Below are 142,302 nucleotides of genomic sequence, written 5' to 3'. Positions count from 1 at the left end.
CCTGCTCTCTTCTCCAAGTCTCCATGGCAGCTTTGCCAAATTCCCATTTCCTTAGCCCTCCTACACTTTCCTCTGTCTTCCCCCTTGCTTCACCTCCTATTGAACTTAAACTAGAAGATCCCACCCAGGCAGCAATGCTCTCAACCTTTTGCCACAAACTATCTGCAAACTCATGAGCATCCCCACCTGATCTATCCTTGCCGTTTCCCTTCTGTCATAGTGAAGAGATGCCCTTTTTCATGCTGACTAATCTTTCTGCTGGTGTTCTGTGCCCCATGCCCAAATATTTCCTCAGGAACTTTGATCTATCCATTTTCTCTCTCCCTCCTGTATCTTCAGTCTCTCCCTCTCTGCTGACTCAGACTTTAAACATGTTCCAGTCTCTTGCATCTTAAAAAAACATTGCCTTATTTATAATAGCATCAAAAATAATAAAATACTTAGGAATAAATTTAACCAAGGATATATGAGACTTATACACTGAAAACTGCAAAACATTACAGAAGGAAATGAAATAAGAACTAAGGCATCCCATATTCATGGATTGGAAGATTCAACATTGTTAAGATGACAATGCTACCCAAGCCATCTACTGAATGAATGCAATCCTTATCAAAATCCCTATGATCCTAATATAGTATTGTATGCCAACTATACTTCAAAAATAATCCCAATGATCTTTTTTGTGGAAATTGAAAACTTAAGCCTATTATTTACATGGAGTTGCAAGGGACTCCACATAGCCAAAACGATTTTGGAAGAAGAAAACAAAATTGTAAGATTCATACTTCCCAGTTTTAAAATTTACTACAGAGCTACAGTAATCAAAACAGTGTGGTACTGGCATAAGGATAGACATATAGATCAATGGAATAGAATTTGGAGTCCAAAATAAGCCAAAACATCTTCAGTCAATTGATTTTCAACAAAGATGCCAAGACCATTCAATGGGGGAAAGAATAGTCTCTTCAACAATGATACAGGGATAAGTGGTAGCCACATGCAAAAGAATGAAGTTGAACCCTTTACCTCATGCCATATAGAAAAATTAAATCAAAATGGATCAAACACTTAAATGTAAGGGCTTAAGCAATAAAACTTTTAGAAGAAAACTGGGGGTAAATCTTCACGACCTTGGGTTTGGCAATAGATTCTTATATATGACACCAAAAGCACAAACAACAAAAGAATACAGATACATTGGTCTTCATCAAAGTTAAAAAGAAAAAATTTTTGTGTATAAAGGGCCACCATCGAGAAGTGAAAAAAATAGCCTATAGAATAAGGGGAAAACATTTGCCAATCATATCTCTGATATGGGACTTGTATCTAGAATTCCTATAACTCAATAACAAAAAGACAAACAACCCATTGAAAAATGGGCGAAGGACTCACATAGAAATATCTCCAAGGAAAATATATAAATGACCATGAAGCACATGAAAAAATGCTCAATATTTTTAATCATCAGGGAAATGCAAACAAGTGAGATACCACTTCACATACACTAGGATGGCCACAACTTAAAAGAAGGAAAAGAAGTGTTGGCAAGGATATGAAAAAATAGGAGCCTTTGTATATTGCTGATAGGAATGTAATGTGGTATAACAACTGTGGAAATCAGCTTGGCATTTTCCCAAAAGATAAACATAGAATTGCCATATGACTCAGCAATTCCACTCTTAGGTATATACTCAAAAAGAATTGAAAATGGGCATTCAAACATGTTTGTTTATAATACTACTATTCACAATAAGCGAAAGGAATAAACAACCTAAATGTTCATCAACTGATGAATGGATAAGCAAAATAGTGGTATGGACATATTATGAAATATTGTTCATCCATAAAAAAGAGTGAAGTACTGATACATGCTACAACATGGATGAATCTTGGAAACATGCTAAGTGAAAGCAGCCATACATAATAGGCCACATATTATATAATTCCACTTATATGAAAATGTCCAGGAAAGGTAAATTCATATAGGCAGAAAGCAGATTGTTCATTTCCAGGGGCTGGGCACAGAAGAGGGATGGGGAATGACTGGTTAATTGGTACAGGGTTTCATTTGGGTATGATGAAAATGTTTTGTAACTAGATAAAAGTGATGATTGCACAACATTATGTATTTGCTAAATGCCACTGAATTGTACACTTTAAAATAGCTACTTTTATGTTTTGTGAACTTTACCTCAGTTTAAAAACTTATTGCTGGGGCACCTGGGTGGCTCAGTTGGCTAAAAGCCTGACTCTTGATTTCAGCTCAGATCTTGATCTCAGGATAGTGAGTTCAAGCCTCACATTTGGCTTCACGATGGGTGTGAAGTCTTCTTAAAAAAAAAATTATCGTCTCCATTTCTTCAAATGTTAAACATAAATTTACCATATAACCCAGAAATTTCACTGTTAGGTATCTACCTAAGATAAATTAAAACATGTCTGCATAAAAAGGTGTACTTGGGGGGCACCGGAGTGGCTCAGTTGAGCGTCTGACTTTGGCTCAGGTCACGATCTCACGGTCCGTGAATTCGAGCCCCATGTCGGGCTCTGGGCTGATGGCTCAGAGCCTGGAGCCTGCTTCACATTCTGTGTCTCCATCTCTCTGCCTCTCCCTGCTCAGACTCTCTCTCTCTCTCTCTCTCTCTCTCAAAAATAAACATTAAAAAAATAATAAAAAAAAGGTGTACTTGGGTGTTTATAGCAGCATTCTTCATAATAGCTAAAAGATAGAAACAGTCCAAATGTTCACCAACTGCTGAATGCATAAACAAAATGTGATATATCCATACTATTTGTCAATAAAAAGCAACAGAGATAGATATGTACTATACCATACATGAACCTCAAAAAAAATTTGTTCAATGAAAGAAGCCAGACATACAAAAACCACATATTATGAGTCCATTTATATGAAATTTCCAAAAATTGCAAATCTATAGAGACATAAAGTAGATTATTGGTTGCCTGGGGCTAGGGGTGGGGATTGAGAGTGACTACAAATGGGCATGAGGGCTCTTTCTGGGGAGGCAGAAATGTTCTAAAAGTGGATTGTGGTGATAGTTGTACAACACTGTAAATATGCTACAACTAATTAAACTGTACACCTAAAGCAGGTGAATTTTTTTTTTATTTTTTTTCCCAACGTTTATTTATTTTTGGGACAGAGAAAGACAGAGCATGAACGGGGGAGGGGCAGAGAGAGAGGGAGACACAGAATCGGAAACAGGCTCCAGGCTCTGAGCCATCAGCCCAGAGCCCGACGCGGGGCTCGAACTCACGGACCGCGAGATCGTGACCTGGCTGAAGTCGGACGCTTAACCGACTGCGCCACCCAGGCGCCCCTAAAGCAGGTGAATTTTATGCTACTTAAATATATCTCAACAAAGCTGTTTTTTCTAAGAACAACAACACAGAACATGCCATCCAACAGCAGCAGAATTCACATTCTTCTCGAGTGCACATGGAACATTTTACTGGATACATCATGTGTTAGACCACAAAACAAGTTTAATAAACTTCAGAAGATTGAAATTATATCAAGGATCTTTTCCAACTACAATGGTATGAAACTAAAAATCAATTACAAGGATGAAACTGGAAAATTCACAAGTTTATAGCAGCACTCTCAACAATAGCCAAATTATGGAAAGAGCCTAAATTTCCATCAACTGATGAATGGATAAAGAAATTGTGGTTTATATACACAATGGAGTACTACATGGCAATGAGAAAGAATGAAATATGGCCCTTTGTAGCAACATGGATGGAACTGGAGAGTGTGATGCTAAGTGAAATAAGCCATACAGAGAAAGACAGATACCATATGTGTTCACTGTTATGTGGATCCTGAGAAACTTAACAGAAATCCCTGGGGGAGGGGTAGGAAAAAAAAAAAAAAGAGGTTAGAGTGGGAGAGAGCCAAAGCATAAGAGACTCTTAAAAACTGAGAACAAACTGAGGGTTGATGGGGGGTGGGAGGGAGGGGAGGGTGGGTGATGGGTATTGAGGAGGGCACCTTTTGGGATGAGCACTGGGTGTTGTATGGAAACCAATTTGACAATAAATTTCATACATTGAAAAAAAATAAAATAAAATCAACATGTCTAAAAACAAATAAATAAATTTTAAAAATAAAAAAAATAAAAAGGTAAACAATATAGACAAACCTTTACCTAGACTTACGAGAGAGAGAGAGAGAACGCAAATAAATGAAATTAGAAATGAAGGAGGAGTCATTACAACTGATACCACATACCACACAAATACAAAGAATCATGAGACTGTGAACAATTGTATGCCAACAAATTGGACAACCTAAAAAATGGATAAGTTCCTAGAAACATACAACTTATCAAGACTGAATCATGAAGAAATAGAAAATCTGAACAGACCAATTATCAGTAGACATTAAATTAGCAAGCAAAAACCTCAAAGAAAAGCTCAGGATCAGAGGGCTTCACAGGTGAAGTCTACCAAATATTTATAGAGGAATAATACCAGTCCTTTTCAAACTGTTCTAAAAAATAGAAGAGGAGGAAGCACTTCCAATCTCATTTTATGAGGCCAGCATTACCCCAATACCAAAACCAGATAAGGACACTACAAGAAAATTACAGGCTAATGTCCTGTGTTTTAACAACACATTAAAAGAATCATGCACAAGGGGCACCTGGGTGGCTCAGTTGGGCGTCTGACTTCAGCTCGGGTCATGATCTCACAGTTTGTGGGTTTAAGCCCTGTGTCAGGCTCTGTGCTGACAGCTCAAGGTCTGCAGCCTGTTTCAGATTCTGTGTCCCCCACTTGCTCTCTGCCCCTCCCCCGTTCATGCTCTGTCTCTCTCTCTCTCAAAAATAAAATAAACATAAAACAATTTTTTTAAATAATCATGCACGCGATTAAGTGGAATATATTCTAGGGATGCAAGGATGATTCAATATTCACAAACCAATCAATGTGATACACCACATTAACAAATTGAAGGATAAAAATCATATGATCTTCCTAATGGATGCAGAAAAAGCACTTGGCAAAGTTCAATATCCATTCATAAATAAAAACCCACAATAAACTGGGTATAGAGGGAACATACTTCAACATAATAAAGGCCACATATGACAGACAAGCTTACAGCTAACACCACACTCAATGGTGAGAAGTTGAAAGTTTTTCCTCTAAGATCAGGAACAAAGAAAAGATGCCTATTTTCAGTGCTATTATTCAACATAATACTGCAAATCCTAGCCAGAGAAATTAGGTAAGAAAAAGAGATAAAAGGTGTCCATATAATAAAGGAAGCAGTGAAACTGCCTTTATTTGCAGATGATATAATATTACATATATAAAACCCTAAAGACTCCACAAAAAGAAACTATCAGAATGAATCAATGAACTCAGTAAATTTGCAGAGTACAAAATCAATATTTAAAAATAAGTTGCATTTCTATACACTAATAATGGGCTGTTAGAAAGATAAATTAAAGGGGTGCCTGGGTGGCTCAGTTGGTTGAGCGACCGACTTCAGCTCAGGTCATGATCTCATAGTTTGTGGGTTCGAGACCCGTGTCAGGCTCTGTGCTGACAGCTTGGAGCCTGGAGCCTGCTTTGGATTCTGTGTCTCCCTCTCTTTCTGCCCCTCCCCCACTCATGTTCCATCCCTCTCTGTCTCAGAAATAAATAAACATTAAAAAAATTAGAAAGATAAATTAAGAAAACAATCCCATTTACAATTGCATCAAAAGGAATAAAATACCTAGGAATAAATTTAACCAAGGAGGCGAAAGATCTGTACACTGAAAACTATAATACATTGATGAAAGAAATTGAAGAAGACAGAAGACACAAGTAACTGGAAAGATATTCCATGCTTATGGATTGGAAGAATTAATATTATTAAAATGTACATACTACCCAAAACAATCTACAGATTCAATGAAATCCTTAAGATTCCAATGGAATTTTTTCATAGAAATAGAACAAACAATACAGAAATTTGTTGGAACCATGAAAGATCCTGAATAGCCAAAGCAATCTTGATAAACAATAAAGCTGGAAGCATCATATTTCCTCATTTTGAACTACATTACAAAACTATAGTAATCTAAGTAATATGCTCTCAGATCCTAAAAGTTCTCATCACAAGGAAAAAAAACTTTTTTTGTAACTATATGAGGTGATGGATATTAGCTATTCTAGTTAACTTATGTTAACTAAACTTAATCATTTTGCAGTATATGTATGTCAAGTCATTATTCTGTACACTTTAAACTTATACAGTATTGTATATCAATTCTATCTCAATAAAACTGGAAAAAAGCAGTATAGTATTGGCATGAAAACAGACACATTGATCAGTGGAAAGAATAGAGAGCCCAGAAATAAACCCATGCATATATGGCCGATTAATTTATGACAAAGGAGCAAAAATACACATGGGGAAAGTATAATCCCTTCAGTAAATGGTATTGGGAAAAATGGACAGACACATTCAAAATAATGAATTGGACCCCTATCTTACAACATACCCAAAAATCAACTCAAAATGAATTAAAGGCTTGGATATTAAGACCCGAAATTATAGAAGAAAGCATAGGGGGCAAGCTAGTTGACAATGGTCTTGGCAATGATTTTTTGGATTTGACACCAAAAGCAAAGGTAACAAAAGCAAAAATAAACAAGTGTAACCTCATCAAACTAAGAAGCTTCTGCACAGCAAAGGAAAGTCATTATGCTGTACACCTTTTCCAAATGAAAAGGGCGGAATGGGTGAAAATATTTGCAAATAATATATCTGATAATGGTTAATATTCACAATATATAAAGAGCTCATAAATTCAATAGCAAAAACCCAAACAATAAGATTAAAAATGAACAGAGAAATCGAATGAACATTTTTCCAAAGACATACAAATGGCCAACAGGCACATGAAAGTGTTCAACGTCACTGATTATCAAGGAAATGCACATCAAAATCACAATAAGATATCACTTCACACCTCTTAGAATGGCTATCATAAAAAAGACAAAAGTGTTGGCAAAGACATGGAGAAAAGGGAATTCTTGCACACTGTTGGTGGGAATGCAAATTGGTGCAGCCACTATGGAAAACAGTATGGAGGTTTCTCAAAAAATTAAAACTTGGGGGCTCCCAGGTGGCTCAGTTCGTTAAACGTCCAACTCTTGATTTTGGTTCAGGTCATGATCTCACAGTTTTGTGGGTTTGAGCCCTACATTGGGCTCTGGGATTCTCTCTCTCCCTCTCTCTCTGCCCCTCCCCCACTTGCGAGTGCGTGCATGCTCTCTCTCCCTCCCTCCCTCTCTCTCTCTCTCTCTTTCTCTCAAAATAAATAAACTTAAAAAAATTAAAACTTGAACTACCATATGATCTGGTAATTCCACTTCCAGGTATATATCCATAGGAACTAAGAACAGAGCTTCAAAGAGATACCTGCACTCACATATTCATTACAGCATCATTCACAATAGCCAACATACGGAACGAACCTAAAAGTCCATCAAAGGATGAATGGATAAAGAACATGTGATATATATCCACATATTATATATTCATATAGATATTCAGACTATTATTTATCTATGCAAAAGAAGGAAATCCTGTTATTTGTGACAACATGGATGGACCTTGAGGGCATTATGCTAAGTTAAATAAGCCAGACAGAGAAGAATAAATATTGCATGGTATCATGCAATGTGTGGAATCTAAAAGAAAAGAATCAAACCCAAAGAAACAGACAGTAGAAAAGTGGTTGCTAAGGGCTGGGGGGTGGGAATAATGGGGAGAGTTTGGTAAAAGAGTAAAAACATTTAGCTATAAGATGAATAATTCTGAGGAGCTAATCTATAACATAGTGTCTAGAGTTGACAATGCTGTTTTGTGTAATTGAAATTAGCTAAGAAAGTAGAACTTAAAAGTTCTCACCAAAAATAATAAATTAAATAAATTAAATTAAATTATATTAGCAACAACAATGCCTCAGTGCATTACTCTCTAGCTTCTACCCTATTTCTCTGCTCTCTGCCATAGACAAACAGCTTAAGAATGTTGTCTGCACTTGCTGTCCATATACTTCCTCACGTCCTGTTCACTTTTTTCTTTTTTAATCTTTATTTTCCCTGCAGTCACATCTTAACTCATTGCATTTTGCATTCCACTTCTTTTTTTTCCCACTCCTTCTTTCTTAACCCATTGTAATTTGCCATCCACCCCCATCACTCCCTGTTCTCTGCAAGACTACTAGTGACCTTGTTGCTAAATCTAATGGATGTTTTTCAGACTTTGTTTTATGTAATATTTGGCATGTTGACCCTTCCCTCCATTTGGAGGATAATTTGCCCTTGATTTATGCGACACCACACTCTCCTTGTTCTATTCTTTATTCTTTGGCCACGACTTCTTGGTCCTTTTTGTAGGCCCCTCTCCCTCTATTCTTTCCTCAAATATTGGTGTCTGATAGGGTTATGTCCAAGGCCCTTTTCTTTTCCTACTCTATACAGTCACGGTAGGTGATCTCATCCATTCCTATGGCCTTAACCATTCACATGCTGATTGCTCCCAACTCTATAGCTCCTGCCTACATTTCTTTCCTGAACTCCAGATCCATATATCCAACTGCTTCCTGAATATCTCCCCTTGGATATCCCACAGCCACTTAAAATTGAATTCAGCATTTCCCCTTTGAAACCATTCTTCTTTGGGTGTTCTCTGTCTCAGTGAATCATTCCATCATTTACCCAACAACCTCAGCCATAAATCCAGGCTTCTTCTTTGACTCACTCCCTTAACTACCATATGCAATCCATTTACTAATAGTGTTGGTTTTCACCTCCTAAGTATGGTCTTATTCAGAGAGTCTACACAGAGGTTCATGGACCCTAGAGGGTTTTAGAAAATCCATGAACATACTGAATTGCAGGCAAAATTTGGTACAATTATGTGCATTAGCATTTTTTCTGGGAGAGTGTGCAGACCATAGCTTTCATCACATTTTCAAGCAGGTCTGTGACTTGACAGAAAGTTAAGCACATTGCTCTAACTCCGCCTATTTCTCTTCATCCACCCCTCCACTCTGACCAGATGTAGTCACTACAGAGGATCATTTCTGTATTACAGCCTCTTTGCTCTCTTAGGGCTGCAAATAGGGAGGGAATTTTGCTGAGGAAATGGGCTGAGGCTAGCAGAGCTGAATGCACCCTATTCCTAGGGGCTCCTGTGTGCTATTGTGGCCTGCTCCTCTCCCCACTTTCTGCCAACAGATCATTTATTCATTTCCCTTTCTCCTCTCCTGGTCTCGCTTTCTTCATCTTCTCCAAAACTCTTTTCCTCATTCTCCTTCCCTTCGTCTTTCCCTTTTCCAGCTCCTCCCTCGTGCTTCACTAACACATAATTATAGGGTAACCGGATCTTTGATACACATAGCTTGAAGCCTCTTAAAACCAAGACTAGAGGCAGCTTCACCCTGTTCATTGGCTCCCACTTGCAGAAAGCTGCCAGTAACCCCTCCAAAGAGGAAAGGGGAGTGGGAAGCCTGAGCTTGGAGGTGTGGGATCTGTAAGTAGGGAGACACCAGCCACAAGTATAGTTGTAGTGTATTAGGAGAAATATGTGGGGCAGGCCAAGGAATCATAGACCTTACAAATCTTTATTAAAACTTAAAGTTTGGAAGGATTTTTTAAAATGATCTAACCCAATCTTCCTCTCATCTCATACAGATGGTCCTTCTTGATTCTCTTCTTTTCTTTATCCTGTACATCCATTAACAAGTTTGGGGGCTCTATTTTAAAATATATTTCATTTTGCTCCATTGATCTATGTGTCTATTCTTTCTTTTAATACCACTGCCTTATATACTGTAACTTTATAGTACTGTAGCTATCTTGAAATCGGTAGTATGAATTCTCCTACTTTGTTCTTCAGTATCATTTTGGTTGTGCTAGGTCATTGGCTTTTCCACATAAACTTTAGAATCACTTTGTTTATAGCTACAAAATAGTTTGGTTGTATTTTAACTGAAATTATGTTAAATCTATAGATCAAGTTGGGAAGAACTGACATTTTTAACAACACCGAGTCTTCCTATCCATGAACATGGAATATATCTCTCCATTTATTTAGATCTTTGGTTTCTTTTACTTGTGTTTTGTAGTTTTTCACATTAAGATCCTGTGCATATTTTGTGATATTTATACCTAAGTATTTCATTGCTTTGCAGCTGCTGGAAGTAGTACTATTTTCTTAAAAGTTCAAATTCTACTTTTTCATTGCTGGTATAAGAAAGTAAGCAATTTTTGCATATTGAAGTTGTATCTGCAACCTTGCTATGTATGTCCTCATTAGTTCCAGAAGGTTGTGTGTGTGGGTGTGGGTGTATGAATGTGTGTAGATTGTTCGGGATTTTCTACAATCTTATAAATTTTGATAAATTATATTTTCATTTTCATTTAACTCAAAATATTTTAAAATTTCTCTTGAGACTTCTTCTTTGACCCATGCATTATTTAGAAATGCATTGTTTAATTTCTAAACATTTGGGGATTTTCCAGCTATTTTCTGTTATTGATTTATAATTTAATTCCATTGTGGTCTGAGAGCATACTTTGTATTATTTCTTTTTTTTATGTTTATTTATTTATTTTGGGGGGGGCAGAGAGAGAGGGAGGCAGGCTCCCAAGCAGGCTTTGCACTGTCAGCTTGGGAGCCCAACGTGGGGCTCAATCTTAGGAACTCAGGATCATGACCTGAGCTGAAATCAAGAGGTGGATGCTTAACTGACTGAGCCACCCAGGTGCCCCACTTTGTATGGTTTCTATTCTTTTAAATTTGCTAAAATGTGTTTTATGGACCAGAACAAGGTCTATCTTGGTGAGTGTTCACTGCAGTCTAGAGAAGAATGTGCACTCTGCTGTTGGATGGAGTAGTCTATAAATGCCAATGAGATCAAGTTGATTAATAATAATGTTCAGGTAAAAACATATCCCAAATCTGTCTACTTAACTTGCTTCACCATCACTATCATAGCCCAAACTATCATGGTCTCTCACCTGAACCTCTTAACTGGTTTCATAGCCAGCCTCCTAACTTGTCTACCTGTTTCCAGTTTTGCCTTCACTATAATCCATTCTCCTCACCTCACACAGAATGATCATAGATCATATCACTTCCAGCTCAAAGTCTCCATTAGCTTTTCACTGAACTGACAATAAATCTAAACACTTTCAGGGTGCCCGTGTGGCTCAGTCGGTTAAGCGTGTGACTTCAGCTCAGGTCATGATCTCACAGTTGGTGAGTTCTAGCCCCACATTGGGCTCTGTGCTGACAGTGCAGAGACTGCTTGGGATTCTCTCTCTCTGCCCCTGTCTCTGTCTCCCTCTCTGCTCTTCCCCCATTTGTGCTCACTCTCTCTTTCTTGCTCTCTCTCTCTCTCTAGAAATGAATATATAAACTTGAAAAAATTCTAAACACTTTCTCATGGCTGGTATGATCCTACACAGTCTTTCTTTAATTAATTTATTTTTTTTACTTCAAGGATAATTAACATACAGTGTTATATTAGTTTCAAGTGTACAATATAGTGATTCAACAATTGTATACATTACTCAGTTCTCATCAAGATAAGTGTTCTCTTCATCTTTACCATTTCACCATCTCCCTATTCACCTCTCCTCTGGCAACCACCAGTTTATTCTCTATATTTAAGGGTCTGGTTTTTTGACTGTCTCTATTTTCCCTTGTTTGTTTTGTTTCTTAAATTTCATATATGTATGAATGAAATCATATGGTATTTGTCTTTCTCTGGATGACTTATTTCACTTAGCATTATACCCTCTAGATCCATCCATGTTGTTGCAAATGGCAAGATTTCATTCTTTTTTATGACAAATACACCCTACACAGTCTTGCTCCAGAACTTCTTTCCTGCCTCATCTAGTACCAGTCTCCCTGGTCTCTCTAGTGAGACTTCTTCTTGAAGTCCCTTGAATATACCAAACTCTTCCCCACCTTAGGGCCTTTACCCTTGTGTTTCACCCTGCCTGGGATGCCATGCCTCTGGACCTTCATGAAATGACTGCCTTCTTATCATTCAATATTGCCTTCACTGTCACCTCCTTGGAGACACCTTCTCTGACTCTCTATTTAATCTTGTTCCCCATCCCTACCCAGTCACACTGCCTTTGTACAGTTTTTTCCATTTGTTTTCAAAACACTTTTAACTTTTTGAAATGATCTTGTTCTTGTATTTGTTGGTTGTTTGTATCTATCATCTTTTCTCTAAAATGTGAGCACCAGGAGAGCTTGGGCCCTCTTCACTACTGAGTTGTCTACATCTAGAGCAGACCCTGGTACCTAAATATTTATTGAATGCCTGAAACTTCCTCCTGAACATTTCCAGTGACTTGGAGCTGACTACTTTGATCTATGAGGCAGCCAATGCCTCTGTGGGTGGTTTTGTATGTTAGAAACTTCATATTTCTCTTGAGCTAAATACTGCATTCTTGACCATATAAACAGATTAGAAAATAAAAAAAAAAACCATGATCATTACAAAAGATGCTGAGGAAGACTTTGATAAAATTTAACACCTGTTAGTGAGAAAAAAAATATTTTAGCATACTAGGAATAAGAGGGAACTCCATTAACCTGATAAAAAGCATTCTCCAAAGTCCTACAGCAAACATATATAATGGTGAAACATTGAAAAACTTCCCTTTAAGATGAATAACAAAACAGGGATGCCCATTATTGTCCCTTTTGTTCAGCATTGAACTGGAGATCCTGAACAGTAAGACAAGGAAAAAAAATAACAGGAGTAAGGAATTGGAAGGAAGAAACAAAACTGTCATTTAAATCTACTTTCTCATATCTTTCACCCACTCGTCCTCCTTCTGCTTTCTGGAGGCCCACAAACCAAAGCTCTCCCCTCTTCTGCCTGAGAGCCCAGGTCTTCTTCCCTCTCTGGGCCTCAGTCACCTCAGCTGAAAAGTGAAGGGTTAGACAAAGTTATCCAAAAAACTTCTTGTTGTTCCATCTTTCCATGATTTAGGAGTCCATATCCTCTCTCCTATAGGCTAAACATCTCTATTTTCCTTAACAGTTTCTAATAGTGATTTCCAGAGCCCTCCTTTCCTATCAACACACTTTATTTTGTTGGTTTTTTAAAAAAATGTATGATGCCCAGAACTGGGCAAAAGGTGAAGAAAGGATAGGGCCCAAAAAGGTTGGAATAGAGGGACTTAGACTAAAAACAGAGCCTAAAAATGAAATGGTAGAGAGAGGCAGCAGGGAAAATGGGCAGGGGACAGCATCTGAAGGAGAAGTTGCCTGGTGGGACAGAGCTCCTTGACTTCTCTCCCTGGGATGGGAGGATGGTCCCCTGCATGGTTTGGGGGACAGTGATGGGAACTGAGTTTGTAGTTGGCCACAAGCATTTGGTGGCCCCGTCAGTCCTTCCTTCCACCTTTTCTATCCCTAGGCTATAGGACCCTCCTTCTCATAGCTGAGATTGGGGGAGGGGTATTGACAAAAGTCAGCTCAGGATGGGAAGGGAGGCTGCACTGAGCCGGGTCCCTGTCCAGGAGGCAGAAGCAGCCATCACAGTGGGAGGGAGCAGCAAGCCAACAGCTGAGTGAGACAAGGCCTGGGTTATTTTTTTTCCATTTTGTTGGCATGTGGGTGGATTTTTCTCCTTTTTTCTTCTCTCCTGCTCTCTGCCGTTTCCACAGAGATGTGGGAGTTTGCAAATTTGTCTCCGTGGAAGAGAGAGGCAAGAGCTGATCTGGGGGGTCCTTGTCAGGGACCAGGAGAGCACCAAAGGACACCGCAGTTCTGGTAGCAAGAAACAAGGACCTATTTCCCTGATGATATCACTGGAGCAAGGAAGGCTCTCACTCTCTTTTCCTCTTAAGGATGCAGGGATTCCTTCTCACCTCTGCTCGGCTCTTGACTCTCAAATCCATCCCACCTGGTAATTGCAAAATCCTGTTTCTTTCCTTGCTCTGCAATGCCAAATGCCTTTTCCTTAGGGCCCTGAACAAACTATAGACACACCTGAGATTCATGCCCAGAGGCTGCTCTCCTCCCCAGCACCTCTGGGGGTTGGGGGTGTGAGGCCAAGGAACTTTCCTTTTTTTTCCAGTTACATATTTAAAGCATTAAAAAATAATGCAGTACTTATAGCACATGCTAAGTGTCAGATAAGTGTTTCAGGGAAAGCTTTCTGAAATGATTGAGAGGTGGGTAGTTTAGGAAAGGCTTCCTGGAGGATATGGGACCTAGACAAACTAACAAAGCAGGCAAGGGCATGCCAGGCAGTGGCAGGGAGTCTGGACATGTACCTGCTGATCCCACTTCTGCTATAAATTTGTAATGTGATGTTGAACAAGGAATTTACTTCTCTTGGGCTTTCTTTTCTCATCTGGAAATCAAGCTGGATATTTAAAGCTCTATAGATCTCTGGAACCTGAATCCTGATTCCTGGCCTTGGGGGTTTTGAACCATCTAATGAGATCATGTGTATGCACAGTGCATCGAACACCATCAAGGAGTAGGATGACCAACTGTTACTGTTTACCTGGGACTCAGACGTTCCCTGGGAAGTGGAACTTGGGTGGTGAAACAGTCCCCCGGGCAAACTGGGATGGTCAGTCTCCCTAACAAGGACCACATCCACTACTTGTTATTATCATGATCATGATCATGATCTTTATCATTATCATTATTACCACTAGAGGGCAACACCCTCTTACGCCTGGGAGTAGGTCTTCCCCCACCCAATAGGTGCAGAACTGCCCCCTCATTCCAGGACCAGCCAATCCTGTGGATCTTTCTCCTATAGAGAACATCACTGAGGAACAGAGAGATCTGTGGATTTTGAATCCCAGGAGCGTCCTTTTGGTCTTACCAACCCCATGTGGTCAGATTTTGCCAATTGTGCCTGGTACTCAGATGCCTAGTCTGTCCCACTGTGGCAGAACTACCCTGCTTCTCTGTGTAATGGGGAAATAGATGCTACACACAGCTTTGGTTTGTCAGAACACAAGAGACACTTTCTTTTCTTTCTTCCTCCCTTCTTTCCTCCCTCTTTCTTTCTTTCTTTCTTTCCTTCTTTCCATCTCTACACCTAATGTGAGGGCTTGAACTCACAACCCCAAGATCAAGAGTCCCATGCTCTACTAACTGAGCCAGCCAGGCGCCCCCAACAGGCACCTTCTCAAGGCTATGCTGTTGGCCCCCTGCTTTGATTATCTGGCAGTGTACATATTCTACAATGCCAGATCCGTTGATGCAAGAGCTGGCTTCCTCCCTCCTACGGAATTGATTTCTGTATTACCTTCTATCCCTTATCACGTTGAATTGTAGTTATAATTGATCTATCTGTATACTCCATTAGATTGTTGATTCATGTATTCAACAAACACGGATTGCTTATTGCTTACTTACCGTGTCCCAGGCTTTTTGCCAGACTCGTGGTACAGTGGGGAGCAAAACAGACGGAGTATCTGCCCTTGTAGAGCTAACAGTCTACTGAAGGAGGCAGGGGGGAAGCAAACAAAGAACCGCACAAATCAATATGTAATTACATACTTGCTAAGTTCAAGGAAGGAAAACGACTCCCTGAAAGCATGTATCAGAGGGATCTGCCTCATCCAGGAGTGAGAGACGGTGCTGCTGAGTAACTGACATTTGAACTAAGATCTGAAGGCTGAATAGGCGGTAAGTAGGCAAAGGCAGCAAAAAGAGCTTTTCCATGCCAAAAGAACAGCAGGTGTTCAGGGCCCAAGAGGGGAAGAGCCCAGCTCTCAGGAGGAACTATTTGCTCCTTGAGGGCACAGCCTGCCTCTTGTTCATCTCTTGCTAAAGCTCCAGGCTTGGCACACGGATATGCCAAATCAATGTCTGTTGAATTGAATTGGATAAAATTTTTGTTATGGAAAGCATCGTGGGCTGGGGGTGAGGGTGTCAAAAGACCTAGCTTCTGCTTTCAGCTGTTCTGGGCAATTCAGTTCGATTTTCTAAAGATTTCCTGTGCATTCACTATGTGCAGGGACTTGCGGCCAGGTCCAGTTGGGGGATTAAAAGGTAAACAAAAAAAGGTCTCTGCCCTTCAGCAGCGCATGGTCGGTGAAGTGGCTGACAGGTAGACAGGCCCCTTCCACTCTCTGGGCCTCTTTCTCTCCAGTTCTAAAATGAGGGATTGGGATTATATCACCTCTAAGTCTCCTTCCAGCTCTAACAGTCTTGATGTGCTCTTTCCTGAATAACAGCAGTGGGAGCAATGGAGCTGATGTTTTCATTTCTCCTGCCGCATAGGAGTCACATGGAATAGGACTGGGGAAATGCAGCCTGGGATTCTGTTTCTGGACCACTCTCCCCTTTGCAAGCATCTCAGAAGCAGTTAGGGTTTGCTGCTTTTAACTAGAATGTTCTAGCATTTGATGAACTTCAGTTTCTTTCTTTCCTGTCTCCTTTCCCCACTTGGCCCCCCTCTCTCCTGTCTTCTTTTCTACACCTAGAGCTGCATTTTGCATCTATTAGGACTGGAAATGGCCTTTAAAATCATCTTATCCAACCCCTCCATCCAATGTTTCCATTCCCTCTGCAACAGACCCTCAGAATTAGGCTGTCCAGCCACTATTTGAAGACCTCCAGCAATGAACTCACCATTTTTACTAAGCTTTGCCTGTAAGAGGTTTGTTTTCTCAGGGAATTTGTCTCTCTGTAATTTTCACCCATTACTTCTGGTTGTGCCCTTTGGAGCTAAGCATAATAATTTCACCACATTGCCCTCTTGACAGCCTGCTAGATATTTGAAGCCAGTAATCATGTCTTCATAAGCCTGCTCTCTTCTAGGCCAAATATCATCTGTTCCTTCAAATGTTCTTTGCTAGTTCAAATCCCCTTTGCATCTGTAAATATAGTTTAGTTTATGTAAGATTTATATCCCGCCTACTTTAAAGAGGATATTAGGAGGCTCATCGGTTACAACATGAAAGAAAGACAATTAGGGATAAAAATGTGGAAGAAAACAGACCAGAGACCATGTAAAGGAAGCACGAATAGATGTTGCCAGGTACCTAAAATGAACTGGATTATAATTGGACTCTGAATTTGGCTCAAAGTTTTATGGCAGCTAGGACAAATTTGGAAACACATTGGGTTATGTGGTTTTATGTTCTGACAGGATCAAGCTTACAAATCATCTTCAGAGAGAAAATTTTTCCTGAAACAAAACTCCAGACTAGCCTATTCGGAGTGCCTTCTGTTAGACTGTTCAGGACTGACAGGTACTTTGGATAAATCTTGCCTCTTCCCCCAATAGGGGAAAGAAGGCTGGAAGGATGATTAACTAATTAGCTAAATGCTGTCTCAGTTTTAAGCACCGATATCTCTTTAGGGAACCCCACAGAGATGAGAGACTTCCTTTTCCTTTCCTTTTTCATTCTCCTATGCTCCTTGAAGATGGTCACTTTCCTACCATTCTGCTCTTTAAAGTCTGCAATGTTAAGACTCTTTGGGACACCAGACCTCAGGAACTAGCCCAAGTAAGGAATTGCAGCCTAGCGATCGCACAGCAAAAATGTGCAAATCATTTCTCTTGGGTCCTCAGTGTTCTCATGTGAAAAATGAATTAATCTCTTTGGTCACTTCAACTCTGATGTTGTGGACTGTAAACTTTTTTAAAGTTATTTTTTAACATTTATTTATTTTTGAGAGAGAGAGAGAGAATGGGGAAAGGGCAGAGAGAGAAGGACACAAAGGATCTGAAGCAGGCTCTGCACTGTGAGCACAGAGCCCGATGCGGGACTCGAACTCATGAACTGTGAGATCATGACCTGAGCTGAAATCAAGAGTTGGATGCTTAACCAACTGAGACACCCAGGTGCCCCTGGACTGTAAACTATTTGATGGAAAAACCAATGATTTGATGGAAAAACCAATGATTGTTTTTTTTTTTTTTTAATTTTGATTTTCCTGTTTCATGTCTGGCAGCTAACCAGTATAACAGAAGATCTGTTTATGGACAGAGCTGTGAGAACCCAATAGGAAAAACCAATTTGAACAGATGCCACCTTTGCATCTGAAGAAAATATTTCCTGGCTTTCATTATCATGACGAGTTCTTGTTGACTGGCTACTGGCAGTGGTGAGATGTGGTTTTCAGGGTTCTTTCCTGCTCAAGCTCCATATTCCTTGACAAAGCCAGCTCTAGGGTAAGGGGAATTGGAACAATCACACCAGGGGTTGAAGCTTCTTGGAAATGACTCTGGGAGCCAGCAGGCAAGGGGAAAAAAGGGTAGTACCACAGTCTCTGCTAAACAACAACGAACCAACACAAAACTCACCTTGTAGTGTGTATTATTTGGTACATATAATATCCATGTGGACCCCCTCCCTGCCTACCATGTTGCTCTCGCTCAAAAATATCCCATGATTTTTCATTGCCTATAAGAAAAGGTCCAGATGCTTCAGCTTGGCAATGGAGCCTTCTCCAAGCTAAATCAAGCCATGTCTTCCCACTACCTCCTATCCCTTACAACACACACACACACACACACACACACACACACGCACGCACGCACACACACACACACACACACACACACACACACACACACACACCTGCTCATGCACGCATCTCTTGTGCTCTGTTCAACCAAACTGTGTGTGGTTCCCTAAATACACACTGTTTTACTGACTGCTCGTTTCCTCCCACCACACGTGGTTCCCTTCAACAGGTATTTCTCCGCTCTACCACTTCCACCTGTTGAAATCCTAAGCTCAGTTCAAACAACTTCATATTCATAAAGACCTCCCAGCACCCCAGTCCTGGTGCCTCCACTCTGGCACTTTACACATTGTCCTGTTGGTCCTGTTTGTGACTTAGGGTCATAGCTCTCTGACTAGATGGGGAGCTCTCTGAGGCATAGGCTATGTCTGATTCACCCAGGGCTCTCTGTCATCCTTTCCCGTGTTGTCTTTCTCCAGAGCATCTATCATCATCTGTGTTAGTCTCCTGGGGCTGCCGTAACAAACTACCACAAATTGGGTGACTTAAAACAATAGAAATTTAATTTCTCACAGTTCTGAGGGCTAGAAGTTAGAAATCAAGGTGTTGCCAGGGCCATGTTCTCTCTGAAGTCTCTAGGGAAGAATCCCTCTTTGTTTCTTCCCACCTTCTTGTGGTTGCTGGCAATCCTTGGCATTCCTTGGCTTGTAGACTCCAATCTCTACCTCTTTCTTCGCAGGTCATTCTCCTCGTGTCTGTGTGTGTGTGTGTGTGTGTGTGTGTGTGTGTGTGTCTATGTCCAAATTTCCCTTTTCTTATAAGGACACCAGTCATTGGATTAGGGCACACACTAAAAGAGTATGACCTCGCCTTAACTTGATTACATCTGCAAAGACCTTTATTTCCAAATAAGATCGCAGTCACAAGGTGGGCCTCAAGTTTTGAGGGGATACTATTCAATCTAGTACACTATCCAACATGCTCTCTATATTTTTTGTTTATTGTCTCTCTGTCTAACCCACCAGAATGTCAGCTCCATGAGGTTAAGGATTGTTGTCTACTTTGTTCATTGCTATATCCTCAGCATCTAGAATAGTGCTTGACACGTGGCAGACATGCAATAAGTATTTTGTGAATGAACCTTTGTACCCATTTTCCCTATACCCCACAGGGAATCTGAATGGGAGAAGCAAGGATAAAGATGATAATGCAGGTATTGCCTAGAACATAATAAATATTCTGTAAGTGATCACTGGATACATAGAAGTATTTGATGCATGTGTTAATTTAACACTTATGGGTACCTTTTTTATATAAAGTACTGAGGAAAGGTACAAAGAAGCGAGATGGAAACATCTGAGCATCCAGGCTATGCCTCTGGGCAAGTCAATTCAACCTCTGGGTTTCCCTACCTGTAACATGGGACTAATAGCACTGCCTACCTCATTGGATTGTCATGAGGAGTAAGTGAGCTCATACATGTAAAATGCCTAGCACAGTGCCTGGCACGTGGTAAGCTCCATAGATGTGTTAGTTATTATTACTGTAGTTGCTGTTATGTGCTATACTCTGTGCAAGGTATATGGGTTTTTTTTTAACGAGCTTTATTGAGATAAAATTCACATATCATAAAATTCTCCTTTTAAAAATGTACAGTTCAGTGATTTTTAATTAACAGAGCTGTGCAACCATCACCACAATCTAATTTTAGAATGTTTTCATTCTCCCTCCAAAAAAACCCCATACCTGTTATCAGTCACTCCTCTTTCCCCAACACATGCCTGGCAACCACCACTGTGCTTTTTGTCTCCATGAATTTGCCTATTCTGGAATTTTATATAAGTGAAATCATAATATGTGGCCTTTTGTGTCTCATGGAGTATAACACAGCAAAATGTTTCTAAGGTTCATCCATGTTTTAGCATGGATCAGTACTTTATTCCTTTTTATGGCTGAATAATACTCCATTGTGTGGATACACCATATTTTGTTTGCCCATTCATCATTAGATGAACATTTGTTTCTATGTTTTGGCTATTATGAATAATGCTGCTATGAATATTCATGTGGAAGTTTTTGTGTGGACATATGTTTTCATTTCTCTTGGGTATACACCTAGGAGTAGGATTCCTGGGTCATATGGTAACTCTATGTTTAACATTTGAGGAAAATTTCAAACTGTTTTCCAAAGTGACCACACCATTTTACATCCCAACCAGCAGCGAATGAAGGTTCCAATTTCTCCGCATGCTCACCAATACTTCTGTCTGTCCTTTTTATTTTACCTGCCATAATGGGTGTGAAGTGATGTGTGTGTGTGTGTGTGTGTGTGTGTGTGTGTGTGTGTGTGTGTAAAGAAGCTGATGTCTATTTTTCAACAACTTTATTTCCATTTTTTGTTTAAGAGCCTGTGGAAGAACAGTTTAAGACCACCACTAGTTGTTCCTATCCATTCAGTGGGAGCTTCGGACCAGTCTTCAGCGGTGGGCTGAGCACTCCAGTCTTCAATAGGGAACTACTGGAAAGGCACTGAGGGCATATGTACACCTTCAGACCAATCTGTGATCTTGAGTTGAGTAACAGTAAACCCAGGAGCTGGAGCGGTAAATTCACCTTGAAATTCCTCCTTAGACAGCCTTTTCAGCAGTGGCCTGCTCTTCCTTTTCAATGTCTTTGGGATCTCTGCTAAACAGAGATCAGGTATGATCTCCCATGAATACTCATGGGAGATGATGCCACGTGTGCACACAAAGAACTTCCTGGTCCAACAATCACCACAGCAGACCCACTAAGGTGCTCCCTTGTTGTTGCATGGGATTGCAATATCCACAGGGCACAGAGAAGAGTCTGTGTTACACAGAGCAATGGTAGGCAGGTTAACATAAGACACCTCTGTGACAGGCTGGTGGTCAGCCTGGGACCAGTAGTCATGGCTCCTGGGAGGCTGCCTTGATCTGTTTAGTGAAGCTTCCAGGAATGAAGTGGCCAGCAATAGGAGTGGCCCCAGTTTTCGGCCCCGGCAGAAAACTTTAGCACAGCTTGCTGGTCAGTATTCCGATATCAGCCGGGTTTTCAATGGCAACAATGGTAAAAGCCACCAGCAGAAGCTTCTCCTAGGTTCTCTTCAGATTTAAGATGTGGATGCCTTCACTTTTCCGTTTGTACATGTACTGTTCCACTTGGAAGTCAAGATTGGAAGTCAAGGTTGGTGCCACCTAAGAGGGTTCCTGCTGCAAAGAATTTAAGGACAGCCCCCTCCTTCATCTGCAGGACCCCAAGGCTCTGGAAATCATGAAAGTTTCCCTTTAGGTTATGACAGGAATCCAGAACACCACCTTGTGGGTAGCACAGAAAGCTCATTGTGTTTTTTTTCTCATTGTGGTTTTTGATCTGCATTTTGCTGGTGGTTAATGATGTTGAGCATCTTTTCATGAGCTTACGGTCATTTGTACATCTTCTTTGGAGAAATGTCTCTTCGAATTCTTTGCCCATTCAAAACAAAATTGGGTTGTTTTGTTGTTGTTGGGCTGTAACAACAGTGGAGAGGGGGCTGGGGTTCTTTGCATATTATGAATACAAAACTCTTATCAGATATATCATTTGCAAATATTTTCTCCTATTCCCCGGGTTGTGTTTTCTGTGCCAAACGTTTTTACTTGCTTTTTTCCAAGACCACTCCTGTGAGGCAGGTGGTATTGATAGGGAAATGGAAGTTCAGAGAGGAGAAGGTGGAATTTAGATCCAGTTTTGTCTGACTGTAAAACATATGCTTTTTCCTCTACCTCAACTGCTCACAAAGATGAATGAAGACATGTTTCTGGCTTTAGGGAGCTCAGCCTGGCAGAGGACATAAAACAAGAACACAAACTGACATGCTATAACAAGAACACAAACCAATGCGCTATAAAGTAGGGTTCCACTTGTTCCACAAGTGCCACGAGAGAAGTGTAGAGAAGTGCAATTGGAGGTCCAGAGGAGAGAGAGCAAGCACTTCTGGCTAGAGAAATCAAGGCTGGCTTCAGGAAGGGGGCATTTAAGTCTTGAAGCATGGGTACAGTTTCATCGGATGAAGATGATGGACAGAATGGAGAAGAGCATCTCCAAAGGAGGATGGAAAGTGAGAGTTGAATGAATGAATGAAGCTTTGATCCTAAGATTGGCAGCAATGGGCAGTCCCAGAGCTTTTGGGATGGGATCCTGGAACTGCCTTGGTTGGAGGACCCAGAGACTGGCTAACCTTTGGGATCCTGGGGTTGACTGGGTTAGGGGATCTGGGTGCTGGCTTGGATGGAGAGTTTAGGAACTGGCTGGAGTGGGGGATGACTGTGATGTTGTGTGTGGGGATAGGGGAGTGATGTTCCAGGGGCTGCCTGGGAAGGGGGAACTGTGTGTGGACTGCCTGGCTGGAGGGACACGGGGCTGGGTGGGATGGAGGAATGGTCAGGGGACTGGCTAGAATAAGAGATCCAGGGACTACCCGGGATGTGGGCGGAGGAAGGTCGCCTGAGATAGGAGGCCCAGGTGTTGGATGGGATGGGGAATCTGACACTTGGGACTGGCAGACCCAGGGAATGGGGAATTCATGGGATGCTCGGACCTGGAGGCTGCCTGCCGATGGGGGTTCCTGGGAGGTCTTAGATGAGGATCTTGGGCTGAGAGGACCCGAGAGATATTGGAACGGACTGGGATGGAGGGCTTCGTCAGGCTGAAGACCTTGGTTAGGTGAAGACCCTGGGACCGGTGGAAGGGAGAGCTCTCCGGCAGCCTGCGATGGGGCTGGCCCCAACCTGGCGCGGGTGTCTCGGGTCGGGTCCGGCTTCGGGCGCGGGTGGCGGCGGCAGGTGGGGCGCGCGGGGGCGGGCCGGGCGCGCGGGGTGGGGGCGGGGGGCGGGGGGCGGGCCGGCGGCCGGGGCGGTCCCGCGCGGCTGCGCTGCGCAGTGACTCCGCAGCGGGCGGAGCGCCGTGGGCCGCGTCCTCCTGAGCTGTGGCGGTGGCGGTGGCGGTGGCGGCAGCGGTAGCCTCAGCTCCTGCTCCCCGTGCCGCCGGCCCCAGCGCTGTCTCCCGGGCCCCCCCGGGCCCCCGGGCCCTCGAGCCCGGTGCGCGCCCTCGCGTCCCGCCGGCCCCCTCCCCCGGCTGGGCCCGGGGGAGGGTGGCGCCGTGAGCGAGCGGGGACTGGGCTCTCCTGCCCCTTCCCTTGCCCCTGGGCCGCCAGGATGGAGGCGGGGTCGGGGCCCCCGGGCGGTCCGGGATCCGAGAGCCCCAACCGGGCGGTGGAGTACCTGCTGGAGCTGAACAACATCATTGAGAGCCAGCAGCAGCTGCTGGAGACCCAGCGGCGGCGCATTGAAGAACTGGAGGGCCAGCTGGACCAGCTCACCCAGGAGAACCGCGATCTGAGGGAGGAGAGCCAGCTGCACCGCGGGGAGCTGCACCGGGACCCCCACGGCGCGCGGGATAGCCCCGGCCGCGAAAGCCAGTACCAGAACCTGCGCGAGACCCAGTTCCACCACCGCGAGCTGCGGGAGAGCCAGTTCCACCAGGCGGCCCGGGACGTGGGCTACCCGAACCGGGACGGCGCCTACCAGAACCGGGAGGCAGTGTATCGGGACAAGGAGCGGGACGCCCCCTACCCGCTCCAGGACACTACCGGCTACCCAGCCCGCGAGCGCGACGTGGCCCAGTGCCACCTGCACCACGAGAACCCAGCCCTGGGTCGCGAGCGTGGCGGGCGGGAGACCGTGCCAGCGCACCCGGGCCGTGAGAAGGAAGCCGGCTATTCAGCTGCGGTGGGCGTGGGGCCCCGGCCACCGCGGGAGCGGGGCCAGCTGAGCCGTGGCGCATCCAGGAGCTCCAGCCCCGGGGCCGGTGGCGGCCACAGCACCAGTACCAGCACCAGCCCGGCCACAACCCTCCAGAGAAAGTAAGGAACGTGTGTTTGTACCCCTCTCCCCCCTACCCCCTTCACCCCGGCTCTTCCCCTCCAGTTCCCTCTTCAACTTGTCCGGCTGATAAAGTAAGAAGCCAGTGCCTGATACCATGTCCTCCTCTCCCGTCCCAGACTGTCAGAGAAGCTCGGTCCTGCTCAAGCAGCCGACACCCCTTCTCCGGCCACCCCAGCCTGGCTTGGCCAGATGAGTGCAGGTGTCTCTTCTTTCTCAAAACCGTGGCCAGTGAGGGCCTACAGCAGTCATCACCCCTCTACTTCTTCACCCCCTAGCTGTACCCTTGCCAGAGGATGGCTTTTCATTTATTTCTTTATTTTGGATGTGCTGCTTGGGATTTTTATTATCTGTGACATTGTCACCTCAGAGCCCCAAGGGAAAGAAAGCCCCCGTCTCTCCCCCCCCCCCCACTTTGGGTCTCCTCTGCAGGTCCTGAGTGTAGGCCTGATCTTGTCTCCTCTGGTGGCCTCAGCTCCATCCTTTCCCAGGGAGGCAGGTGGGGACTAGAATGGCTGCTGGAGGCTGAGACATCCCTCTGAGGGGAACCGCAGCACATCCTGGCCAGGGGAGCAAAGATGGGGGAGCAAAGATGGAGGCCAGGCCCTTGGCTAGTTCCTCAAAGAGCACCCCCTCTCCACCCTCAAGAAAAACACCACCCAATTAAAGAGCTCCCAGGAAGGGAAGCCTACAGATCTTCTCTCTTGTTGGATCAGTGCCAGTTTCTTTGCTGGTGTCCATGTGTCTGCCTATTTGGGACACCTTGGGTTGGTGGGACATGGGCTGGGTCCACTTCTTCCATGCAGATACTACTGTGAGCTGGTCAGGATAAATGTCAGGCTAAGAGAGTCAAGGGCATGCAGGCTCACAGGGCTGCCCTAAAGGCCCCCTGATTTCTCTTTTGCTGTATTGGAAAGAACAACACTGAACTGGGAGTTAGGACACCTGGGTTCCCCTTCCAGCTGTGCTGCAGATTGACTTTGTGACCTTGACTGACTCCCTTCCTCTCTCAGGCCATCAGTTCCCCCCATATCTTGTCTTCCTTGAATGCTCTTTAAGACCCCCCAGCTTAGATTTGATGGTTCTGTGACTAATCCAGCCACACTACAGAGCAAGTCTGAAGTCCTCTAGCGAATGGACAGCCTTCCCCCTCCTCTCACTGCTCAGCTGGTCCTACCATGTGCCACAACCAGTGGAGTGTCTCTTGGAGGCTGGGCTGGGGGTGGGGAAGCCTTCTGCCTCAGGAAATCTGCTGGGAGACAGCTCTCTGCAACTCCCCCGTGGTGAGGCAGCAGGCTGGGGTGCTGGGTTGAGATGGCTGGGCCCCAGGAGCAGCAGCTGCAGCTTGAGGCCTCGGCTGGGCTCCACTGCAGTGCACCCTCAGCTGAGTTTCGGTGTGGACTGCCTCAGAGTAGTCCCGGGGCCAGGGAGATGGGTTCTCCTGTCCAGGCGTGGTTGCTGGGGGCCCATTCCCAGTGGACTGACTGTGTGCAACTTGGGGCCCCACCCTGGAGGAAGGGTCCAGATCAACCAAGCAGAGCTGTTTCAAGAGAGGGCTACGGTGGGTGGGAGCAGGAGACTGGAGCCTGCTGTGGTCCTTGAGCCTGACTGTGGAAGACTTTTCTGGAGTGGTCAGGCCTGTGACAGAGGAAAGAGGCTCATTATGTGTGGCTCCAGAGAGCAGAGCCAGGAGCGGTGGGAAATTTGGGGGTAAATCAGGGAGAACTTTCCAACCTGGCTGCCTGGTGATGCAGAGGACTGAGTCAAGAGGTGGGGGTGGGAGCTGGGTGGACTTGTCCGGCAGAGGCCCAGTGGGTGTCAGGAAGAGCTGGAAAAAGCACCATTCCTGAATTGGGTGTAAAGCCCAGTGAAGTGACCTGGGTCTTCCCCGATACCAGGATTTCATTACCCTCAGATTCTCCATCCTGCAGACGTGGATCTCTTGGCTGGCTGGAAGCCCATTTGCTCTTGAGCTCTGTGCTTCTGCCATCCGCACAGGCCTGCCTCTCAGTCTATCCCTCTTTTGTGCACCCTCCAGGCTGTTTGTTGGATTTCTTTGCCTCACATTTCCTACTGGATTAATAAGGGGGTTTAGATAGTGCTTTGAATTTCTCCTAGCCACATATTAAATATTTGCACATCAGTTATTGCCTCTTTTGGGCCTCACCACAGGTTCTGGTGAGCATTAGCAACTCCATTTGAGAGATGGGGAAACTGAGGCCCCAAGATGAAAGGCTTTTGCCCAAGGTTATGCTGCTAGTTCCTAATGGAGCTGGGACTAGAACCCACATCCACCTGTGTCTGAGACCTGTCATTTTTCCACTAGAGCTTTCCAACCCACATGAGTCTCCTGGCTTCAGGACCTGGCCAGGTCCCAAACTCGGAGAGGCCAGGCAAGCCTTAGGTATCTATAGGATTGGAGCAGGAGGAGCTGACTCTGGGATGAGTGGCAGAGTCAAGGGGCAGGGGTGTGGGGGAGAAGGCTGTGTCTCCCTCCTTTCTACTCTTCCTCCCAGCCAAGCATCCAGAGGGCTTGTTCATGCAGTAACCATTGCTGCCACCACAGCTGCTGAAGAGACTCCCTTGCCAGGCCTGTTCTGGGTTTGTAAGGAGTGGGTGAGAAGGCTGCTGCTGGAAGCCAGGGCAGGCAAGGTGGGAGTTTAGCGGCAGAGGCTGCAGCACTGGGGGTGGATCGGTAGAGCAGGTACAGGCTAGGCGTTCCTGGTCCCCAGGCTCCCTCTGGTGGAAGAAGAGGGGAGAGATGGGCCTGGGCCCCAGCTGCCTCTTGTTGAGGGCCCCTTGTGCCTAGGGACTTATTTAGTCCTCCCAACGACCCTGTGTGTCAGGCACCGCAGTCCACATTTTACAGCCGAAGAAACCGAGGGGCTCAGAGAAGTGAAGCGACACACCAGAGGTCACTGGCCCTAAGACAGACTCTTCATCCTGTGAACTTTCCCTCTACTGCGGTTGCTAGCGGCTGTCATGTCCACCCCCACCCATATCATACCCCCAGGATTCCAACATCCTCCCGCACTGTCTCTTCTGGACAGGTTCCCGGATGCCAGTATGCCTTCTGCTGTGCTCTGGGTGTGGCCTTCTTAGTGCAGCAGAGCACGAGATGAGGCTCAACCTCCTTCTGCCCCCTGGTCTTCTGTATGTGAGGGCTTTGCTTGCTTGCTTGTTTGTTTGTTTGTTTGTAGCTGCTGGTCTCCACCAGTGTTCAGGTCTTTTTTCCCTGGAATTGTTCCCCTCAACCCCCAGATGATTAGAGAAGAGTTCTGCTTTCGTTGTTGATCTTGACCTGGCCCCCCTTGCAGTTCTGGCGTCTGGAATGATTTACGGGTGTGCTGGGGGCCACTGCTGAGTTGCTCCACACTGAAGAGAGCGGTATTTCCCACGCTTTGTGCATGGGCCCAGCTCTGGCTCTGCCGTAGGCGGTGGTGGGCTGAAGCTGGTTTGGTGGTAACTCTCCACCCACCGCTCCCCCCAACACACACACCCTCACCCACCCTGCAAGCTGGTCCACATTGGGGGGCAGCAACCAGAATGCCTGGCCTGGTGTTCTTGACAGCCAGGGCAATATGTGGTCTGCTGCTTGGCTGCTGGGCTGTGTCAGTGTTCTCCCTGCAGGGGCTGAGGGCACTGGGAAGGAGGCGGGCGGGGGGGGGGGGGGGGAGAGAGTGAGCCCAAGGGAGGGGCCCCGGGGAAGTCTGTCTCCTTTGGGCTCTCAGGTACTTTTCCGGGGGGGGGGGATTTCTCCTTCTTCCCAGGAGGGTAAGCCATCTATTTTTCCCCCCACTGTGTTGAGAGCATTATACTTGTGTGGGAGGAAATGATAATGTTGAGTTGAATGAGAATTAGAGGAGTCTTGCTTCTCCGTCTAGATCTGGGGCAAGAATGGGGTTGTTGTCATCCACAAACATTTCTTGGCTGCGTGCACAGAGCAGGAGGGGCCACCAGGCTGAGCAAACACCATGGTCTCTGCGCTTGAGGAGCCCCCTCCTCCTTGCCGGAGCTGCAGGGCTCCAGGCTCAGCCCACCATCGTGACAGTGCTCTGGACAAAACAAGTGGCAAGGGTGGTGGAGTGTGGAAGTTCTCAGAGGAAGGATCAGGGTAGGCCAGGCCACTGGTTGGGGACCCTGCTCAAGGGCTTCAAAGAGAGTGGGTGTCTCCTGGGGTCCAATGGGGGCCTAGGTGGGAGGAAGACTGGACTGAGGCTTACCCTCTGCTACTCTTTCATCTCACCCACCCCTGCCTACTGTGGCCTCTGAATCTGCTGAGAGCATAGTAAAGGCCTGGAGCACGGAGAAGAGGCCACACATGTGCTGAGTGAGTCTCAGCCTTCTGTGTGCCAGGCACCACCCTCTGTGGCTTTATGTAATAATAGCTAACATTTTTTTTTTTTTTACTGCATTTACTGTGTGCCAAGCACTATTTGTTCTGAGTGCTTTCCATGTATTAATTCATTCAATCTCCACATGAATCTTTTGATGTAGATATTGTTATTAAATCCATTTTACAGATGAGGCAACTGAGGCCCGGGAAGGTTGGTTAACTTACCCAAGGTCACTCAATAATAAGCAGGAGAATTGAGAAGGAGCTAGAAGGAGCACAAGTAGCCAGGCTCCAGAGTCCATCTGCAGCGTTCTTACCCACCATGCAGTACTACTGCCTCTTATCTCATTTGCAGAGTCCCTGCCAGGTGGGTGTTAGTATTATCTTCATTTTTCAGACAGGGAAACAAGGATCAGAGAGGTGCAGTGACCTGCCTGAGGTTACACAACTGCATGGGGCCCAGAACTGTCGGGCTTGAGACTGTGGTACACCACTGCCTCCCGCAGGCAAGGTGTAAAGACGTTAGAGACACTCCAGGCATGGCTCCGGGCTTCCCCCAGCAGAGCTCCCAAGACCACTGCTCCAGTCAGGGTCCGTCTCCTGACTGCTTCCTGAAATTTTGCCATAGTCTTCTCTAACAGATGCCTCTCCTGCTCTTGTTCCATCAAGCCTCTGACGAGATGCAGCCTGGCCAAGCTTTCTGCAGGGCTCCAGTGGTTCCACTCTGTCTTTGGCCTGCAGGAGAACGTTCAGACTCCTCCATCTGCCATGCATAGTCCTCTTAGCATCGGCACCTGACTTCCCTTTCTCCCCTCATCTCTTGACAGTCCACTTCCCACAGACCGTGCCCCAGCCAGAAGGGCCTGTGCACCCCAGTGTTAGCCCACTCAGCCTTCTGGTAGCCTCGGGGTCTTTGCTGATGCTGGTTCCTCCTCCTGGGCTGCTCCATATAGTTCCCACGCTGAGCTGAGCTGTCATCTCTCCTGTGTCTATTTGCTGGTCTACCCCTGGCCCTTGAAATGAGCACTTTCTCTCTTTTTAAGTTTCTTTTCTTTCCTTTATTTTTTTGAGAGATAGAGAGCAAGCAGGGGAGGGGCAGAGAGAGGGAGACGGAATCCCAGGCAGGCTCCGTGCCATCAGCATGGAGCCTGATGTGGGGCTCGAACCCAGAAACCATGAGGTCATAACCTGAGCCATAGTCAACGGTCGGTGGCTTAACCAACTGAGCCACCCAGGCGCCCCTCTCTCTTTTTATACCTTTATGGTTATTTGTTTACATCTTGTATCCTCTCTACTAGATTGAGAGCCCCTACAGATTGACATTTAAGTGACATGTATCAAGAGCATGTTGTGTTGGTCCCTATGGTAGGTGCTCTGGGCATGAGTGACAGAGCCAGCAGCTTGGAAACACACAGCACAGCACGTAGTAGCTGCTCAGTAAATGTTGAATAAACAAATGAATGTCAGATTAAGCCTTGGTGCACTAATGGCTAGAGGTGCCTAAGTTTTTCTTCATTCTAGGGCCCCCCATAGAGAGATGACTCCACTTCAGAATTCTGTTGGCTCCTGCCTTGCGTTCTCCTCATGCTCCCAGGAGTTGTTTGGCCTCTACTCTGGGCTTTTCACACTTACCAGCCTTCCAGTTTGTGGGATATCAGGGTAGCAGAATCAGAGGAAACTTTGGAGACATTTAGGCCTGTCTATTCATCATTACCTCTCCCTCCCATGCTATGGCCATATCATACCGTGGTCTTGACCCTCAGTGCAAGATCTTCTGTTCTGGAAGGAGCAAAGAGACATGCATAGGACTCGTATGCAGCCTGCCCAGTTTAGTGGAAAGCTACTTATTTATCCAACAAGTCTCTGTTGGGGCTCAGACCCTGGGCCGGGTGTGGTGTCTCAATGTCATAATAAGACACAGCCCGTTTGGCTCACTCCCTGGCTGTATTCCCTGGCAGAATGATAAACACGGGTCATGGGGGAGAACGATAAATAAATGACTTATTTCCACTTTTGAGGTAACTCATTTAGGGCAAGGTAATTTGCTAGTTACTCTAACTTTCTCATGGAAGTTATTTGATCTCTCTCCAGGCATCCATGTTGAAAGCATTTATGTAGGGAAGCCTGTTATCAAGCACTTAAGAGCTGAAGCTCTTTGGGGCCTCTGTATTCATGGAAAACGCAGTGCCATGGAAGGGGGACTCTCTGTGACTCTAGGCAAGTCACTTAACTTTCAGAGCCTCAGTTTTCTCAAGTTGCAAATGGGGATAAAACTATATTTTCTGATATATAAGATTCAGATTCATGTTGCACCCCACCTCCCCAATGTATCAAAAATTTTCCTGTCTACCTAACACAGTAGTCAAGGAAGGTTCTGGTCAGGATGGAAAGCTGAGAGACAAGGATGGAAAATAGTCTGTGGGGTTGCCCTGCCCCCTAGAGGTGGAGTGTAGCAAACCAGACAAGTCAGCCAAGATCCACACATCACATCCTTTTCAAAACAAAGATAACAAGCCAGAGCTACGTGGGCTGATCAGGATGATTCCTCTAACATTTTAAGAAGGAAAGTTTGTTTTTATTTTATCACAATTTAATCACAATTATCACCTGATATGTGCCACTTCTCCAGTATCAATGCCTGTCTTTTTAGCTATGTGATTTTTATACCCTTTTAAAGGGATAATATGACTATATATCTGGGCCTTGTGATTTCCTACTGGAATCCAGGATGCTGTATTTGCCTTTATAAAACCAATTATTTTCCTCTATATAACCACTTTAGAATTATTGTCATCATATCTGTGATTAAAAGTACCTACATGTTCCTTCCCTAAAATTCCCTTGTAAAACTGGGAGGCACTTGTACATCTGATATGCTGGCCAGTTCATAAATAACCCATATTCTCATGATTGTTTTAAAAATTGAGTAAGATGACATATGTGAAGTATTCAGCACATAGTGTATGTTTAGTTGGTGATAGGCATTGTTGTTATTATTTTTAAAAGTTTTTTAATGTTTATTTTTGAGAGTGAGCACAAGTGGGGGAGGGGCAGAGAGAGAGAGAGAGGGAGACACAGAATCCGAAGCAGGCTCCAGGCTCTGAGCTGTCAGCACAGAGCCTGACACAGGGCTCGAACTCATGAACCGTGAGATCATGACCTGAGCCAAAGTCAGAAGCTTAACTGACTGAGCCACCCAGGTGCCCTGAGGCATTGTTATTATTAATAATTTTGCAAAACTCTGTGCTGGGGAGGAGCCAGAGGGACAGGCCATGTGGGAGCTCACCACACTTCTGAAAGAGGTCAGTCCAGTGAATATTGTGTGCCTAGGACGTGCCATTCCTTGTACTGCTGCAGGCAGGGAGTTCTGTGATTAATGTTATACAGTTCCTGGCTTCAGGGCATTCACAGTTGGGCAGAGAAGATGAATGTGATGCGGTTTCCTGTGTGCTGTGCCGGGGGGGGGGGGGGCACAGGGCTCTGTGGGTGCCCAAAGGAGGGACATCTACCTAGACTGTCGGGGAGAGCTTCCTGGAGGAGGTGTTGCCTGAGCTGAGGCCTGGAAGATGAGTAGGAGTTAGCACGGTGAAGCAGGACAGTGTGTGGCTTGGCAGAAATGGAGAACAAAAGGGAGACTAAGGCAGAGGGGCCAGCATGAGTGAATGAACAGAGGCATGGAACCAGCAGGGTGTGTTGGGGGGTGGAGCACTTTTATTAGGTCAGTACAAACTAAAGCACAAACTGAGGCAGGAAAGGTCTGGAGAAGAGTCTGAAGAGTCAGCCATCCCAGATCAGGAGGACACTTGACTAGCAGGATAAGGAGCTTTATTATGTTGGGAATTGGGAGCCAAGATCAGGTTTTAGGTTGGGGCAAGAGGTCCTTATTGTAGAGAATGGGGAGATGTGTTGAGAGGCATGTTTTGGAGAGATACCACTAGTGGACAGTTTGGAAGACAGATTGGAGGGCACCCAGTGAGAAGGCGAGTGTGACAGTCTAGATGAGAGATGATAAGGCCTGAGCTTGGGTAGTGGGGAGTAGAGATACTCTGTTGGAGGAGAGTGACAACACATTGACAAGTGCTGTGACAGAGGGGCATGCAGCCTACTGTGGGGACACAGAGGAGCGGCAGCCATTCATGATGAGCAGGATTTTAATAATACCAGCATAAAAGCCAAGAAACTTCAAGCTAGAAGGGTCCTTAAAAATCATCCAGCTCAAGCTGTTCATTTTACAGATGAGAAGACTGAGGCCCAGAGAGAAAGGGCTTGTATGAGGCTGCTCAATGTATGAGCAGAACAGCTCTGACTAGAAAAGTCACTCTAGGGGCGCCTGGGTGGCTCAGTTGGTTAAGCGTCTGACTTTGGCTCAGGTTGTGATGTTGTGGTTCATGGGTTTGAGCCCTGTGACAGGCTCTGTACTGACAGTCAGAGCCTGGAGTCTGCTTCAGATTCTGTGTCTCCCTCTCTCTCTGCTCCTCCCCTGCTGATGCTCTGTCTCTCTCTCAAAAATAAATAAGCATTAAAAAAATGTTTTTTTAAAAGAAAAGTCACTCTACTGTTAATGCCAGTGTTTAAAGTACTGTTCCTTAGATGTGCTATTTTATGCCTTAAAAGCCTGTGAAGATTATAGGGATCATTATCTTTGGGTCCTGCTGATGAGAAAACTGGAGCTCGAGGAGGCTTGGAGACTTGCTGGGGAGGAAGCCGTGAAGAGGAGGGATCACCTAAATAAAGGATCTCTTGCTTTGATGGCAGACAGACCCTCTGCTCTGTCTAGTTCAGCCCCTCAGAAATCAGATCTCCTAGATTCATAGCTGGGGAGTAGACCCAGATTTCACTTTCTCCACCCAGGCCCACCGTTTTTTCTGCTGCTTTTTACCCTAGGAGTCCTCATTTAATGTAACTGAGGCAGCTCACAGGCAGTTTTTGCCCTGAGAGCTAGGCCTGTCATCCCCCCTTTTTCTATTTTTGTGGAAGAGGGCGGGCTTGTGTCTGTCATCACTTGTGTGCCCATCGCCTTGGGCAGAGTGTCTCCAGCCTGGATGCCTTTGTTATGAGTCCCCATGGTATGATACACAAAGAAGGAGCTTTGGAGACAGACAGACCTAACTTTGTTTTTGTTTTGTTTTGTTCTGAGTATAGTGACACACAATGTTACATTAGTTTCAGGTGTACAATATAGTGACTTTGCAAGTTTATACATTATGATATGCTCACCACAAGCATAGCTACAGTCAGACAAACCTAAGTTTGAATCTAGGCTGTGCCCCAACCCACTGGATGACCTCAGCTATGTCACTTACCTTCTCGTCTTTGGTTTCCTTATCTGGAAAATGGGATGACAATGCCCATCTCTCAGGATTAACCAAGAACGTTTGAATGGCATTCCCTGATACTTGTAGGTGCTTAATAGTCATTTGCAGGGGAAGAAAATCAATGAAATAACCCAAGATTGTGCCATAGCACATACCTCATTTCATAATTATGGTATTACCTGAAATTCTTTAGTTTTTATGGGAAATAACTCATCCAAATATCTGAATAGTTCATCCTGAATAAGACAACTTAAAGTTTAAAAAACAAAACCAAACCAAACCAGTCATCTCCTTCTCCTGCTTGGAATCTCCCATAGACAATGATTTGAAGAATTCAGTGCTCAGCAAAGATTTGCTTCCCCTGAAAACGGGTGTATTTCCTCCTTCCTAATATGAGGTTGTCATGGCTCATTGTATCTCGCTTTCTTCCTTGGCTACCAGTTAATTTGAAGTACAGCTTTAGCATCTCTGTTGATCTCTTTTTCTGAGCTCTCGTTTTCTAGTTCAATTTTTATTCTTTCTTTATCTGTGTTATTGGAGTAAGCCACCTCAAATCCTTTGTGACTCAGGCAGGTATAAATAACTAACGGGTGTAAATAGTTGAATGAATGGAGGGCTGGAGAGGCTGGACAGGCAATGGTGGGACTTGAAGGAGACCAGAGGGCGGTGCAGGCTGGGGCAGCTGAGAAGGCATCTGCATAGATGACTGTGGTGCCATGAGGAGTTGAGGCATTAGTTAGGGGGAGTCAGCCCTTTACTCGCCTGTCTTGTTCCTGCTCTAAAAAGAAGCATGGAGGGGCACCTGGGTGGCTCAGTGGTTGAGCATCTGACTTTGGCTCAGGTCATGATCTCGAGGTTCATGAGCTTGAGCCCCACATCGAGCTCTCTGCTTTTGACAGGGAGCCTTTTAAATCCTCGGTACCCCCCCACCCACCCTCTCTGCCCCTCCTCTGCTCGTTCTCTCTCTCTCTCAAAATAAATAAATAAACTTAAAAAAATAAATATATAAAAGGAAGTATGGAGAACAGGACCTCACACCACGTGGAATCATCAAGCTCCCTCTTTTGTATGTAGCATGTGGGCGACCAAGGTCCAGAGAAAGAGGAGGGATTTGTTTTTAAAATTAAATTAAAGCAGTACATATGCATAGTTTTAAAAAGGCAAGTAGTACACAAAGACACATGTAAAAAGCCAGTGTCTCCCTGTTGCCCCCTTCCCAGTCCCCAGAGGTGGCTGCTTTTACCATTTAGGTTTTCTGGCAGTGACTTCATATCTCTAAATAGCATGCATCATTTCTTCATTTATCAACTTTGAACATTATCCACTGACTTCTCTCTACTATGACAAGTGAGGATTTAGCTTATTTACAACACCTGACTCTTTCTCTCCTCTTCTCAAATTTGTAATTTTTATCAAGTACTATTATAAACTATGGTTTCTTTTTTTTTTTTTTTTAATTTTTTTTTCAACATTTATTTATTTTTGGGACAGAGAGAGACAGAGCATGAACGGGGGAGGGGCAGAGAGAGAGGGAGACACAGAATCGGAAGCAGGCTCCAGGCTCCGAGCCGTCAGCCCAGAGCCCAATGAGGGGCTCGAACTCCCGGACCGCGAGATCGTGACCTGGCTGAAGTCGGACGCTTAACCGACTGCGCCACCCAGGCGCCCCTAAACTATGGTTTCTTATTCCATCCATTTTCTACAGTATCTTTCTTTTTTTTTAATGTTTATTTTTGAGAGAGAGAGAGAGGGAGACCGAGGATCCGAAGCAGGCTCTGTGCTCACACCAGAGATCCCGATGTGGGGCTTGAACTCATGAATCAAACCCGTGAAATCATGACCTGAGCTGAAGTCAGGCACTTAACTGACTGAGCCACCCAGGTGCCCCTCCACAGTATCTCTCGACCACTTGGTTTGTAAGACATAGCTATTAGGGCCCCATCCTTCCTTCCATCTCTCCTCCACCCTTGTAGCTCCTGCTTTGTGTGTTCCATACTTTTGTCAGCAAGCTTGATTGCATTTATATTCTGTTCTGTGACAATAATTAGGTCTTCAGTGCTGTATCAAGACAAATTGATTTTAAAAGCTGACCACATTGGGGCGCCTGGGTGGCTCAGTCAGTTAACTGTCCGACTTCGGCTCAGGTCGCGATCTCATGGTTTGTGAGTTCGACCCCACGTCCAGCTGCTGACAGCTCAGAGCCCAGAGCCTACTTTGGATTCTGTGTCTCCCTCTCTCTGCCCTTCCCCCCACTTGTGTGCTCTCTCTCTCTCTCTCTCTCTCAAAAATAAACATTAGAAAATTTTTTTTAAAATTTGACCACCAATATACTCTATTTATGGGATTATGATTATGTCAATATTATTCATTGCAGGGCCAAATAGTGTACTATAATTGCACCTCAGTTCCCAAGGTCCGTTGTCACAACCTCTGTACTCCCAGGAAGATGTTCCTAGCATCCAGATCAAATGAATTTTCCTTTCTTCTGCTCTACGACATTGTTCAAAATCATGCCACTTTTTACTTTGTTTTATATTTGAGACCAGGACTTCCTTTCTACCTTGTTTGTTTGTTTGCTTCCTTGCTTATTTAGTTACTGTTTTGTGGAGTTCCTTGCACCTGCAGAATAATCACAGCACTTCTTCTGGGGACAATCTCCTTGGAGATTTCTAGAAGAAGGATTTTTTTTAAACTTCACACCGAAACATAATATGCATACAAAAAAGTGCTCACATCGCAAATGAATAGCTTGGTCAATTTTTACAAGCCAAACACACCTATGTAACCAGCACTCAGTTTTCCAGTCACCGACCCCCCGGTAAAAATGTGATGCATTTTGTCTTTTGTTACATAATTTTTTTGATAGTCTCCTCCCCTTCATTTTCTCTGTTTCCTCTTGCTGGAATGTCATTTAGTTGGATGTTGAGCTTCCCAGATTGATCCTCTGGGATGCTGCTCTTTTCTCTCATACTTTCTATTTTAGTAGTTTATAAATGAGTTAGTAGAAAGTCTGGTTGAGATGTTTGTATATCCACACTGGCTTGTCCACTTGCTGGCTTTCTTTCAGATGAGCCTCCAGGGAGCTGACTGTTATAATGGGTGCCCCCTAAATGCCAGGATGAAAAGCACTTGAAAAGCACTTTATTCCAGGGACACCAACATGCCACTTGGATGCCCTAATTCATCCCAGATAGTTTAATTCCTTTAGCCCTGAGCTCTCTGATATTTTGCCTAGGGGTGAATGCCAGGCAGCTTGTATTCTAGATTTGAGGGGCTAGGGAAGCAGGGGAGGATTTCATGTACTTACCCTTGGTTTATTCCCCTGTCTTCAGATCCTGAGCATTCCTACCCTTTCCTCATACCTACCATCTCCAAGTCTGGAGTCTTTCTGGGTCTCTGCTGGCCCAATTGGTTCCCATCCCGGACTGCAACCCCCTGAGTGGTGCCCCTGGCTCTCCTTCCAACTGTGCACACTTTTCTTTTTGTTTTTTGCTTCCAGAAATTTGTCAAAATCTCTCATCCATTGATCTCACTCTCTTCCATCCTCTTCACTGTTACAATTTCCTACCTTCTTTGATTTTTCACATTCATTTTAGTGGGGTCCTGGGAGAGAGAGAGGAGATAAACATTTATGCTCCTGGGGCCCAAATGAAGCTAAAGATACTTTTAAAAGTGGTTGTTTTGCTTTCTCACTCTGCACTGAGACTGGAAATTATTAGGAACCCCCCAAATACCTAACCGTGGAGGGCCTCGTTTCAGCATGTGTTACCTCTGGCTCCATGTGCATTCATGAGCATTTTTCTCAACCTCTGGTGCAGTCAAGAGAGCCCTCATCAAACTGAAGACCTGGGTTCTGACTCCTGCTCTGCCACGGCCTCCATCTGTACCCCCCAACCCGGGCCAGCCCCTCTACTTCTCTTGGTACCCTCACTGTGACCTGAGAGGGTCCTGGGTCTGCTGTGAGCTGTGCTGTGGCAGTATTGGGTGGGTGCCTGGCATGCAGCCCAACGTCCTGGTCCTTTGCTTAGGCCGTGGGAGCAGGTAGACCAGAGATGGGCCCTCTGGTGCACAGGAGAGGCTTTGAGGCTGAGCTGAGGCCTCTACAACAGCAAGCTTCTCTAAGCTGCACCCCCTTCCACCCACTCTCCTTCCAATCATGGCTGAACCTCCATCCCTCTGCCTCCAGCAGAGGGAGGCAGGAAGGGAGGGCTGGAGAGAGCCAGTTCCATTTTCCTTTTCTCCCTCTCTCCTCCTTCCTTTTTTTTTTTTTTTTGTCATAATGCTGAGCTGATCTGGGCTGCAACACCTGTGCCTAATCCCACCTTCCCTTTTCTTTTTGCTCCCCCTTTGACCTTGAATGATTGTTTCTTCCAGAAGTACTCTCTGAGTGCTCATGGTGTGTCGGGGGTGTTGGGCTGCACTGTGTGGAGGGGAGATTGGAGCCAGGTGAGGGAGAGAGGCCAAGCTCACAGTCTGGTATGGGAGATGAAGTGCCGCTTAGCTCTGGCATGACAGAAGGAAGCCACAGCTGTAGCAGTTAAAAGCCTTGGTTTCAGAGTCAGACAAACCCAGACTTGAATCTCAGCTTCCCTGCTTATTAGCTGCGTAACTCTAGGCAAATCTCATTGCTACCCTGATCCAGAGTTTTCACATCTATACAATGGGAAGAATAATCACTATCTTGCCCAACTGTTGAGAATATAACACAAGCCCTGAACCATTGTAGGTGCTTAATCAATAGTCACTTTATTCTTTTTGGATTATTAGAAGGCAGAATATGCTATGGACCAAAATAAAGCCTGCTTGACAGAAAGGAGCATGAAGTTGGGGAAGGCAGTATTTGACCTAATCACTCCTAGGGCTGAGCTCCCCAAAGGCTCCTCAGAAATTATAGGGCAATACACTGTTGCCTGGTATTCAAGGCTCTTTGTTGTAGTCTCTGCCTATCTTCTATTTGAAATAAAAATGTGAAGTGGTACTTGTCTCATTATTTCCTGAAAAAGAAATTCAAAACATTAAAAGCAAAATATTTCCTTTGAAGTATGCAGCAATCTTCATTATTATTATCATCATCCTTATCATCCCAGAACTTGTTCAATGAATAGTGGTGATCAAGGACCATGGGAAGAGTAATCACCAGCAAAGGGATAAGCAGCAACCAAAATTACCATGGCCTTCATTTTGCATCCGTGCCACCATCTTGGCCTTCGATGTGGCTCTATTGCTGAAGGTGGTTTCATTATCCAACAAGCTTTCTGATTTGTCTGGTGGTTCATCTGGTTGTTCTCTTTCATTAACCTTTATAAGATTTTTTTGCACATCACCATCATCTCATCCTCCTGACTTCTCTACCTGCCTATTTGTCATTTCTAGATCTGATTCTTGTTTCAGATGGGTCCCTTCGGAAGGAGTCTTCTCCAGCTGAATAATCTTTCAAAAGGTTTTGACTTCCGTTTTTCACATTGTCATGATTTAGATGGCTCTTGGACTTGGGAGGCATCTTTGCCTCTCCCCCAAGTGCTTTTCCATTCCCTAGCCATCAAAAGTAAGTCTTTACACCACTTGTGGTCTGGGAAAGCTCTTGCATGCTCCTTTTGGTCAGGCTGTGGCTCCATTCACCTTTCTAGCCACTTTCTTCCCTTCTTGGCCAGTAATCAAGTTGTATTCAACTGTCTATGGTTCCCTAAGCACAGTGGACTTCTTTGTGCCTCCATGCCTGTATTCTGGCTGTTTTATCAGCCAAGAATGCCTTTTTACCCCTAAGTAGCAGATATCTACCTAACGGTAGAAGAACATCTTCTATGTACCTCACACTGTTCTAGGTACTTAGAAACAGTGAACAAAACAGACAGAATCTCTGCCTTGTGGAGCTGATATTCTAGTGTTTGTATGTTGGAGGGGGTGGGGGCAGAAAAGAAACAAGAAGATATGAGTATGTCACGTAGTAGTAAGTGCTGTGGAGAAAAATAAAGCTGGGCAGGGGCATCGGGAGTATAGAAGGCCTCGTCAACTCCACCATAACCAATATTTGCACAACTATTATTAAGCAGCTTTTCCTCATTTAAGAATGTTCCAATTTTATTACATATTGTTTACAACCATAATCCTTCCAACAGCTTTATCAGGTTAACGCTATTAATACCTCCATTATATTGATGAACAAACTGAGCCTCAGAGATGCAAATCACATAGTTAGAAGGGGCAGGGCTGCGATTGAAACCTAGGCCTGTCTTCTCCAAGGCCTGTGCTCATAACCATTAGGCCATCCTGTTCCCAGAAAGCCTCACCACAACTCTCTGAAGTTGGAATTATTATACATATTTTATAGTTGGGAAAACTGACGTTCAGAGAAGGGAATGGACTCATTCATGGTTGCACAGCTGATAAATGGATTTGAACCCAGGTCCATCCACCTCTCAGTGTTAGACCTTTCTATAAACCCTGAGGCTTAGGTATGGACTTGCCTGGCTCTACTTTTGTAGGGCCCGGGCAAGGTACCAGTTGACACCCTTGGCCTGTCCCCATTCTGTATGAACCTGTGGTTTGTATAGAACCTTGAGATGTGTATGGGCACTCCAGGCCACATCAAAGCCCTCCCTACTCCCAGATTCCCCTTGGCCACCTGTTGGGCCTAGCTGGTGGACCTTGATAATAAGACCACACAATTTTCGCAAATAAGCTCAAGAGACATAGGCAGGGAATGCCGGGGTCCTGGGTACCTGGAGTGCAGTCTAGAAGAAAGAGGGCCAAAGATCCTGATGGTCCCATTCCCTTGGCCCCTCAGATCCTTTACCTCATGGATAGGGGTTTCTAAAGTTTGGGGCCCAGTGTAGGGGCCTCTGTTTCCCAGGATGGCCTATGGTATTGCTATTTGTAATAAGCTAGACTCCAATATCTTCCTCCTTTGGCTTCCCAAGCTAGGTCCTACTTTTGCAGCGAGAGGGGTTCGTATTCCATAGGCCTGGGTCTTCAAGGTCTCTGGACAGTGAAGAATGGAGCTTTCCCACCAAGCACTGTGGGACCTGCACACAGACTCTTAGGTCCCCCCTCACAGTATTTTGTTCATAGCACTCTCAGGACATTGGCCTTCACGTCTCAGGACCTTTTTAAAAATTAGACATTTAATGCATTCTTCCATTAGAAAATGTAGAAAAACTTGGAAAAGTAGAGGAGGAAAACATTACGCATAATTATAGCACACAAAGGCAGCCACTGCATGCAAACAGTTGGTGTGTTTCCCTTGTTCTTTTCATTCTTTTCATACAGTTGAAATGATACAGCACATAAAATTTTTTCTTGCTTTCTTTTCATTTGAGCATTTCCCCATGTAATTGCATATTCTTCATAAGCATTTTTTTTCATGGCAACTGATATACCATAATGTACTTAACCATCCTATGAATGCAGGGCATGGAAGCTGGGCCCATTTGTCCACGGTTTTAAATCATGCTGTAGTGGGCATCCTTGCACATCTAGCTTTTAGGGAACTGGCCTTGTATAGGAACAATTGTCTTCGGTTTATTTCCCTTTCTAGATGGTCCCTCTGGCTGGGTCTGATTCATTTTGGAAGTCATTCATTTATTCATTCATTCTATCACCACATATTTGCTCTGTGCCTCTGTGGACCAGACCCTGGGAACTGGGGGGTACAGGCATGACTGAGTGACAGCCCCAGACCACCAGGAGCTCCTGATCTGCAGGGAGAGTCAGGAAATGGACACTTTCAGAACAGTTTGATCAGGGCTGTGATGGAGGCAAGAAAAGGACAGTGCAGGGGAACAGAGGAGGGCCTCCTCATCCAGCCTAGAGACATTAAGATAAGCTTTCTGGAGGAGGTCTTGCCTAAATGAGTCACAGAAGATGAATAGGAGTTAGCTGCAATAAGAAGAGGAACTTCCTGTTATACATAATGAGTTGAATAAACTTATTTATCTCTGACACTTCCCCAAATCCAACCGAAATATGAGTAAAGAAACAAAAAAGGTAGGGGCACCTGGGTGGTTCAGTCAGTTGAACATCGAACTTCAGCTCAGGTCATGATCTCATGGTTCGTGAGTTCAAGCCCCCATCAGGCTTGCTGCTGTCAGTGCAGAGCCCACTTCGGATCCTCTGTCCGCCCCCACCCCTACCCCTCCTCTGTTCACGCTCTCTCTCTCAAAAATAAATAATTTTTTAAAAATAAAAAGAACTAAAAAAGGTAGAAACACACAGGGTCTGGGATGCTGACCAGAAGTAAACTGTTCCACCCAGAGAGCCCCAGAAATGCTTAGGATTTGGAGGGGCTATGAACCGCAGCAGACAGGGTGAGGTGTGGAATTCAAAGCAGGGAGAATATTGGAAGTCTGTTAACAGACACTCTTGGCCCCTCCCTGGCCCCATCTAGTGAGGGACCCCCCCCCCCACCCCTCCAGCCCCATCCCTGCACATAGGGGTTGATTTTTTGGAGAAATTGAAGTTAAGAGGCCCTGGGCTTGGGGATACCAGGCACAATGAAGGGTGGGGTGAAACAGGCTTACAAGCATCCTAAAACAGTGGGATCCCAACCTCTTCCACTCCCCTACTTCCAGGACACCGAAATCAGGAGCATACAAGAGGGTAAAGTAATCTTCTCTGAGGAAACTGAAAGTCCCTAGGAAAGGGCCTCCAAAAGATAACATGTGGGAGTCTTCCAACAAAAGAACAGGCTTCAGCCCAGCAACTGTAGTGAAGCCCACCACCTGGCAAGCTCCATCTATCCACAGAGCTTCCTATCAGCTTGTTAGTGTCATGGGAACCAGTCACCAAGGATCACCAGCCAAGGACACTTAAGATAGGTACATTTCATTTTATGTAAATTAAACCTCAGTACAACTGACATTTAACCTCCCCCCCCTCCCTGCCTGCCCTTGACTAGCAAGCCTTAGGTAGCCAGAGATGATCAGATAGTACAAGTCTGTTTGAAGAAGAACATCAACCTATAAGAGTGACCAAAAAAGCAAGCAAGAGGGGCGCCTGGGTGGCGCAGTCGGTTAAGCGTCCGACTTCAGCCAGGTCACGATCTCGCGGTCCGTGAGTTCGAGCCCCGCGTCGGGCTCTGGGCTGATGGCTCGGAGCCTGGAGCCTGTTTCCGATTCTGTGTCTCCCTCTCTCTCTGCCCCTCCCCCGTTCATGCTCTGTCTCTCTCTGTCCCAAAAATAAATAAACGTTGAAAAAAAATTAAAAAAAAAAAAGCAAGAAAACAAAAAACAAAGGCACTTTGAGGGAACAGAGGTCACAAAAGGAGGAGAAGAAACCTGGGAAGTTAAAGATAGAGTCAAAATAAAGATTTCCACAGAAGGATTAGAAAATAAAAGGTGAGGAAATATCCTAGGAAGCAGAATAACAAGACAAAGAAATAGACAACAGAAGAGAAAAGATGAGAAAATTGGAGGATCAGTTGGGGAACTCCAGCATCCGACATTAGGAGTTCCAGAAATAGAGAATGCAGGAAACAGCAGGAAGAAAGTGATCAAAGCCATAATACAAAGTGATCAAAGAAAGTGATCAAAGCCAAGAACATGTCCCAGAACTGAAGGAATGAAAATCCTACTGAGTAACCAGCAAAATAAATGTTAAAATGACCACAGCAAGGTATGCCTGTGGAATTTTAGAATACCAGGCATTAAAGAGAAGATCCTGAAAAGTTCCAGAAAAAAAAATGACACACAAAGAATCAAGAAAAAGAATGGCATTGGCTTTCTCAACAGCAACACTGGAGAGCTAGGAGACCATGGAGCAGTGTTCTCAAAAATCTGAACGAACATAATTTCCAACCTAGAAGTCTATACTTGGTTGAACTATCGATCGAGGTTGAGGGTCTAATAAAGACATTTTCAGGCATATGAGATCTAAAGATTCTATGCCCTAGGCCTCATAGGGAGCACTGGGGAATGTGCTCCAGCAAAATGTGGACATAAAGTCAGAAAACAGGCCAAGGGATCCAGGAAATCCAACACTGAAGAGAGGTGAAAGGAAACCCAGAGTGATGAGGAGAGAAGATCTCAGTGCAACTTTGTGCAGGTCTAGAGAGCGCCCAGTCTCAATTGCACTAGGGACAATGTCTCAGAGGGGGAAAAAATAATCTGATAGATTACCTGATGTGTCAAAACGTATTGAGAGGAGAATTGCACTTCTGACAGAGTTTGGGGAGAATTGATCATAGATATGAAGACAACTAAGCAAGCAAGATCATCGTCACCATCATCATCATCACCATCAACAACATCAACACCAGAGAAAAGAAAAAGTTGCATGGAAAAGGAATTGTGGTTATAGCATATGATATGATTTATCCATTATTAGTATTGATATAGTCATAGTAATGTCCGCTACCAGTATTGATTGAGCTAGATGTACACATGGGCTCTTTAGAAATGAGGAGGTAAATACCTGAAAAAGCGGTTAAAAGAGTTGAAAAGGGTTTGTCCCTGAGAGTGGGGGTTGGGGGTGCAAAGGGGGTAGGGTAGAAAATTTGTGTGTTTTGTTACAATCCTTGAAGTACTGGGTGACTTGAAAATCTACATATGTGTATTACTTTGGCAAAAAAAAATGGTAAAAGGACACACAAGAAAATGTTTCAAAAACAGATTAGCAGCACGAACATATACTTTAGAAATACGAAAGTGCAATCAGAAAAAAACGTGGAAAATGAGTTTTGTGTTAAGATCATTTTACAATTTGACTTTTTAAACTATTTCACGTATCACTCTAATACAATTAAAAATACTTTAAAAGGCATGAAAGAAGGGCAGGAGTGTTCCAAGTAGCAAATACCAGATGTGCTAGACAAGTAGGTAGGAGGCGGAGTAAGATGGAGAGCTTTGGAGAGTTTGGGCAGGACTGGCAGGGAGGTCTTTGAGGGGAGTCACTGAATGTTTGGTGCAGGAGAACCACGTCAACTGATTTGCAATGAGAAGGGAGTTCTCCGTTGGAGAGACTTGCAGTTAGACCAGGTGATGTCCAGGAGAGAAGATGCCTGGCTGCCCCTGGGCCAGTTCTCAGCTTTTGGAGAGACCTGTATGATCCCTGGACCGGGGTATCTACCTCTTTCCCCTCAGAGCACTGCTGGAAGGAGCCCTGTTCACAGTTGTCCTCGAAACCCCACACTGGGTAGAAATCACTTAAGAAAAATCCTTGGTCAGGGCGCCTGGGTGGCTCAGTCAGTCAGTTAAGCATCTGACTTCAGCCCAGGTCATGATCTCACAGTTTGTGAGTTCGAGCCCTGAACTGGGCTGTGTGCTGACAGCTCAGAGCGTGGCGCCTGCTTTGGATTCATTCTCTCTCTCTCTCTCTCTCTCTCTCTCTGCCCCTTGCCGGCTCATGCTCTCTCAAAATATATATAAAAAATAAACGCTAAAAAAAATTTTAAAAAAAGAAAGAAAAATCCTTGGTCATATTACATGCCCAAGTTTTTGGTTCAGAAAATATGGTCACTATACTCATAGGCTTCAATAAGTTACTGTTTATGAGGATCGCTCCTGAGGATAGGAATTGGCATGGCTAAACCTTTTGAGAACCCCGGGGTCCCAAGTGACCTTTCATTAGGAGAGGGCTGTGGGAGTAGCAGGAGAAATTGATCTCTTCTCCTGACATGGATTGATAAAGGGAGGCCTGGTACCCTGCGTCTTTGCCTCTCTATCTAGACAGCTGAACCCAGTTGATAAAAAAGAGAAACTTTGGCATTCTGAAGAAACTAAATATTTTAGGGCCCGAAGATTGTTTGGAACTCAGCCAACATAGCCCCATTGTTTATAAATGAGGAACCAAGGTCCAGACAGCAGTGACTTATCCACGTCTGTGCCACCTCCCCCAAAATGGTGGCTCAGCTTCATGGAGTAAGAGGTAGACTGACCATTAGGCAGGGCATTTGCCCTCAGAGAGGTGTAGGAAAGCACAGCACTAATGATCATTGGTATCTACACATAGTTAATCATACACTAAATGCATAAAGGGCTGTAAACCTCTGAGGTGGGATGCCCCCCCTACGTTTAGGGTCCCATGATGCCATATACCCTCAAACTAGTAAGAATCAGCCCACAGTGAGGAGAACTGGTTAATTCATTCCTCATCATGGCTTAGAGATCTTTTGCTCCCCTCAGCTGCCATCTTAAGGACTGTAACGCCTCATATAGGCCTGCTTTTGGAGCAGAGATAGGTATCTAACAACCTCTCAGAAGAAAGAGCCCTAGAGAGGAAGGGTCTGTCTTGACATTAGGGAAGTCGGATAAGGGAACTCACCTTAACAGCACATATGTGCCCAGCACTGAGCTACCGATACAGTGGCATGTGATGGTAAGAGCACGAGCTTTGGGGTTCCTGCCAAGCTCCCCTACTTACATGATGTGTGGCCAATCATTTCAACTTCTCTGAGTCCTTGTTTGATCATCTTAAAGTTGGATGAGTAGTTCCCCCTTTGCAGGATCAAAGTAGATAATGTAGGGAAAGAGTCTGACACTGTGCCTGGTACATATAGGTGCTCAGTGCTGACGGAGGTGATTATATATGTTGCTTATGCTCAAAAGTAGATTGGGGCAGGCCAGTCCATGAGTTCCTGGAGGGTTCATATTTCCAGGTCTGGGTCTGGTATATGGTAGATTGAATCCATGTGTGCTGGGGCTTGGGGGTGGGATGGGGCAGCAAGAAGACCAGCCTGTCTGGAGCAGAGGGTTAGTGTTAGGGAGAGAGGCTGAGGGGCTTGGCCTCAATTCTGTTGGCAGTTGGGGAGTCATTGAAGTCAGACCACTCTGACCTGGTACCTGTGAATAATTGGGCCAGGCCTCAGAAGCAATCGTGTTGCTGCACAGTGAGATGGAAAGTTTTAATAAACATGAAAAGGTGCTCTATGGCCCTGGTCATCTGTCCCTTTACAGGACTGTGAGGCCAAAGGTGAGTACCACTGTCCTTGGCTGAACATGTACCATGTGCCAGGCAGATGCTGTGCAAGTCTTACCTGACAAGAAGAGGGATTCTCCCTCCACACACACACCCCATTTTACAAGTGAAAAAGCTGAGGCTGGGCATAGGGGAGTGCCTTTCCCAGAATTACGTGGCTAGTAAGTAGCAGAACTGGGAGCACAGTACTCACCCAGTCAGAGCTTCAACACCCTGATGCTTGCCTGCCCCACCTCGCTGTGAGTGCTCCATTCACTTTTCTAACAAATACTCCCTTCTGAGGTCCACCTCCCCTCCCTGTGCATCCATCTCTTGCTTTGCACTCAGCATAGATGATGCTCCCCTCACTGAGGACAGAGCCTGTGATGTGTTATCTCTGTCTTCTCTGTGGAAAAGGCACGGAGGGGATGGGGGGCACATAAAGGAGGAAGAAGAAGACAAAAGAGATAGGAAAGCCTGCTTCTACACTCTCCCACTTCTTCCAAGTTCCCTGGTCCTTCTTCCTCCCCTTCCCCACCCCTAAGGCACCAGCTTCACGGTCTCAATCCTCCCCCCACCCCACCCCCCACACCCCTCTGAGGAGGAGCTGCCAGAGGGGTGTGGTTCAGATTTCACTCATTCCCTTGGGTTCCTTCAAAGCTGTCCTCCACTCCATTCTCTTCTCTCGCAGTTCCTTCACCTCTGAGGGGGCCTCACAATGGAGAAGGCAGGGCCCGTGTAGTAGAACGGAGCCCAGCAGCTGACTCACTTACCCTCTCAGCCTCATTCTGTTCATCTAGAAAATAAGCAGGTTGGACCAGGCAATTGGTGAAGCCTTTGCTATGTTGTTAATAATACCTGGTATTTGTCTGCTGGGTTCCAAAGGGCTTAATCATCCCAACAGCCCTGCCAGGATTGGCGTTGTGTTCCAAGTGGGGAGACTGAGGCTCAGATCCTAAGAAGGGGGGTGGCTTGCCTGGGTCACAGGGCTGGTAGATGGCAGAGCCAATATCTGAAGTGAGGTCTCTCTGGGTTTAAAGCTTGGGCTTTGCCTTGGCCCAAGCTGCAGGCTGCCTCTCAGCCACTCTGATTTGGGCCTTACCTTTCACTGGGACCCACTGGGACCCACATGGTTGGCTCCTGGCACCTCCCTGACCTCACCCCCTACCGTTCCTCCCTTTGCTCAGTGCACTCCAGCCATGCTGTCCTCCTCACTGTCCCAACAAATGGCTAGGCCCTTTGCCATCTCCCAGTCTTCTCACTGGTTCTTCTCTGGATGAGATACCCTACCCCTCATTTTCATAACATGTATTAGGTCACCAGGTCATTGCATAGGGCACAGGGAGAAGAACAGAGAAGAATGCTGACTTTTTTCTTTTTTTTTTCTGTTTCCCTTTCAGATCTGATGGTGAGAATTCCAGGACAGTCAGGTCAGTACCCCCTTTCTCTAGTAGCAGTTGGGAGATGGGGCAGGGACTGGGGTGGGGCCCTCTGATTTCCAACTTGGGGATCCATGGGCAGGGGTGGGGGCCAACCCCAGGGGTTTTGTCCCGTTGGTATTAGGGATGGGTGTGGAGCAGACTGGGAGGGCTGGGTGAGTGTGGCAGGCATGGGAAAGGGGTTGAAAATTGTTCCTCAGTCTTTCTGACCCTAGCTACTCTGGGCTGAGCTGGGCTGAACCCCAGAGGGATTCATGGTTGCTGCCCAGATGGGAAAGCCGACTTGCAGAGAGGTCGGCTCTGGACCTGGGACCTTCTCCACCTTTTCCTTCCAGGAGAAGAGGGTATGAGAGAAGTGGGGCTTCTCTGTCTAGTGTTGGTGCTCTACCCCAAACTGCACTAGCCCTGAGTACTGGGATCTGGGTGGACTTTTAATGTGACACAGTCTACACATTAGAAACATACATCATGGTGCCAAGTGCACATTTTTTTTTTTTTTACATGCTTGGTAAAAAGGATTTACAAGCTTCAGTAAGTTTTCAGGGTGTGATCAGTTGGCCGCTTGTGGGGGCAGGAGTAAAATGGGGGTAAAGAAAAGGGCTATTTATGAATTTCCCAGGCCTTAACCCATCAGAAGCTTCATGAAGACACAAGTGTGAAGGATAGGGGGTCTGGGTCTACACGGGAATGGTGGGGGGACTCAGGATAAGGCTCGCTCAGGCTCAGCATCTAGGCCAGGGGTGATCTCTGAGATGAGATGGGCCCAGGCAACAAAGGGATGGAATGGGTATACTCAGTCCCAGCCAGGATTGTAACTAGCATATACAGTGCCTTTGTGAAGAGTAGAATCCACTGAGTTGATCAGTTGGAGGAAAGTTCCCTTTCTACTGGTCTACTGTGGCCCCTCACTGGGGTTCCCGGCTTAGTGAACAGAGCACAGGATACCATTTCAGTCCCCTACTTGTGGCCTCTTGGCTGTGAACCCTTGTATGGGGCACAGCTTGCCCAACCATATGTGGCAACCCAGGTCCTGCCATTCAGGCAGTAGATATGGGAGGGAGGCAGAGGATCCCAGCATACAGATGGAAGTGTGTAATGGGACACACCGTGTCCTGGCATCCCAAGCAGGGGCTATGGGATGAGCACACTGATGAGGGCCAAGGTCGGGACTGTGGGGTGGGAGCACACTTGTGTCAACAGGAAAGCAGGGGAATGTGACAGATGCAGTCAGGCCCAGTGTCCAGGCAAGGAGTACATGACAAGATGCAGTTAGTCCCAGGATGCAGCCAAGGAAGGTGGCATGGGCACAGCCTTTCCTAGCATTTAGGAAGGCACTAGTCTAGCAAAGGACCTGGGTCCCACTGTTCCACTGTGGGTTTGGAGAAAAGCAACCTGGCATGGCTCCAAGCACAGTCATAGGCCTCCACACTGATATCCCTGCTACTTGTTGAAGAATCCTATTAAAGGCATCTCTAGCTCTCAGCTCTCCCAGCAGGGGAGTTCCTGGGACCTATAGCTCAGGGTATTTACTAATGATCATAATCATAAGTCATGATGACATGTATTGGGCCTTTACAACTTATAGAAGTCATCAGGGACTTTCTTTCATTTGATCCTCCTAGTGACACTGTAGGTGGAACCCAGGCTGGCCTTATCATCACTGTTTTAGAGTTGAAGAAACTGAAGCTTGGGCTGGTTATGGGTTTTGCCTACAGCCACACAACTCATAGATGGCTGGGCCAGGATTCAAACCCAGGTCTGCCTGGCACCAAGCCCGGAGCCCTGCCCACGCTGTCACTGTGGGAGCTCTTGACAGCCTTGCAGATAATAATAATCATCCTCATCATCATCCTAATATTAGTAATGATAGCAGTTATCATTTGCTCCTCGCATATTAAGAACTCTGAACATGATCTTATTTAATGTTCATAACAGCCCTATTAGATGTAGATTGGGATCCCTGATTTACAGATGAGGAAAATGAGGTTCCCCAGAGGGTCAGTGCCTTGCCCAAGGAAAGAAAAGCAATAGGTCAGGGTAGCATCACTCTGACTCATACCCTGTGCTGTCTGGTTCCAAAGCCAGCATTTGTTTTATGGAGACTTGCTTCCCGACATCCATCCTGTGTCCACAGCCCAGGAGGCTACAGCAGCCTCGAGGACTCAGCAGTTGGGAAGGGAAGGTCACACTTGGGCTGTGGAAGGGTCTTAAAACATAGCACTTGTGGGGAAGATCTTGCAAACTTGGTTGGTAGACCCTTGAACTTGGAACCAGGGCTGTGTGAGGATGCTCACAGGACCACATGTAAATTCTTGAGCTGGCTTCAGCTAGGGGTCTAGGGAGAGCTTCCTGGAGAAGGCAGAATCTGATCTGGGCTGTGGAGGACTGACATGCAGGCTTTGCAGTGGAGGGTGGGGGCACATCCCTGGGAATGTAGCCAATATGCATCAGAAGTGAGGATGGGACTCCAGGGGGGCGCAGTTGGCTGGGCAAAAACAGATCCGGGCAGGAAAAGAGCTAATGTTAAAGTTCAGAACACGGACTGATACCTTCTGTCATCAGTGGGAGCCAGGGAAGGCTAGAGGGGAGAGGCTGAGCTCTGCAGCATACCAAGGGCAGCAAGTAGATCCAGGTAAAGGGCTCCATTTATGGCAGGTCACTTTCTAGTTATGTGCTTTTGGACAAATCTGTTCATCCCTTGGAGCCCCAGTGTCTTTATCTAATAAGCACTGTGTGTGCATAAAAGGGAGAGGCTGGGGTGGGTGAGAAGAAACACCAAGGAGAGGAGCGAGGCCTTGGCAGTTGTGGAAGCAGGGTAGGTAGATTGAAAACCACGGAGGCCTGAGGGCTTCTAAGTATGGGGTGGTAGAGGAAGTGTGGAGTCTAATTAGAGCTGAACAGCTGGTGTTGCGCGAGGGCTGTGGGCACAGGAAGGTGCCCGGACTTCCTGTAGGTTTGTGAGAAGTTGTTAAGCCTACAGGCACTTTAAACCAAGGCCCTTGGAGGGCGATGGCTCAAGTTCACAAAGCCAGCTCTTAGCAGAGCCTGTTTCCTAGCCAGTGTGCTCTCTGCAAAGTCACTGAACTTCTCTGATCCTTGGTTTCCTGGCTGGTGAAATGAGGATGAGGATTCTGACTTGTCCAGGTCAGATGAAAGAAATTAAAGTAAAACAATGTTCAGCATAAAATAGTGCTCAATATGTTGTAGTGCCCTCCACCCTCCTCTACGCCCAATCCACTGTCTCTTACTGGATGGTCAAGCTTGAGAGATGTGGAGAAGTGTGGGGAGAGGCAGGAGGGGCCAATACGTCCCAGGGGTCCCAGATTTGGAGGCGGTGCCACAGTAGGGAAGGTCGGGCTGAAACTGGGGGGCCTTGGGGACAGGGCTGGGGTTGCCAGGCACACAAGGAGGAGAGCCGAAGAGGTGGCCTGTTGCTAGGGAAGGAGGGAGGAGGTGGGGGAGCCACTGACACCCACAGAGCCAGGGATGTCCCCATGGCAACGGGAGCCCGCTGCATTTGGGAGGAGAAGTGGGAGGAGGAGCCACGGTTGGCTCTGTTCCCAGAGGAGGCCTCCCACTCTGGGCCTCAGTGCCCCCCATCTACCAAACGGGAGTTTGGATTAGGTAATCTCTAAAATGCTTCCTTGTTTTGACCTCCTGGCAATCTGGGGTGGCTGAGACTGCAGGGATCTTCCAAGGCTCCCCCATCCACAAGTCGAAGACTCCACCAGTCCCTGGAGGCAACCCAGCTGTGTTGGAGTCTTCCCTTGCCAGGCTGAGTCCTGTTCAGCATAGCCTGGTTGCCCGCCCTGCCCCAGCCCTCTGTTCTCACCACTTCCTGTGCCTGAAAACCTTGTCACTTAGTGTCTGCTGAAAGCTTTCTGGCTCTGGGAGCCCAACTCCAGTCCTCCTCACTCTGAGAAGCCTTCCCTGGCTGCCCTAGTCCACCCTGCCTACTTTCTCCCTCCTGGGATGCTCTGACCCCAGAGTTGCTCCTCCTGCTGCCCTTAGTATTCACTGCTGCCGTTTATCTGGCAGCTTCTAAGATCTGGGCTCCACACAAGATGCTTGACAGGCTCAAATCTTTGCAGTCCATCTTTGGTATCATATCGCAGACCCCCATTTTACATATGAGGCAGTTCTCTGTGAGGTTCCCCAGGTACCATGTGGTAGAGCCAAGCTTGGAACTTGGCTCTGTGTTATTGCCGGTACCCTGGGCCTGAGGTGGGGTGTTAACAGCAGGAGCACTTACTGAGTGTTAGCTAAAGCTGTTATATGCCAGGCACCATGCTGGGCACTTTACCTATATTCTCTCATTTAATGTCCATAATGATGCTAGAGGGTGTATATTCTTGTCATTTTGCTGATGAGGAAACTAATCTTAGGGAGCTGAAGGCATTTATCCCATAGTAGAACTAGGATAGGAATTCAGACCATCAGAGGTGCAGTCACCACAGTATACTGGGGTCAACTCAGTTGTATTCCAGAAGCACGTAGAGCATTCCCTATGTACCATACCTGTGTTGGGTGGTCTGTTGGGGGTGGGGAGACAGAAGCGGGGTACAGACACAGATATGCCAGCTCCAGCAAGCCCAAATGAGAGTGTGCTGAAGAGGAGAGGCCAGTTGTAAGGACAAGAGTCTGGAGGGGGTACAGCTGGAATAACAGTGAGATAGAAGAGGATGGTGTGGGGGAGTTGGGTAATTTTCCCAAAGAAGGTACCATTCCAGGAAGATCCTGAGGGAAAGAAGGGGTAAGAGGGTCTTCCCTCCCCTTCCAGTTTGTGTTCCTCTGCCTCCGCCTGGCCTAGCCCCAGGAAGTGGGTGACCCCTAAGCTGGCTGCGTGCCTGGTTGGAACCAAAATAAACTTGCCTTCTCTCTCTTCCCCTCCCCTTGCCTCTGTCCCCTCTGTCCTGGCTTTAATTAGCAGCCCCGGGGATGAGTCACTTGGCAGCTGGGGAGGGAGGCTGCACAGAGCCCAGTCAAGCCCCGACTCCTGCCCTGAGCTTTGTGGGCAAGCACCACTGTGTTCATGCGCCTATGTGTGCTCCTGCGTGGCCCCTGCTTCTGTGTCCGTGCGGGCGTGAGGAATGCAGAGGTGCTGGCATGTGTCCATGTGTGTCTGGGTATCTGCATAAAAGCATATCCAGCCATTGCTGCCTTTGTTTCTGCATGCCACTGAATGTCAGTGTGTGTGAGTGTGTGGCTATAGTGTGCGTCTGTGGAAGCAAGTGTCAGGAAATGAGGGAGCATTTGAATGAGCAAACACAAACACTTTATGATTGCACCCACCCCTCCCTATATAATGTTCTTTATGTGGTCTTGCTTATGCAAACCCTGCACTTATATCCCCAATTTTCCCTTGTCTGAGTCTGGGTACATTTTGTTGCAGGGAACAGAAACCTACTCAAACTCACTCCAGAATGTAAAGGGTGGGGGGTGGACTATTGTGAAGCTACATCTCACCGAATCTGAGAAATTAAGTGTGTGTGTGTGTGTGTGTGTGTGTGTGTGTGTGTGTATATATATATATATATATATATATATATATATATATATATATAGTCAGGCCTCACACCAACTGGAAACAGGACCAAGAAATCGAGGACCAAGATTACTTGCCCTAGTTCCCTTTCCCTCCTCTCTCTCTGCATCTCCCAGTCCCATGTCTCATCTCTCTGTGTATCTCATGGCTTGCTTGGTCTCTGTCATCTCTTTGTCACTGACTCACCTCTCTGGACTAGCTTCATCTGCGTTTGTTTATACGATCTGATGTGGCTGCCAACCTGGAAGCTTAAGGGTCCATTCCATATGACAGTGTTTCTGTCCAGCCTATGGGAACAGGCGGCAGCAAGGGGCTGTAGGTGGGAGTCAGTTCTCTTAGAAGTGGGTGAGGGTAGAGAGGTCAAATACATCTCCAGCTAGCAGTTATTGTGGGTCCACACATGAGGTCAGAGACTCGGGGGCGGTCTGCTCAGAAGCCCATGGTTGTTAAATTGCCTGTCCATTAAGGTTTTGGTTCCTTTTCTAATGCAAGTTGACCTTTGCTCACTGTGCTTTCAAGTTCCATGCACTTGCATTAAAACACCCTCATTTTATCTAAATAATTCCCCCCTTTTTATGCCAGAACAGCTTTTAAGTGCACAGTGAATATTACCATTGCTACCAGTGTGTGGTGATTTTCATAGCCTCAGAACAACTAACATAATGCTACTCATGGTACAGCTACTACTGAGTTCTTGGTTGCTTCGGGAATTTTCACATTTTATTAGTGCAGGGACTGAATTTATAGTTATCTGCAGTATATAATTATAAGTGCACATTATCAATATTATCAGCTTGACGCTTGGGCTTACTTTTCCATTAATACAAACCCCTGCAGTTTTTACATTAATTACAGAGAGAATTAATGACCTCTTAGACAAGTTTTCACCTATGAGTAAAGAGTTCAGAACCAGCTGTGCCCATAATGACTGTTCTCCAGATGCAGGGGCAATGCCCACGGCTTTGACTTTGGCCTTTGCCTTGCATCCTCTGGCTGAGACTTAGAGGCTGCCCACCGCCTCCTTGGGGGCCTCCTGTTTCTGGCTTGCATATAGAAGGTGCTGTTATTTTTAATATTTTAAATAGGAATGATAGTTTCCTTATTATCATTAAAGCCATCTTCTATGTGTAAACGGTAAATATGAGGTTGGAGAGATTATCCCAGGTTCAAGGCAGAGTCTCCTTCAACTTCTCCCCTCCCCCCCTTTTTTACTATTCCAAATATTAATAATTGCTTTGATCTGCAAAATGTCTGCTGTGTATTGGGTACTGTTAGGGAGCATTTGGCACACATTCTCTTTAAGCCTCCTGGCCACTCTGCCAAGTAGAGATGATTGTGGGCACTTTACAGCTGGGGAAACTGAAACCTGTAGAGGTAAAGTGACTTCCCAGAGTCATCCATCCATCCACCCACCTATCCAACCACCCATCCACCCACCCACCCATCCATTCACCCATCTATCCACTCATTCACTCAAGGATGATTTCTTGAGTACCTACAATGTGCCAGACACTGTGCTAAATTAGATTCAGCTGATATACTGATGAATCATAGAAGTCTGCTCTGAGGAAACTCACTGTCCAGGAGGGAAAGAGATGAGGAAATAGACAATTACAGGGGAAGTATAGGGCGGGAGCATCTCAGAAGTATACTGTACCCAGCCTGAGGGGCTGGAAGGCCTCTCTAAGCTGATACCTAGGCTGAGACTTGGAGGATGAGTACAAGCTGGCCAGGTGAGGACTGGGGGTGGGGTGAGGTGAAGCCGAGAGGAGAGAGTTGCAGGCAGAGCAGGAAATGTATGCTGGAACTGTGGGAGGCGTGTTTGGCACCTGTGTTTGTAAAGAATTAAAGCTGTTTCTGCAGAGGAATGGGACTGTCATAAGCCATGGGCTGGGAAGGGCGCAGAAGGTAAATTGGGAGGCTGTAACTGGGACCCCAGTCAGTTAGGCCCAGAGCTGAGGAGCTGCAGGACCCAGGAGCACAGTTTCCTTGCTTCCAGGCGCACCTGGTCCTGGTACCCACTGTGGGTCAGCCTGGGCAGCATCAGGCCAGGATTCTAGTGACCACAGTGCCCTCTAGTGTCCACCAGCCCATCTTGCAGCCTCCACCTCAGTGTGGATTGTCTACCACCACCACCATGTGCTGACCTGTGTGTCTGGGTGCCCTGTGCTGGATTCTGGGGACACTGGGATAAATAAGGCAGCGCCCCTGTCCCCACAGAGCTCCCGGCCCAGAGGGAGAATCAGCTTGTGGACAGACAAGGCTGAGACAAGTGCAGGGTGGGAAGGAAACAGGGAAGGGGCCAGGGCCTGTTCCAGGGGGCACAACCTGTAAGCTGACTTGTGAGTAACTAGGGGGAGCTAGTGAGGTGGGGAGGTGGCAGTGGGGGTGGGTGGTGGGAATGGATTTTTGAGCAGAGGCAAAGATGAGGCTGGGACAGCAGTGTGGCAGAGAATGTAAGCACTCCTGTCTGGGTGGAGCACTGGTTGAGGATCAGGGGCAGGGGAAGGCTGAGTCTAGCTGGGGGGGGGGGGGGGTAGGAGTCAGCTCAGAGAAGGTTCTAGGAGGCCTGCCACTAGCTCATGGTGGGCGCTTAGCGAATGGAATCATATAAGGAGCTTCCCTGCTCTTTTGGGATCATAAACCCATGTGAGGATCTGATGAAAGCTACACTTTCCCCCCAAACATGCTGTTACTCATTAATATTTTCCATACAACTTCAGGGGCTTTGAGGCACTTCCCCTCCCCCAGTGTCTGTACATGAACCACAGGCTGCCAAACTGCTCTTTGTATAAATACCAAAACTTTATCGTGGCCTCCGAGGCTCTGTGTGATTAGAACCCTGCCTATATCTCCAGTCTCACCTCTCTCCCCTTTGCTTTTTCCACTCAGCTGCATTGGCCTTGCAGTTCCTGGAAATATCACCTCAGATCGTTTGCCCAAAATGTTTCCTTTGCCTGGAACACTCTCTCCTGCTGCCTCCTCTTTTTGCCCAGCTTAATTCCATTAGCTGTTGAATGTCTGTCTCCTCTCACTTGGATATGAGCTCCATGAGATCAGGACATTGACTACCCTGAGCCCCTGCTGTATCAGGCCCCTGGCCCAGTGCCGGGTCCACAGGATCTGTGGAATAAGTGAATGAAGGCCTGCTGGTGCCCTGTGGCTGGGTCAAGCTGCTCACCATTAATTCCTTCTTCCTTTCAGCCCCTGGTGGGTCATCACATGAATCTACCCAACAGTCTCAGATATGTCTGAATTCCAGGAGTGGCTCAGAAATATTTTCCTAGAATCCTCCCCATCCCTGAAACAAATAGGATTCCCGTGGGTCTCCCCTGTCTTCTTGGGAGACGTGTCAGACTCCTTTAGGCTCAAGCTGACTCTACACCGTAGATGCGCATTCGTTTCACTGAATCATCACAAGAACCCATGAGGTAGAAATTGCCACTTGTCTTTTAGAGATAAGGTAACTGAGCCTCAGAAGCGTTATCCAGCTGGAAAGTGGTAGAGCTGGGACTTGTACTTGCTCTACCAGGCACCCAGGTGTGGGATCTTGGCCTTAACACAGGAGAAGGAGCTTGCCCAAGGGCCACAACATCAGCCTTATGGCCAGGACTAGAATTTCTGTCTCTCAACTCCTACCAGGCCAAGAGGAAGGTCTGGGCCAGAGGTGCAGCCATTAGGGCAGTAACTGCAAATGGGCACAGAGCACAGCGGCTGCAGGAGCTAGGAGAGTTGCTCAAGGAGAGAGAAAAAAGCAGGGGTCAAGGCCAGAGCTCTGGGGACCAGGGTCTTTAGAGGGTAGGAAGAGGGAGAAGAGACCACAAAGGGCCTGCAGATGCCAACTTTGCGGTGGTCCGGAGGGCCTATCTCTCTCAACGGCTTTGGCTTTCTTGAGAGGAACCAGCTGCCCCAGCAGGGAGGCAGGAAGGCAGGAAGGCTGGCCTGTTGCCTGTCAGTTCCTATTCCTTCTAGATCATTGCCCCCCCTGGCCCCTCCCAGGGCCGCCTTCTGCTCAGAACAGCCAGGGGCCTGGGCTCTGGGGCTGTGAAAGGACAAGAGCACTCTGAGCTGGATCTGTGGGACTCTTCAGGAATCCCCCATCCTTCCAACCCTCCAAATTCTCTCCTTTCTCCAGCCTCATCCAAAGGAAGGAGAGAGAGAGAGATTCCTGTGATGAGTAGGTGGGGAGTCAGGGCATCTGGATTCTAGTCTGACTGGCTGTGTGAACATTAGCAAGACTCTTCCCCTCTCTAGGCCTCAATTTCCCCATCTGTAAAGTCAGGCAGGGCAGTTTCCTTGGAAGAAGAGCCTCTTGATGGAGAATGGTGTTTCTTCTGATTTTTGCTTTTCTCTTCAGGGAGCATTTCTCGTAGCCAGTCCTGGGAAGCATACACAGGAGAATGCAAGCTTATCGCAGTAATCAAGCATATTGGCCAGGGTCTTGCCTTGATTTCCCCAAATGGGTAATTTGAATATTACTTGATCTGCAGCATCCAGGCACAACAACAAAACATGGTCTCTAATTGTGCAGAAGATGAGAATGTGAAAAGCTTCTGTGGAAAAGTTTCTGTACTCACAAGCCAGCAATATGGCCGAGGGGACCGATCCAGATCTGGGGAATGGTCAAACCAGGTCTCAATCTTGGGGTTCTGCCACTTTGTAGCTGTAGTACCGGTACTGAATTACTTAATGTCTCTCCATCTGAGTTTTCTTGTCCGGAGAATAGGGCTAGTGACACACACTTGACAGGGTTCTTGGGGGAGATTCCAGCAGAGATGCACATGGGGAGCCTAGCCTGGGGTTTGGCCCAGAGGAGTCACTGTGAGTTCTCAAAACTGCTTCCCCTTACTTGGAGTTCCCATCCTTCCTGAGGGAGCAGGGGAAGGAGCAAAGTTTCCAGTTGCAGTCTGGCCAACAGCCCAGCTGGCCTGGCCCCGCCTCCTTGGTTCCTCCTTCTAGGGAAGGGCTGGGAGGAGGGGGTGGTGACACAGTGGAGGCACCGCCCGGCCAGGGGGCCTGCCCTCGGGACAGGTCCAGACCCATGGAGCCCTCCGGGAGGAGTAGCAGGTAGGAACCTAGCCCCCCCCACCCCCGACCCTGCAGCCTGACCCCCTCCTTCCCTGCCCCGGCCTGGACTTGGTCCTTGGGCTGCTGATTCAGCAGCCTCCTGGCTTCCTGGTTCCTGGCTCCCCTCTTGGACTCTTGGAGGCCTTTGGCTTGGGGAGGGAGCTAGCGAGAGAGGGTGAGCGCATGGGCATCGGGGTGCCCCCCGCACTGTGAGGACCCTGGAGCCCTGAGCAACACAGTCCATGGCCTATGAGGGGTGTAACTAGTGGCTGCTTTGGCATGCTAGCCTGGCTCAGCACTGCAGGGCTCCCCCATAGCCGCTGAGATTCTCTGATACTAACATTCCAGCAGCCTAAGGGTCTCTGTGTCTCAGATTTAATGAGATAATGAGTCAAGGACTGGGGCTGGTGACTGGCACATAGATGGCACTTGAGAGACAGTCATTCTGATGATGATGCTTATTCCAGAGTCTCTGACAAGAACAGGCTCAGATTCAAAGATTCTCTATAAGGATCTAAGATTTGGGCATCCTCAGAATCACAAGTGAGATGCTGGGCAGCTGGCCTGGCCTGCAGCCACATCTCCTGGCCTTTACTTGGGCTTTGGAATGGCCAGACCATGACCACAATCTGCCTTCAGGGGCATGTGGGGGAGAGGGGCTGGCTGACCTGGAAGGGCCAGTTCCACTCCCAGCACCTGCCCTGCTCAGGGTAGACCAGGCCCTCAGCCTCACTACCCTACTGTCCCTCCTCCCCCAGGCCCATTCTCTGGACTTTAATCATGGAAAGCAGGAGGTACAGGGGCCTTTGGACCCTGTGCTAGGGGTGGGGGTACAGCGCTGGGGGGGGGTGGAGTGTGGTCCGTGTCCTGGGCTAGGGGCACAGCACTGGCCTTGGAAGCAAAGACTCCTACTGGGAACCACCCTGTCCTCTGGCTCACTGGGCTCCACCCACCCACTCAGCCCCAGTCCCATCCGTCACTTAGGCCACTGAGACCTTGGCAGCTCTCCTCCCGCCCTCGCCTCTCCTCTCCTTTGCTCTGGCGCTCTCTGCCTCTCCCTGTCCTCTCTCTGTGTCTTTTGTCTCACCATTCCTCTGTCTTCCTCTTTCTCTGTCTTTCTCCTTTTCTGTCTTACCCTTTCCGTGTCTCTTTCAGTTTCTCTCTGTCCCTCTCCCTCTCCTCCTACAGTGTTTCCTCCACCCACCTGGCCTGGGTTCTTCCCCCTCTTTGGATCCAGAGTCTCCTCTCCCTCCATGCCTTCCTCCCTTCTTGTAAGGGGTCTTCTATAAGGGGGAGGCCCCCATATATCTTTTCCCTTTCTCTTTCATCCCCTCTCCCCTCCCCTCTTTCCTACCTGTGTGGCGTCTGGTGTGAGGAGGGCTCCCTTCCCCCTTCCCTGCTGTGGTGTCCCAGTGTCTCCGTGGCTTAGGTCCCCACGGAGTCACCTGGAACACAGGAGGCCCAGACTGGCTCTTTTGTCTCTGCTGCCCCCTGTTGTCGTTGTGTTCTGTTTGTGGTTCGAGTGCCGTCCTCTCTTTCTTGACTTTGTGTTTTTTTTTTCTTTTTTTCTTCCTTCCTTCCTTCCTTCCTTCCTTCCTTCCTTCCTTCCTTCCTTCCCCTCCTTCCCTCCCTCCTTCCTCTCTTTCCCTCCTTCCTTCCTCCCTTCCTTCCTTCCTCCCTTCCTCCCTTCCCTCTCTCCCTTCTCTCCCTTCTTCCCTGCCTCCCCACCTCCCACCCCTCCTCTTCATTCCCAATCCTCCACCACCCATTCTTCCCAGTCTTCCCTTTCCCCTTCTCACTTCCTCATCCCTACTCCCCACCCGGCCTCTCCCTTCCCTCCCTGTCTCTTTCTCTGTCTCTCTGTCTCTCTGTCTCTGTCTCTCTCTCTCTCTCTCTCTCTCTCTCTCTCTCTCTCTGTCTCTTGCTGTCTCTCAGGTCCACAGCGTCTCATACTCTACACCAGTATTGCTGTCCTACTCAGGTCCTTGACTCCATGAAGCTTACCCCCTCAGGCAGGCTGGCAGAGAGCAGGTAAGAGCTAGACCCATCCTTCCCCTCATCCTTCACCCTTCCAGACAAATCTGCAATAGCATTGCCAGACCCTCTCCCCCATCTCCCTCTAGCCCCCCTGAGTGATTGTGGAATGAATGTCTGAGCATGTGAGAAGAGTGACTGGGAGACCAGGTAGGAGACCAAAGAGGAGATTCAGATTCTGTTTGTAGTTTATGCTTCCTTAAAAATCCTTCCGCAGATACACGTCCCCATTCCCAAAGGCGGGAGTGGTTGGTTCTACAATATGTAATATTTGAGCTGTTTTGAAGAATGAGTAAGAGTTTGCCGGTTGGATAGGATGGAGAAGGATGTTTAGGCAGAGGGAACAATCACTCACACCTTTGAGAACATTATTTCCAAGTTAATGAGAAATCACATTTTACATTTTCTAATTATAAGGCAATAAAATGAAATATAGCAACAGCAAAAAAAAAAAAAATAGACCCATTTGAAAGTTTAAAAAAACACTTGTGTGAAAGAGGAAATAAGAATGGAATTTATAGACTATTTAAGATAAATATCAATTGTAGACTATTTAGAATAAATGTCAATGGGAATACTGTATATTAAAACCTATGGGATGTGACCATGGGGGTTCCCAGAAGAAAATGTAGAGTCTTAAATGTTTTTATTAGGGAACACAACAGTTTAAATTAAACAAATTATCCCACTCAAAAATTTAGAAAAATAACAACCAAATGAAAGCAGAATAAAGTAATTACTATAGATAAAACCAGAAATTAATGAAATAGAAAACAAAAGATTTGATAAACTAAGAGGTGGTTTTTGAAAAGACCAGCAAACTAGACAGACTATTCTCTGGCAGATATGACTGAGTAAAAAGCAAGAAGAAACATAAATAAAATAAGGTATGATGAAGGGGATTTAACCACAGATTTTGAAGAGATGAAAAAAGTCATAAAAGATGCTCTGTATAATTTTATACCAATACATGTGAAAATATAGGTGAAATAGGTGGTTTTCTAGGAAAATATAAATTACCAAAATGACTTAAGCAGTGACAGAAAACTTGAATAGAATAGAACAATATAGAAGAAGTTAAAAATATGGTCAAAGTTTTCTCCTCAGAAATGGTACCAGGACCCAACTGGTATTACGGAAGTGGTGGTATGATGGAAGTTTTATTGAATCTGGAAAGATCAGATAATGGAAAAAGATGGGCAGCTCCACTTCATTCCAGAAAACTAGTATAACTGGATAGGTTTAGAGAAGGAGAGAGAGAGAGAACGAACTATAGCCCAATCTCACATTTCAATAGTCATACATTTTTTTAAATAAAAGATTATCAAACTGAATCCATCAGTGTATTGAAAGAAGAACATATCGTGACAAATGAAAGTTTGTCCCAGCAGTGCAGGGATTGTTAAACATTAGGAAAGCTGTTATTTTAATGGATTACATTAATAGATTAAAGTAAAAAGAATGTATAACTATCTCCATAAATGCTGAAAAAATAATCTGATAGAATTATATATCTGTTCTTGGTTTTAAAACTCTTAGTAAGTGTCCTAGTTATTTCTTACTTGTATTGGTATGATTTGTTACACAGCCATAGATAACTAGTACAGTAAGCTGTCAGTGAAAACATCCTTATTTTGATAAATAATTTTTTATCAGAAACCAAAGATAATCACCAAATTTAATAGTGAACTACTAGGTAAATTCCTATTAACCTCAGGAACAAAATAAGTATGACTGCTATCACTGTCACTAACCAACATTTTTTCCTAGAAGTTTTTTTTAAATTTAATTTATTTATACTAGAGAGAGAAAGTGAGTGAGCACGAGCAGGCCAGGGGCAGAGAGAGAGGGAGAGAAAGAGAATCCCAAGCAGGCCCAGCGCTATCAGCGCTGAGCCTAATGTGGGGTTTGAACTCATGAACCCTGAGATCATGATCTGAGCCGAAACCAAGAGTCAGATGCTTAACCCACTGAGCCACCCAGGCGCCCCATAAACATTTTTTTCTAAAACTTTTAACCAGTAGGATTAAAAACAGAAATAAGTGGTATAAATATTAGAAAGAAAGAGTCAGAATTAGCACTATTTGGAGATGATATGGTTGTCTACTTAGATAATCAAAGAGAATAAAAGGGAAAATTATTAGAACTAATAAGAAAATTCAGTGAGATGGCTAGATACAAGATAAATATATACCCAAACCATTAGCTTCTCTGAATAGCAACAATAACTAATTAGAAGACATAATAGAAATAGATTCCATTCACAATAGTAAGACAAAATGATAAAATTACTAGGAATTGACAAGAAACATGAAATACTTCTCCATAGAAAACTAGAAAATTTCATCAAAGGCTGTAAGAAGACTTGAATAGTCAACGATCCTATCCTGTTCCTGGATGCGAAGATTGAATATAGTAAAAATGACAGTTTTTTCCTCAATCTGATCAAAAGTTTCAGTGCATTTCTCACTAAAATTTCAGTGGTATTTTCTTTGGGAATTGGGCAATTGGATTTTAAAGCTCATTTAGAAGAGTAAATGCCCATGAATTACTAAGAAAATTTTGAAAAAGAAGAACAATGAGGGGGAACTTATACAAAATTACCATAAAGCTGCAGAAATTACAATCTTATATCATCACAGAAATAGAGAATAACATACAGGGAACAAAATAGAGAGTTTAGAAACAAAACCAAATATTCATATGGGAATATAATTTATGATTAAAAAACACATTTCAAATTAGTAGGGAGTCAGTAAATGGGATGGGACTATTGGCTACCATTTGGGAAAAAACTAAGTTAAACCTCTGTCTCACATAAAATCAAATACAAAGGATAAAACTGCAAAAGTATCAGAAGACAATACAGAATATTTTTATCATAGTAGGATGGAGAAGCTTTTCTGAGCATGACTTAAGAACCCAGAAGCCATAAAGTAAAGAACAATAATTTTGACTACATTAAAGTTGAGAACTTCTGTGTAGAGAAAGAGACTATACACAAAATTAAAACATAACAGCCTAGGAAAAAGGATTTGGTACATAAACATCAGGCAAAGGTTAAGATCTCTGTTTATATACAAATCATCTCCTGGAAATCAATAAGAAAAAGATGTATACCATCTTTTAGAATAGAGAAATTACATGATTTGGCAATTCAGAGAATAGATATCCATTAGCTGATGAATGAGAAAATAACTAAAACAAGAACAAAGTACCAATTTTAAAGTGCCAAAATTTAAAAGATTGAGGAAACAGAAACACTGTTTCCAGTGAGGAAACAGAATCTCTCATGTTCCATGATTGGAGTGCAAATTGGTACCATTTTTTATGGCACCAATTTGTCAGTTGCCCCCCCCCCCGCCCCCAATCTTAAATGTGGGTATACTTCCAACCTGAGAACCACGTCTTGAAGGTAGATTTCTCTAAGGCTTTACTACTAGATGGTCCTCCAACCAGAGGTCTTTTCTAAAGCATTCAATCCCAACTTTGAGCATAAACCATACTGTGCGACTCTTTATCACATGCCCTTTTAGGATAGCAGTCTCAACCAACTCTTTTTTTTTTTTTTTTATGAAATTTATTGTCAAATTGGTTTCCATACAACACCCAGTGCTCATCCCAACAGGGGCCCTCCTCAATACCCATCACCCACCCACCCCTCCCTCCCACCCCCCATAAACCCCCAGTTTGTTCTCAGTTTTTAGGAGTCTCTTATGTTTTGGCTCCCTCCCTCTCTAACCATTTTTTTTTCCTTCCCCTCCCCCATGGTCTTCTGTTAAGTTTCTCAGGATCCACATAGGAGTGAAAACATATGGAATCTGTCCTTCTCTGTATTACTTATTTCACTTAGCATCACACTCTCCAGTTCCATCCACGTTGCTACAAAAGGCCATATTTCATTCTTTCTCATTGCCACGTAGTATTCCATTGTGTATATAAACCACAATTTCTTTATCCATTCGTCAGTTGATGGACATTTAGGCTCTTTCCATAATTTAGCTATTCTCAACCAACTCTTAATGAAAAGGTTGTATGATGTATGCTTCTCAAAATAAAGGCTGGATTATGTGAGTAGGACTAATCTTTATTTTTAGCCAGTCTATAAAGATGTTAAAGCAACAGAAATAAGTTTTATCTACATTTTAAACAAAATGTGCATTCCTTTGGCCCACCAATTCAACTTTTAGGAACCTATTCTTCAAAACTGCTTCCAGACATACACAAAGATGTTCATTGCAGCATTGTTTATTATAGTAAAACATTAAAACAACCTACATGGCCGTCCACAAGAGAACAGCTTTTCTTTCATGATTCACCCATCCTATTGTATTCACCCATACTCTTACAGATCAAAAGAAAAAGATACATCTCTATATACTGGCATGAAAGTATCTCCAAGACTTATCGCTATAAGAAAAAAAGCAAGTTGGAGCGCCTGGGTGGCTCAGTCAGTTAAGTGTCTGACTTAGGCTCAGGTCATGATCTCACGGTTTGTGAGTTCGAGCCCTGCATCGGGCTCTGTGTTGACAGCTCAGAGCCTGGAGCCTGCTTTGGATTCCGGGTCTCCCTCTCTCTCTGCCCTCCACCACTCAGGCTCTGTCTCTCTCTCTCTCTCAAAAATAAATAAACATTTAAAAAAAAAAAGAAAAAAGCAAGTTGCAGAACATGGTTTGTAGTATTATCCCATTCTTGTAAGGAAAAGAAAATCTGCATAACAACAATGAAAACATGTTATCCACATTCTGTCATAATTTCAAAATTACTGGTCTTTATCCTCGGTCCCATTTATTTGCTTTTACTAACATTTCCTTCTCTATATATACCATTTCCCTACATCCAGCTGTTCAGATCTTGCTTTCCTTTTCATAACTAGCTCAAATACCACCTTATTCATTCAGCAAGATTTGTCCTGCCCACGGTCGGTTAGGCCTTGTGCTGAACCTTGGTGGGATACAGGAATTAGTTGTATCTTGTCCTATCAGGGAGCTCAAGTCTAGAGGGAAGAGACACCTAGACAATGACAACATAGTATGGTTTGGTATGGGACAGAAGTAGGTTCAGAGGGCTTCCTGAGGAAGGGCACCTAACCCCACATGTCCCCTACAGGAGGGGACATGGGTACTGAGGCTTGAAAGAGTGATAGCTTTTCTTCATCCCCCAACCCTGCCAGAAATGGTCTTGCCTACTTTTTTGGCTCTTCCAAGCAAGATGACCTAGTGGGGGAAAGTAGTTGAATTAGTACCTTTCTTTATTTAAATCCAAGTTTGACCACTTACCAACTCTATGACTATGGGCAGGCCATTTAACTTCTGAGCCTCTGTTTCCTCATCTGTGTAATGAGGATAATGCCTACTTACCTCTCAGGGCTGATTGGAGATGGTGCATGTAAAATTCCCGGGTGACTATCAACTCTTGAAGGGCATGCACTACCCATGTCTTGTTTTCCTCATAGCCAAGTATGTAGCATTGGATTGGATTGGATCTAAAAACTTCATGTATCTGAGGATTGTTCCGGATCAAAGAATGGGCCCAACCATAGTGGGGCTTTGAGATGAGAAGCTGAGAGTAGTACATGGGATGGAGGGGGTTACGCTATAAAAAGAGAGAGCCAGGTCTCTGGTCTTGCCATGAAAGGGGACACAGGAGGGAAAAAATGAAGCCATGGTAAGTGGAGCCCAGACAGGGCATTCTGGCCCTGGTTCTTGGCCCTGTTCTACCGATGCCATCTTCCAATCTCATAGTCCAGGGCAGGGAAGCATGGTGGGCCAATACTTGCATTGGTGCCAACACATCTCAATTTCATCCCCAGTTCTTTCACTCACTAGCTGCATGACCATAGACAACTCACTTCACATGTCTGAGCCTAGTTCCTTATCTGTTAAAAGAAACACATAACATCATGGGGTTTATAGATGAGACCAGTTGCTGAATGCATGACACATAATGGGTATTCAAAAAACACGTAGCTGTTATTAGTGTTCATTTCAGTAGATACTTATGGAGTTCTGCTGTAGCCAGGGCCTATGCTGGGTAATGGTTCTTGCCTTCCACAAGTTCCCAGTCAGTTGAGGAGACCAAGGAGAGCTATGATAGAGGGGCTCATGGTGGAGGGGACTGTGGAAGCCCAAAGGAAGGAATTTGGCCGGGTCTAGGACTGCTGCAGGTCAACTCAGACTAAAAGCTGAGTCTTAGGGGCGCCTGGGTGGCGCAGTCGGTTAAGCGTCCGACTTCAGCCAGGTCACGATCTCGCGGTCCCTGAGTTCGAGCCCCGCGTCAGGCTCTGGGCTGATGGCTCAGAGCCTGGAGCCTGTTTCCGATTCTGTGTCTCCCTCTCTCTCTGCCCCTCCCCCGTTCATGCTCTGTCTCTCTCTGTCCCAAAAATAAATAAACGTTGAAAAAAAAAATTAAAAAAAAAAAAAATAAAATAAAAAAAATAAAAGCTGAGTCTTAGAAGATGAGTAAGAGGCGGTCAGGGACAGAAGGGTGAAATGTGGAAGAACCTTTCAGGCAGAAGGAACAGCATATGTAGAAGAACCTAGAAGTTATTGGGTAGGGCCAGAGGTTCTTAACCTGGGTTTCATGGGCTTCCGGTGGTCCATGAACCTCCTGAAGTTGAATGCAAAACATTTTGGGTGTGTACCTACGGGCATTTTTTGTTGGGGAAATGGTCCGTGGCTTTCATTATATGTATAAAGGTCAAGAACCAATGTTGCTAGTGATGAAGTAGCATGTGAGTAGATTCTAAACAGGAGAGAAATTTGGTATAATTTGTGTTTTAGAAACATTGCAGTAGCAGTCAGTATGAGAAATGGATTGTGTGCATGAAGGCCAGCTGGAAGCCCTCAACTGGGGTATTGGCATGGAAGGGAATGGATTTGAGCAGGACTTCTGTTGCAGTACTCCACTGGGCACCAGTCATATAGAAACATTTTAATTTCAAATTATGGAATCTAAAGCCTTTGGGAGTTATTAATGAGATAGACCCAATAGAAGATGAAGGAAAGGGAGGAGACAAGGATGAGTTGGCATTAGCAGAGGTCCAGAGGGACATGAATCCAGGGTAATAGTGCAAGAGGAAAAGGGAATCTCTATTAATGCTTACCCAGCATTCAAAGTCCTTGCTAATTACTAACTTCCATCCTACTCAGTTCTCGGAGATCCTGAGCAACACTGGGGACACTTATTTCTCTATGGTCTTTGAAGAGGAATTACTTCTGGTTTGTGAGTCAGGTTGTTTCCTGAAGAAAGTAGTGTTTGAGCCAATCATTCAGGTCCATAAAGATTCGGAGAGCTAGAGATGGGGGAGGATACTCTGAGTGTGCACACAAAGGCCCAGGGGTGAGAGATAGCGAAACTAAACATGGGAGGGTGCGGAGGTTGGACCTGCCTCCAAACAGCTGTCTGGGGAGTTAAGGCTTCCTCTTTCATGGTAGGCAGCTGGAGAGCAGTGAGCAGTTCTCGAGCAGGCAAGGTGGCATATCTCATCCTTCTAAAAAAACTTTTTCGAAGGAGGGGAAACTAGGGAGGAGGCTGCTGTGGTAATCCAAAAGAGAGATAACTGAAGATAGTGGCCATGGGGACAGAGCAGAGGAGATGGATTTGAGAGGTGATTGGGAGGGTCTTCTACTACTGGAATAGTAGGCTGAATAAATTGTGGGGGTGGAAGGGAGTGGAGATGACAGAGGTTGGAATTCAGAGTGAGTTTCAGTGTTCAGGTCTGGCAATGGAGTCATTCATTCAACAAATATTTATTGAGTGCCAGATGCTGTGCCGGGCATTAGGAATACAGCACCAAACAGAACAGATGGTGGTCCTGATGGATCTTACAGGGGGTGAGAGGGATAATAAATAAATAAACAACTAAATATGTAGAATGTGTCTGGTGGCACACCTAGCTGGGGGACAGTGATCCAGATAGAAGGAACATAGAGCACAAAGTCCCTGAGGCAGGAGTGTGTGTGTTATGTTTGAGAGACAGCAGGACACCAATACGATTGAACAAAGAGTCAACAGGGAGTGAGAGGAGCAGAAGATGAGGAGGCGGAATCAGCAGAATTTGGCAACTGACTTGTTAAGGGAGCAGGAGGAACCTAGCATGACTCCCAGGTGTGTTTTGGGCTTGAGCACCTGGGTGGATAGTGGTGCTTTTCAGGAAGGTGCAAAATGCAGAGGACAGGTTTGCAGTGGTAAGATGCTGAGTTCAGGGTCCCTGTGAGCTCAGAAGGCCTTAAAGACCATCCTGATGGAGTTTCTGGCAAGGATTAGGCTTGATGGGTCTGGGACCCAGGAGAGAGGGGAGGAGATGGGGAGGGTCCTAAGCCATACCTGAAGTTATGCAGTAGAGATTGCTGAGAAAGGGTGTGGAATGGAAGAGAAGAGGATCAGAACTGGGGAAGAGGGACCAACACAGAAGAAATGAGGAGAGGAAGAAGAGATAGGGGTGGTCGGAGAAGTAGGAGGAAAACCAGCAGGCAGTGGGCTCATGGAAGCAGAGGAAGGAAAGAGCCATCCGTGCACAGGAGGGGCCTGTTAAGAGTGGCAAATGTTATAGCTGGTGGAAGTTAGATGCGGGTGGAAGAGAGTCTATTGGCTTTAACCACTAGGAGGTCCTCGACGACCTGGGTAAGAACAGTTTCTATGGCATGGTGGGCGCACCAGGCAGATTGTGGTGGGTTGAAGAGCTCGTGGGAGGTACTGAAGTGGAGATGGCCAGTGTAGATGAATTTCTCAAGAAGTTTAGCTGTGAAGAGGAGAGAGGGACAGTGATTGCTAGAGGGAGATGTGGGGGCAGATAGAGGGTTCTTATTCCCAGATGGGAGAGACTTGAGCTTCTATAAATGTTGGTAAGAAGGAGGCAACAGAGAGAGAGAGAGGGGTTGAGATACAGGAGGGAGAGGGGGTGATTATTGTGGAGGAGGTAGCAGTGGTGGGTTCCAGAGCCCAGGTGGAGGGGCTGGCCTTAAATAGTATAGGGGCCCTCTCTTTCTTACAGAAAAGGAAGGCAGGGGTGGTGGGGTGGAGAAATATGAGGGTGTTGAGCGGGTTGGTGAGAGAAATGCTTCAGTGAAGTTCAGAGCAACAAATGGAGATCCCTGACCAAGGGATGGATGCTGGAGCTAGGAGAGAGCAAGGAATACTTCCGGTTGAGAGTCAGAGAGGACTTCCTGCAGGAAGCAGCATTTAAGCTGGGCTATGATGTTCAGATGGGATTTCCATAGGAAAAGATGTATGCAGAAGGAAGGAGCAGAGTCAGCAAAGGCACAGAGGTGTGAAAAGGTTGGCCATCCTGATGGAATAATGAACAAGCTGATTTGATGAAGGGTGAGATGAGTGAGCCACTGATGATGACAGTAATAATAACAGTTACTATGTAAGAAGCACCAAACCTACCCTGTGGCAGGTGCCTTACGTACTTGAATTCATTTAATCCCACCATGCCCTGTGGAATAGGTGTTTTCCATTTTGCAGATGAGGCAAATTAGTCCTAGAGAAGTGAAGAGGTGGACCCAAGGCCACCCAGCTAGTAGGAGGTGTGGCCAATATTCATACCCAGGTCTGTCTAACTCTAAAGCCCATGCTTTTTCCACCTGACAGGGAAAGCCAGGTGAGGCCATATTGTGGGGGAGCCTTGAATGCCAAGTTGAGGAGTCTGACCTTTATCAAGGAAGCAGTGGGGAGCCAAGGTGGGTGTCTAAGCAGAGACAAGCAAGAAATCTTTGCTTGCAGTCTTTATTAGGAAGGCTGACGGGTCCAAAAGGGGAGAGAGAAGAAGAAATGAGGAGGTGGCTGCAGTGGCAGGCTGAGGGGTTGCAGGGGCCTGACCTGGATGCAAGAGGAGTGAGCGGTGGGACTGGAAGATCGTTTGTTCTTCATGACAGCCTTGAGAGGTGTGGAGTTTTCTCCTTTTATAGATGAGGAATGGGAGCCTCAGAAAGGGGGAGCCGCTTGCCCAGGACTTGAGCTCTGCTTCACGTGGTTTTGCTGACTCAGTGATTCTGTGGAACAATGTGTCACAGGGAGCTTTGAGTATGAAGAGGGTGTGTGTGTGTGCTTGGGTGCCTGTGTGCATGTATGTGTGTACGTTCACGTGTGTGTGCTTGTCTGTCTGTCACCTGGACAGCAGTGCCTTCCCTTGCCTGTCCTCTTTCCTTCTCATTTCTTCCCAATCCTCCAGTTTCCTGGATTCCATACTTACCACCTCTCTTGAGCCAAGGGGTCTGGGAGTGGGGTGATACTGTTTCACTGGCTATCTCCAGAGGATCAGCCTTTTCATTCCCAAGGCACCTGGACCTCCTCAGCCCTACTGTCTGTCCATCCCCCATCCAAAAAAACTGTAGCCCAGCTCCAGTGATGGCCCCCTAGTACCCTGCGGACAGGCGCTTGTTCCTGCAATGACTCCTCCCTGCCACTGTGGCACTACAGTGTGGGTGCAAATGGCCACCTTGGGAATTAGATTCAGTTCATGAGCAGTTAACAATAACCACCACCATGTTCTTATTGCTCTTATTTGCCAGGCAGTTGATGTATGTTCCAGTCCTTGCAACAATCATGTGGGGTTAGCATCATGAGCCCCATTTTTACAGATGAGGAAACTAGGCTTCAAGAGGGGCAATAATATGCCTGGGCACATAGCCTGGAAGCACTTGTAAAGCTGGCATTGGAACCCTGGTCTGTTGGCTTCCAAAGCTGTGGGCTTTCCATACTCCATTTCTAAGCATCTCCAATTTGCCTGACTCCGAGCCTTCAGGAAATACAAATCTTTGTCCTTCAAGGGCAGGGTGGATTTCTCAAGATAGTGCCAAGTTCACCTAAAGGACCTCGTGGGATGAGTCTGGGACTTGGAACTCTAAGAACTCTGGGTTGAAATCCTGACTCTACCACTCACCCAGCTATGTGACCTTGGGCAGGTTATCCAACCTCTCTGAACTTCAATTCCTTTGTCTCTAAAATGTTGCAGTGTTGTTGCAAGGGTTAAATGAGATGATGTGTGCAAAGAGCCAGCACCCAAGCAGGTTGCTGCTATTTATATTCAAATGTAGGTTGGGCACCTGTCAGGTCAGAAATGGAATTTGTATACTCTGGGCCTGACCTTAAATGAGCCTGGCTTGGGGGGGGGGGGCTCTCAAAGGCTCTTTGGAGACTGAGTTGGGTGTGGCCATAGATCATCTGCCATACTGGCCTCCCCATTCAGACCCCGTCCTAGCCCCACCACCCTGGTTCCAGCCATTCATGTATCTCCCCTGCTCTGCAAACTAATGCCTCTGCCTCTCTCTGTCACCCACCTGCCTGTGGCCTCTACCCTGCCCTTCCTGGCCCCAGGGAAGAGGAGGAGGAGGAGGAGACTGAGGAAGAGGAAGAGGAAGACGCTCATCAGTTCTGCTGTCCGGCCTCCGAGTGCAGTAGTCCCTCCTCTCGGTAACTGAGAGGACAAGGGTCATTTTCTATGCAGAAGCAAAAGCCTTAACCAGCCCCCCAACCTGCCCTGCCCAGGACCCCCCATGGGACCCTGTCCCTGCTTCAGGATAGGCAAGCCTCGTGCCCCTTCCTCCCCCACCTCCTTCTTGCAACTCCCCCGTCCCCCCACTGCTGCCTCCCCTGGACTCCAGCCCCTGAATTATAAAGGCTGGAGCCCTAGGTCTGACTAAAATGTGGGAGCAGTAGAGCTTGGAGCTTGAAGCTTGGAACCTGGACCCTCCCGTACCCACACCCCACTTCCCAGGCACCCTGGAGCCTGCCACTCCTGGAGAGGTCTCCAAATGACATCCCAAGGACCTACCTCTGTCCTCTGTGAGCACAAACAGAGATGCAGGGTGCCTAGGGCTCAGAGGACCAGATGGGGGCGGGACCCAGCCTGCCTAGTTCCCCATTGCTCCCTCGCTGGTTCCCTCGCTGTGGCCATTGCTGCCATCTCCACTGCTTGAAGGCCTTGCCCTGTGCCCTCTGCCACTCCCATAGTGCTCTGTAAATATGATCAGGATGAAAGGGCTTTCAGAGTGCGGGTGTTGCTGTGTACAAAGGAATTTCCATCAATAAAAGCTGATCTCTTCTCTCTGTCTGATGTATGTTCCACCCCACCCCCACTTCCCTCTCCTCATCCCCACCAGGGCCTTACCTTCTTTCCTATCCAGGGCTGGGAACAGGCCTGGGAGAGAGAGTAGGGTCTGATTCTTGGTATTGTCAATACCCAAAAGGCACTCAATAAATGAAAGAATGGTGTGGCACTCTCACCACAGGCAAGTCTGCTGCCTTCTCCAGTCAGTCAGCCTGAGGCAGCATGGGCCGGCCAACCTGGACATGTTGCTTGGCCCCTCTGCTACCTAGTTTCCACCCCACCCCATGTGTAAAAGGAGGAGGGAGGTTGGACCAGAGGATCTCCAAGGGTTCCTCCAGCTCTGACATTCTGTCAATCTGAGATGCTAGAATTTTAAGAAACTGTGATTATATGGACTTAAAATATGATAATTCAGTGACACATTCCATGCAATTCTGTGGTTTCTATTTCTACAACTCTGTGATTTGGGGATTCTCCAATCCTGTGGTTTTAAGATTTCATGATTCTGTTATTAAAAAATTCTGATAATATGATTTTAATATTCTGTGATGGTTAAGAGTCCTCGATTCTGTACTTTCAAGGTTCTGATTCTACAACTTTCGGGATCTCTGAGTCTAAGGGGAAGCCATTTCCTCCAGATGCAATGACCCTAAATATATCCTGCACCTTCCAGAAGCTGGTTCTAAGCATCCCTGGAAGCTGTTGGCAGGAGGGTGGAAGGTATCCTTTATGGACGGTGGGACCCACACATTCCATAATGTGTCTGTGTTGGGAGCAAAGTCAAGAGACACCCTCCGCCCCAAGTGGGCTCATACCCCGGCTTTCCCTTTCTAAGCCTTTGGCATTGAACAAAACTGAGTTTACCTTGGTTCTCCCACTTAACTATCTGTGTAATCTTGAGCAAATATTTTCTTCTCCTTGAGCTTCATTTTCCTCACGAGTACAGTGAGAATATATCTATCTCTGTGGGTTGTCATGAAGATTAGCAAGAAAACACTAGGAACCCAGCATAAGGTGTGATGCACAGTTGGACAAGTGTGCAGTGGCTGGTGGCTCTTGCTTTGATTAAGGTGCAGGTGAGAGTTCCTCCTCTCCTTTCTTTCAGCACCCCCCTCCTTCAGCGTCCCCTCACCTTGTTCCCTCACTCATTGTTTCACTCAACCACTCAAGTCATCTACTCATTTACTCATCCAAATTCTAATTTATTTCTCCCCTCCCTCTGTCCCTTACTCTGCCCTTCCCTCTCTCTCTTCCCCTCTCCCTCCTTCACTCGTCCAGAAAGCATTGTTTGAGCATCTAACTGTGGGAAAGACTTCACGCTTAATACTGTGAGGGATCCAGTGGAAGGAAGGAAGACAGTGGCTGTGTTTTCCATAAGATCTCCACCTCCCAGGGGAGAGGAGAAATTCCTTTGGAAAAGTAGGCAGGGTGTGAAGGGCAGAAATGTTGGAGTAGATATGGCTTCACTAATGAGCAAACTATGTTCCTGGTGCAAAGAGGAGGGGGTATGTCAAGGTGGGCTGGGGAGGATTGTAGTGTCTAGGAGGGCTTGCTGGAGGAGGAAGGGCAAGAATAGAAGACTCAGAAGGGTTTGAATGGGTGGTAGATGTGAAGAGGCATCACAGGAGACACAGCATGGACAGAAACCTGGTGGAGAGCTCCAGGGTTGTGCTGGTGAGTTGGGGAATAGTGTGTAGATCTGTTCCACTGGCTCTCCAGGGCGTGTGAGTCTAGATGACCTGTGGTGGCTGGAGAAGAGACCATTCTACCCTTTATCTGATTGGAGATAGAAGGAAGTGAAGAGGGGCGAGGATTCAACTAAATGGAGGGAGAGGGCAAGTCAAGGTCAGATGATCGTTGTGGGAGCCGAGGAGGTGTAGACTCCTATGTAGACAACTGAATTGGCTGAGGGCCTGGGCTGTGGGAAGAGGGAAGGTTTCTCTCAGTTGTGAGGGAAACGTGTGTGCCTGTGCATATGTGTGCATGACTTTATGTGCAGCAGGCAGGTGGATCAGTAGTGAGAAACTGTGCACTGTTGTGTATCTAAGGGAATGTGATGGTATAAGGAATTCTGAGTGTGTGTGTGTGTGTGTGTGTGTGTGTGTGTGTGTGGTTATTTGTGTGAGGTGGTGACTTTCTACGCCTGGCAGGCTCTCTGTGTGTGCGTGGTAGAGATAATCATGAGACTGGGCGTGGGTGGCTTTTGAGCATGTGGGGCTATGGCTTTTAGGGTGACAGTTGCCAGGCAGGATGGTCACACACACTCAGACACACACGACTGCCACCTGACTTAGGGGACCAAGGTGGCTGGTGAGCACATGCTGGTGTGCTGGGCCCTGGCCTGGGCATGCCAGGTCCACAGAGGTGAATCATACCAGGCCACTGCCTTTGGGAGACAGGAGCAGGAAGGGAACAGACACTTCAAGAGAGTAGCTTGAAGTTAGCTGCTGATAAGGATCATCTGTGACATGACTGTGCACAAGACACAGAGTGGGGAGTAGCTTACCCTGTCAACCTCTACGGCGGGGTGTGTAGACATGAGTCAGAATTGGCTTCCCAGGAGGGCTCACCTTCTCAGAGTGCTGCAAGATGCAGAGGAGCTCACCCAGACCAATGAAGTCTGGGGCGAAGGGGAGAGGGAACAAGGAAGAAGAAACGAAGAGTACGAACAAAGGCACTGTGCTCACATAGCGTAGGAAGTGCAAGTAGCCTGCTGTTGCCCAGCTGTTGTCTAGGAGCTTAAAGGTGCAGGGGTTGGCGGGGGGCAGCTGGACAGATTCAAGGGGATTCTGAAACTAAAAAGTGGGACACTGGCCTGGAAGGTAGGGGATTTTGGTTCTCATTCTTTGCGACCCTGGGCATGCCACTTTGACTTTCTGAGCCCGAGTTTGGATCTGTGGGATTGCATGGTTCATAGAGTCCATCTCTGTTCTGTTGGCTCTTCTACCCTTGGCCAGTCTAACCCATGACTCACAGTTCTCAAAGTCAGGTGCTTCTTCCATCTAACCTCAGTCTTTCCTGCTTCCTCCCAGGTGGCTTCTTCTCACACTCCACAAATATTTACCCAGCATCTGGCCCTGTGCGTATCATTGTGGGAAGGTGTAGGGAGCTGGAGAATGCAGACTAGACCTGGGAGGGGCAGTTCAGAGCAGAGAGAGGGTGGTTAAGAACACCTTAATTTGTTGATTTGGCTCCTGGCTCCACCACTGCTGAGCTTTGAGACTTTGGGCAAGTTACTTCATCTCTCTGTACTTCGGTTTCCTCATCTGTTATCTCCTTCAGGGAGAACAACCCAGACCTTGCAAAGTTGCTAGGCCTAACAAAAAGTAGATACTTGGTAAATGACAACAATTATTTTTAGGGCTGCAAAGAAGCAGATCTGGGATTCAAACCTGGGTCTGTGTGCTCCCAAGCCTGTGTTTGCCCACTCTCTCCCCAGTCAGTCCCTTTGATGGCCTCCTCCCCTACCAGCCCCTGTGCCAAGCCAGGTTGGCCCAGGTTTGGATTCTCCATGGCAGTGGGATTGAGCAGTAGAAACAGCTTGCAGAAGAGCCATCAGAGGAGACAGAGGTGATTGGGGTCCCTCTGCCCATCTGCCCCACCCACCCCTTTGTCTGGCGTCCTTGCCTGTCTTTCTCCAAGGCCCAAAGAAAGCCCCTGCCCTCATCTAGGTGCGCTGACTTCCTCATCTTGTTTTCTTGTCTCTCACTTCAGGTCCCCTCACTGCCCCCCACCCCGCCTTTCCAGCCTAAGTTGTCATGGGAATAGTCCTCAGCATCCCTAGCTTCCTCTTGCCCTCATCTTATAGTATCCATAGCAACAGCCCCCATTCATTTCCATGGCAACTGCATCCTGATCCCATCCCCTGCTGGCTGCCTAGCTCTGGGCAGTGCCAATAAAGAGAAGGAGGGAGAGAGACCTCCCATTAGGAACAGCATCTGGGGAGAGTCAGTGCCCCACACCATGGGAAGGCCACCCCAAATCCCTACAGAATATCCTACCCTGCTTCTCCCTATCTTAGTGCCTTGGCTCACAAAGTCACTCACTTCTACCAGCTCCTCCTAGGCAAGGCCCTGGTCAACAGCTTCCTCCTCCAGGAAGCCTTTATAAAAGGCAGCAAGGGAACTAATACAGGCTCTGGGCTTTGGATTCCTGTTCTGCCACTTGCTAGCTCTGAGACCTTTGGCTGTTACTTTCCCCCTCAGAACCTTTTTCCTCACCTGCAAAGTAGGAATACTAATTCTTCCTTCATGTTTGTCATGCAGATTAAATAATGTGTGGAAAATGCCTGACACAGGGAAGGTGCACTGTGAGTGTGAGTTTATTTTTATTCTGCTCAGCCACCCCCAAGCAGAAGGAATCTCTCTCCTGAGCTCCCCCAGCACTTCCTCTGTTCCCCAGCCTTAAGGACTTTCAGCTTTGTACTGTGATTATTTGTATAATGTAGTTTATTTCCCCTGATGCAGAGGATGCTCTCCAGTTTCCCCCACAGAATAGCCCAGAAGACAGTGCACACGTGTTTTGTGTGTGTGTGTGTTCTTATATTCTTTGCCCCTGACTGGGAGGAGTCCAGAGGTGGGGGAGCGGGGTCCCCCAGGCCCTTTCAGAAGTCCAGGAAGCCAAAGAGGGAATTGCATTTCCTCTAGCCCTACGCAGAAGAGAAACAGGTGCAGAGAGGTAAAGGGACGTGCCTGGGCTCATACAGCTGGTAAATGGCAGTCAAGACCTGAACCTAGGCCTGCCCAGCTTTTACTGTATGGTGTGTGTGTGTGTGTGTGTGTGTGTGTGTGTGTGTGTGTGCACACGCACACACACACATATGAGGAAGAGAAGAGAGATTTTCCATGTGATCAGCATGCCCTTTGGTGTTTTGGGGGACCCTGAGTAAAGGGATTCCACATCCTCAGGTGCTATTTCTTCAACAGTACGTATGATGTCAGGGGCAACACCCTCAAGCACTGTCCTTTTTGCCAGGCCCTCTTGGGGGAAGCTGTGCTGACAGTCTGACCTCCCTGCCCCTATTCCCTTTGCACGAGAGTTGGGGGCCATCTCTGAAGGGAGGAATTGCCAAAGAGTGAAGACCTGGGGGCGACATGGAGCCAGAAGTGGGGAGAGGCAATGAGATGTCATGAAAAGACAGCCTGGGCCCTGTGTTTGCATCCTGACTTTCTCACCTAATAACTGTGTGACCTTGAGCAAGTTTCTATCACCTCTCTGAGCCTCAGTGTCCTCATCTATAACATGGAGCTAATGGTGTCTGCCTCGAAACATTTTGAGGATTCAATGAACTCATTAATGCTCTTGCCCTAGGGATAGAGGTGACCATAAGGCCCTATGGCAGCAGAGGAAGGACCTGAAAGCCAACATGTGTGGAGTGGGCAGGTGGGCATGGAAGAGCACACCTGAGCTAAATGTTGAAGGGTGAGCAGGGCATAGCCAGGTTGAAGTAATGGGGCAGAGGAATATGAAGCAGGGGTCAGGTCAGCAGAACCATCCATGGCTCTGGTGAGGAAGTTAGACGTTATCCTATGGATGATGATTCCTATGAAACCTAAGTTAGATCACGTCCCTCCTCAGCTCATCTCAATCAGAGTGAAAAAGTCAAAGTCTTTATCATGGGCTTAATGCCATTCATGATTTGGCCCCCATTACCTCTCTGATCTTACCTCTCTATCACTCTCCCCTCATCCACTTTGCTCCAGCTACACTGGCTTCCTTACTGTTTCTCAAACATGGCAGGTGCCATTCAACTCTATATCTTTTCACTAGCTCTACCTTCTGTCTGGACTGCTTTTCCCTCAAGTGACCACAGAGCTCACTCCCTCACTTCCATCGGGGCTCAGCTTATATGCCACTTCTTCAAGAAGACCTTCCCTGACCACAATATCGAAAACAGCACTTTTTATCCCTCTGTTGTATTTTCCTTCCTAGCACTTCTCCCTACCTGAAAGGACAGTATGTATTTAAAAAAATTTTTTTAAGTTTATATATTTTTGAGAGAGAGACAGAGACAGCATGAACAGGGGAGGGGGAGAGAGAGAGAGAGAGAGAGAGAGAGAGAGAGAATCCCAAACAGGCTCCACACTGCCAGCACAGAGCCTGATGGGGGGCTTGAACTCACAAAACTGTGAGGTCAAGACCTGAGCCGAGACTGAGAGTCAGATGCTTAACCAACTGAGCCACCCAGGCGCCCCAACAGTATGTATTTATAGTCTGCTTCTCTCACTAGAATGTCACCTCCCCAGGGAACACATCTTATGTATTTTACCCACTATTTTATTTCTGGCACCTAGCATTGTGCCTGGTGCATAGAAAATGCTCAATTATTCGTTGAATGAATTATGAGGAGCTGTGGAAGGGTTTTAGTGGGAGCACAAAATGGTCAAAGCTGTACTTTGGAGAGCTCTCTCTGGCCGCAGGATAGAGAATGGATTGGAAGAAGACACTGGAGAGGGAGGTCAAGGCTCAGGTGGGAGGATCTATTAGCATAGCCACCATGGCCCATTCATTGACTCCTTCACTCCAGAAGCTTTTAGCTACTCTGTTCCCGGCCTTGTGCTCTGTGCTGGCTAGGAGATTACCAAAGTCTCTTCCTGTGCTGGGAACACAAATAGTTGTCATACTTTGCCAAAGCTAACCTGCACCATAAAAAGAAGGACAGACATGTGCTGTGTGTGGGAGCTCTGCACAGGACCAGCAATAATTTCTGGCTGGAGGTGGGCTTCAGGAGGGCTTCTTGTGGTGGCATATGACCTGAATCTTGATAGAAGTAGGGTGTGGGGGGATTTCTCAGATTGCAGATGGCAGAAATGATAGGGGCTGTATTCCAGGCAGAAGGTACTGTATGAGCAGTTTTGGAGGTGGAAAGCAGAGGAGTATTTGGGAGAAACAGGATCTGGGCCAGGCTGGAGGGAAGGGTAGATGGGATGGGGGCTGGCAGCTAAGCTTGCAGTATGGCTTAATATTGAAGAGTGTGAGCTCTGGAGACCGACCGCCTGGATTTGAATCCTGGGTCTATCATTAATAGCTGTGTGACCATTGATAAGTTACTTAACCTCTCTGAGCCCCAGTTTCTTTATGTATAAAATGAAGATAAATCACAATACCTATCTCATAGGGTTCTTTTGGACAGTAAACAGGTTATGAAATGTGAAGTGGTAAGCACAGTGCCTGACATGCTAAGCACTCTATAAGCATTAGCTATGGTATCTTTGAGAATTCTCAAATGCCAGAATAAGGAACTTGGGCTATCTCTTGTGGACAGTGGGAGCTATAGATGGTTCATGAACCGAGGAGACAATTGAGGAAACCTGGGTTTGAGCTGTGTGCTGAGAGGGAGAGTTTTGAGAGGTTGCTGGGCAGTATCCTGCAGTCCTGAGTGAGGTGGAGACAAGCACCTTAGATGCCTGGGTTGGTGGGGGGAGCGCTGGGCCAGGTCTGACCCCCCAAAGTGGACTTCACAAGGCCCTGAGGCCCAGGAGGAGAGAGTATTTGGGGTAGAGGGCAGTTCCCCAGTCTGTTTCTGCCTTGCTCCTGGCAGTGTTATAGACTGACGTTGGGAGGATGGAGGTTGAATGGTGGGTGGGAGGCTCCACTAGGGGTGGAAAGGAGCTCTCCCCCTGCAGCCCAGGACCCAGCCTGGTGGGTGGGTACAGCCTCCCCACTGCACCCCTGAGTGCTCTCCTGCAAGGCTGGAAGGTCTGTTGCAGCTCAAGCTCCCATATTGGTAGGGAGTCCCTTTACATCCACCCCAGCTTGCCCTGCCCTGTGCCCTGGCCTCTGCCAAGTAGGGGTTGGGGAGTGGCCCCTTAACCCTTTCCAACCAAGGGCCCCTTCAACCATGTGCCTGCCCAAACCAGACCATTCATTCCCTGGGCCCCAGCCACACCCATTCCCCCCACAACCCCCATGCTTCACCCACCTGTCCTTCCCCTCCCGACCTCCTTCCCCCATTTTCCCCACCTCTGTGGTTCCTCACCTTGCCCGCTAGGCTCAGGGCACCTGGGCTCTGCCGCCACCTGGGTTCCCTGGCAGCCTGGTTGCCATGGCACCATGGGAGCAGGTCTGGCAGAACAACAGCTCTGAGTAACCAGGGCAGGCAAGGCCCAGTGCCCAGCTCCTGCCAGTCTTCAACCTTGAGACTCTTGCCCTCCCCTCCCCCAGCTGAGCAGAGGAGGCCATGAGGAGAAAAAAGAAGTTGCCCCGCAGGGCAGCTCTTTACCTGTGAGGATGCTGAATGGGAGGTGCCTCCCACTGTCTGGGAGCCTGAGCCCTTGCAGACAGGGAACCCTGGGAACTGGCTAGACCAGAGTCCAGGCAGCTGAGGGCAGGGGCGGGGCTATAGGGGGTCGGGCTAGGCAGGGGAGGGGTGAGTGTGGAGGTGCAGGATGCAGGAGTGGGTCCCAGGCCTGGGGTCAGGGCTGATCTGGGTGGTGCTGGGGGATCAGGCTGGGAAGGAAACCACAGCATGCAGTGTTGGGGACAGAGCCATGAGGGGCTAGAGCTGAGAGGGATGGGACTGTGAGGGAACTGGTCCATCAAGGGAAGGAAGGTTTGGGGATGGAATTGTTAGGGGCCAGCACTATTAGAAAAAGGTACATGACTGGACAAGACTGGGAGGGAACCAGTCTGGGGATAAGGCTGTGGAGGGGACGTGACTATGAAGGGACCAGGTGTGAGGGGTGAGTAGGACTGGGGACAAGCCTGTGAGAAGACCCGACCTTGAGGTAAAGGAGTCTAAGAGGCCGGAGCTGTGAGTGGTGGGGCTGAAGGGCAATGAGGGTAGGGCTATGAAGGCAAGGGGGCCTGAAGGGAAAAGAGGGGAACTCCCTTCCTGCCCTTAAATACTGGGGTTCCTGTGTCTGTGAGGGAGCTGGGGAGGATAGGGTTGTGGGCAGGGATCTGGTCTACCCACTCTCAGTCTTGCTGAGCAGGCCCATCTCCTGGTCCCACATCCTGGCTCATCTTATCTCATCCCCACAGTGTGGAGGGTGATGCCCCAGGCAGTGACCTGAGCACAGCGGTTGATAGTCCTGGGAGCCAACCCCCCTACCGGCTGAGCCAGATGCCCCCCACCAGCAGCCACATGGGGGGCCCCCCAACTGGGGTGGGCCTTCCCTGGGCTCAACGAGCTCGCCTCCAGCCAGCCAGTGTCGCCCTGAGGAAGCAGGAGGAGGAGGAGATAAAGCGCTCCAAGGCCCTATCGGACAGCTACGAACTCTCCACGGACCTGCAGGACAAGAAGGTGCAGAGGAGACAGTTCTGGCTGGGAATGGGAGTGGGAACGGGGTGGGGGTGTGTGGGTGTGTGAGAACCAAGGGAGGGATTGGGATGTGGCACTTGAGGGCGGTATCCAGGGAGGGATAGGGAAACTAGAATGGGAGACTAGCTCTGGGGTCCTTCATCCTCCTGGGGATGCACTCATTCACCACCCATCCACTGAGTTTCCAGTTCACTCAGCAAACACTGACACAAAGATGAATGAGACCGGAACCCAGTCCTCCAAAATCTAAAAGGAGAAGCACACACATAAATGGGCACTTTCAGAAGAGTGTGCTATAGTATATCACATATATCACACAGGATTTGTGTAGCTAAAAAAAAAAAAAAAGAAAGAAAGAAAAAAAAAAAAAAGGTCAGGGAGCACAAAATCCTATGTATATAAAAAAAACCTGGAAGGACATATACCAAAGCATTCATTGTGGTTATGCCTAGGTATTGGGACTTCAGACAAACCTATCTTCCTTCCTCCCTTCCTCCCTCCCCCCTCCCTCCCTCCCTTCCTTCCTTCCTTCATTCCTTCTTTCCTTCCCTCTCTCCACACTCCCCTTCCCTTCCTCTCTCCCTCTCTTCTTTCTCTCTCTTCCTCTTTCCTTTCCTTCCCCTTGCTCTCAATTTATTTCTTACTTTTCTTTCCATTTTTGGCATCTCTGTTTTTTTTTTTAACTTTTCTGGCATAATGAACATCTATTTCTTGTAAATAAAAAAGAAAACCACAATCCAGTCCCATGTGACAAGTGTTATCTGAGATTAAAGTGAGGACACAACACTGAGAGCACAGCCTGGCCTGTCTAGGCAGCTATGCGCAGTTGGCTGTGATGTGGGTTGAGGCCCAGGGAGGTGAATGAGGCTGCAGTGAGTTTCTGACCTCATCCCCCTCAACCCTCCCCTGCTAGGTGGAAATGCTGGAGAGGAAGTATGGGGGCTCCTTCCTGAGCCGCAGGGCCGCCAGGACCATCCAGACAGCCTTTCGCCAGTACCGCATGAACAAGAACTTTGAGCGGCTCCGCAGCTCGGCTTCAGAAAGCCGCATGTCCCGCCGCATCATCCTTTCCAATATGCGGATGCAGTTCTCCTTTGAGGAGTATGAGAAGGCACAGAACCCCGCGTACTTCGAGGGCAAGCCTGCCTCGCTGGACGAGGGTGCCATGGCTGGTGCCCGGAGCCACCGGCTTGACCGAGGGCTCCCATATGGGGGCTCCTGTGGAGGGGGCATCGATGGTGGGGGAAGCTCTGTCACCACATCTGGAGAGTTTTCCAATGACATCACAGAGCTCGAGGACTCCTTCTCTAAACAGGTCAGCATCCCTGAAAAGGGCCTCTCCTCCCTATATTGCCTATATTCCAAACTGAAAGAAGTTGCCTGGCAAGCATGTGAGTACGGACTGTGAGATGGATGAGAAAGGCATCCATCTAGTTAGAACAAGTTAAACATCTAGGCTTTTGGAACACATAAGAAAATTTAAGTTCTCACTCTTTGGAACTTGATGCACAAGCAAATTAAGGCCTAACAGGTGATGAGCTCCTACTCCGTGCCAGGTGCTGTGTGTGCATCATAACGACCTGCACAATGGGGGTTGTTATCCCAATTGTGATAACAGAGGAGGAGACTGGGGCTCCAAGTCCCTGAGAGGCAAAGTGACTTTTCCAAACTGGATTGGAAGTCAGCTCTGTCTGGTTCTAAAGTCCATGCCCTTTCCCTTATACTGCACTACTACCACTATCGACCAGGCTCTGTGGTGGGCACTGCGACAGAGACAGATGAGCCAGCCAGGGTCCTTGTTCTCGACGATCTCCAAGGCCAGTAGGAAATGGCAGACATGCACATGACTGTCTCCTGAAATAGAGTGTGCTCAGAGCCATGAGAAAGGATCACATATAGTACCATGGGAATGCAGAGGAGGGAAAAGAGACTTTCTTCTGGGAGGACAAGAGAAAGCCTCTTTGAGAAAATAGCACTGGAGCTGGGCCTTACCAGACAAATAAGACTTAGCAAGTTAGAGATTGTTGGGAGGGTAGGGTGTTGCTTGCACAGGCATTACATTGGCAAAAGCATGAGATGGTGGGAATATAATAGGCAGTGATGGTGGTAGCAGATCATTCTCGGCTTGAGGTCTGTCAGCATTAGCTGTTCAAGTGCAAATCCCAGTTCTGCCATCTCTCAGCTGTGTGACCTCCAGAAAGTTGTTTAACCTCACTGAAACATGATCAATAAAATGGAGATAGAACCTTCCTTTTAAAGCTGTTTTGAAGAGTCACTTCAGCTAGGTAATATACATGAAAGCAGCTGCTCAGTACATGTTAGTTTCCTTCCTAAAACCAAGGAGGTATTTGGCAGAAAGGGTTGAATGAATGAATGAATGAAGCTTTATAAGAGAAGAAACCATTCTTCTCTAAGCTCTCTGATCTCACCCTGCCATCAGTCAGGACATGCTTCCCTGGAGCTAGTGAAGGGGTGTAGGTAGGGGGGAGGAAAGAAATTTTAAATGGAAGATCTAAGTCACTCATCCATCCATACAACAAACATTTAATTGAATACCTCTTCTGTGTCAAATGTGTTGAGCTGAGTCGACTGAAGCTGACTGAGCTGGCTGAAAAGACAGAAACCTGGACCCATCCCTCAAGGGGAGAATGGGGGATAAGGGATCACAGTCTGGTGCAGAGACTGAGGAACCAGGCCTGGGCTCAGCTGTTAATGCTATCTAAATATGATGGAGAAGTGTGGTAGTTACATGTATCAGTTACATTTCTGCATAACACATGACCCCCAAATTTAGTAGCTTCAAACTGAACATAAAGACTGCGCTTAAACAAGAAATATTTATTATCTCACACGGTTTCTGAGGGCCAGGAATCTGGGAGTGGCTTGGCTGGTGGTTCTGGCTCAGGGTCTTTCATGAGGCTTCAATCAAGCCATAGGGTGAAACCAGTCTGTGAAGACTTGCTGGGGGCTGATGGGTCTGCTTCCAAGCTCACTCACTTGACTGTTGGCAGGAAGATTCAGCTCCTCATCATGTGGGCATCTCCCTAGGACTGCTCATGGTGTGGCTTCCCCCAGAGCAAGGGGTCTGAGAGAGAGAGATTGAGAGAGAGAACAGTGAACAAGAGTGCTCAAGAAGGAAGCTGCAGTCCTGTATAACCTGATGTAGGAAGTGACATCCCATCACTTCTGCCATATACTGTTGGCTCCACAGACCAAGCCTGGGATCATGTATACCAAGAGGCAGGGATCATTAGAGGCCAGTTTGGAGGCTGGATACCACAGGGAAGCAGAGTTACCAGCCATGGTTTAGATCGTCAAATAATAAATATTATGGGTTGAACCAGACAGAACCAGATGGAGGGCTCTGGGAGCCCAGAGGAAGCTGGGATATTGGTTTACCCTGGGGGATGGCAGAGGCAGGAATGTGGATTGAATCAGAGAGTAGGTGGCATTTGGCATGGGTACATAGGGACATGAAGGAGGGATTGAGATATTGAGAAGGGGACTTGTGGCCAATAGCCAGCCCCTGTGAGCTCACAATGGTTCCCTGGGAGTTATTTTATACACTGCAGAGAACCTGTGGGGGTGGGGGAGGGGATTCCCTCTTCTTGGCTGACCCACTAGGAAGATTCCCCCTTTTGCCTCCCCTCCCTCCCTCCCCTACTCCCTCCCTTCCACCATCCTACCCTCCTTCCCTTCCCTCTTCCCCTTTACTCCCACACAGGTAAAGTCTCTGGCTGAGTCCATTGATGAGGCCCTGAACTGCCACCCATCAGGGCCCATGTCTGAGGAGCCAGGGTCAGCCCAACTGGAGAAGCGAGAGTCAAAGGAACAGCAAGAGGACAGCTCAGCCACGTCCTTCAGTGACCTTCCCCTCTACTTGGATGACCCAGTTCCCCCACCATCCCCTGAGCGACTGCCCAGCACAGAGCCCCCACCCCAGGGCCGGCCTGAGTTCTGGGCGCCAGCCCCTCTCCCACCAGTTCCTCCACCAGTGCCACCTGGGACCCGGGAAGACGGTGCCCGTGAGGAAGGCACTCGCAGGGGTCCTGGGTGCTTGGAGTGCCGGGATTTCCGGCTGCGGGCCGCCCACCTTCCCCTGCTTACCATTGAGCCTCCTAGTGACAGCTCCGTGGACCTGAGTGACCGCTCAGATCGCGGGTCTGTCCACCGCCAGCTGGTGTATGAGGCTGATGGCTGCAGCCCCCATGGGACCCTGAAGCACAAGGGGCCACCAGGCAGGGCCCCGATCCCACACCGCCACTACCCAGCCCCAGAGGGCCCAGCCCCAGCCCCGCCAGGGCCCCTGCCACCAGCCCCCAACAGTGGCACTGGGCCCAGTGGTGTGGCTGGGGGTCGGAGGTTGGGGAAGTGTGAGGCAGCAGGCGAGAACTCTGATGGTGGAGATAATGAGAGCCTGGAGAGCTCCAGCAATTCCAATGAGACCATCAACTGCAGCTCTGGCTCCTCTTCGAGGGACAGCCTGAGAGAGCCTCCAGCCACAGGCCTGTGCAAGCAGACTTACCAGCGGGAGACGAGGCACAGCTGGGACTCACCAGCCTTTAACAATGACGTGGTGCAGAGGCGGCACTACCGAATCGGCCTCAACCTCTTCAACAAGTACGTGCTCCCTGATCCTGCCTCCTCGCCCCTTCCTACCCTGCTAGAGGCACTTGGACCGCTGGGGCTGAACTCCAAGCAGAGATCCTGCTTCAGCCATCCTCTCGTTTTGTGGGTGGTGTTTCTCCCCAGCCTTTCAGGGAAGAGGATTGGCAACAGGGTGGCAGAATGGAAAGCCCTCCCCACCACACACAGACACACCTGTCAGAGGCAATTCTAACCCTAATACTGCCTCTGACTGGCTGTGTGATCTTGGGCAAGATGTTTCCTCCTCTGGGCCCGGTTTGCTGTCTATAGGATGGATTCTGAACCTTGGGTCCCCCATGTCCCCTTTTTGGTGGGGAGGTGATATGATGTATAAAGAGCCCTGCTCTAAGTAACAGGAGCCCTCGACCCCTAACCTGACTCCGGCCAGCCTCTCTGTGTAGCCCTGGGCAAGGTGTGTTCCTTCCTTGGGCTTCAGTGCTTCCATCTATTGATTAGCAGGGTGTGTGGGGCACCTGGGTGACTCAGTTTATTAAGCATCCAACTCTTGATCTTGGTTCATGTCATGATCTCGTGGTTTGTGAGTTCGAGCCCTGCATCGGGCTCTGAGCTGACAGCACAGAGCCTGCTTGGGATTCTTTCTCTCCCTCTCTCTCTGCCCCTTCCCTGCTCGTTTTTTCCCTCCCTCCCCTTCCTCCTCTCCCTCTCTCTTTCTCTCTCTCTCTCTCTCTCAAAATAAATAAAACAAACTTTTAAAAAGTTTTGATTAGCAGGGTATGCATACTCAGACCTGGGGGGGGGGGCAGGGTGTAGTACTGGAGTAGTCAGTGACCATGACTGAGCCCTTTCTAGGTGCCTGATCTTATGCCAGGTGCTTAGGAGTGGGGTGGAAGCCTGACATTTGCTCAGAAGAGAATTAGAAACCAAATGCCTTGTGTCTTCATAGCCTAGTAGACACTGCCACCTATATTTACTTCTCACAATAGCTCAGGAAGGTGGGAAGTAGTGTCCCTGTTTTATAGAGAAGGAGCTGAGGCTTAGATACATAAAAGGAGTTGCCTTGAGTCACACAACTGGTAAGTGACAGATGTGAGACTCCTGTGGCACCAAAGTCTCTTCCAAATTCCAGCCTCATGGGGTCCTAAGGCTCTGGGGTTTTGAATACGGGATAGCTCAGACCCAGATTTGGCCTAGTGGAAAGTAGAGAGTATCTTGTCTATTGGCACATTCACAGAGGCTGGATACTACCTTGTCTGGGTGGGATTTGAGAGGCAGACAGAGAAACCTCTTCACTTTCCTGTTCTGAGGGTCTGTGACTCAGAGAGAAGGGCTTAGCCTGGGGGCTCAGGCCTTCTCCCAGGACTCCTCAGTGGCTACTGGGAATATTAAAGCTCCTGGCATAGAGCAGCCTCTCATTAGATCTTAGTTTCCATTGTAGTGTGGCTCCAGTTAACTGACTGGCTCCAGTGAAAGGGTTTAGGATGCCTTGGAATTTAGAAACTCTGTGAGAGTGACTTCCTCCCCTTGGGCCTCAGTTTTCTTATCTGTACCATGAAGGGATTGGACATAAGTTATATATTCACCTTCCTTGGTTCTCTGAGGCTATGGTTGGGCCCAAAATTAGTTCATGAAGTGGGACCGAGGGTCGAGTTCTAGGAGCACAATCATCTCATCTACCTCCCCTCTTTCTGCAGGAAGCCAGAGAAGGGTATCCAGTATCTGATCGAGCGGGGCTTCCTGTCAGACACACCGGTGGGAGTGGCTCACTTTATCCTGGAACGGAAAGGCCTGAGCCGGCAGATGATAGGGGAATTCCTAGGGAACCGGCAGAAGCAGTTCAACAGAGATGTGTTGGAGTGAGGACCCCAGGATGGGGCAGATCGGACCAGGGATTCCTGGAAAAGGAGGGCAGGAGGGAGGAAGTGGGCAGCCTGTCCTTTTTGTTCAGATAAACTTTACAAAACAGGATGAAGAGACCTTCCTGCTCCCATACCCCTCTACTTCAAAAACGTCTGATCTCTCTTGGCCCTGTTTCCAAAAGTCCTCTGGGTGGTCCTGCTTGTCCTATGGCCTGCTTTGGGCCCCAGTTTGCCTATCTCTGAAATGAGCGGGTCAGTGGAAAGGACCCTTAGAACCATGTGTCTGGCCTTGATTTTCTGGGATGGATTCAATTTCAAACATTCCATCCTCGTAAGTACTTGGTAGGGCTAAGGGTCCAGATTTTGGAAGTCTGTCAGTGGGGGTGTTTGTCCGTTTGAGCAGGTCAGGGTAGGTCAGAGGTTTTCTGCAGAGGATTTGAGAGTGGCATACCTGCTTCTTTCCTCCTCAGCTGTGTGGTGGATGAGATGGACTTCTCCTCCATGGATTTGGATGATGCACTCCGGAAGTTCCAATCCCATATCCGGGTCCAAGGCGAGGCCCAGAAAGTGGAGCGACTTATCGAAGCCTTCAGGTGTGCCTTTTTCCCATTCCTGAAGCTGCCCTTCCCCCCTTTGGGGGGCAGTGTAGTATGTGTCTACAAGTAACCTCTCTGAGCCTCATACTTTCCTCACCAGAAACTGGAAATCTTAAATCCTATCATGCAAGGCAGTTGTGAGGATCAGAGGTAGTGTGCCTAAAGTGTCTAGCTCAGCATCTGGAACATGGGCATCCAATAGGTGACAACAGCATTAGCAACAGCTAATGTTTGTCAAGCACTGGTTTACCAGGTATCAGGTGCTGAGCTGGGCACTTTATGTGATTATTTCACCAAATACAACAACTCTACGAGGTGGGTGCTTCCATTATTATTCCCATTTTGCAGATAAGAAATCAGAAATTTAGAGAGGTTAAGTAATTTGCTCAGTGTCATACAGTAAGAGGTTCAAACCAGGATTTGAACTCAAATGAGTTTGCCTCCATGACCTAATGCCTTTGACTCTTATCCTCTACTGTTAATGCTTTGGGAATCAGGCAGACCTGGACATAACCCGGCTCCACCACTTAGGGGTATCAAGCAGGGAAACAGAAGAGTTGCTGACAACTTGTTTCCCATAATGGGAGAAGGATTTGTCCTATAGTCAGAAAGATCTGGATTTTCATCTTGTCTTCACCATTTACCAACCTTTTACCTTGGGCACGTTACCTCTCCACTTTGGGCCTTATTACTTCCTCTGTAAAATGGGGCTGCTAATAGCTACCTTACAGGATCGTGATAAGATTACATGAGACAATGTATGGAGGTCTGTAGGCAGAGCTCTGTAAAAGGTAGTGGTTGTGATTTTATATGCTAGTCTTGGGGAAGCTGAAGAAAGAGGACATACCCAAAAGCCTTGGGAATATTTCTTGGGGGAGAGGGTTGGTGGCACCAGACTGGGGGTGGGGGGATGGTGGGTAGGTGAAGATTACTAGTGCCTGACCCTGGCCCTGATCCTGCCCTGCAGCCAGCGGTATTGTGTCTGTAACCCAGCCCTTGTGCGCCAGTTCCGGAACCCAGACACCATCTTCATCCTTGCTTTTGCTATCATCCTCCTCAATACCGACATGTACAGTCCCAGCGTCAAGGCTGAACGCAAGATGAAACTAGATGACTTCATCAAGAACCTGAGAGGTGACCCCAGACATCGCTAGCAGCTTGTCCTGTCCTTCACCTCGGAAGGGAGAGTGGGCAGGGTGGAGGTGGGCTGGGGAAGGAGCGGGGAGATCACACCTCCTCTGTGGAAAATTACCTGTGATGCTCTCTCACTTTCTGCCAAAGCTGGGTATTGCCAGGGTATTCACTTATTAATTCACTCAAATAGTTGTTTGTCCATCTACTCATTCCTGCACCAGATACTCACTGAGAAGGTTCTGGGGTTACAGCAGTGAACATGAGAGATAAAAGCCCTGGCTCTTACAGAGCTTACACTAATCCACTCAGTCATTTTATGCATCTGTTCACTTATCACTCACTCCTCCCTCTTTCCCTCTCCTTTTTATTTATGCCCATAAAGACTCATTTAAGTATTCTACGTACCCTTTCCTCCATCCATACATTCCTTTATCCACTTGAACACCCAGCCAGCCAGCCAGCCAGTTGACACTGAGTGCCTCACGTGTGCCAGGCCCTGTGATGGGTGCTAAGGAAACCATAGTCCCTTGCCCTGAGAGAGCTCCTGGTTTGTGGGACAGACTGACATATAGTACCAGATACCCAACACAAGAGAAAAAGCAAACCATGATGTCAGGCCAAAAGCGCAGTCAGACCTCAGAGGAGGGAGAGCCCACCTCCAACACACTTCCTGGAGGAAGCAGTATTTTCATTTTAAGGTGGGCTTTGAAGGCATGGCTAATATGACAGAATAGCAATAGAGGAGGCTTACCTAGTAGTAAGAATAACGAAGGCACAGGGGCACCTGAGTGGCTCAGTCGGTTAAGCATCTGACTTTAGTTCAGGTCATGATCTCCCAGCTCATGGGTTTGAGCCCCACATCGGGCTCTCCCCTCTCAGGGCAGAGCCTGCTTCCAATCCTCTGTCTCCCTCTCTCTCTGAACCCCCCCCCTCAAAAATAAACAAACATCAAAAAACATTAAAAAAAGAATAACAAAGGCAGGAAAAGTTGTTTGAAGAACAATCAAGATGGGGTGGATGATCCAGTTGGGAAGGTCAGTTGGAATCAATATGCAAGGACCTTGAATGCCAGGTAGAAGGTGTCACCTTGACCTTTTTTCTTGGTTTATTGTATTGATGTCAAACCCTGGCTCTCACCAAAGAGCAGCCTCCTAAAAATGGCACATATGCTAGGATTATTTAAACAGAAACGAAAGAGGGAAATAGACATGAGGAAAAACAAACAGATGAGACAAATTGGCTGACCGGCAGGGTTTGCACAGTAGATGGGCTTAAGCTCTCTGGCAGCTGAGGTAAAAAGGCGGTGTGATGAAGCATGTTCCTTTAGCACCTGTCCAGGGAGGAGGTGTGGCATTTCCAAAGGAGAAAACATTTTCTCTAGCAGAAGGTTTGGAGGGAAGAGTGAGTGGGTTTCACTCAGCAGACAGGAGTGAAGAAGGATGGTAGACTTGGGAGGAGGGAGTTAGATCAGAGGCCATCTGGATCTGTCTTCTGGAATCCTGCTGTTAGTCATTCGTTCATTCATTCATTTCATCAATCCTCCCTCCCACCCTCCCTCCTTCTCTCTCCTGCTCTTTATTATCCTGCCCTTTCCACGTAACCTCGCTACAGGAACTTTCACATGCTTTTTGTAAACACCAAGTTTTTAATAGCTGTAAATTATTTTATTAAATGGATACACTCAGCTTTACTTAACTGTCCCTCTATTGTGAGAACTTAGGTTGTTTCAAGGTTTTTCCTGTAAGTAGCACTTGTACGCACATCTGTGTGCATACTTCTGAGTAATGCCTTAGGGCAGATTCCTAGAAGAAGAATCATGGAATATTTAGGCTTTTGCCAAACTACCTTCCAAAAACAGTTTTGTTAATATACATGCCCACTTTCCTGCACTCTTACTAACATTTAATGTTAGTTTTGCTAGTTAGAAAGGGGAAAAGTATCTGATTATTTTAATCACAGTGTGCTCTGAGTGGCTTAGAAAAAATCCCCGCCATGGGAAAGAAAGCAACTGGCTATCCAGTTGCTTGGTGAAGGACACCTTTTCCAGTCCAGTCCTGACCAAGGGACCGAGGGTGCCCACTCCCTCCAGTCTCGGCCATTGTTTGCACTCATGCCTGGGTGTGGGGCATTTGGAGGAACCCCTGCCACCCACTCCTCACATTTGTGCAATATGCCCCTGTGTTACTCCCTTACCCAGGGGTTGACAACGGTGAAGACATCCCCCGAGACCTCTTGGTGGGCATCTACCAGCGAATCCAGGGGCGTGAACTGCGGACCAATGATGACCATGTGTCCCAGGTGCAGGCTGTGGAGCGCATGATTGTTGGCAAGAAACCGGTAAGTGCCTGGAGAGGCTGCAGAGGGACGGGGTTTGGGTCTGTTTCTGCCACTGAATGGCAGGTAAGTCAGTACCCCTGACTCTGAGCCCCAGACTCCCCTCTCCAGCTGAATGGAGTAGGCGATAATGCATTCCTCAGCGGGGCGTGGTACAGAGTGAGATGCTCTTATGGGGATGCATCTAGCACATTGCAAGGCACGTGGTGGGTGCTGTATAAATATTGGCATCCTTCTCAACCCCAGTTTTGCCTCTCCATCCCAGGTGAGGAGCCAAGCTAATAGTAAACTGATAACCAAAACCAAGAACACACTGTAGTCTTTTAGTCAACAAGCATTTACAGATGCCTTTCCATAGAGCTGGGCATTTGACTGGGGAGTAGGGACACAGATATGAATCAGACATAGTTTCTGTCCTTAGAGGTATTCACAGGCTGGGAGTGGGGGTGTCAGTGCATCTGCCTTATAGTTAGTCTGAGGGAGCATAAAGGATGGAGAGGTCACTTCTGGTCCAGGGAAATCAGAAACACCTTCTTGGAAGAGAAAAGACTAGAACTGGGATTTGGAAGAAGAATGGAATATAAAGCTGGGCAAGAAAGGCATTCTAAACAAAGAGAGCTCCAAGGACAAAGGCAAGCCTAGGCCTTTGTTGCTTAGACTCCTTGTGTCAGAGTAAACTTCCTCTTGAGGTTGGACGATAAGGTGCCAGAGGCCTGAAGCTGGTGTGGCTAGCCTTGATGACATCTATTTCTTCATGCCTATCTAGGTCTTGTCTCTTCCTCACCGTCGACTGGTTTGCTGCTGTCAACTCTACGAGGTGCCAGATCCAAACCGCCCCCAGAGGCTAGGGTTGCATCAGCGGGAAGTCTTCCTCTTCAACGATCTCCTCGTGGTAGGAGCACTGTAGGGGAGGAAATGGAGCGGCGGGGGGGGGGGGGGGGGGGGGGAGGGGGTGAACTTGCACCCTGGGTCTATGTGAACCATGTGAACCGCTGGTGGGTGGAGGTGTGGTGGATGACGTGCTTTACCATGTGATGTGTGCAGTCTTGGATAGGGCATAGGCCATCTCTGCCCCTCTTTTACCTTTTGGATCCATTTGGAGGGAGTGACAGCTGCACAGGGGGAGAAAATGTGAGGACCAGAGGAGTTGACAGGCTTACAGTCTGGGAAGTGGTAGGAAATGTCCCTGTTCACCTCAATAGCCCAGAGTGTGGGCTGAAAGGAGGGGAAACCTGTGACCCTGGGGTCCCTCTGAAACCTTCAGGTGGTCAGGATGCTTGAAGTGATTCAAGCTTAAAACCAAGCTCATCACCCTTGTAGACGTGCATCTTTTAGAGCTGGGACTCTTAAGGACTCTGCTGGTACAAGAGAATTTCAGGGTCTCTTGTCCAGTCTCTTACCTGAAACCAACTTCCTGCATGGCCCCCTGCTTGCATGACTGTGGAGACAGAAGGGTGCCTTCCTCTAAGGCAGCCGGTTTCCTGGTTAGACAGCTCTGATTGACAGAATCTGTTTCCCAATGGGGTTCCTCCAATCATCTTCCCTGGGCCCTTGGGATCACAGAGAATGAGTGTTCTCCTGCTCTGAGACAGCTCTTCAGTGATTTGAGGACAGTGAGCTATCTTCCCCCCTTATCCCCGTGATCTTCAGTTCTTTAGAACAGGGTCTCTTGATCTCACCACTATTGACATTTGGGGAGGGATAACTCTTTGTTGTGGGGGCTAGCCTGTGCATTGGAGTGTATTTAGCATCATCCCTGGTGTCTACCTGCTAGATGCCAGTAGCGCTCCTTCAACCAAAACTGTTTCCAGTCATTGCTAGATGTCCCCTGGGGTTCCAAGTCACACCTAGTTGAGAATTGCTGCTTTATTTTTTTCTAATGTTTATTCATTTTTTTGAGGGGGGGAAGGGGCAGAGAGAGAGGGAGACACAGAATCTGAAGCAGGCTCCAGGCTCTGAGCTGTCAGCACAGAGCCCGACGTGGGGCTCGAACTCATGAGCTATGAGATCATGACCTGAGCTGAAGTCAGACATTTAACCGACTGAGCCACCCAGGCGCCCCGAGTATTGCTGCTTTAGATGAAGCCTCTCCAATGCCTTCACTAAGCCTTAATTTCCTCCTCTGTGAAGTGGGGCTAATCCCTATCTCATAAGGTTGTCATGAGGATGGAGTTAAGAAGTCAGAAGTGGAATAGCCTAACCCAGAGGAGTGCCAGGCCCACACAGGTGCTGTGTAAATGTTTCAGCACCTGTCATGCACTGACACCTGTGCATGTCCAGCCCCATGCTGGGCACTGGGTTCACAGAGATGAGTGAAAGTCAGTCCTCATTCTCGGGAGCTCACAGTCCAAAGGACTAAGAAAATGCTCTGCATAACCATGCACTATAACCCATCCTGAAATCAAGTAATTTGCTTTTAAACACCACTTTGTAGACTGTCTGACGTGTTCACAACCTCCAGTTGTCGAATCCAGAGTGCCCAAGTACTTGATAAAGACCTTGGGCTATTGAGAGGGAGACTCATTAACTCTAGACGTTGGTTCATTGGCATTTGCCACAGGTTGCGGGGTTCTACCGAGGTGGGCAAGAAACACGACAATCAGACTCTTCGTGGCGCTTCTGGTCCAGCAGGGGGCGATCACACCCGCAGAGCGCTCACCTAAAGCCTGGTGGTGAAAGGCACTGAAGCAGCACTCTGGAAGCTCAGAAAAGGGGGCAGGGTGGGGGAGTCTGTGTGAGGTATTAGATAGAACAGGCTTTCTGGGGAGCATTCGGTTACTTCCTATAAAAATCGCAAATGTCCGTTGCGCATTGTCATTACATCAGGAACTTGCGTTTTCTCCCATCTCTCCTGTTCTGCTCCTCAAGCTTCAGTTCTCCCCAACTTGTGGGTATGTGTGTTTGTGTGTATATGTCTTTCAGTGGCGGTGGGAGGGGAGGGTGGCTATGAGAAATAGGTGTCATGTGGAAATTCCCTACCCCAAACCCTGCCTCTTGTCTTTTTCCCACCCCCTGCCAAAGGTCACCAAAATTTTCCAGAAGAAGAAGATCTTGGTGACGTACAGCTTCCGTCAGTCCTTTCCTCTGGTGGAAATGCACATGCAGCTCTTCCAGAATTCATGTGAGTTCCTACTTGGATCCCAGCATCCCCAAAGTCTATGCCATGGCCCCCGTGTTCATCCTTCATCCATACCAACCTCCAGTTTTTGGAGTCCTTTACAACTGGACTAAGGTCTCCAAAGCACCTACTTGGTCCCGGGATGCAGGGTAGGCTAGGGTGGAGTATGATTTGGGTCTGTGCCCTGGGGGTCTGGCAGAGAACCGTGGTGTGTACGTTTTCTGGTGGGCCAAAGAGATGGTGATCACGCTGCGCTTTGAAGGACTGAGCCAGAGGAGCTCTGTCAGGTGGCAACAGAAGCAATGTGAGTAGAGGCAGAGGTGTGAAGGCAGGGGTTGGAGAGAGTCAGAGTGCAGTTTGCCTTTCTGTCTGGAGTAGAGGGAGTAACAGGGCCATGACTGCCAAGATTTTGGGGACCTTTGGGGGCAAAAGGGAAGCCACTGAGGATGCTGAGCAGAGAAGAAGCTGGATTGGAGTTGAAGAGTAGAAAAACTCATTCATGTATGAGCCACCTTGCTTCAGTGCTGACAGGGGTGCCTGACCTCCCTTTCCCCCACCAGACTACCAGTTTGGGATCAAGTTGCTGTCTGCAGTACCTGGCGGGGAGCGCAAAGTCCTCATCATCTTCAATGCCCCCAGCCTCCAGGACCGGCTGCGCTTCACATCCGACTTGCGCGAGTCCATTGCCGAGGTGCAGGAGATGGAGAAATACCGCGTGGAGTGTGAGTACCCAGCTGTACCTCTTGTCCCTTTTCCTGATACCATCCCCCCCAGACACCAAGAATCGTGTCCTCTGAGAATCTCAGAGTTGAGGGTTAGCTTGTCCAACCTTCCTACCCCCATTCTAGGAACTTTTCAGCTTCTGCTTGAATACCTTCAGGGACAAGAGGCTCGTTACCTCTGAACTTCAGATAATTATTCCAAGCCCTGATTAGGAGCCAGCTCTTCCTTCTATTGAAAGGCAGCAGGGAGAAGCATCAGGGTATTGGAGGTAGGACTCTAGTTTCAGATCCCAGGTATGCTACTTATTATATAGGTAAGCTGGGGTGAGTTGCCTGACTCCCTGATCCCCCAGTTTCTTCATACATGACATTGGGATGATGAAATATCCTTACAGAGTTGTGGAGGTTTAATGAGGCAAGGTAGAAGAGATGTCCTACATGTTAGTAGGACCCTGGCACTGAACATCCTAGTTGTCCAAAAAAGCTGATCCCTCTTCCCAGCCCCCCTCCCCTTTCCTGTCCTTTTCCCACACTCCATTTCCTGAGCTGAGTCCCCATCACCCATCCTTCTGGCCCCCAGAGGCCACGCCAAGTCGTTTTAAGCATATATAATAGGAAAAGAGTGATTACGTCTAATTTTACTCAATGCCCTCCAAGTTTTCTCTTCTCCAGGCTAAGCAGTCACAGTTAAGTAACATGATGTTGAGGAGAAAGAGATAGGCAGACACAGAGAGAGAAACTGAGGCAGCTGACAGCTGCTCGGTGAGCCCTTCACGGTTCCAGGGTCTGCTCCACTCAGCAAAGCAAGGTCCGCACATTTCAGTTCACCAGATCCTTGAGACCCAGGGGACATTCAGAGAGGGGTGAGCATACCAAGATGAGGGGAAGGCAACAGGCAAAAGTCTCCATGATCTCCTCAGGGAGGTGAAGGGGGGCGTTGTAAGGAGGCTAGAGAGCACAGGCTTTGGACTCTGGCAGACCTGCTTCCAGAATATCAGCTCCCCACCGCCCCCCCCCCATTTCCAGCTGTATGACCCCAGGCCAGCTTTATGACTTTTTGGATTCTCAATTTCTTCCTCTGAAAATGTGGATGATGATCCTTCCCTCTGAACTGTTGTGAGATTAAGTGAGATCAAGTACACATAGCTCCCAGCAGACTGCTGGCATATAATAGAGGATTCCATTCCTGTTGGTTTCCTGCTCCTGTCCTTCCTGGAGCCCTCTGCTCTGGAGCAAGATAGCTGAGAACTGAGCTGACTTTGGAAGGATTGCCCTTTGCCATAGACTAGAAGGGCCTTCCTGCCCCTGCTGTGACCAGCCAGCCACTGTGAAGCTCTGTTTTGAAGGGCAGGGGTGGTTTGGGAGACCAGACTGAGAGTGGGCAGGGGAGGGGGGAGCAAGAAGGGTGAGAGGAAGGGGAGAGGAGCAGGAGGAGCAGGCAGAGAGGGACAGAGGGAAAACCCAGCCAGAGGAGATGGTGTGAAACAGGGTGGGCGCCATGGGGGGGCTTCAGAGATGGAACTGAGGTTTTGGGGGAATGTGCCGTCTGTCCAGGGGGCAAAGCAGAAGGCCTAGGGACAGAACAGGCAAGAATGGGGAAGGTTGCTGGAGGGCTGGGATTAGCCAAGTGGCCTTTCACTCCTGTTCCTGACCTTCTCTCCCCATCTCCCCCACAACCACCCAGCGGAGCTAGAGAAGCAGAAAGGTATGATGCGGCCTAATGCCTCACAGCCCGGAGGGGCCAAGGACTCAGTGAATGGCACGCTGGCCCGCAGCAGCCTGGAGGACACGTATGGGGCAGGCGATGGGCTCAAACGGGGCGCACTCAGCAGTTCTCTGCGAGACCTCTCCGATGCAGGCAAGTCTTTGGGGCCCCTGCCCTGGCTGGGGAGATGTGGGACCGGGTGTCCTCTCTGCCTCCTATCACTGACCGCCAGCCTCTCCTGCACCCACCACACCTGCACACACCCGGCCTTTATCCAGAGCCCTGGGCACTGTGCCGCAGGGGGCCTGGGAGCCAGGTCAGATCAGGTGGAGCCCAGAGTTTGGGCCAGGGAGTGTGAAGTGGGGCCACAGTCAGCCCCTCTCTCTCTCTCTCACTGCTCCACCTCTCCTCTCTTTCCTCTTCTATCTCTCCAGCACCACCTCTCCTCCTTCGCCATCTTTTCCTCCTCTCACTCCTCCTCCTCCACCTCTCCTCCTCCCCACCTTCCCCTCTTCAACGGGGGAAAGGGAATAGGGGTGTCTGTCCCCGGGAGGGGCCCAGGCCTGGTGCCCAGCTCTGGAGCCCAGCAGGGTGGGGAGGGGGGGTTGCTGCTCTGACGCTGGGCTCCTTGCTTGTGGGTGCAGGGAAGCGGGGGCGGCGTAACAGCGTGGGATCGCTGGACAGCACCATCGAAGTAAGTGCCAGCTCCTGCCCCACTCATCCTCTGCATGAACCCTGCCCTGCCATGGAGCCCCAGAGGAGGAGGGGACCTGATGCTTTCCCCTCTTCCTTGATGGGAACCTCGAGGCTGCCTCTCCCAGCCAACCACTTTCTCCATCTGTCCTCAACTCTGTCTGTCCTCACTCTGCCTGTCTCTCAGTCTGTCTTCCACTCTCCCTAGCCCCTCTCAACCCCAGGGCCGACTCTGAGTTGAGATGCCCTTGGAGTTGGACCGTGAGAAGCTCTCACCTCCAAGTCCTGCTCTTTGAGCCTGAGCAAGTCACTCTGTGCCTCTGGGCCTAACATTCTCCCTGCCTGCAAAATGGGGATGAGGAGGAGGTACTACTAATTCTTCCTCTCCCAGCAGAGGCTCAGATGAGATAGTGGATGTGACAGAGGAGCTCTGCAAGCTGGGGAGCTCCATGTACAAGTACAGGACCATTAAACTGGTTTTCATTATGCCATGGGGGTTCCTGTCTCCCCAGTTCCAGCCCTCAGGGACCGGGTGGAGTTTAGGGTTGGGGGTTTAGGAAGTCTAGACTGGCCTGACTTTCCCCCCTCCCCGCTTCCAGGGGTCTGTTATTAGCAGTCCACGCCCTCACCAGAGGATGCCACCTCCGCCCCCACCCCCGCCGCCAGAGGAGTACAAGAGCCAGAGACCGGTCTCCAACTCCTCATCTTTCCTGGGCTCCCTGTTTGGAAGCAAGCGGGGCAAGGGGCCCTTCCAGATGCCACCACCGCCAACAGGCCAGGCTTCTGCCTCCTCTTCATCTGCTTCTTCCACCCACCACCACCACCACCACCACCACCATGGTCACAGCCACGGTGGCCTGGGGGTGCTGCCTGATGGGCAGTCCAAGCTCCAGGCCCTGCATGCCCAGTATTGCCAAGGACCAGGCCCTGCCCCGCCACCCTACCTCCCACCCCAGCAACCCCCTCTCCCCCCACCTCCTCAGCAGCCCCCGCCCCTGCCCCAGCTGGGCTCCATTCCACCACCTCCCGCCTCAGCCCCACCTGTGGGGCCACACCGCCACTTCCATGCCCATGGACCAGTCCCAGGCCCCCAGCACTATACTTTGGGCCGGCCAGGCAGGGCTCCCAGACGGGGGGCTGGAGGACACCCTCAGTTTGCTCCACATGGCCGCCACCCCCTGCACCAGCCCACATCCCCATTGCCCCTGTACAGTCCTGCCCCCCAGCACCCTCCAGCCCACAAACAGGGCCCCAAGCACTTCATCTTCAGCCACCACCCACAGATGATGCCAGCAGCAGGGGCCACAGGGGGCCCTGGATCCCGGCCACCAGGAGGCTCCTATTCCCACCCTCACCACCCCCAGTCACCCTTGTCACCGCACTCACCCATTCCACCCCACCCTTCTTACCCACCCCTGCCCCCCCCCTCACCCCATACCCCACACTCACCCCTGCCACCCACTTCCCCCCATGGCCCACTGCACGCCTCTGGGCCCCCTGGCACGGCCAACCCACCCAGTGCAAACCCCAAGGCCAAGCCAAGCCGGATCAGCACCGTGGTCTGATGAACAGAGGGAGTGAGCTGGGGCCCAGGGAGGTCTGGGGAATCCACAAGAGGTTCCCAGTTTTTCCAAAATATATATACACATAAAGATGTCCTCCTCCCCACTTCTTCCCTGCCTCGGGACCCCTCCTCTAACCCTCAACAGTTGCCATGGGGTTTCCTTCCAGATTGAAGGATCCTTGCCACCTGAAGCCTGGATGCAGGGCTCTCAAGCTCTGGGGAGTGGTGAGGACCTTTTGGAGATCCTCCTCCTCTTTTCCCTGTCTCCATCCCACCCCCATCCCCAAGGTGACCTCAGACTTCTGGGCCAGTGTGAGCGCCCATCAGCTCTGGCTGGTAGAGAAGGGCAGGCAGGTGTCAGGAGCAGTAAAGGGTGGAGGCTTCCCCAGAGCACCTCTAGCCACATGGGGCTAGGAGGGAGCTCTGTAGAGTTGTGGCCAAACCTCGGCTGACTCGGCCCTCTCTCAGACCTCAGGGCCTGACTAAACTCCATCATGTGTCTCTCAACCTGCCAGAGGAACAGGGCTGTCAGTGCACTCGGTGGGTCCCCACTAACGCTGGCCCCCAAATGGGCAGTGCTTCCTCTCCAGAGCCAGCCTCTGTCCTCTCTCCAGTGGGCCCCCGCCCAGACCACTTCAGCTTCAGGACCTTGCCTCTCACAGCAATGTTCTTACCCTGATAAAAGTCCAGACAGGTTTGGGGGGGGGGTGCTCAGGTCTGGGATGAGAAGGGCACTGCCCTCCCTCACCCATATTGCATGCCCTCCCATTCCCTTACACCGACCCCTCCTACAACTGAAGACAATGCACTTTACAGATCTTGCCCACATACACCTCGCTGGAGCAGGGCACCCAGCATCAGCCCTGGGGAGAGGCGCTCCCAGAGGGCCACCATAAGCCCAAGATGTCCTTCCTGAGGCAGATTGAAGCCATCAGAGCAGGGGCTGGGAGCCAGGATGCCTGAGTCCTTCTGTCCGTCAAAATCTCTGCTGCCTCTCCAGCCCCCTTTACAGCCCTGTTTATTTATTATAAATATATTTTTTACAAGCCCCAGCTCCTCTTCTTGCCCCGCACATCCAGCTCCTTTCTCAGCTCCTGCCTCCCTCTCCCCCCTCTACCATGGGCTGCAGTACAGACAGACAGACCCTGGCTGTATAAAGGTCCAGGGACCCAGGGGCTTGGGGGTGGGGGAGGGCAGCAGTGGGAGGGGCTGTATGGAGAGGAGCTGGGGTTCAGGCATTGTCTTTTTTCCTCCTTGTATATAAGAATGTATATTTGATGCCTCATAAAAGACCTTGTGCTCACCTCCCGCCTCTGCCTCCTACTTATGCCCCCTCCCCGAGGGTGGAGCCCCTGGAGAGAGAAGCCTTAGCCCAGGGAGGTGAGGAGCTAATGGTAGCAGCTCAGGCAACTGGGTGGGTGAGATGCTTTGGTTGGGTGGGAGGTGGGGATGAGGGAGATTTCCCTCTCTCAGCTCCTTAATGGACCACAGCGGCAAGGGTGTGGGCTTTGGAGTTGATCCAGTTCCAGTCCTGAGGTTTTCCCTTCTGAGGCACACACACTCAGGAGAAGCACCCTCTGGGTCTCAGTTTTCTTGATTTAAACCTTGAGGTGATAAAGCCGTTGCCACATGGAGTAGCGATGATGACATGGCGGTAACGGATATCAAGCAGACAGCATGGAGTAGGTGCTTGGGGAGGTTAGTTCCCTGCTCTTCCTTTCACAGGTGGGATACTTCCTTCTGCTCTTGTGCCATCTGTGCTTACCCTTCTTGTGGCTGCCTGGCTTTGCCCTGGGGCCCTCCCGACTGCCCAAGGCTGGCCATGTTTCTGCCCTTGAGGGTAGGGGGGTAGGTGACCTGGGCCAGGAAGCCAGGGGCTGGATACATCATAAGAGCTCTTTTGTGTATATACTTATGTTGTTAGATAGCAAATAGCTGGATTCTCTTTAGTTTACACGGGAGGACACAAGTCCAGAGAAGGGAAGGGTCTTTTCCAAGGCCACACAGCAAGTCGAGATGGGGGTTCCTGATTTCTAGGCCAGTCCCCCCAAACTGCCTCCCTATGAAATGAACATGTTTCCAGCCCCACAAGTTATGTCCTGGGTCTTGGGAGAGCCCAGTAGGAGTGGGGCAGAGCACTGGCTCTTGGTTAGGGTCAGCAGGGTCCCCAGAAGCAGCAGTCAGTAAATATGTTTGGTGCTTTCTTAGAGTCTGGAATAGCATCTAAGAGGGAATGGTTTGTATGGCCTGGAATAGCACCTAAGAGGGAATGGTTTGTATGGCCCCACTCTTTAGCAGCTTGGACCGAGGCCTTTGTTTTCTTCTTCATATGCACATTTGAGTGAGAGAAGCAGCTGGGGCCATCTAACCATTTGATGCCGCCTCCAGGACCCAACCTGAGCGTTGGAAGAGCTTAGATGTGGAGGTTTCAGAATGAAATCCAATAAGCATTTTTTAAAAAAATTTGTTTTAAGTTTATGTATTTATTTTGAGGGAGACAGAGACAGTGCAAGTGGGGAGGGGCAGAGAGAGGGAGAGAGAGAATCCGAAGCAGGCTCTTATGCTGCAGAGTCAGCCACGGGGCTCAAACTCATGAAACTGTGAGATCATGACCTGAGCCAAAAGCAAGAGTCGGACACGTAACCAACTAGGCCACCCAGGTGCCCAGGTGCTCCAGCATTTTTTTTTTTCTTTTTCTCTTCCTCCCTCTCTCTCTCTCTCTCTCTTTCTTTCTTTCTCTTTGGTTTCTTCCCTGGTGGGCCAAGCTGGACTGCCTTTAGTCACGCCCCATTCTCCCACCTTCAACTTCATGCTGGTTTTGTCTTCCCAAAGCTTAGCTTTTAGCACTCAAATCCTGGCTCAGTCACAGACTTGACTGTGTTGCCTTTGGCAAGTCACCTAGACCCTCAGAGCCTGGTCTTCCACCTGTGAAATAGGAATAATAATCTCACAGGGAAATTGTTAACAGATGCATATGAAATGCCTCCCTCCTGCCAGACGCACAGTAAGCTGTTCTCTGCCACTTACAGAAACGAAAGCAAACTCCTTGTCTTGACATTGGAGGTCCTCCACCGCATGGCCCCAACCAATCTCCTAATCCTCATTCCTCGCCCACACTTTGACCACCCACTCACTGTTCCCTGAAAAGGCCTGTGTGTAATTTTCAGACTCTATTTTACCTGTGCCTTCCTGCTCCCTGCCCCACCCCCAGAAAAGGTGCCCCCCCCAATATCTCTGGTTTTCTCACTGTTGTTAGATGAGCTTAAAAGACCCATCCCTTACAAAGCGTGCCCTTGATCATGTCCTCTGAGATCCTTCATGTCATTACCTTTCTTCCTCACCAGGCCTCAAGGGTGACAATGGTCTGAATCATCTCTGTCCAGAGCATTGCACAGCATAGATGACCCTGAAATTTTGTTGATTTGAATGAATAGTTCTTTCCAAGCTAAATCTTAGGTATCTTTGCATTGGTTAGCTTATTGATTGGTGCAACCTGTATACCAAGCTTTTGGTCCCCCTGGGACCTCCTCATGCCTCCTCCAGATATTTCTGATGTTCCCCCCTCCACCCTTCACTGGACTGTCCCTGCCCCGCCCTCTCCCACTTCCCGGCACCTCACCATCCAGACTGTGGAGGGGTACTTTGGCTCCTTACCTCCCCATTTCTGTGAGGGCCTAAAGACAAGAAGCCTAGTGGCTATCTGGCTCTCAAAGGTCCTACTGCCAGTCTCTTTGGGGACGTAGATGGGGAGGGACAACACATAACAAAGGACAAAGGTCCTAGACTCTCACAGAGTCTTTGTCCTAGACCAGTGCTGTCCAATAAGTCTGTGATGATGGAAATGTCCTATATTTGTGCTGTCCAGTACAGTAACCCCTAGCACATGTGGCTACTGGGTACTTGGGATGTGGCTAGTGCCACTGAGGAACTGAATTTTTAAATTTAAATTTAAATAGCCACATGTAGGTAGTGGCTACCATATTAGTTCAGGACAAGACCCTCAGGAATGTACATTGGGATAATGTCCCTGGGGATAATGTCCATGCAATAGGTACAGTCCCTGAAGGGAGCACAGCACGTGTGGGGGGAGCAAAGAAGGGAAAAATCCAACTTGGGGTCGGCGTGGGTGATTGGTGGGCAAGGAGGGAACTGCCCTATTAGCTGTGTCTTGAAAGGTGAGTGACATGGGTGGGGATGCCTGGCTGGCTCAGTTGGAAGAACATGGGACGCTTGATCTCAGGGTCGTGAGTTTGAACCCCATGTTGGGTGTAGAGACTACGTAAATAAAAACTTAAAAAGAAAGAAAGAAAAGAAAAGTGAGTAGGAGTTATCCTGGTAAAGAAGGGCATGTGTCAGAGGGAGCAGTGTGTACAAAGGCCTGTGAGTGTGTGATGTATGTGAGTGTGTGATGTGTTAGTGGCATACTGAGAACGGAATGGGAGAGGGAAGCCCAGGTGGTAGGCATAGCATATCCCAAAGCACAGAGGCTGGCAGTCAATGTACCCTCACTCCTCTGTTGCCAACTGTTTTTTTTCACCAGAGCCTCATGAGGACCTGAAGTAAGAGCCCAGGGATACATTAGCCTGTATAGTGTCCCCACTGTAAAGTTACTGTTTTTCCCTTTGTAATAAATGAGAAACTTGTGGAGAGCTACATTGAGATTATGCAAATATCCTGTTCTCCTCGAACTTTCACTCACAGGTTTTAGTATTCAATGATAATTCTCCAAGTTGCCAAATGGTGATTTTCAAACGCCACCATTCCTTTGACATGGATTAGTTGGCTCTCCACTATAAGGGAAAGCTTTCCCTTCTTCTACATGTATTTGTTTATCTCCTCATGGACTTTTGGTTGTCTATTGTATTCAGTGGGTTATAACACATTAATATTTGATGTTCAAAAATGCCCCAGATGTGGCCAGCAGGAGGCCCTCCAAGCTGGCTCCTATATCCTCTTGGCCAGTCTCCAACTTTCTTTGAGCATTTCCTAATCTTCTGGCACCACAAGATGCTCCAGGCCCATCATGTACTTTCCCTGCCCCAGTCTTGGAATAAGCCACTTTACCCAAGGAGCCCTGGTCCTTTTTAGTGGAGAATGGCATTTGGGAACCAAGATTTGGGCCAAGATTTTAGGGTTATAGGTGTGTTTTAAGAGTTTACTTTTTTACTTGGAAAAAGTCTGAGCATCTGTCGATGATTTTCTTACTCCATCCTTCTAAGGAAAAGCTTTCCCCTTTCCCTCATTTTATTTATGTATATCAGTGTGGAGTCATGAATTTTTATTTCACTCTTCAATGAATTATAATCCACTATCATAATTCATTTGGAATTATCATTATTTTGAATATATATTATGTGTATGTATGTATCCATGAGTTCACACAGATACCTTGATACCTTTAGGAGGCTCTTTTAATAATCCAGGCTAGAGATAATAAATGGCTCTCAGGGGGATAGAAGATTAGAAAATGGCATGAGAAGGGGATGGATGGATTCCACAGCTATTTAGTTAGAACTCACAGTTCATACCTACATCACTAGAAGGGACCCTATTTTACAAATCAAAAAAGTGAGGTACAAAGTCACTCTCATCCTGTTCATCCAGAAAACCTGGATTGGATGAGTGTGGTCGAGAGCCCAGCCAAGGCTCCAATCACTGCCCTGCACCAGCTCCATGCCAGACTCTCTCTCCAGGTGGGTAGGTGAGGCCAACCTAGCCCCCAGCCCAGGGTGGGCTCCCTGATGCTTCCCAATTCTTAACTCTGCAGTTCCCAGATGCAGATTTATCTCCAGCAAGACCCAAGGGTTGGGAAAGGAACCCGTTTCCTGAGCACTTCATTGGGCCTGGAGGTGGGTGGGTGTGGGGAGCACCATCTGAGACTTTTACAGCAGTCAGAGAGACCTGGGTTTGAATTCTGGGTCTTCCACTTACTAGCCATATGACTTGGTAAGCTTCCCTGAGCTTCAGTCCCCTTATCTGTAAAAAAAGGATAACAATACCAATGTCAACAAGGATAACAATACCAATGTCATAGCAGTTGGCCCTTGATGAACTGGCAGTTATCATTATCTCTCATCTTCATAACTGCCCTGTGAGGAAAGGATTATAGAGACTCATTGGATAAGTGAGAAAATAAAGGCTACAAGAAATGAGGTACTTTGCAGATCTCAGTTGGTAAATGTCAGCTTCAGGAAAGCAGGGACCATGTCTGTCTTGGTCACCATTATATTCTCAGGCCCAGAAAAGTGCCTGGTGCATAAGAGGAATTTAATAAATATTTGTGAATGAATGAATTAGATCTGACTGGCTTCAAAGACTCTATGCAATTTCCATTTGCCCTTCTGGGATGGTGGGGATGGTGTCTGGGCTAAGGACCTCAGAGAAGGCTGAGCTAGGACCCCAAACCTGGTCTCCTGACTCCTGATTCATGTTCTTTGCCCTTCAATGAGCTGCATCTAGATGGAAAAGCTGAACTTCCTTTAGCCTAGGATTTGGCATATCTCCCACCTTCTGCATTCTCCTTACCCTTCTCCTGCCCCATCCTATTCCTGGTGAGAAAAATAATAGGAAGAACATTTGACCAGGAGGTAGCAACTTCCTGTGTAACAGTGGCCAAGTTGTTTAATCTTTCTAGAATTTAGTTCCTCATCTATAGAATGGGTAAATTGACCTACATCTTTCCCAGGACAAAGGTTAAGGGAAATTGCAAAGATTAATAATAATTGAAATAATTAGGCCTATCTGACCCTAGGGTGTGAGCGCCTACTGGTGTGCACCGCTCTACAGATAGGATGTCTTTAGCTCAGTCCTGAAGTAGGCAGAATAATGTACCTAACTGGGACACGGTATATGATTAGGAACGGTTAACTGTTCCCTGCTTCAAACATATTTAAGCTTATAACAGATGTTTGATATACACAGAAAGTGTTTGCAAAGAGTATGTATTATTTTAGTCAATATATACTAAGGATGCTCAAAAATATACATTCATTTTTCTTTTGTTTACTCAACATTTACTGCTTACCATGCCAAGTGCTAAGGATGTATAAAGCCACATGGTCCCTGCCCTTAAGGAATTCAATCTAATGGGGGAACACAAAATAAGCACTTACACAAGTACTCTAATGTGTGAATAGTAGGTGTCCAAACTGTATGCAATAGGCCCACAATCATGTATAACATAATCCTCAAATGCAACAGATGCCTGATGTGTGGGCAAAGTACTGGTTTGATGCATGCAACTGGTTAGTTGCCATAAACCTATTCGTAAACTGCTCAATGAACATGCACACAATAGTAGATATACACATGGCAGGTACTCAAATGCATATGACAGGGCTATACACAATAAATACAACCCATGTACACAATGTTTGATAAGTACACTGTAGGCTTACAAATGGTAGGTGTTTCCTACAGTAGGCATTAGTAGGCGATAAATATGCTGTTGCTAAACATCCAACAGTTAAAATATATATACACTTAGGCTTATTTTATAGGAGTTCCTTCCACAAATGTGTACACAATAAAAGTGCATACAGAACATTTGAAAGTGTTCATTAAAATGCTGACGGACAATGACTCTTTGGGGGGTATGAATGGAAGCCCCATCTCTGAGAGGCCTCTACACATAACCTTGGATGAAATAAATATTTCCTTTCTCTCCTTGGGACCCAGGATTCCAAAAATCCGTAATTCCCAGGGGGTAAGCAACATCTTGTCTTCCTTCTTTCAAAGCCCCAGCGGTGTCAGCGCCTAGAGCTGGGAACTCCCACGTCTCCCTCAACCTGCATGCCAGCAGGCACCCAAAGCCGCCTTCTGAGGCCCACACCGGAAAGACCCTGGAGAAGAAAATGTTGGGGCGGGGCTCGCGCCAGGGCTGAGGTCATAAAGGGGAGAGCCAATTTGGACCCACCACCCACTAACGCCAGCTCCTCTTCCGGTCTCTCTTCATAACGCGCATGCGCATCACTGGCCTTTAAACGTGCGCCCCCGGTCCACCGGAAAAAGGTTCCGACAGTTGAATTGCGGTTTTGCTCGTCCGCCACCGTGGTGGACTATTTGCTCTCAGTCTGGGAGGTACTTTTGCGTCCCTGCTTCCAAATAGGGAACCCATGCCTGCAGATTCAGCTAGGTCTCCATGGGATGAAAGTTTCTTAGAGCTTGGCCTCATGCAAGGTATACGAGGCTCGGAGGGACACACCGCGGAGGGATCCGGTTTGTTGTGGTGAGGGGAGGGGGGAGGAGACGCTGACAAACCAAGATGGCGGCGGCGGCGCCGAAGGCCGCGGCGGCTGGGAGGTAACTGTAGTGGTGAAGGCTGCGGTAGTTGGGAGGCAGCGGCAGAGTTTGGAAGGAACGAGGCAGGACGAAGAGGCGGTAGCAGTAGCGCCAGCTTGAGCCTCTCAGAGCGTGGCAGCTACACGCCCCCCAAGGCCCTCGGCGGGCGGCGGCCGCCCCGCTTAGGGCCTAGTCCCCGAGCAGTGCCTCGGCTTCATACCGCGGTGTCCGCCATGAGTCCTTAAGGGCGGTCCGAGCCCTCCAAGTCCTAGGGCCCACCATGGAGCCGGGGTCCGACGACTTCCTACCGCCGCCGGAGTGCCCGGTGTTCGAGCCTAGCTGGGCCGAGTTCCGAGACCCTCTTGGCTACATCGCGAAAATCCGGCCCATCGCCGAGAAGTCGGGCATTTGCAAGATCCGCCCACCCGCGGTAAGTCCCGGGGTCCGTGGTCGCCGGCGGCGAGGCCAGGGATGAAGAACTAGCGTAGCTGGTGGAGAACTCTGGGGCGGAGGGCAGCTCGAGGTGTGGAGAAATGGGGGTGGCTGGGACCGTTGTGGATGTGGCGCGGGTCGGAGAAAGGATGATGTGGGGCCAGGGGTCCTCTAGCGGTGTGAGGCCCCCAAGGGACCTGGGTCTCTGACCCATCCCCACTTTCACTCCGCCTTTCAGATTCATTCCTGGTGAGGTTCAAAACGGGGATGCCTAGTGGACCCGGGAGAGTTCAGAGAGGTATCTACACATCTCTCAGTTATCCCGGACCACCCAGGTCAAGGCTGTACCAAACAAGGCCTTTTTTCCGTTTATTGTCATCACTTCCCTCGAGGCAGGCAATGTGCTGTAGTGGAGAGATCACAGCTCTAAAGGGAGACAGACCTGAGTTCAAAATTCCACTGTGCAGCTTACTAGCTGTGTGACCTTGGGCAAGTAACTTAATCTCTCTGAGCCTGTGAATTGAGTCCCCTGAATGCTTATTTTGAGAATTGGATTAAGCTAGGTAGAGTCTCTGTGTAGTAGGCGCTAGATAAGTGGTAATTATTGTGACTGCGAAGGTGTTTGATGTGGTCATTGGTTTGCTCCTATGTGGGTTGACTCATATTTACTCACGCCCTGTCAGGCCAATCCATCTAAGATAATGTCCTGGCCTAGTGGATCAGGAAATTCTATTACAGGGAATGTTCTATCTGGCTCCCCTGAGATGGGATTAGGGAATTGTCCCCTTCTTTTCCTAGCTGAAGGCAATATCCTTCCCTGCACATCACCCCCCATCCCCCCAGACCTGGCTCCTATGGGTAGGCTTGGACCAGCCAACTTGACGGTGGGGTATGCGTCCTTCTCAGAAGATTTTGTACTGTGTTCTGTCCCAGGATGTAGCAGGTCCCAGAGGATAGGGTATTCTTGGACTCCCCAAAACAGAATGGAGCTATGGAAGTCTGTCTCCTTTAGAACACTTGATTTCCAGAGGTCAATGACAAAGGGCATATCTTTGTTCCTAGGCCTGGCTTCAGGGCCGCGAGAAGTCCCCCAAGGGCTAGGATAGGCTGCCACCTTGCTGGCATGGAGGAGAAATGATGGTATGTGTTGTTCAGTCACCACTTGGGATTCCAAGGACAGGAATTGAGTTTGGAACAGGGTGTTTTTGAGTAGGTGTCTCCTGGCTGAAACAGGATGGGAAGCCTCACTGCCACCTGAGGAGGGCACCACAGGCCTCCTTGTCCATCTTGGTGTTTTCTGGTGTTCAGCCACAGATCTAGGCTAGTTTCAAATGGATCTTTTGGGAGGTGTTGGGTATACTGATTTTTCCCTTGTTGGAGCCTGGCCATAGATCTTTGAGGTATCCTTGTTCATGGTGAAGGAGTGGCATTTGGTAGCGAGAAGTCAGAAAGGCTAGCAGAAAGGAGAGGCTGGAGTCCTGGGCAGCCTCAAGAAGGCACTCTCTGAAGTGGTCCAGCAGGCAAGGAATCGTATCTGACACAGAGGGTAGCTGAGGCCTGAATTTCTGTTTTTCTGCCTTAGACTTATTGGGCAGGCTGGCCTTGTGCAGGTGTTGATACCCTTCCTTGGGGGACCAGGAAGGGGAAAAGTGACACATCCCTAGTGTGTGTGTGACCTGCAGGAGGCCATCTTTTGTTATGCTTCTCTACCCCAACAGTGTACTTCCCTCAAATCCAGGAGACCTAGTCTCTCTGGTTTTGTTCAGTTTTTTCCTCTTGTAGAGCTGCTCATACGCCACCTTTAGGCAGCCAGGCCATCTAGCTGGAATTCGAAGCCCTTGCCCAAGTGGTGCTTCAGCCCAGGGTGGGAATCTGTGTATGGGTGGGTTCTTGGAAATTGGAGGTTTGCCTGAGGAAGGGCGATTTGGGCTTTGAATTGCTAGACAGTTGACTGCTGCTCTTGGGGAAGGTGGGTGGGAGGAGAGTGTTGGTACCCTGGAGTAGACCCAGGGGATCTTGGAAGGCTCTTGCTTCCTGCATCGGGTAGCCAACTTTTTTATCACCATCCTAATAATACGGGTGTGTTTGGCACACAGAAGTAGGAGACTGAAGGCAGAATGAGGGAGCTCGTAGGTTCCAGGGAGAGCTGGGTGGGGGTTTGCTGGACCTTCCCCAGCTATCTGTTGCACCCACAGCTCCTGCTCTAGGATTCGGTTCTGCCATTTCCTGTCCGGTTGCTTGATGCTGTGCTTATTCTTATCCAGAACTTGATTCAGCAGGAAAGAAGGGTTCCTGGAGTTTTGGGTTTGAGTACCTTTCTACCTGCGCTAAGGGGAGTGCCCTACTGGTGGGTGGCAAGAGGGCATGAGGAGCTTGTCTGGGCTTGAGCCATACCATTTTAGTCTCTTTTCTCTCTCTTTTCTTTTTCTTTTTTTTTTTTTTTTTTAATTTGCCCCTGCTTCACTGAGCCGCAGGTGTTTGCTGCAAACCTGCTTCGGCTGGGGGGTTGGGGGATTGAGGGGAGTATGTGTGCCTGCAAGTAAGAGTCCTCTGGCCTCTTTTCTAAAAGTGTGTGTGCAGAAAAGGCCAACAGCTTTTTCTTCTCTTTTACTACTCCCCACTTCCATATGTATGCATGTGTGGATGAACACTGGTATCCTGGTGTTGTACAAAGCCTTGGACTGGAGGTCTGAAGACCTGGGTTCTAGTCTGACTCTACCACTAAATCAGCATGTGATTTTGGAGAAATCACAATTCATATCTGGGCCTCACTTTCCCCATTCATAAAATGAGAGCATTGGTCTAGGTTACTCTGGGTGGTTTTTACCACCCCAACAGGAGCTAGGGCTTTGGGGAGGAGAGGACTGCATGGGAGGTTTTGGAGAAAAGGCCATCGGGGAGGGGCTCCCCACAGTTACCCTTTGGTAGGACACAACAAGCCTCAACTTGGCATGGCAGTCACCCCCCCACTTCCATTATCCTTCCGCAACTTCCTTCTCCTCAAATTCTCCTATTCTTTGCGACCATGGTTGGGTATCCCATCACTAACCCTTTCCCCCGCTTCCCCCCCCCCCCTTTTCCTGTACCAGGCAGGTGTTTGAGAGAGGACCCACAGGAAGCCTTCCAGACTGGGTGAATGATGCAGATTCTTGCTCCCCATCCCTTGCTTTTCCCTACAGCACATGTCTCAGGCCCTCTCAACTGAGAGAAGACATTAAAGGCCCGAACCTTTAAATCCTGGCAGAATTGGAGCTGAGCTACCCTACGTGTATATTAGGTGGTGGAGTTAGCTTAAGATACTAGGTCTTAAGGATGACTCCTTTGAATAACATTTTTCATTTGAAAACCAATTTAATTTGCCGTTATCAGTATTATGAGGAAACCAGGGCAAGTGTTCATATTCCCACCTTACAGATGAGAAAACAGGTTCAGAAAAGTAAAATCCCACAGCTAGTAAGTAGTGGAGCTAGAACATGAACCCTGGTCTTCTGACTCCAGATCCCTGTGCTTACCAGTACTTCCAGACTGTGTCCTACAGTACATGCCTGGGGAACAAGGAGTTAATGTGGATGTAGGGAGAGTTTGAGGTCAGCTGTTTTAGGCCCCATCTCTCTCTTTCTTGAAATCCTGGTGCTGTACTGTTGGAGGGACTTGGGAGAAATTTCAATGCTTGGGGCATTGAGTATGGACTTGAGGGACTTCTAGGGCCCTGTGGTGAGTTCTGGGGGGCAGGTAGTGGGTTGGGTGTTTGCCAAGTTAAAGGGCCTGGGGTGGCTAGAGGTCTGGGAAGGAACAAATGGGGTGCTGAGCTGCTTGTGGTGCCCTCTGGCCTTGCACTATGCTGGAATAACTCAACTCCCTTTCCCCTCTGTGTAACCCCCCAGGACTGGCAGCCACCCTTTGCTGTAGAAGTGGACAACTTCAGGTTTACTCCCCGAATCCAGAGGCTGAATGAACTAGAGGTGAGAAGACTAGCAGCTGGTGGCGGGGTTGGATATGTGAACTCCGATTCCACTTCCCTCATACCTTCTTGAGCTAAGGTGCTTTACCTGACTATGCCTTTATTCTCTCTCCTGTGAAGTTGCATGGAGGTCATAGAGGAAGCTTTAGAGCTCTGTGTATAACCAAGAGCAGGAGCATTTAGGATCTCTAATATGATAGCTCAAAGACTAGGGACGTCCCTTTCCCTAAAGGTTTGCTACTTCTGAAAGTCCCCTGTCAGCCAGCCTACTGTAACTGAGTCAACAAAAGGGAAATAGGGGGTTGGGTGAGCCCTTTCATGTTTGGCCAGCTGAATGTGGTCTCATTATCCAATTCATCCACAATCCTGTGCTTCTGGCCTGCCTTCTATGGGGCTTGGTGAGGTGGGACATGAGGTAGAGGGGCAGGAACAACACAAGAACTGGTCTTTATCAAGGCTAGAATGGTTATAAACTTGGACAGGGGTCAGGCAGGTAGGCTTTTCCCTCTCCCTTTTCTGTACAGGAAGTCCAGGCTCTGTGCATGGATAGGTGAGGTTCTCCACTAAGGGCTTGAGAATGCCCTGGGATAATGAGAGTGTGTGCTTTGAAACCAGTTCCTAGGAAGATCCTGGAGTTTCCCAGGGAAGATACAGTTGAGAACTATGTTACCACCTTTTTCTCTCATTATGTATCCATAAACCTTACTAGATGCCCTGGGGAGGGGGAGTGTATTGGGCCCTACTGGAAACTTATGACCTAAAAGCTTCCTTGTTTGTAGACCACAGTTCCTCAACCTTGATGCTATTGACATTTTGGCCCAGATAATTTTTTGTCATGGAGGGGCTATCCTATGCATTGTAGGATGTTTATCAGTACCCTTGGCTTCTACTTGTTAGATGCCAGTAATACCTTTTCCCAGTTATAACAATCAAAAATGTCTCCAGGCATTGCTAAATATCCCCCCAGGAAGCAAAATTGTTCCTCATTGAGAACCACTGTTGTAGGGTCAGTCTAGGAGCTGTCCTGGTCAGGGAAAAAAATCATCTCATGAATGGGGTATAAGTTCCTTAAAGAAATGGATCCTAAAGAAATGGATCTATGGAGGTATAGCTAGTGCAAGGTGTCACCTAGCATGGGACAAGGGCAGGTTTTCTAGAGATACTGTGCTGGCTGTTGATGGGGAGGAGCAATGAAGAGGCCAACATTGGAAAGCTAAGATGGAGGGAGTAGAGTTGCTGGCGTCTTCCAGGTTTCCGCAGTTAAATAGCCATAGGTTGTTTCTTTCCACAAATAGACCTTAGTTTTCCCCATCTATGAAATAAAACTGTTTCTGTTCTTCTAATGGGATCTGAGCAAGGCGGTGAATGGTAGTGACTTATCTAGTTCTCCATAGAATTAGGCTATCTGACCAGGGCAAGGTGGTTCTAGACTTAGAGCTTTGGGGAGCCTTTCTTGGGTCACTGAGATTTCAGGGAAGCAAGCAAGGTACATGCCTTGTTCCTAGGATACTTGGCCCACATCGGGTCCTGGGTCGGTCAGGTGCCAGTGCTGCTTTGGTATACTGTCTCTTAGTTCTTTAGGCCATTCTGTCTCCAGCGTGCACTCTCAGCCTTCAGCCACATGGGACAAGTTCTGTGGTGCATAAGAAGAGGTAAATGTGCTCTTTTGGAGCCTTCAATCTGAAACGTGCCTAGAACTTAGATACAGTTCTGGAGTTTCCAGAGGGTCTTCACTGTTTCTCTCATAACTCCACCCTTCTGGAGTAAGTGGACTGGGCAGTTATGTTAGTTCCCCTTTATAATCAGAAAATGGAGTTTCAGAGAATAGAAGGCTATACAAGCAAATCAATAGCAGGAAACAAGCTGAAACTTAAGTTATTTGACGTTCAGATCTCTTGATACCTGCTCTGTGATACCTGTCTGTAACAGGAATGGTGATATTCACACAGCCCTGTCGAAGAGATTGAGAGAGCTGTTGTGACCTAACCCTCTCTGTTTTGGAACCTTGGGCTTATCCTATTGACTAGAAGGTGGCAGAGATGCGAGAGAGGTGGGCTAAGCACTGCCTAGAGTTTGGGATCCATTTCACGGGGAGAGGCCTTGGATGGTGGGCTGCTCTGTACACGTTCTTCTCTCCTAAGATTAGGCCAGAAGATGGGGCTCAGGTGGAGGGGGAAGCCATCCTCTTTGAGCAATTTCTTCTCCAGGCCCAGACAAGAGTGAAGCTGAACTATTTGGACCAGATTGCCAAATTCTGGGAAATCCAGGGCTCCTCCTTAAAAATTCCCAATGTAGAACGGCGGATCTTGGACCTCTACAGCCTCAGCAAAGTAAGAGAAGGTTTTTCTCAAACCCCTCCCCACCCCTTAATATCCTTGGTACTCTGGGGGCTCCCTTGGTTTGGATATTAGATCTCTAGGCTGCAGTGGAAGGGCACAGCCTGGTAGCACATGAGCTGTTGTCAGAACTTCTTGGTGTCTCCTACTGCAATTTGAATCTGAGTGGTGGTGCTAGAAGGAGGGAATAGTCCTCACTGAAGTGAGGGGCCGGACTTGTCCTCATTTCCCTTTCTGCAGGCCTATTCCCTCATGTACATACACACAGCACATCCACATCCCTTCCTGCTTGTCCCTGCAGATCGTGGTGGAGGAAGGTGGCTATGAAGCCATCTGCAAAGACCGTCGGTGGGCCCGGGTGGCCCAGCGCCTCAACTACCCACCAGGCAAAAACATTGGTTCCCTGCTACGCTCCCACTATGAACGCATCGTTTACCCCTATGAGATGTACCAGTCTGGAGCCAACCTGGTGGTAAGGATGCCAGGCTGGGGTGGAAAAAGGCTTTCCCCCCCACACCAGATGCAGTTCTCCCACACTTGGCTCTTAATGGAACTGGTTCAGAGAACTGGACACCTGGGAGCTAGACTCTACCCTTTTTTAGTGGTGCTTATTCTCTTCCATGCTGCCCAGGATCAGAGGTCCTGGAGTTGCCCACAGGGCCAGCCTACTATCCAATATATAACAAGGTTTTACCTGATAAAGGGATTCCAAGGAGGGAGAGACATTTTGGACTTGGAGAGGTCTGGGAAGAGATGGCATCTGATTTAGTTAGGGAGATGGTTGTGGGGAGGTGGTTTGAAGGAGGAATGACCTAAGCAAAGGCAAGAGAAGAATTCTCAAACTGTGTGCTGGTGTCATTGGTAATGACCAGTTGAGCATGGCCTTTTGGTGTGGGCCATGTGGGTGCAGCCACAGCTTGGTTTGCCATTGGGTAAGGGTAGAGGGAAGTCATTGTTGGGGTTTAGGGCCCCATACCCTCACCCTTACTCCTCACTTGTCCCCAGCAGTGCAACACACGTCCATTTGATAATGAGGAAAAGGACAAGGAATACAAACCCCACAGTATCCCCCTTCGACAGTCCGTGCAACCTTCCAAGTTCAATAGCTATGGCCGGCGGGCCAAGAGACTGCAGCCTGATGTGAGTACTTCACTTCTAACTCAGTGCTTTGGAAGTGGGAGTCCTCTCCCTTCCTCTGACCAGAGTTCTGTTCCCTGTTCCACTTTTCTTCACTCCACTCGCTGAGTTCTGAGCAGAAGTGTGCCCCCCTCCAGCTTCTGAGCTGGGTCTTGATCTCCTTGTACAATATCTTTTCTATGTCGGCCCTTCTTGCCTATCTTGTTTTTTCCTGACTCACTCTGCTCGTAGGGGTAGAACTCTTCTTTTCCCTTATACCTGTATCCTAGCTTTAGGCAGAAGCTTGTGTGCCAGACATTCTTCTAGGCACTGGGGATACAGTAGAATAAGATAGACATTGTCCCTGGGCTCACCGAAGCATGTCATTTAGTAGATCGTATTAGTCACTGTCATTTATTGGTAGTGTCAAACACTGTTAGATTTCTTTATATATGTTATCCCCAAAACTCTTTGTAAGCCTCTCTGTAAGGTAGGAGTTAATATTCTTGTTTTACAGTTGGGAAAACAAATTGCATCTTAATTTTTTTCCAAGAGAGGGCTGAGGGGGGAGCTCACTTAACCCTAGTCTCCAAAAAGCAGCTCTGCCCAGGCCTGCCCTTGCCTTAGTCCCTGGCATGAGCTCAAGTGATATATAGTCCAAGCTATTGTTCTTTTAGGATGGGCAGTCTGCCTCAGATAGCAGGCTTGATTCATTTCCATTTTTTCTCCCAGCCGGAACCCACGGAAGAAGACATTGAAAAGAATCCGGAACTGAAGAAGCTACAGATCTATGGGGCAGGCCCCAAGATGATGGGCCTGGGCCTCATGGCCAAGGATAAGACTCTGCGGAAGAAAGGTGAGGCCTGACAGGCTGGGGCAGTGTGAAGGATGGTGGCTTCGCCTGGGGAGAGGAGGCGGGGCCCTGACTGTTCTAGACCTGTACTTTAGAGCCACTCTTCCCTCTCCCAGATAAGGAAGGGCCTGAGTGTCCCCCCACCGTAGTGGTGAAGGAGGAGTCAGGCGGGGATGTGAAGGTGGAGTCAACCTCACCTAAGACCTTCCTGGAGAGCAAGGAGGAGATGAGTCACAGCCCAGAGCCCTGCACCAAGATGACCATGAGACTGCGGAGGAACCACAGCAATGCCCAGTTTGTAAGGACCCAGCCCTGACTTCTTAATGCTCTGCTTCTCATCCCTTCAACGAGCATTTCCCCAGCATGGCTCTGGACCAGGTTGCGTTAAGCAGAAAAGTGGGCCTGGTGGGCCCTGCCTTCAGGTAGCTCACTTAATTGGGGAAACAAGGCCAACTCACATGGAACAGAGGACAAGAAAGGGTGATCAAGTGCTGTCAACATGAAGTGCTGGAAGGGTCCAAAGAAGGAGACTCCCTCTCCATTGCTTCAGGATAAAGGCTAAGCTCCTCATTACCATGCATGATCCAGTCCCTGCTGACCTCTAGCCTCATTCCCCAGCACTGCCCACCTCACTCCTCTGCTATAGCCACACTGAACTACTTGTAGGTATGTTCGTTTTTTCCCCTGAGATGCGCCATGCTCTTTCTTGCCCCCATCCCTTTGCACATGCTGTTTCTTCCGCCTGGAAGTTTTCCCCTGTGCTCTGCCCCATTGCCAGACTTCAGTTTGCATTCAGGTTTTGGTCAGTTTCAGATGTCATTGTCAAGTGTCCCCTTTTCAGTGAAGTCCTTCCTCAAGGCTATCCCTCCTTATCTCTGGCTGATTTGAGGGCTCCCTTCTCTAGGCTCCCATAGTACCCTTCATGGGCCAATATTGGCAATTGCCACATTGCCCTTTAATTTTTATGAATATGTGTCTCTGGAGTACTGTATGCCTTTAGGAGGCAGGTACCATATTTATTCATTGCTGTACTTCAGAGTCCAGCACAGTGTTGAACACATAAGTGCTCAGTGTTTGTTGAATGAATAAAAATGGGAGATTCACGACTGAATGATAAAGACTCCGCTCTCACAGCTCTACCAGTTTATTTGGGGAGATGGTATGTGCACACAGTTAAACTCCAGAACTAGCATGACTAGCCTGTCACAGGGCTATGACTAATCTAGCCAGCAAGCATGGTGGGTTTCTATTGGAGAGTTATGTGGACTAGAGTACTGTCTGGAGGACAGTTTGAAGGCTGGACAGGGCTTAGATTGATGAACTGTTGCCTCCTTTCCCTGGCAGATCGAGTCCTATGTTTGCCGGATGTGTTCCCGAGGGGATGAGGATGACAAGCTTCTGCTGTGTGATGGCTGTGATGACAACTACCACATCTTCTGCCTGCTGCCTCCTCTGCCTGAGATTCCCAAGGGTGTCTGGAGGTGCCCAAAGTGTGTCATGGCGGTAAGGCCTTCCCAGCCCTAGCTCATGTCTGCCCCATAGGGTATTTTTGCCTTCCTTCATCTGGCCTTATTGAGAACAGCTTCCTAGTTCATCCACAGTTTAATATTTTGGGTTCCAGCGTGGGGCTAGGCTGGGCAGAGTGTTAGGAAAAAGAAGAGGAGGAGACTTAGCCTTTGCTTATGTCCTCTGGGAGCTCCCAGACCACCTGGGGCAGTGAGAGTCATGATTGGACACATGGTATGCTGATGTATAGTCAAATGCTAAATTACGTGTTAGAAACTCTGAGGTGTAGAAGTTCAGAGGAGAGGAAGATGACTAAGGGTAGTAATCAGGGAATGTGTCAGGAATGAGATTTGGAGAACAGGAATATGAAGAAAAAGTTGTTCTTTTGATTTCCAAGTTTTTTATTCTTTGTTTTTTTTAGAAAGCTTGGAAAATAGACAAATTACCTATCATCTCACCATCTAGAGACAACCATTGTTAATAGTCTGGTATATTTTCTTCTCATCTTTTTGTTGTTGCATATATATATAACTACCTTTAATGAGTTTGGGCTCTTACTGTATATTTTCATTTGCTACTTTATGATCATTTTCTATATTAAATTTATTCATGGGTATGATTTAATTTTTCTTTTGGGGGGTCCATCATATGGTTATAATACTTAGTTTTCCTTTTGTTTTGGTAATTTGATTGGTTTGCAGTGATATAGGCTTTAACTAGAAGAGATGGGCAGGCTTTCTAAACCTGGGAATGGAGGCATGCTGGAGCAAGAGTATTTGGGGCAAATGTACCTAGTGCAAGAGGGACAAGTAAGGAGAGCATCTGAAGCAGCAGTGAGGGCTGAGAGGCCTGGTCTGTCTGTCAGGTCTGTTTCATGAGCTTTCTACCTTCATCCAAATTCTGGGCACTCATCTACATTTCTCTGTGGGTTTCTGGAGAGCAAATGTGGATGGTCTCTTGTCTTAGGGACTCAGCTGTGGTCATAGAGACTAGGTGTGCATGTGCACACACACAGCTGAGGAAAGAGACCGGGGCAGTGCATAATGGCCTTGGTGTAGTGGTGGAGATTCCTTCAGGGAGGAGTTTGGACGCCAGTAGTATCATAGACAATGAAGGCTGTCAGCTCTGCTTGGCTCTCTTTAAGTGGTTGTGGGCCAGTGGACCAGATTGACATTGATTTTTCAGACATGAGTCTAACTCTGGGGTACATACAGCTCTCATCTAAAACCATGAACATAGGTACAAAGTGAGGTAGACTCAACATCCTGTCTTCTGAGACAGTCTAAAGAACAGGAGTAGTGTAGGGTTTGACATCGTAGGAGCTAGTGCCTTCGTTTTCCATCCTCTGAGCTACTAGAACATTCAGTGCCATTTTCTCAGGCTTGTAGTTCCAGGCTGGGCATTAAGAAAGCTTCCTTACACACCCTGCTTAAACTCCTATTTTAGCCCAAGAGAAAAAAATGGCAGAATATAGGATAGCATATTTAAGTCTGAGTTCATGGTTTAGGTAGTAAAGTCCTAAAGGAAGAAAAGAGCAAAAGCATGGCAGCGCAGTGCATGTGGGGAATGAAAAGACTAAGCTGAGGTGCTAGGAGAAAGAGGTGGAGCTATAAAGTGAGGTCTGCCTCAGGGGCCTTGAGTACAGACCTAGGGCTGTTCTTGTTCCCTGCTCCTACCCCATATTCCAGCTCCGCTTTTGAGGAATCTCCACCCCTGTGCCCTCTACCTTGGTGACATGTTCTCCTTTGGGTTTCAGGAGTGTAAGCGCCCCCCTGAAGCCTTTGGCTTTGAGCAGGCTACCCGGGAATACACTCTGCAGAGCTTTGGCGAGATGGCTGACTCCTTTAAAGCTGATTACTTCAACATGCCTGTGCACGTAGGTGATGGAGGGCTGGGGTAGTGTCAGGGCTAGGGTCGTAGGTGTTGGTGCCTGGTGGTCTTAGCTCTCCTGAGTCACTGGGGCCATGGTCATCTGCTACCCCTGTTCTCCAGATGGTGCCCACAGAACTCGTGGAGAAGGAGTTCTGGCGGTTGGTAAACAGCATTGAGGAAGATGTGACTGTTGAGTATGGGGCTGACATCCATTCCAAAGAATTTGGTAGCGGTTTCCCCGTCAGTGACAGTAAGCGGCACCTAACCCCTGAGGAGGAGGTGAGTGGATGATTCATGATTATATGTCAGTGGTGTGAGCTTTGGCAGGTCATTCAATATCTCTTTTGGGTGGGGATCATTATGCCTGCCTCATAGAGTTGCTGTGAGATTTAGATGAAGATGGTACATGTAAAGAACACAGCCTAGTATCTGGAATGGCATCTCTAGCCACGAGATTGGCTACTTCTTTGTAGGATGGGGATAGTACCTACCTTACAAATTTGTAATAATTAAATGAGAAGGTATATGAGAAGGCACACTTGGCAGGGTGCCTGGCTCATTCATAAGAAGTGTTCAGGGACTGAGACTGTATGTGCAGGAAAAAAAATGAGGGCCCAGGCCTACCTCAAGAGAAGGGTGCATTTTGGTCCAATGCGGGGGCCTTTAACTTGCAGGTATTTTGGTGGGTGAGTATATCTGTAAAACTTGCTAAAATCGAAGCGAATTGAAATTTTGTGTGCATGCATTTGGTGGAGGGTGGGTGGGAGGTGGAGAATGTCTATAATATTTCTTAGATGCGTCAAAAAGGTCTATGACCTCGGGGCGCCTGGGTGGCTTGGTCGGTTGGGCGGCCGACTTCGGCTCAGGTCATGATCTCGCGGTCCGTGAGTTCGAGCCCTGCGTCGGGCTCTGGGCTGACAGCTCAGAGCCTGGAGCCTGTTTCGGATTCTGTGTCTCCCTCTCCCTCTGCCCCTCCCCTGTTCATGCTCTGTCTCTCTCTCTCAAAGGTAAATAAATGTTAAAAAATTTAAAAAAAAAAAAAAAGTCTGTGACCTCAAAATTAAGGTTCCCTGGGCTAAAGCTCTCGGTTCCTTAGTATAACCCTCTTCCCCTATCCACAAATACCCAACCTGACAGGAGTATGCTACCAGTGGTTGGAACCTGAATGTGATGCCAGTGTTGGAGCAGTCTGTACTATGCCACATCAATGCAGATATTTCTGGCATGAAGGTGCCCTGGCTCTATGTGGGCATGGTCTTTTCAGCCTTTTGCTGGCATATTGAGGATCACTGGAGTTACTCCATTAACTACCTCCATTGGTGAGCGGGGGCCCTGGGAAGCTGGGGAGGCAGGGTAGGCCCCCCGAGGACCATGTGTGTGACCACTCCATATGTCCCCTTTCCACATGGCCAGGGGTGAGCCGAAGACCTGGTATGGGGTACCCTCACTTGCAGCAGAACATTTGGAAGAGGTGATGAAGAAGCTGACACCTGAGCTCTTTGATAGCCAGCCTGACCTCCTGCACCAACTTGTCACCCTCATGAATCCCAATACCCTCATGTCCCATGGTGTGCCGGTGAGTGCTCAGGAAACAAGGACAAGGGGTAGGAATGGTGTAGCGATGTCCTTTGTGGTGGTGGTGTTCATCTGGAATCTACCCGTGCTTCTTTCTCATTTCTCTTTTATCTTTATTCGACAACTCTAATAGAGACTTCACATAGCAATAGTTAGATACATGATGTGATGGTGAGCGCTCTGGGCCATGTGTTTGAGGGCAACACCTCAGGATGGTTCTTTTCACGTCTGTATGACAGCCAGTAGGAGAGGGAAGTGGCAGAAGGACAGAGCAAGACGCGCGTCATTTCCATTCATCTCCTGTTAGTCACAGCTTAGTCACGTGGCCATGTCTAGTTACAAGGAAGACTGGAAAATGTGGTTCTTACTCCAGATGGTCATGTACCAGTTAGAAATTCATATTGTTGTGAAAGAGGGTGAGAATGAATATTGGGGGGCAACTAGCAGTCTCTGACATGTTCCATATAGTAGCCCTTTTGGGAGCAATGGGTAGGTCTTTTTACTTATTTAACAGGTCAAAAGTTCTGTGGTAGTAATTATTTTGCAATATATAAGTGTATCAGGTCAACGTGTTGTACACCTTAAACTTGTAGGGTATTATACATCAGCTATATCTCAGTAAAGCTGGAGGGGAAGTAACCTCTAAAAAAAAGTGCCAATGTCAACATTTAAAATAAAGTTGAACCCAGAGTCCTAGACTGAACCTATCCTCCTCCTCTGTGGACTTCTCTCCCACACGATAAAATGTTTTGCTGGGTATACAATCTGGCTTGCCTATAAGAAACTTTCAAGCATTGGGGCGCCTGGGTGGCGCAGTCGGTTAAGCGTCCGACTTCAGCCAGGTCGCGATCTCGCGGTCCATGAGTTCGAGCCCCGCGTCGGGCTCTGGGCTGATGGCTCGGAGCCTGGAGCCTGTTTCTGATTCTGTGTCTCCCTCTCTCTCTGCCCCTCCCCCGTTCATGCTCTGTCTCTCTCTGTCCCAAAAATAAATAAACGTTGAAAAAAAAAATTAAAAAAAAAAAAAAAAAAAGAAACTTTGAAGCATTAGCATCAGCCAGTTTTCTGGTGTAGATCTTAAAACAGCCTGATCAACAGTCCTGTAGGGTCAGTAATTGGTACATCGTCCACCTGTACTTTGAATCTTATTCTGTGCTACTCCTCCTCCCCACTCCCTTCAACCCCCCCCCCCCCCCCGCCCCCTGCCAACACCTTGGCTGCCCTGCCACTTGGTCTAATGCATAGGATGTGGTAAGCGGTCAGTACATATTGAATTAATGTCTCCTTGAGATCCCCGAGCACCTGTACAGTAGAGCTTTGGACTAGGTCAGTGGTTCTCACCCATATTGTTTCTTGCCTTCACCTTGTTTTGATATACTACATACCCTGTAGTATTTTTTTATTAGCTACTTTAGTGATACTTAACCAAGCCTTGAGGGATCTAGGGAATTAGTGGAAGTGTATCCTACAACAGTTCAGGCAGCCTTCTTCCACTTGAGGTGGCAGAGTGGTAGGGGGATGGCAGTATCCTTTTCCGTCACTGCCTCACCCCATTTAAGAATTACTGGACTCGAGAGGTGGAGATGATCAAGGGCCCTTCCAGTTCAGCTCTTCGTAAGTAGACACTGTGTCTGACTTCCTCACAGTCCATTCTTCCTGACACATAGCACAGCATTAGTCCTTGCCTACAGTGCCAAGGAAAATTATGAGTAGAAGAGGATTCTCCTTAAAGATTTAGACAGCCAAGATACACACACACACACACATGTATGTGTGTGTGTGTGTGTGTGTGTGTGTGTGTGTGTGTAACTATTTAATCCTTAACTCTTTTTAAGAAAAATTTATTACAGATTTTTAAACATGTGCTCTTTGCTTCCAGCTCCACAGCATTTGTCCTGCTCATGGCTCACCAGCTTCTCTGGCCAGCTGCTGCTTCACCCCACCCCCACCCTGCCCCTCCTATAGGTGGTTCCCAGCATCTCCAGACTCTTTGGACTTGGCAGTATCCCCTCAATCCAAGGCATCTGATTTTCATATTCTCATGCTGGCAGCCTGCAGTTTAGCCAGCTGAAGCTCCCCCAGGATCTATCTTTAGCCCACCCCTTCCCCCCTTCCCCTTTGGCAGAAGAAAACCATTTTTTTTATAGCTATATAGTGTAAGTTTTATTTTCATTATAAAAGAAACCTGCCCCCTTTCCAGAAAATGGAAATATAGTGATCATCTCTATTTCCTCCACATTTTGTTATGTTTCCCATCTGTTATTTTTCTATTTAAATTTTGATATAACAATCAGTGTATGGGTTTTATAATCTCATTTTAAGTTTAATGATCTAGAACGGCACTGTCCAGTTTGGTAGCCACTAGCCACATGTGGCTGCTGAGCACTTGAAACATGGCTAGTCCAATCTGAAATGTGCTGAAAGTATAAAACATGTGTCGGATGTCAAGACTTAGTATGAAAATATCTTACTGATATTTTTGTATACCACTTACACACTGAAATGCTGATATTGTGGATCTATTAAATAGAATACTCTGAAGTTATTAATTTTACTTGTTTCTTTTTACTTTTTTAATGTGGTACTAGAGAATTTAAAAGTACATATGTGGCTGGCATTATATTTCTGTTGGACAGTGCTGGGCTAGAATGATTGTTGCTTTCTTACTATGAGCTGCTTATAACCATCTTTTTAAACAAATTTTTTTTATTGCAGTATAATTTACATACCTTAAAATTTACCCATTTTAAGTGTACACAGTTCAGTGAATTTACACAGTTGTGCCATCACCACAATCCAGTTTTAGAACATTTATCACCCCAAAAAGATCCCTCATGCCCTTTTGCAGTTACTCTCCATTCCAACCCCTAGTCTCAGGCAACCACTAATCTGCCTTCTGTCACTAGAGATTTGCCTTTTCTAGACAGTTCTTATAAATGGAATAATATGTGGTCTTTTGCATCCAGCTTCTTTCACTTAGCATAATGTTTTTGAGGTTCATCCATGTTGTAGCATGTGTCAGAACCTCATTTCTATTTATGGTAGAATAATATTCCATTGTATGAATGTATCGCATTTTGTTTATCCATTCACCACTTGATGGATATTTGGGTCATTTTTAACAGCTACAGAATGTGAGGAGAGCCTTTTTAAATAACTACATAGGACATGGTAAAGTAACATTGCCAAAGTGAGGGTGCAGGTTGAGATAAGAGTCAGGAGCATTAAGTTCTATTTCTGGCTCTGCTACTTGAAGCTTCTCTGGGACTCAGTTTTCACATCTATAGAATCAAGGCTGGGTTTAGGTCATTCAGCAAGTACTACTGCTAGAACTCCCTGTGTGTACAAGGCCTCTGGCCAGCACCTTGAAGACAAATAAACCAGTCCCTACCTTCAGGTATGTGCAGTTGAGTGGACAACAGAGGTGAGTAAACAAGTGGAATAAATGTTAGAGGTGCTTCAGAAGAACAACAGACTGTGTCATTAGGAAGAGGGGGTCAGGAAAGCATTTGTAGAAGGAATGATCCTTGAGGGAAGAGTAACAGTGGCTTCAATCATGTGGACATGGAGTTTCAAGTAAGGGGTTCTCAGCAGGGGCATTGCTGGTCAGATTTGCATTTTTTGGAAGATAATTCTAGTGCTTGGTAATGGGGGCCAGTACAATAATCCAGGCAAGAAATGCTGTTGCATCTTTGAAAAGAAAATGTATTGGAGGTGGGAGCTGATGCATGACCTGGATAAATGCGGAGATGTATTCATGAATGGGAAATTTCAGTGTCATGAGGATGTTAATTCTCCCCATTAATCTAGAATCCTAGCAGATTGTTTTGAAGGGTATAAACATTTTAGGCTCTTGATATATATCAGTAAAAATATCTTAGTTTTAGTTACTGGTCCCATTACCAGCCTTGCACCTATTTCACTGTGTGTTCATCAGCATTGAATATTCATCTTAATATTCATCTCAAAAAACTTTGTGAGGCTTCTCCTAAAGATGGCAAACTAACACATGGCTGCTTCCATTCCTTGCTGAAACTCCACTAAAATGGCACAAAGGGCTTTTTTTTTTTTTTAAGGTAAAAAATTATTAAAATGGAGAAAAGAGAGAGATCAAAATTCTTGAAACTAGAAAACAGATAAGAAAATTGAAACTTAAGCTAGTATTGAAACATCTCAGAACCAAGCAACCTGATATATAGTTCAGAATCCCCCCAGAGGTTCAGTAGCCAGTGGCACCAGACATTCTGGGAGGAAAGAAGAATGGGGTGAAAATAAGGATTCATTCATGTCTATAAGAAGCTGTGAGATCCCCTGCCATGCTGGGCAGCTGGAAATGTGACCCTCCCTCACTAAAGCAGAAGACTGGAGATTTACTTTTGAAGAGGTTAAAATAAAATATCTCTGGACAGAGGTCTAGGTACAGTTGAGGATGGAGAAAGTGAAAATAGTAGGATTCATCATTGTATGAGTGATGGATGCTGAGGTTCCCAGTCTTCCTTCATTTGGTTCTCAGAACTAGCAGCTAGATGTTTTTCTTTCACCAAAAAAAAAAAAAAAAAAAAAGGAGTTTTCCCTGGAGAATCTTGAGTGACCTAAAAAGAAAGACCTACAGTTTCCCAAACTAAATGGCTCAGCCACATCACCCTACAGCGACAGTTGACAGACTTCACCTATATACTCAGAACTTCCATTCAGCTTTTCCATTTTTTACTCTTAAAAAAGTAGACAGCCACAGATTAACAGACAACTGAGGAAACTCTAGAAAACAGAACCAAACAACAACAAAAAAGCAACCTGTATAAACAGAGGTTAGGCAGGGAGAGAAGTAAACTTCAAAAAGAAAAGGGATGGGGTGCTGGGTGGCTCATTCGGTTGAGCATCCATCTTCAGCTCAGGTCATGATCTCGTGGTGAATGGATTGAAGCCCCACATCGGGCTCTGTGCTGACAGCTCAGAGCCTGGAGCCTGTTTCAGATTCTGTCTCCCTCTCTCCCTGACCCTCTCCTGCTTATGCGCTCACTTGCTCACTCTCTCTGAAAAATAAACATTAAAAGAACTTGAAAAGGGAAGGAAATCTCACTAAGATCTTCAGAGATGAGCATATATTGCAAACTGAAATAAGAACAGGATACTCTAAAAAGAACATCCTGATGAACAAAAAAGAGCTCTTGGAAATTAAAATTGTGATGGCAAAAGTGGAAGAAAAAGGTTTAGAGGATAAACAGTAAAGATGGGAAATGGTAACGAAAGTTGAGAAAAGGTAGAGAATTTGTTCAGAAGGTTCTATATTCAAATGAGTTCTGAAAAGAGCAGAGATGAAAACAAATCATTAATGAAATCATTCAAGAAAATTTTCCTGAACTAAAAGACCCAAGCTTTCAGAATTGAAGCGTCTACCCAGTACATGAATGAAAATAGATCTACACCAAGTATATCTGGTAAAATTTTTATATCAAACACTTGGACCAGAAAAAATCCTACAAGCTCTCTGAGAGAGAAAAGAGGTTTAATTCATAGCACTAGAAATCAGGATGGCTTCAGACTTTTCAAAAGCATCACTAGAATCTAGAAGACTAGAGCCATGCCTTCGAAATGGTTTTCAATTTAGAATTCTATATGGTCAAATTATGCAGTATGAGAGTAGAATAGAAACATTTTCAAAAAAAAAGTTGTTCCCACTGTTTCCTAGGCAGCTAATGGAGGATGTGCTCAAGTACAGCAAAAGAATACACCAAGAAAGAGGAAGACCTGGGATCTAGGAAACAGGAGATCATCATGGCAGAGTGACGATCCAGGGAGTATAGTGTAACTGGTTCAGGTTGGAACAGATCATAAGGCTCTGCAACAGAAAGGTGAAAACTGATAGACGAGAAGAGGGTTGGACACTTGTCTAAAAGGTTGGGATTGAATTACTAATACATGCACGGAAAACTAAGCAAACTGAGAAATAATAGGTGGCTATTTTCAGTATAGTCGAGAGGCATGTTATTTAGGGTTGTTAAGGAGAATGCCAAAATAGAAGAGGTGAAAGTGATTGGCTTTCACCAATAGAAGAGGCGGGGTGGGGGGGCAGAGACAGAGAATCCCAAGCAGGCTCTGCACTGTCAGCACAGAGCTCGATGCGGGGCTCGAAGCCACGAACCACGAGATTGTGACCTGAACTGAAATCAAGAGTCAGATGCTTAACCAACTGATCCATCCAGGCGCCCCAGGGCCTGCTGATTTTAAAACAAATCTTGTAGAACACATGGCTCTGGGAACTGCATATATGACTGATAAAAATAATTATTAATGAAAAAGGCTTAGCCAGCTTAATGAAAAGTGAGATTTTAAATTTTTATAAAAATTACTAGGAAAGTTGAAATACTTTGGTACGTACATTTCCTACTTTTGACTCTGATCTTCCTGTTGGCTGCCAACATAAGTCACAACTTTGAGAGCAGAGGCCAGTGGTCAGTCCTTTTGGAATTGGATCTGGAACTCTGTTGTCACACTGTTTCCTCAGGCTCTCCTTTGTCTCCTTAAGAACCCTGCACTTAAATCAGGTTTCCTGGCCTTTTTCTTCCTCAGGTTGTCCGTACAAACCAGTGTGCAGGAGAATTTGTCATTACCTTCCCTCGTGCTTACCACAGTGGCTTCAACCAAGGCTACAACTTTGCGGAGGCTGTCAACTTTTGCACTGCTGACTGGGTGAGTGGAGTGTGGTGGGTTGGCAGGGAGAAGCAGGAGGGATGTGGGGAAGCTGAGGCACCATGGCCTTCAGACTTGGCCACACTCAACCGTGAATCTGTCCACAGTTGCCAGCTGGGCGCCAATGCATTGAGCACTACCGCCGGCTCCGAAGATACTGCGTCTTCTCCCATGAGGAGCTCATCTGTAAGATGGCTGCCTGCCCAGAGAAGCTGGACCTGAACCTGGCCGCAGCTGTGCATAAGGAGATGTTCATCATGGTGCAGGAGGAACGGCGACTACGAAAGGCCCTGCTTGAAAAGGTAGGGTGGAGGGGAGAGTGCCCTGAATTAGGCACCCTAGCCCGGCAGAAGTGGGGGAAGAAAGAAGTAGATGTACCCTCTAGTCTTGGAGTGTAGTAAAAAGAACTAGATGCATCTGGATTAGAAATCCCTTTCCATTCTCTGCGTTGCCATTTATCAACAGCTGTGAGCAAGTTAATTTACTTTGCAGAGTGTCCTAATCCATCTCTGAAAAATGGGGATTATAACGTTTATCTTTTTGGATAGTTGAGTAGATTAAAGATTATGTTAAGTAACTGACCCCCAGCAGGTCCTGGTGTTACCGCTGTTTGTCATTATTTAAATAACCCGACAAGACAGCCTGGCATATGAAACCCCCACTGCTGATTAGCTGGGTGACCTGTTCAGGTTGCATAACCTCTCATAGTCTCACTTCCCTACTCTGGAAAATGGGACTAAATACCACATTTGCAAGGGAGTTGTAAAGCTTGAGTAAGGTCATTTATTTATGTCAAAGTATCTATTATTATGCTTGCAACGTAGCAGCTGCTGTTGTTGGTAATAGTAACACATGAAGGAAATGATTGAAATATGGAACATTTTTTAGCAAATGCCATTTTATTGCATTCAGATGGTTCAGTAGCCCAAACTAGGGTGACACTACCAAATACAAAGGCGGTCCTCCTTTAGTAGATTTCTCGTAAGCCTGTGGTCAGCTGTGTTTGTAGACCAGTGGGAGTGCTACTCTTGTAGCTCAGCTGCCTTCTTAAAGTTCCACTCTTGCCCAACTAGGGAATTGACTTAGAGTCCTACATAATATTACAAGGGAATGCTGGTCCTGAGGGATCCCTTGCTGCCCATTTAGGGTAATCCTTTCTTATTTTAAAGCTCATTTATAATTTGCCTATGAGCATGGGCTGTAAGGAGAATTGCAGCTGTGGTGATGTTGGAAGTTTCTGGTGTTAGTTGGTAAGCCCCTGGGCTTTTCCAGGCATCATTCTCTTTCTCTGTTCAGTGCAGTTATTAAATGATGACCCTGAGGTTGTACCAGACTACAAGAAGGAGCCACAGCAAGGTGGGAAGACAAGGTGTTCTCATCCTGACCCTGAGAATTCGTTATACTTGGTCCTTACTGTAGAGAAAGGTTCTCGACCCCCTAGTCTTTAAAAATCTGTAAAAGACTGTGTGTGTGTATTTGAGCACTTTTATGGGGAGAAGGCTCGTACCTTGTATCCAATTCTCAGAGGAGCCTATGTTCCAAAAATACCTAGGAGCTTCATCCTTAGAGCATTCTCTGGCTTTATAGTCAAAATAGACTGTCATCAGATTCTTACTTTGGGCAGGTTACAGACCCTCTGAGACATAGTTTCCTCCTCAGTAAAATGGGATAGGCCTGTGAGAATTGGTATCCTTAATCTGAAAATTAAAGTTAATAATAGTAAATATTTGTTGAGCACTTTTTTTTTTTTTTCTTTCTACGGTTACCATGCTGTACATTAGATCCCCCAGACCTGCTCAACTTTTGACTGGAAGTGTGTGTCCTCGACCAGTATCTCCCATTTCCCCTACTTCCCAGCACTTGGAAACCACTATTCTACTCTGTGTCTATGAATTTGGCTTTTTTAGATTCCACACATAAGTGATATCCTATAGTATTTGTTTTTTTCTTTGGCTGACATACTTGACTTAGTATAATGTTCACCAGGCTCATCCATGTCTTACAAATGCCAGGATTTCCTTCTTTCTCATGGCTGGATAATATTACATTGTATGTATATATCACATTTTTCTGATCTGTTCAGCCACTGATGAACTCTTAGGTTGTTTCCATAGCTTGGCTGTTGTGAATAATGCTGCAGTGATCATGGGAGTGCAGATATCTCTTTGAGATTCTTATTTCCTTTGGGTATATATCCAGGATTGAGATTGCTAGATCATAGGGTAGTTCTATTTTTAATTTTTTGAAGAACCTCCATACTATTTTCCAAGTAGCTGAGTCAGTTTACATTCCCACTAACAGTGTACAAAGGTTCCCTGTTTTCCACATCCATGCCAACACTTATCTCTTTTGGTAATAGCCATTCTGACAGGTGTAAGGTGATATCACATTGTGGTTTTGATGTGTACTTCCCTGATGGTAGTCCTGTTGAGTGTATATTCATGTACCTCTTGCCCATTTGTATCTCTTTGGAAAAGTATCTGTTCAGGTTCTCTGCCCATGTTTTTTTTTAAATTTTTTTTTTTTAATGTTTGTTTATTTTTGAGACAGAGAGAGACAGAGCATGAGCAGGGAAGGGGCAGAGAGAGAGAGAGACATAGAATGTGAAGCAGGCTCCAGGCTCTGAGCTGTCAGCACAGAGCCCGACACGGGGCTCAAACTCACGAACTGTGAGATCATGACCTGAGCCGAGTCAGACGCTTAACCGACGGAGCCACCCAGGCGCCCCACTGCCCATGTTTTTTTAAATCACATTGTTTGTGGGGTTTTTTTTTTTTTTTGCTATTGAGTTGGATGAGTTCCTTATATGTTTTGGATATTAATCCTTTATCAAACAGATGATTTACAAATACTTTCTCCCATTCCATAGGTTGCCTTTTCATTTTGTTGATGATTTCTTCTGCTGTGCAGATGCTGTTATAGTAGTCCCACTTACTTATTTTTGCTTTTGTTGCTTGTGGTTAGGTGTCCTATCCAAGAAGTTATTGCCAGGACCAATGTCAACGAACTTTATCACTATGTTCTCTTTTAGGAGTTTTACGGTTTTAGGCATTACATTTAAGTCTTTAATCAATTTCAAGTTAATTTTCACGAGTGGTAGAAGGGTCCAAATTCATCTGTATGTGGTTACTCAGTTTTCCCACTGTCATTTATTGAAGAGACTGTCCTTTCTGTATTGAGTATTCTTGGCTCCCATATCAAATGTTAATTGACTTTATTTATTTTGGGGTTTATTTCAGGGCTTAATTCTGTCCCATTTGTCTGTGTGTGTATTTTTATGCAAGTACCATACTGTTTTAATTATAGCTTTGTAGTATAGTTCAAAGTCAGGAAGTATGATGCGTCCAGTTTTGTTCTTTCTCAAGATTGTTTTGGCTGTTAGGGATATTTTGTGGTTCCACTTCTTCTAAGTGTTAAGATACTTTTCTAAGTCTTAGTCACTGCACCTTTGTTAATTTTCGTAACAGTACAGTGAGGATGGTGCCATTATCTCCAACTTAATAAGACAGCGAAACAGAAATCCAGAGAGGTTTAAGTAATTTACTCAACATCACACAACTAATAAGAGGCAGAGCGAGATTTGTAACGTACAATGGACTCATATCTTATGCAGAGGTTAGATGTTAGAGTCAATGTAGAACAAAAACTATTAGTCCAAATTTCCCTTTAGAAATCCCTAAAATTGCCCATAAGGTACAGCATTGTGTTGTCTTTCGGTTACTTCAGCCTAGCTGGGTTTTCGTCCATTTTTGGAACAGATGGCTTTTTCTTCATCTGAGTGACAGATGAAGTCATTGGCATAGGTTTGGAAACCATGTTGTTGAAAAAAAAATTGTATCTTTAGACACTGGACACAAGCACAGAGTCTTATTTCTGTGAGTTATATGTGTGCATGCAGCGTGTCCTGCCTGCCTGCTAAGCTGCCAGCATGGTGCCTGGAACACTGGGTGCCAAGGGACCGGAAGCCAGCATCGTTTCCCTTGCACATAGCCTTTCTCTCAGCTGCTCCTGCACGTTGCCACCTCTCTGGTGCCTTGATCCACCACCTCACCTCCTTTCACCCATAAAGGCCCTCTCTGCTGATCTGAATCCTACCCAATTTTTCTTCCTCTCAGCCCTCACTGATCTAGCCCTGGTTCATCTGATTCCTCCAGTTTTGAGAGTTTGAACTTCACAGAGGCAGTATGTTCTAGGAGTTTGCTCTCCACAGCTGTTAGCACAGATTGTGGAGTCTAGGTTGAGGCTTGGTTGTGGCAGCGATGGGGGCATTTCTGCAGCCCTGTTCTGGTTCTGTATGATGTGTGTGGGTTGAATTGCCCCCAGGGCATCACGGAAGCTGAGCGAGAGGCTTTTGAGCTACTCCCAGATGACGAGCGCCAATGCATCAAGTGCAAGACCACATGCTTCCTGTCAGCTCTGGCCTGCTACGACTGCCCAGACGGGCTTGTCTGCCTTTCCCACATCAATGACCTCTGCAAGTGCTCCAGTAGCCGGCAGTACCTGCGGTGAGCCAAGGACCTATTATGAAGGAAGTGGGCTGAGGAGGGGGATACAGAGCTGGGCCAGATGTGCTTCCCTGCTGTCTTCGTCCAGGTATCGATACACCTTGGATGAGCTCCCTGCTATGCTGCATAAACTGAAGGTTCGGGCCGAGTCCTTTGACACCTGGGCCAACAAAGTTCGAGTGGCCCTGGAGGTGGAGGATGGGCGGAAGCGCAGTGAGTGATGGGGGGACGGAGGGACTCCACAGGCAAGTTCTCTTCCCTTTTGTTCTGTACCTCCCCACCCCCTTCTCTGCCTTTACTCAATACTGCCTACTCCTTGCCGCTCTCATTCTCTCTCCAGGCCTTGAAGAGCTGAGGGCACTAGAGTCTGAGGCCCGTGAACGGAGGTTTCCTAACAGTGAGCTGCTGCAGCAACTGAAGAACTGCCTGAGTGAGGCAGAGGCCTGCGTGTCCCGGGCTCTGGGACTAGTCAGCGGCCAGGAAGCCGGGTATGACAGTGGGACGTGTGGAGTTCAGGTAGCCTGCTGAGGAGCCAGCACCTAGAAGGAATGGGCTCTGAATGCCACTGGGCAGATGACAGCAGGAAGCTGACAAGCACTACAGCGCAAGGTGGCCTAAGAGGTGTTGGGAGGGCAGGGAGATCAGGCAACTAGGATGGAGAAGAGTGCCTCAGTGCTAAGAAAGCTAGAAATGGTCCTTTTTATCAGTACCTGGAGATGTCAGACAGGCTGAGGGATTTTGTGGCCAGAGAGGAGTTGTGGAAGGTTTAGGGACAAAGAAAGGACACAGAAGAATAAACCTGATCAGAGAATTCGCAGTAGAGGATGAGCTAAAAAGCTCAGCCTTTGTTACTATCATTTAGTTTCTCAGCTTCCCCCCCCCCCCCAACATATCCTATATTCCCCCCTTCCAATTCTTTGCTCTCATCATATGAATGTGCTTATATCTTAAAACCCTCCTCCCTCTGATCTGGCTAGTTGGGGGCACTGAAGTGTGAGAGATCCAGGTGGGCAAGCATGAGAAAAGGCATTGGGTCTGAGTGCAGAGATGGAGGGAGGGAACTGGGTTTGGACCTGAAACCCCACATGTGAAACTCCATAGCCCCCACAGGGTGGCTGGTCTACAGATGACCCTGGCTGAGCTCCGGGCATTTCTGGACCAGATGAACAACCTGCCTTGTGCCATGCACCAGATTGGGGATGTCAAGGTGAGGAGGAGTGCACTCAGAGTGCTGATAAGGATTCAGGGGGATTGGGAGACCCGAGCAGCAGGCTACTCTTGGCTTCCTTCAAAAGCATCAAGTGTTTGGGCAAGATAGGATGCACTTATGAAAATAACAGGAGATAGGCAAAGGGGGTTTGAGGGCCAGGTGGCAAGGGGTAAGTACAGGATATGGAGTCAAGGGAATGTGTCCTGGTGGAAGCGGAAGAAGATAAAGGACCAAGGATGTTTGTGGGCCTAGAAAGCTGAGTGAAGTTCAGGGAGGTAGAGGAGAGGTGGGGTGAAGAAGGCAGTGACACCAGCATGAGCATAGGGGTTTGTGAGAAGGCTAAGTGTAGCAAGTGTGTTCTGGGCCAGGGGTCTCCTGGTGCTAAACATCAGAATCCTCTGGGGACTTTCGCAAAGCACAGACTCTTGACCAAACCCTATTAAGAATCTCTACGGGTGGGGCCCAGGCATCTGCATTTTAATAAATTCCTCAGAGCATTCTACCAGGTACTGAGTATTAGGAACTATTGTCTTAGGGTGTGGGACAGGAAAAGAGTGCAGCCCCTGTTAGGTGCTTTTCCCAAATACTGGAGGGTAAGAAGGTAGGTGGGGCAAAGGTATTTGGCCGTGGCACCTCAAAGTGTGCCCAGCTGAGGAGTTTCTTCTTCATCTGTGTCCTGGTAGGGTATTCTGGAACAGGTGGAGGCCTACCAGGCTGAGGCCCGTGAGGCCCTGGCCTCGCTGCCCTCCAGTCCAGGGCTACTGCAGTCCCTGTTGGAGAGGGGGCAGCTGCTAGGGGTGGAGGTGCCCGAGGCCCAGCAGCTCCAGCGGCAGGTGGAACAGGCACGATGGCTGGATGAGGTGAAGCGCACGCTGGCCCCCTCGGCCCGGAGGGGCACCCTGGCTGTCATGCGGGGACTTTTGGTCGCGGGTGCTAGCGTAGCCCCTAGCCCTGCTGTGGACAAAGCCCGGGCTGAGCTGCAGGAGCTGCTGACCATTGCTGAACGCTGGGAGGAGAAAGCCCACCTCTGCTTGGAGGCCAGGTAGGTCCAGCCTCCTCCCCTCCCTGCTCTACCCTAACCGTCAAAGTTTAGTGGAGAAGCCAGAAATGATTCCCATGGGTGGCCTTGGGTACCAGACTCTGTCACTGGTGTATTGACTTTCTTCCCCTTTTTTCTTCCCTAGCTTATCTTTTAAAACTCCATATGTACATAGAGGCAGAGATAGGCTAGTGGGGAAGCAGAGATGGACAGATACAGAGACGTATAGTGGCACCAGCTCCACGGGCTGACGTGGGCACACGTGTGAGCACAAGTACTAACAGGCAGGTGGACAGCTGTCCATAGAAAGAAGCCACACACAGGGCAGTCTGACGAACTGGAGTGCCAGGTTAATCTTTCCAGTTGTGTAGGAAGTGTGAACAGGATGACAGACTGGTTGGCCAGGCAGAGGCACGAAGGCTGTGGCAGAAGTCGGGTGGGTGCATGCGGTCTGGAGCAAACAGGGACCAGCAGCCCCCTGTAGGCAGAGTACTAGCAGGTAGGCCCACATGGCAGCTCCAGGGTCCCATGCCGATATATCTGGCGGTCAGGCCGGGCTGCTGGTCAAGCAGATTACCCTACACTGAGGCCTCTTTTTTCCCTACCTTCAGGCAGAAGCATCCACCAGCCACACTCGAGGCCATAATCCATGAGGCAGAAAACATCCCTGTTCACCTGCCCAACATCCAGGCTCTCAAGGAGGCTCTTGCTAAGGCCCGGGCCTGGATTGCTGATGTGGATGAGATCCAAGTGAGGACCCTGTTGCCCCCTGAACCTCCACCCCAGGCCTTTAGTCCAGCCAGGAGAGCTGGCATACACTGGGTTGCTCTGGGTTGGGTGGGCTAGAGAAGTGAGCGCGGTACATCGAGTGGAGGCAAAATGGGCTTGGTGTGGTGAGCAGCGTGAAGAGGGATTGCAGGGCCAGCCTGAGGGCAGAGAGGTTGTAGAAAGGGTGAGAATGGTAGGGGCAGGGAGGGTGGGAGAGGCAGGCCACAAGAGGATGATTAGTCTGGCAGTCACTGGCACTGACTGGTATCAGGGGACAAGCCAGTGGATGTAGGAGCTACAGGAGTGCTTCCCGTGGGATGATCCCTGGTTTGTTCTACCCGAAGACTACCAGTTCAGTCCCTCCTCCCAGCTCAGGGCTGGGCAGAGTAGTACCATCAGTAGATGTTGGCAAGTTGACTGGAGCTTTCTCTTGTCCCTGTCCCAGAATGGTGACCACTACCCCTGCTTGGATGACTTAGAGGGCCTGGTGGCCGTGGGCCGGGACCTACCTGTGGGCTTGGAGGAGTTGAGACAGCTAGAGCTGCAGGTACTGACTGCACACTCCTGGAGGGAGAAGGCATCCAAGACTTTCCTCAAGAGGAATTCCTGCTACACGCTGCTGGAGGTAAGGCCCGGACCCTGACCCGCACCGTCTCCTGCCTCTGGCCCGGCTGTTGGGAGATGGTTCATGTGAGGATGTGGGGGTTTGGAAGTCCTGGCAGTGGGAGGTAGGAGAAGCCTAGTCATCCCTGCTCTGTCTGCCTGCCTTAGGTGCTCTGCCCGTGTGCAGACGCCGGCTCAGACAGCACCAAGCGCAGCCGGTGGATGGAGAAGGAGCTGGGGTTGTACAAATCTGACACGGAGCTGCTGGGACTGTCTGCACAGGACCTCAGGGACCCAGGCTCTGTGGTAAGGAGCTGGGGCCCTGTTTGGGAGAAGAGCCTGGTGGTGATAGGTGTCTGAATGGGGCGACCATGGCCAGACCGCTTGCTCCTGGGGCCTCACTTCTCCTGGTTTGGGAGTAGGGTGTTAATGGCGTCAGAGAAGGGAGGGGCTGGGCCGCTGACCACCTCTCCCGCTGTCCTGGGCCTGCCAGATCGTGGCCTTCAAGGAGGGGGAACAGAAGGAGAAGGAGGGTATCCTGCAGCTGCGTCGCACCAACTCCGCCAAGCCCAGTCCACTGGCATCATCGACCACAGCTTCCTCTGCAACCTCCGTCTGTGTGTGTGGGCAGGTGCCGGCCGGGGTGGGAGCTCTGCAGTGTGACCTGTGTCAGGACTGGTTCCATGGGCGATGTGTGTCGGTACCCCGCCTCCTCAGCTCCCCAAGGCCCAGTCCCACCTCGTCCCCGCTGCTGGCCTGGTGGGAGTGGGACACCAAATTCTTGTGTCCGCTGTGCATGCGCTCACGGCGCCCCCGCCTGGAGACCATCCTGGCACTGCTGGTAGCCCTGCAGAGACTGCCTGTGCGGCTGCCTGAGGGCGAGGCCCTGCAGTGTCTCACAGAGAGGGCCATCAGCTGGCAAGGCCGTGCCAGGCAGGCTTTGGCCTCTGAGGATGTGACTGCTCTGTTGGGACGGCTGGCCGAGCTTCGCCAGCGGCTGCAGGCTGAACCCAGGCCTGAGGAACCCCCTACCTACCCTTCAGCCCCTGCCTCTGACCCTCTCAGAGAAGGCAGTGGCAAGGATATGCCCAAGGTGAGCTGCCCAACCCAGCTCTTGCCCTCAAATTCCTGCCTCCTAGCCCCCGCCCCTATTTAGGCGCCAGCCCTGTCCCTGCTCTCTGACTTCTGGCCTCTTTTGGCCTGGCCTCCCTGCCCCATCTTACATTCTGTCCAGATCCCCAGACTGCTCCGTGTGCTGCAGCCTTTGCTCTCCTCCTCCAGGAGGTGGAACGTCCCAAGTCTGGGGTTGGTGGGGAATAAGGGCCTGGTTTCACTGACCACTACCCATCCTTGCTCTTTGCAGGTCCAGGGGTTGCTGGAGAACGGAGACAGTGTGACCAGTCCTGAGAAGGTAGCCCCCGGGGAGGGCTCAGGTAAGAGAGGTAGGTCTAGGTGTGGGTAGGCTGTTGGTTGGATATCCCCAGTGACCCCTGTGGTCCTCGGCTCTGTTTTAGTGGTGGGGATACAACCAGGAGCAGCCTCTAACCCAGCCTGTCCCCGCAACCCACCAGACCTGGAGCTGCTTTCCTCGCTGTTGCCACAGTTGACTGGCCCTGTGTTGGAGCTGCCTGAGGCAACTCGGGCCCCTCTAGAGGAGCTTATGTTAGAAGGGGACCTGCTTGAGGTGACCCTGGATGAAAACCACAGCATTTGGCAGCTATTGCAGGCTGGGCAGCCTCCAGACATGGAGCGGATCCGCACACTTCTAGAGGTAAGGAGAGGGATGGACAGGGCCAGGAGGTCAGGCCAAGGAGGCAGGGAGCCCAGGCCTGACCACTGGCCCACACCTCTTTCTGCCTGTCTGATCACACAGCTGGAAAAGGCAGAGCGCCATGGGAGCCGGGCACGGGGCCGGGCGTTGGAGAGGCGGCGACGGCGGAAGGTGGATCGGGGTGGGGAGGGCGATGACCCAGCCCGAGAGGAGCTAGAGCCAAAGAGGGTACGGAGCTCAGGGCCAGAGGCTGAGGAGGCCCAGGAGGAGGAGGAGCTGGAGGAGGAGACTGGGGGTGAGGGCCCCCCCCAACCCCTGCCCACCACTGGCAGCCCCAGCACCCAGGAGAACCAGAATGGCTTGGAGCCGGCACTAGGGGCCACTTCAGGCCCCTCGGCCCCTTTCTCTACTCTGACTCCTAGGCTGCATGTGCCCTGCCCACAGCAGCCACCTCAGCAACAGTTGTGACAGTGGCTGAGCCTAGCACAGACCCCTAACAAAGACCCCACCCCCCCACCCCGTTGGTCTCAAGGATCCTCTTTCTGACCATCAAGCCTGCTTCTTGGGAGGTGGGCAAGTAGGGGGGATGGCCACTGTCCCCCCCACTCCCCAGCCCACCCCTTAGTCCCTTGACTTTTATATTCTGACTCCAAGGTATTGTTCAGACCTCAGCTCCTGGGGGCTGGCCCCTGGAGTCCCCCTCCCTGGTAGCCTCTAACCAGCATTCCCAGACACCTGAGGCAGATAAACAGATGGGTGGGCAGGTGGGCAGGGGGGTGGCTGGGGCTGGGCCAGCACCATTCCAGAGACAAGGCCAGTGCGTACACAAACTGGGGGAATCTTCTCTCCCTTCTCTCCCCAGTTCTGGCCCTGGCCAGGCCATGCTACACTAACCTCACCTCCCTCTGACTCTTTCTCCTCCCTCCCTTTTCCTACCTCTCTTCCCCCACCTTTACCTCCCCCTCCCGTCCCCCTTCCCCCTTCCCCCTTCCCCCTTCCCCCTTCCCCCTTCCCCCTTCCCCCTTCCCCCTTCCCCCTTCCCCTGACTGGTCTACCCAGGAGGAGGAAACTTCACATAGCTGTGCTCACAGTTTTTTATTTTAAATGAATTTGGCTGGGGAGCTCCCCATGATCTGAAGAAAGCTTTTGGTGCTTGTCCTCACAACCACCTTGACCTTCTCTCCCTGTCCCATCCCATCTCCTTTCCTCCTCCTGGGTTCATGTTGTAATAAAAGAAGATTGTTGGTGTGTAATTAATTTGTTCAAAAAAAAAAAAAAAAAAAAAAAACTTGGTTCCAACTGAAGCCTATTTTAATTTTATTTTATTATTTTCCTCTTGTTAGAAATAAAACCCTTAGCAACATTTTTTGGAAACATGTTTCTGAAGTGTATTTCTCTTTGAAGGGGGAGAACAGTGCCTCCATCACCCGTCAGCGGAGGAGGAGCACTAGGGCTGAAGTCTGGGAGCTCTGGGTTCTGAAAACAAGTTCTACCGGGTTCTCCTTACCTGAGGGCAAGACGTCCTGAGTCTCCCCCTACCCCACCCCCCAAGCCATTTTCCCCCATCTCCCAACGGACGGCCTGCCACCTCGTCTAAACTTCTGCCACGGCCTCCTCCAACTTCATGCCCTCCAGTCTGTCCTCCTCAAGCCCCTGAGGGGAATTTTGGTCTTGGCTTTATTGAGGTATAATTTCTACATCATAAAATTTACCTGCTTTAAATGTAAAACTCAGTGATTTAGAGGGATGTTTCTAAAGTACAGATGTGATCTTGTCACTCTTGCTGCTTAAAACCATCCATGATGCTTCATTGCCCTTAAGATCGAGGTTATATTTATAATCTCATTCTTTGTGGAATGCTTTCCTGTCTGACCCACCCATATGCCATGTTCAGGGACGCTTCCCTGATTTGTCTATACCCTAAAGGGTTTTTTTCTGCCCCTGTGAAATGGAGACTGAAGCTCAGATGTGTGGTCATTTGCAGCCCAAGTTCACTTTTACAGCTTTATTGTGATACAATTTACATATCATACAGTTTACCCACTTAAAGTATACAGTACAATGGCTTTTAGTATATTCTAGTTGTGCAACCGTCATTGCAAAAGATTTTAGAATGTTTTCATCATTCCAAAATGAAATCACACTCCCCAGGCATCACCCTTCCCCTGCCCTCCCCCCCCCCCCCCCCCCACCGGCCCCTTGACCCTAGGCCACCACTAATCTCTATGGATTTGCCTATTTTGGACATTTTATATAAATGGAATCATACAATTTGTGATCCTTTGTGACTGTGTTCTTTCGCTTAACATAATGGTTTCAAGCTGAATTCGATTTTAAATGGAGTTGTCAATGGTGCCTTTATATTGGACAGATTTTTTTTTTTTTCCCCCCTTCCGGGCCCCAGAGTCTTGACAATGAGGGAAAATGAGGGTGTTAGACTAGATCGGGGGCCATCACTACTCTCCCTTTTCTCATTTGCTCCCTCACTGGGTTCATTTTGCTCCATTTCTCCTCCTTCCCAAGATTTCCAGTTGATGGGAACCTAGTGATGAGTGAGAAAGCCCACCATTTTCTGGCTGCTTTGATTGGTGGGAGGATCTGGCTAAGCCCTGCCTCTAGCCTTCTGGTCAGGAGGCACTGGGCTGTACAAGTTAAAGGGGAGGCAGGAGCCAATGAATACCCCTGTCCTGGGCCCAGTTCAACCCAGGCCCCAATCTAGGGGGAAAGGTTGGCCTGTCTGCCCACTTACTTGGATCATGAAAGGAGGGTTGGAGGAGACACCGTAGAGAAGAGACAGGCTTGAGTGCTACAAAAGGGACAGGAAGGGGCTCAGGCTCAGCACTTCACTTCCCACTCCCCACTGCAAGGCAGTCTGCCCCCAGAAGTAACCCAACAGGTGGGGGAAAGGGTACCTATGACCTGCGGGCTAGCAAACTGCCGGCCCCAGTCTGGGGTCCTCCAGGGTATGGCCCAGCCCTCAGCAGTTTGCAGACAGCCTTTTCCATCTTGGCACTGCCCTGTGCCATTCCTCACGGCATGCATCCCATGAGCTCTGGAG

At 47.8% G+C, this 142,302-nt stretch overlaps 2 protein-coding genes across 35 annotated transcripts; both read left to right on the top strand.

The window, feature by feature from the left end:
* The first annotated feature begins 23,470 nt into the window (after nt 1–23,470).
* Nucleotides 23,471–102,034, top strand: IQSEC2 (IQ motif and Sec7 domain ArfGEF 2). Of its 9 annotated transcripts, XM_045470638.1 has the most exons (16): nt 23,473–24,440; nt 48,399–48,428; nt 60,985–61,080; nt 82,121–82,382; nt 83,314–83,715; nt 86,125–87,020; nt 88,700–88,861; nt 89,335–89,457; nt 90,428–90,594; nt 92,792–92,931; nt 93,695–93,820; nt 95,950–96,049; nt 96,607–96,768; nt 98,453–98,626; nt 99,118–99,167; nt 99,766–102,034. In XM_045470638.1, exons 1-16 carry the CDS (start codon nt 23,734–23,736, stop codon nt 100,729–100,731), a joined length of 4,563 nt encoding a protein of 1,520 aa, XP_045326594.1. In that variant the 5' UTR covers nt 23,473–23,733; the 3' UTR covers nt 100,732–102,034. The 9 variants fall into 9 exon arrangements, with proteins under 9 accessions (XP_045326599.1, XP_045326594.1, XP_045326595.1 ...); XM_045470643.1 differs by lacking the exon at nt 99,118–99,167 and having other exon boundaries at nt 23,471–24,440; XM_045470639.1 differs by lacking the exon at nt 60,985–61,080 and having other exon boundaries at nt 23,474–24,440.
* Nucleotides 102,035–108,778: 6,744 nt separating this feature from the next.
* Nucleotides 108,779–141,522, top strand: KDM5C (lysine demethylase 5C). Of its 26 annotated transcripts, none has more exons than XM_045472079.1 (27): nt 108,781–109,440; nt 113,327–113,404; nt 115,611–115,733; nt 116,041–116,211; nt 116,745–116,879; nt 117,588–117,711; nt 117,825–118,006; nt 119,053–119,211; nt 120,971–121,090; nt 121,207–121,365; nt 122,224–122,405; nt 122,500–122,662; nt 129,229–129,348; nt 129,456–129,650; nt 133,672–133,853; nt 133,942–134,066; nt 134,194–134,341; nt 134,955–135,060; nt 135,747–136,105; nt 136,714–136,852; nt 137,316–137,495; nt 137,642–137,779; nt 137,967–138,566; nt 138,837–138,906; nt 139,045–139,244; nt 139,347–139,472; nt 140,649–141,522. In XM_045472079.1, the coding sequence occupies exons 1-27, from the start codon at nt 109,291–109,293 to the stop codon at nt 140,769–140,771; spliced, it is 4,557 nt and encodes a 1,518-aa protein (XP_045328035.1). In that variant the 5' UTR covers nt 108,781–109,290; the 3' UTR covers nt 140,772–141,522. The 26 variants fall into 26 exon arrangements, with proteins under 26 accessions (XP_045328046.1, XP_045328040.1, XP_045328038.1 ...); XM_045472077.1 differs by having other exon boundaries at nt 138,988–139,244; XM_045472084.1 differs by lacking the exon at nt 139,347–139,472 and having other exon boundaries at nt 108,780–109,440; nt 116,748–116,879.
* The last annotated feature ends 780 nt before the right edge of the window (nt 141,523–142,302 follow it).

This window comes from Leopardus geoffroyi, chromosome X (genome assembly GCF_018350155.1).
Source record: "Leopardus geoffroyi isolate Oge1 chromosome X, O.geoffroyi_Oge1_pat1.0, whole genome shotgun sequence".
Lineage (NCBI taxonomy): Eukaryota > Metazoa > Chordata > Mammalia > Carnivora > Felidae > Leopardus > Leopardus geoffroyi.
This window is presented reverse-complemented; position numbering and strand designations above follow the sequence as displayed.

Coding starts and splice junctions, on each gene's coding strand:
- IQSEC2 (XM_045470638.1), top strand. CDS start 23,734: ATGGAGGCGGGGTCGGGGCCCCCGGGCGGTCCGGGATCCGAGAGCCCC. Junction 48,429..60,984: donor GAGAATTCCAGGACAGTCAG/GTCAGTACCCCC, acceptor GCTGTCTCTCAG/GTCCACAGCGTCTCATACTC. Junction 98,627..99,117: donor GCGAGACCTCTCCGATGCAG/GCAAGTCTTTGG, acceptor TTGTGGGTGCAG/GGAAGCGGGGGCGGCGTAAC.
- KDM5C (XM_045472070.1), top strand. CDS start 109,291: ATGGAGCCGGGGTCCGACGACTTCCTACCGCCGCCGGAGTGCCCGGTG. Junction 117,712..117,824: donor TAAGACTCTGCGGAAGAAAG/GTGAGGCCTGAC, acceptor TCCCTCTCCCAG/ATAAGGAAGGGCCTGAGTGT. Junction 119,212..120,970: donor GCCCAAAGTGTGTCATGGCG/GTAAGGCCTTCC, acceptor TTTGGGTTTCAG/GAGTGTAAGCGCCCCCCTGA.